The sequence below is a fragment of the Hemitrygon akajei genome, chromosome 31 (assembly GCF_048418815.1).
Source record: "Hemitrygon akajei chromosome 31, sHemAka1.3, whole genome shotgun sequence".
Classification (NCBI taxonomy): Eukaryota; Metazoa; Chordata; class Chondrichthyes; order Myliobatiformes; family Dasyatidae; genus Hemitrygon; species Hemitrygon akajei.
In genome coordinates, this window is record NC_133154.1 from 13,002,826 (window position 1) to 13,146,407 (window position 143,582).

General features: G+C 49.2%; 2 protein-coding genes across 8 annotated transcripts in view; one reads left to right on the forward strand and one right to left on the reverse strand.

Annotated features, from left to right (window-relative positions):
* The first annotated feature begins 6,785 nt into the window (after positions 1 to 6,785).
* On the forward strand, positions 6,786 to 76,640 carry LOC140719343 (leukocyte antigen CD37-like). 3 transcript variants are annotated; one of them, XM_073033916.1, is made up of 9 exons: positions 6,786 to 6,824; positions 42,478 to 42,559; positions 44,201 to 44,273; positions 48,080 to 48,204; positions 53,956 to 54,030; positions 56,178 to 56,285; positions 64,122 to 64,334; positions 67,831 to 67,914; positions 75,358 to 76,640. In XM_073033916.1, the coding sequence occupies exons 1-9, from the start codon at positions 6,793 to 6,795 to the stop codon at positions 75,433 to 75,435; spliced, it is 870 nt and encodes a 289-aa protein (XP_072890017.1). In that variant the 5' UTR covers positions 6,786 to 6,792; the 3' UTR covers positions 75,436 to 76,640. The 3 variants fall into 3 exon arrangements, with proteins under 3 accessions (XP_072890017.1, XP_072890019.1, XP_072890018.1); XM_073033918.1 differs by lacking the exon at positions 6,786 to 6,824 and adding an exon at positions 6,835 to 6,856; XM_073033917.1 differs by lacking the exon at positions 6,786 to 6,824 and adding an exon at positions 35,299 to 35,581.
* A 38,651-nt stretch (positions 76,641 to 115,291) lies between these two features.
* LOC140719312 (transcriptional enhancer factor TEF-1-like) overlaps positions 115,292 to 143,582 on the reverse strand; it is an 81,783-nt gene continuing 53,492 nt past the window's right edge. For 4 of the 5 annotated variants that reach the window (XM_073033861.1, XM_073033860.1, XM_073033859.1 and 1 more), the window contains exons 5-12: positions 142,261 to 142,380; positions 135,105 to 135,169; positions 129,644 to 129,708; positions 126,849 to 126,982; positions 124,274 to 124,447; positions 120,217 to 120,357; positions 118,054 to 118,206; positions 115,292 to 115,710 (exon numbers count right to left, since the gene is read on the reverse strand). In XM_073033861.1, coding sequence (XP_072889962.1) covers positions 115,597 to 115,710; positions 118,054 to 118,206; positions 120,217 to 120,357; positions 124,274 to 124,447; positions 126,849 to 126,982; positions 129,644 to 129,708; positions 135,105 to 135,169; positions 142,261 to 142,380 — 966 coding nt within the window. In that variant the 3' untranslated portion in view covers positions 115,292 to 115,596. The remainder of the gene's footprint in view (positions 115,711 to 118,053; positions 118,207 to 120,216; positions 120,358 to 124,273; positions 124,448 to 126,848; positions 126,983 to 129,643; positions 129,709 to 135,104; positions 135,170 to 142,260; positions 142,381 to 143,582) is intronic. The other variant, XM_073033862.1, reaches the window with a different exon arrangement.

Sequence of the window (143,582 nt, forward strand, 5' to 3'; positions counted from 1 at the left end):
TGTTGCCTCTTCACTACCCCTGCCAGTGTTGCCTCTTCACTACCCCTGCCAGTGTTGGCTCTTCACTACCCCTGCCAGTGTTGCCTCTTCACTACCCCTGCCAGTGTCGGCTCTTCACTAATACCCTTGCCAGTGTTGGCTCTTCACCACCCCTGCCAGCTGTGTTGCCTCTTTCATGTAACTATGCATTTACACCACAAAGTCTCACTGCTCTACAATACTCCCAAAAGTTCAAAATCCAAAGTAAGTGTATTATCAAAGTACATATATGTCACCACATACAACCCTGAGATTCATTTTCTTGCGGGCAAGCACAGTAAGTACAAGAAACACGATAGAATCAATGAAAGGCTGCACCCCACAGGATGGACAATGTGTAAAAGACAACAAACTATGCAAATACAGAAAGAAAGAAAGAAAGAAAGAAATAGTAATAATGAATAAGTAAGCAATAAATGTCGATGAGTCCCAGGGGCCCTGTCATTCACTGTGTGTGCCACAGGCTGGTTTGATTTCCCAGAAGGTGTCTCTTCACACTTGTTAAATGGTTAAATTCAGTCAGCAATTCCCTGCCCACTTTCCCCAGTTGATCTAGTTCTTGCTGTAACCTTAGACAACCTTCACTCTTCTCGATACCATCAATGTTGATGTATCTGCAGTCATCCGAGTCACATGCAGCTGGGATTCCAAGAAAAAAACTCTTTTAGTGTCGATGTAGGGCCTTTTGCATCTTCCCATAAAGTCCTCCTTTGAGATTTTTTATTAGGTGATGGGGTGGAGATACATGGCTACCAAAGGAGGTGTAAGGCGCTCCTTCTATAGGCCACCCTTGGGCAAGGTGCAGCACCTGCTTAGTCCCTCCCCACGCCCCTCGATCAGGGTCACATGAAGTCACGGGAGCAGGTGGTGGAGAACACAAGTCCTGCTTACGCGACCACTGAGGCCAGGCAGAGAATCTCTGAGGAATATTGTTTAACGACTGGGGGGGGGGTCACCCATCTTGTAAAGACACTGCCCAGAAGAAGGCAACGGCAAGCCACTTCTGTAGAAAGATTTGCCAAGACCATGATTGCCCACGTCATATGACATGGCGCATAATGATGATTATCCCAGGAAGCTTTGGACTTTCATTGATCCCTCGAAGTTGCAGTGCAAGTTGACAGGGTTGTGCAGAAGGTATATAATATTCTGGCCTTCATTAGACAGGGCATTGAGTTCAAGAGCCATATTACTGATTTATAAAACTCTGGTAAGACTTATTCTATTAGAATATTCTGTTCATTTCTGATGGTCTCATTATAAGAAGGATGTGGAAGCTTTGGGGAGGGTGCAGAGGAGATTTACCAGGATGCTCTTTGGATTGGAGAGCATGTCTGAGGAGGTTCTTGAGGATGATTCCGGGAATGACGGGGTTAACGTATGAGGCCTGTTCGGCAGCTTTGGGCCTGTACTCACTGGAATTTAGAAGAATGTGGGAGGGATCTCATTGAAACCTACCGAATGTTGAGACGCCTAGATAGAGTGGATGTGGAGAGAATATTTCATATGGTGGTGGTGTCCGGAGCTAGAGGGCACAGCCTCAAATTTGAGGGGCACCCTTTTAGAACGCAGGTAAGAAAGCCAAGTCCGTGGGTATATTTAGGGTGGAAGTTGATCGTTTCCTTATCGGTCAGGGCACCAAAGGATATGGTGCCCACACCTGGAGTATTGTGTTCAGTTTTGGTCTCCAAATTTGATGAAGGACATTCTTGAATTGAGGGAGTGCAGTGTAGGTTCACGAGGTTGATTCCCGGGATGGCGGGACTGTCATATGTTGAAAGATTGGAGCGACTGGGCTTGTATACACTGGAATTTAGAAGGATGAGAGGGGATCTGATTGAAACATATAAGATTATTGAGGGATTGGGCACGCTAGAGGCAGGAAACATGTTCCCGATGTTGGGGGAGTCCAGAACCAGTGGCCACAGTTTAAGAATAAGGGGTAGGCCATTTAGAACGGAGTTGAGGAAAAGCTTTTTCACCCAGAGAGTTGTGGATCTGTGGAATGCTCTGCCTCAGAAGGCAGTGGAGGCCAATTCTCTGGATGCTTTCAAAAAAAAGTTCGATAGAGTTCTTAAAGATAGCGAAGTCAAGGGTTATGGGGAGAAGGCAGGAACGGGGTACTGATTGTGGATGATCAGCCATGATCACATTGAATGGCAGTGCTGGCTCGAAGGGCCGAATGGCCTACTCCTGCACCTATTGTCTATTGAGAAGGGAGGTGTATGGGATTGAGTGGGATCCGGGATCAGCCATGATGGAATGGCAGAGCAGACTCGATGGGCTGAATGGCCTAATTCTGCTCCTATGTCTTATGGTCTTGTGAGGATAGTTGAGCAAGCTGGGGTCTTTGGAGCAAAGGAGGATGAGAGGTGGCTTGATAGGAACGTACAAGGTAAGAGACTAAGGTGAATGGATAGCCAGAGACTTTTTCATGGGATGGAAATAGCAACTATGAGGGAGCATAATTTTAAGACAACTGGAGGAATGTACAGGGGGAATGCCAGAGGCAAGATTTTTTACACAGAGACTGGTGGGTGCGTGGAACACCCTACCGGGGTTGGTGGTAGAGGCAGATACTGTGGGGACATTTAAGACACTCTTAGGTAGGCACAGGGATGATAGAGAAGTGAAAGGCTATGAAGGGGAGAGAAGGTTTAGAATGACCTTAGTGTAGGTTCAAAGCTCAGCACAACATTGTGCTGTACATTGCTGTAGTAATCCATGTTCTTTCTGTACAAGGATTTCAGTGCAAGAGCAGGGATGTCTTATTGGATCTTAAAGGGCCTTAGTGAGACTTCTCCTAGAATATTAGCTAAAAGTCTGATCTCCCTGCCCAAGCACGGACTTGTGACAAAGAGAATACAGCACAAAGATTCAGCTGGCGGTTCGCAGACACAGGAAACCGCGGGTACTGGAATCTGGAGCTGAGAGCAAACTGGCGGAGAAACTCAGCAGGGTCCCAATTCAGGATTCTGATGAAGGGTCCCAATTCAGGATTCTGATGAAGGGTCCCAATGCAGGATTCTGATGAAGGGTCCCAATTCAGGATTCTGATGAAGGGCCCCAATGCAGGATTCTGATGAAGGGTCCCAATGCAGGATTCTGATGAAGGGTCCCAATTCAGGATTCTGATGAAGGGTCCCAATGCAGGATTCTGATGAAGGGTCCTAATGCAGGATTCTGATGAAGGGTCCCAAAGCAGGATTCTGATGAAGGGTCCCAATTCAGGATTCTGATGAAGGGTCCCAATTCAGGATTCTGATGAAGGGTTCCAATTCAGGATTCTGATGAAGGGTCCCAATGCAGGATTCTGATGAAGGGTCCCAATGCAGGATTCTGATGAAGGGTCCCAATTCAGGATTCTGATGAAGGGTCCCAATTCAGGATTCTGATGGAGGGTCCCAATGCAGGATTCTGATGAAGGGTCCCAATTCAGGATTCTGATGAAGGGTCCCAATTCAAGATTCTGATGGAGGGTCCCAATGCAGGATTCTGATGAAGGGTCCCAATTCAGGATTCTGATGAAGGGTCCCAATTCAGGATTCTGATGAAGGATCCCAATTCAGGATTCTGATGGAGGGTCCCAATTCAGGATTCTGATGAAGGGTCCCAATGCAGGATTCTGATGAAGGGTCCCAATTCAGGATTCTGATGGAGGGTCCCAATTCAGGATTCTGATGAAGGGTCCCAATGCAGGATTCTGATGAAGGGACCCAATGCAGGATTCTGATGAAGGGTCCCAATGCAGGTTTCTGATGAAGGGTCCCAATTCAGGATTCTGATGAAGGGTCCGAATGCAGGATTCTGATGAAGGGTCCCAAAGCAGGCTCTCGCCGTAGAGCCTTCACCCAAAATACCGGCAATCCCTTTGCCTCCGCAGATGCTGCCTGACCCGCCGAGTTCTTCCTGCAAGTGATTCCTGGGAAAGGATTCCCTGAAGAGGCTTCCTTCCAATGCCACAACTAATCCAGTTGGTTCCACTCTTTCCAGACGGCCCTGCCAATTCTTTCCTGTCCCCTCCCTTTAGCCCACTAACAGCCTGCCTCCACACTGCATTCCAGATCCAAACTGGCATTGCTTTGTTGTTCCTTTCCTCAGCTTTCCCTCCGGGAATGGAGGACGTGTCTTGTCTAACCTGCTGGGCACACCTTTCTGCTCTGCACTCCACAGCCCCCGCTCGCTTTTGTTTTTTCCGTTGGTCTGTGATCTCATGTTCCACCTGCTCCCCGATTTACAGCTGATCCCCCTTACTCACTCTGGTTTTACCCCACACCCTTTCCCCACCCTCCCTGCTCCTTATCGAGCTTTCATTTCCTTTTTTTTTTAAAAACAGAAGTTTATTCAAACTTCAAACACTGTACAATCATCTGGACTTCATAAACTACATACAGCTTCAAATTAAAATATGATCATTACTATCTAAACCACATTTGAAGCCCTGAGGGGCCCACAGTTCCCAGAAATCACTCATTGTACCCATAGACACTGTGTGCTCCTTCCCCAAGGACATCTGGGCAGGCTGTTGGCTCAGACCCTAACCCCACCCTAGAAAGCCCCCTGTCTATTTCAATTCTTACCTTGCATGTAAAAATTTACAGCAATTCCTGGAACTCCTCTCCCACTATAAATAAGTTAGATGTTATTAATCATCCTCATCATTATGTGCTGTGTCGTGTGATGGGGGCGATCATAGTCTTTGACCATGATTGTTCTTGGCAAATTTCTCTACAGAAGTGGTTTGCCATTGCCTTTCTCTGGGCAGTGTCTTTACAGGACGGGTGACCCCAGCCATTATCAATACTCTTCAGAGATTGTCTGCCTGGCGTTAGTGGTCACATAACCAGGACTTGTGATCTGCACCGGCTGCTCGTACGACCATCCACCACCTGCTCCCGTGGCTTCACATGACCATGACTGGGGGGGGGGGGGGGGGGGCTAAGCAGGTGCTACACCTTGCCCAAGGGTGAGCTGCAGGCTAGTGGAGGGAAGAAGCACCTTACACCTCCTTTGGTAGAGACGTATCTCTACCCCACCACCCAAATCAGTCATAGATCCCAAGAGTAGAAGGCAAGTGGCGTTGGACCGGGTTAATGAAAGCATGGGCCAGATCAAAGTGACAGAGTCCAGTGACACTGAATCTCCAGTAATGCGATCAATTAGCACAGTAGGGATTGTTTTCCCATGGCCTGCATACTAACGATCTAATCCTAATGAGGGTGTATGGGCTTTTCCACTCTGAAAGCTCTCCCGTCTCGTGTCATTGTTGGATACGACTGACAACCAACGACCCCGACGCAGAGCCCTTGACTATTTGCCTCCTGGACCCATGAGTGGCCGGCTTGGCCGGGCCCAGGAGCAAGTGGACCAGGAGATCCCCTGAGAGACCCTCTTCCTTCTGTACCGGGCGATGTCACGTTGCAGTTGTACAAACTGTTGGTTAGGGTGTACCAGCCATTCCAGACCTGGATGCGTTGTGGCCTGCTAAATCATTTACTTATGCATATTGAACGATTCACCGGGCCACCGCTGTGGAGAGTTAACTTCCTATGCCACTAACGTTTCTGATATTGGGTATTTTTAATGTCCGGACGCAGTACGATCCCAGCTTCAGCCGACATAATATTTTTAGCTCTTCTCAGGAGAGGGTGTAGCTGGTAGATGTAAAATTTAATATCCATTCCATTTTCCCTGGATAAGTTGGTTGTCTTCTTGAACCCCTGCTGACCATCTGGGGAAGGTGCTCTCACTGTGCAAGCGAAAGAGGACCGGGATGGGTTTGAAGAAGGAAGGATCACGCACAACAATGCCGGAGGAACTCGTCAGTTCAGGCAGCATCTATGGAGAGGAATAGAGTTGGCATTTTGGGCCAAGACCCTTCATCAGGACTGGAGAGGAAGGGGAGGAACCCAGACGAAGGAGGTGCGGGGTGGGGGGAGGAGTGGGGCGAAGGAGTACGATCTGGCATGTGCTCGCTAAAGCTGGGAGAGGGGGAAGCTTGGTGGGTGGAAGGGAGGGGATGAAGTAAGAAGCTGGGAGGTGATAGGTGGAAAAGGTAATGAGCTGAGGAAGAAGGAATCTGATAGGAGGGGAGAGTGGACTATGGGAGGAAGGTGGGGGGGGGTACCAGAGGGAGACAATAGGCAGGTGAGGAGATGAGAAGGGGTGCGGGGGGGGGGGACCAGAATAGGGAATGGAAAAATAGAGGGGAGGGGGGAGAAATTATTGGAAGTTCGAGAGATGGATGTTTCATTTCGTCAGGTTGGAGGCTACTGAGACGGAATATGAGGTGTTGCTCCTGCAGCAGTAGCAAAGTGGCCTCATCACGTCAGTAGAGGAAGCCATGGATCTGCATGGGAATGGGGAGTGGAGTTAAAATGTTTGGCTACCCGGAAATTTTGCTCTTTGCAGGCAGGGCAAAGGTGCTAGGCCTTTCCAAATCAGGAATGCTCAGCAGATCACTATCAGTCTGCCTCTGTGGAAAGAGAAACTACATTAAACTTTCAGGTGATCATATTTCCAATGAGTTTCAGAATATTCAGGAGTTACTGGTTTTATTGGTTGGAGGGGATCTCGTTGTCCAAGACTGCCAACAACCCGAAGGCTGGATCCCGCCTCCTGGCTGCGCTCTCGATATTATGGTTGGTTGCGGGTCCCGCTCTTCCGCCCCCGTTCAGCTGATTGGTTGCGCGGGCTGTCGATCAAACGCTGAGCCTCTCCCCCCCCCCCTCCCCGATTGTGCGGAGTGGACCAATGGGGAGTGGCAGTGACCGGCGACGTCGGCGGTGAGTTTGCGGAGAAACTTTTCTTTCGGAAGGTGAGGGGCAGAGGTGGTAAAGCCAGGGGTCAGATCGGCGTAGTGAGAGAGAGAGAGAGAAATGAAGAAAAATCGGGAGAGGCGTGGGAAAGAATCTGGGGCGGGAAAGAGAGAGAGAGACCAAATAAAGAGGGCGGAATAGGAGGAGAGAATCAGGTAGAGAAAGAAAAGGAGAAATTATACAGGAGAGGAGAGAGAGAAAGGATCAAGAAGGAGGGAAGAAAGAGAGAAAGATACGGGGATTAGCGAGGAAGAATGGGGAGGAGAGGGAATCGGTGGGTGGGAACCGAATACTCTCTAGGATATTTGATATTTTGGACAGGGAAGGAAAGAGGGTGGTGTCGTATCGTTGATAAAGGGGGATATTAATGCTAAAATGGTGTCAGAGTACATGCTGCCGAATTTAAAAACAATTTGGGGCAACTGCCATATGGTAGATGCAGAGCCGCGTGTAGCATTTGACGGGGGAAACGAGAGCTACCTGCGACAGGCAGTGCCTCAGCCACACAGAATTGACACATTTAAGCGGAAGATGAATTCTTCGAATGCACACGAGGTGCTTTTCTACTTCACTATGTTAAGAAACCAATCAGAGGAAACAGTATTTTAGATTGTGGGTTCTCAACCTGGTGCCCACGGATCCCTTGCTTGACGGTATTGGTCCATGGTATGTCAAAGGTCGGGGACCCCTGTGCCCTGTGCACTAAGAAATGGTTCATTGATAATCTTGTCATAAAAAAGGCCTTTGGGGAAGAGCGATTATAATGCGATAGAATTTTACGTTTAAGTTTGAAAGTTATGCGCCAATGCGAAACTTGTATCTTAAATCAGATAAGGGGAATTATGAAGGTGTGATTGGAGATTTGGCTGTGTGTGATTGAAAAGGTATGATTAGCATGCAAATAATGTATAAGTAACGAAAAGCAGCCATCTTTACCAGCTCCCGCTCTTTCCCTCTCTCCAGCCTTCAGAAGCAGGTTCAGAATGAAGTTTAATCACTGGCATATGTCACAAAATTTGCTGTTTTGCAGCAGCAATAAAGTGCAATACATAGGACTATATATTAGAATAACACATAACATATATATATAAAATATATAATATGTTGTGTAATAAGTGCTATATAGCACTATTTACCTATAATATGTAGAGTCAGAAGAGAGCCCCAATAGTGAGGTGCTGTAGTGTTCATCAGTTGATTCATTGTCTGTTCAGAAATCTAATGGCGGAGGGAAAGAAGCTGTTCCTAAAACAGTGACTGTGGGACTTAAGGCTCCTGCACCTCTTCCTTGAGGTAGCAGTGAGAAGAGGCCCCGTGCTGGGTGATGGGGGCCCTTGATGATGGATGCTGCTTTCTTGAGGCATCGCCCTTCGAAGGTGTCCTCGATGCTGGGGTGGCGAGTGCCCACGATGGAATTGCCTGGGTCCGTAACCCCCTGCACAGGATTCTCCGATCCTGTGCGGTGGCCCCTCCATGCCAGAGAGTGATACAACCAGTTAGAATGCTCTCCGCGGTGCATCTGTAGGAATGCGCTGGAGTCTTTGGTGACATTCCAAATCTCCTCAAACTCCTAATGAAGTCTAGCCATTGCCACACACCTTCTTTGTAAATATGTTGGGCCAGGATAGCACTTCAGAAATTTTGACACCCAGGAACTTATAACTGCTCACTGCTGATCCCTCAAAGAGGGCGGGTGTGTGTTTCCTTGGCATCCCCTTCCTAAAGTCCACAATCCTTTCTTTGGGCTTACTGACATTGAGCGCAAGGTTGTTTGCTGAGACGCCACACAACCAGCTGATCTATCTCACTCGTGTACGCCTCCTCGTTCCCATCTGAGATTCTGCGTCATAGGTGTAGGGAGAGTAGAGCAGTGGGATAAGCGCACACCCCTGAGGTGTATCGGTGTTGGTTGTCGGCGAGGAGATGTTACCTGGCAGTGGTCTCCCAGTGAGGAGGTCAAGGACCCAGTTGCTGAGGGAGGTACGGGGGCCCAGATTTTGGAGCTTGTTGATCGGAACTGAGGGTATGATTGTATTGAACACTTAGCTGTAATCATTAATAGCAGCCGTGTGTGTGTATTGCTATTGTCCTGGTGGAGAGACTGTGAGACTGCAACCTCTGAAGACCATCCGTGGCGACAGGCAGATTGCACAGGGTCTAGGTCCTTGTTTAGGGAGTTGATCCTGGCCATGACCACCTTCTCAAAGTTCTCCATCACAGTGAGTGTGAGTGTCATTGTTATTGAGGCAGCTTGCCCTGCTTCTCTAAGGCTCTGTGTGATTGTCACCCTTTTGAAGCTGGTGGGAACAGGTGTATTAAGCGCTTGAGTGTTACTCCAGCTCGTGTTTCTCTAAGAGGGGACAGACAGACTGTCTGAATGGGTGAGAACATGGCAAATGGGCTGTACACTCAGTGGCCACTTTATTAGGTACACCCGTACACCTGCTTGTTAATGCAAGTATCTAGTCAGCCAATCACGTGGGAGCAACTCAGTGCGTAAAAGCATGCAGACTCGGTCACGAGGTTCAGTTGCTGTTCAGACCAAACATCAGAGTTGGGGGGGAAATGGGGAACTAAGTGGCTTGGACAATGAAACGACTGTTGACACCACACGGGGCGGATTGAGTTTCTCAGGAACTGCTGATCTGGAGTTTTCACACACAACGTTCTCTAGAGTTCACAGAAAATGTTGCGAAGATCCAAAAAGATTTAGATAGATAGATAGATACTTTATTCATCCCCATGGGGAAATTCAACCTTTTTTCCAATGTCCCATACACTTGTTGTAGCAAAACTAATTACATACAATACTTAACTCAGTAAAAATATGATATGCATCTAAATCACTCTCTCAAAAAGCATTAATAATAGCTTTTAAAAAGTTCTTAAGTCCTGGCGGTTGAATTGTAAAGCCTAATGGCATTGGGGAGTATTGATTTGTGGGCAAAAGCGCCTTGCTGATGAGAGAGATCGGAGGGGAATGGCCGGGCGGTTTCAGGCGAACAGGAAGGTGACATGTGCTTACAACAGTGGTGTGCAGAGGAGCATCTCTGAACGTGCAACACTTCGATCCTTTGAGCAGCAGAAGACCATGAATACGCACTCTGTGGCCACTTTATTAGGTACAGGAGGTCCCAAATAAAGTGGCTGCTGAGCATAACGTGGAGAATCTGAGGCCATCCACTTGAGTGCACACTAGATTTTTGTCAATTACACTGAAATTGTTTGCTTCCGTGAAGCTCCCAGAGTAAACAGTTTATGCGATAACAATAAATATCACAAAATAAACAAGTTCAACAAACTCTGCAGATGCTGGAAATCTCAAGCCACACACACTGCTACGTGAACTCAGCAGGTCGGGCGGCGTCTATTGAGGGGAATGAGCAGTCGATGTTTTGGGCCGAGACCCTCCGTCAGAACTGGAAAGGAAGGGGGCAGAAACCAGAAGCCACCTTCCGTCCCCATTTGCCTTCTTGTGCAGCCACAACGGCTGCTCACCTGTCTTGAGGCCACAAAGACCGAACTCAGGTTGGGAGACCACCTCGTAGAGCCGGCTTACTTACTACTGCCGAGAAGGAGACCATTCGGCCTATTGGTTCCCTGCTGAGCAAACTGATCAAACCCATTTCCCTTTCCCTTGTAGACCTGTAACTTACGTGCCCATCAAATCCCCAGTTAATTCTCTCGTCACTAGCCCAGGCTAATGGGTAACTTACAGCAGCTGGTTATCATATAGGATGGGGTTGAGAGAGATAATAAATCGGCCATGATGGAATGGCAGAACAGACTGGATGGGCCAAATGGCCTGATTCTGCTTGTGTGCCTACATGGTTAAGCAGAGAAGATCTTGGGCCACAGTGGAAATAAGGCCTCCGGAGTTGTGAATCAGAGATTTTTAAAAAAAAAATGTTAGCTTTCTTTGTACGTTGAAGCATACAGAGAAATGCCTCGTCTTGTGGCAAATTAAATCAGCAAGAACTGTGCTCAGCAGCCTGCAAATGTCAGCACGCTGACAGCGCCAACATACCATGCCCGCAGCTCACTAACTCTCACTGTGTGTCTTTTTGGAATGTGGGTGGAAACGTGAACGTTCACTGGTGGAACGCATTAACCCCTGCCAGACAGCGGAGGGAACCGAACCTCGAGTTTTACCGCCAGCACTGTGAAGCCATTGCACTAACCCCACCCACCCCAGTACAGTGCCACCCAGAGGTAGCACCGACCGCTGTCTCGTCCAAAGAACATCTACATTCAGTCTGTTAAGGTGACCCTAAGCTTTTACTGCCTGTCCGTCTGAGTGTCCATCCCCACACCCAGTCTCAACCCAACACATCGACTCTCTCTGAGTTCCTCCAGCTGCTTGGTTTCTCATAAGATCCCGTTGTCTATTGTTTCCCATTTCCAATCTGACCTCTGTCCTGGACCGTCTCCAGTGTTCCAAAGTAGCTGAGTGTGCTCAAGAAATGGTATTTTGCTTTGTTTCCAGATGCGTTACACACTAATTTCAGATAACCAGCCACGTATCCCATATTTTCAGCCTTATCTTTCTTTCTCTGGCTATTTCATGTTTGTCTTCCCCATTATTACGTTGCTGCAGCCCACACCAACTCCACATGAAACTAACAGCTCTTTATCCTCCCGTAAACCTTCCCCTTTAATCTCTCCGCCCTCCCACCTCCTCGCAGCAATTTGAAACTTGTTTCTTTTTTTTAACCTTTTCCCAGTTCTGATATCAGGAACTGGAAATGTTGCCAGCTTTCCCCTCCACACCTGCTGCCTGACCCGCCGAGTATTCATAGCAGCCTCTCGTTCGACGTCAGCGAGACCATACAGGTGATTATTGACCGCAGCAGAAGAAGCCGAGGGTCCGCGAGCTAGTCCACATTACGGGATTGGAGGTAGAGAGGGCCAGTAACTGTAATTTCCTTGGTGTTACCATATCAGAGCATCCGACCTGGGACCAGCACGCAGGTGCCAACACGAAGAAGGCGAAGGTGGGATACGTGGCTGGTTATCTGAAACGTAATGTGTAACACGTCTGGAAACAAAAGGAGGAGCTGTTTCGCGAGCTCACACTCAGCTACTTTACTAGCAGTTTGCGTAGATTTAGCATGTCACCTAAAACTTTGACAAACTTCTATAGGTGCACAGTGGAGTGAACCCGGACTGGTATGGAAACACCAAGAACGGGAAAGCCTGCAAAACGTGGTGGATACAGCCCAGTCCATCGCAGGCAAAGCCCTCCCCAGTATCCGGCGTATTTTTACAAGGAGCACTGCCACTAGAAAGCAGCATCCATCATCAAGGGTTCCCACCATCCAGGCCAGGCTCTCTTCTCGGGCAGAACGCACGGGAGCCTCAGGTCCCACACCACCGGGTTTACCCTACAACCGTCAGGCTCCTGAATCAGCATGGATAACTTCACTCACCTCAACCCTGAACTTAATCCATAACTATTGATTTTCAATGACTCTACAACCCATGTTTGTGTACAGTATTTGATTGCACAATTTGTCTTTTACACATTGGTTGTCAGTTTTAAAGTACATATAGTTTATTTTCCCATAAATTCAGTTGTATTCTTGCTTTAAGGTAAGGGGAGGGAAGTTCAAGGGGGATATTAGAGAAAGGTTTTTCACTCAGAGAGTGGTTGGTGCGTGGAATGTACTGCCTGAGTCAGTGGTGGAGGCAGATACACTAGTGAAGTTTAAGAGAATACTAGACAGGGATATGGAGGAATTTAAGGTGGGGGGTTATATGGGAAGCAGGGTTTGAGTGTCAGCACAACATTGTGGGCTGAAGGGCCTGTAATGTGCTGTACTATTCTATGTTCTATTCCTTTATTTTCTTGTAAATGCAGGCAAGAAAATGAATCTCAAGGTGGTTCATGGTTTCATGTACACACTTTGATAATAAACAGACTTTGAAACTTTGAAACATTTTCCTTTAAGGTAAGGAAGATAAGGAGGTGTGTCTGGGAAACATATGTAGATAGGGAAGGTGAGGGCGTGTCCTGGGCATTCAGCCAGAGGCCTGAAAAAGAGATTCTAGATCTATTTTACGTCAAGTATATGGACAATTGTTGGCCAGTGAGTGTCTTGCACCCTTTCCACCAACCCTAGAAACTTTTCACCCTTATTGAAGACCCTATTCATCCATTATACTCCATCTCCCAGAAAACTGTCTGCTGCCTATATTCCTTAACTGTTAACTGTTCAGAGAGGAACAGCTCTCTTTCCAGGAAGTACAGGAGCCTTAGGTCCCACAGCACCAGGTTCAGGAACAGTTATCAGGCTCCTGAACCATTGTGGTTAACTTCTTTCACCTCAACTCTGAACTGATTCCACAACCCACAGACTAAATTTCAAGGTCTCTACAATTCATGTTCCTGGTATTATTTATTTAGTTTCATTTGCATAGTTTGTCTTACGCACATCAGTTGTTTATCAGTTTTTGTTTATGTATAAATTTTTGTAAATTATATTGTATTTCTTTATTTTCCTGTAAATTCCTGTAAGAAAATAATCTCAAGGTAGTATATGGTGGCATATTGTACTTTGATAATTTACTTTGACCTTGTAACTTCCTTGTGTCCTTTTCAAAAAGTGTTTATCATTAACAAAATTTAGCAAACAAAAATTTTTCAGTTCCTTCATTTATACAGTACTGTGCAAAAGCCTTTGGCAAATGTGTATAGCTATGGTGCCTAAGACTTTTGTACTGTACTGTATCTGTCAATGTGGAGGGAGACAGAGATTGAAAACCTGGCAGGAGCAAAGGTTGTTGGGAATTTTGAGAGTGGAGTGCGGCAGAGTGGAGCGGGGCAGAGTGGAGTGGGGCAGAGTGGTGTGGGGCAGAGTGGAGTGGGGCAGAGTGGAGCGAGGCAGAGTGGTGTGGGGCAGAGTGGAGTGAGGCAGAGTGGTGTGGGGCAGAGTGGAGCAGGGCAGAGTGGTGTGGGGCAGAGTGGAGTGGGGCAGAGTGGAGTGGGGCAGAGTGGTGTGGGGCAGAGTGGTGTGGGGCAGAGTGGAGCGGGGCAGAGTGGTGTGGGGCAGAGTGGTGTGGGGCAGAGTGGAGCGGGGCAGAGTGGAGCGGGACAGAGTGGAGTGGGGCAGAGTGGAGTGAGGCAGAGTGGTGTGGGGCAGAGTGGAGCGAGGCAGAGTGGTGTGGGGCAGAGTGGAGTGGGGCAGAGTGGAGTGGGGCAGAGTGGAGCGGGACAGAGTGGTGTGGGGCAGAGTGGAGTGGGGCAGAGTGGAGTGGGGCAGAGTGGTGTGGGGCAGAGTGGTGTGGGGCAGAGTGGAGCGGGGCAGAGTGGTGTGGGGCAGAGTGGTGTGGGGCAGAGTGGAGTGGGGCAGAGTGGAGCGAGGCAGAGTGGTGTGGGGCAGAGTGGAGTGAGGCAGAGTGGTGTGGGGCAGAGTGGTGTGGGGCAGAGTGGAGTGAGGCAGAGTGGTGTGGGGCAGAGTGGAGCGGGGCAGAGTGGTGTGGGGCAGAGTGGAGCGGGACAGAGTGGTGTGGGGCAGAGTGGAGTGGGGCAGAGTGGAGTGGGGCAGAGTGGTGTGGGGCAGAGTGGAGCGGGGCAGAGTGGAGCGGGGCAGAGTGGTGTGTGGCAGAGTGGAGTGAGGCAGAGTGGTGTGGGGCAGAGTGGTGTGGGGCAGAGTGGAGCGGGGCAGAGTGGTGTGGGGCAGAGTGGAGTGAGGCAGAGTGGTGTGGGGCAGAGTGGTGTGGGGCAGAGTGGAGCGGGGCAGAGTGGTGTGGGGCAGAGTGGTGTGGGGCAGAGTGGAGCGCGGCAGAGTGGAGCGGGACAGAGTGGAGCGGGGCAGAGTGGTGTGGGGCAGAGTGGAGTGGGGCAGAGTGGAGCGGGACAGAGTGGAGTGGGGCAGAGTGGTGTGGGGCAGAGTGGAGTGGGGCAGAGTGGAGCATGGCAGATGCAGACAAGAAGTAGTGGGGCAGTTGGGGTGCATGAGGAGTGGGTACAGACACACCCAGCCCTGAGACACCAGGCAAGGTCATTTGATTCGAAACAATTGTTTTTTTGATCATTATAGAATGTCTCTCTGGTGCTTTCTGCTCCCTCCCCTCTCCCTTCCCCTCTTCCCAACCAGGACTTCCTTCTCCCTGCCCCTTTCCCACTCTCAGTCCACAATAGAGACCCCATATCAAAATCAGGTTTATCAGCAGTCTCACATGTCATGAAATTTATTTTTTATTTGCGACAGCTGTACAGTGCGATACATAAAATTACTACAGTGCTGTGCAGAAGCCGTAGGGGGGTGATTGATAAGTTTGTGGCCTAAGGTAGAAGGAGTTGAGTTATTGACTTCAAACTTTCTGCACAATCACTCGAAGAGTTGTCCTGCATGTGGATGTAACGAGAACTGTATAACTCATCTCCTTCTACCTTAGGCCACGAACTTATCAATCAGCCCTGCTGTGGACACTTTCTGGAGGTCTAATATCTGTATGCTCCACGGCCGCTGGACTAAGTGTGTAAATGTAGGAGGGACTATGTTGAAAAATAATTGTGCTAGGTTTTCTAAAATTGACTCCTTCTACATTAGGCCACAAACTTATCAATCACCCCTGACATACATGCCTAAAACTTTTGCCCACTGCTGTATAAACTGTAAAAATCCGAGGCTGGAGCACTGCGGCACAACACTGTACATCTTGCCCGGACAAATAGTAAATTGAAACGTGTCGCTGTGTCGTCTGTCATCTGACCAATCTCCTACCCAGTATAAATTCCTACGTTGTGAAATTTAATCTTCTGCAATGGTATTCAGTACAGCGCCTTATCAAATATTTTTTGGAAATCCAAATTTATGATATCAACCACTTTCCCTTTATCCACAGTGCACGTTACTTACATATGAAACATAGAACAGTACAAACAGGAACAGAGTCTTCTGCCCAAAATGGTGCTAGCCTGAACTAATCGCAACTGCCCACACATGTTCCGTATCTCTCCATTCCCTGCCTGTCCATTGTCTGTCTAAACATCGCTTAAACGTTCCAGCACTTGTCCTATCTTTGTCTTCCAGGCTCCCACCAATCTCAATGTGCAGAAGGTTTCTTCATCTCCTTTTAAATTTCCTCCTCTGACCTTAAACCTAAGCCCTCTTGTATTTGAAAATTATGGCTTGAATGGCTACTCCATCCACGGATTTCATAATTTCATCAATGTCTATCCAATTGTTCCTCTAACACTTTGGAGAAAACAGTCCAAGTTTGGCCAACCTCTCCTTAAGGCTGATGCTCTCTAATCCAGGCAAATCCTGGTGAATCTCTTCTGCACCCTCTCCAAAGCTTCCACATCCTTCCTGTACCGTGGTGACCAACACGGGAGATGTTGCTTTAAATGTGGCCTAACCAATGTGGTATACAACTGCAAAGTGTCTTCCCAGCTTTTACACTGGGTCATCGTTGTCGTCATGCGCCACTTCATATGGCATGGGTGACCATTACCTTTCCGCCACCGTGATTATTCTTGGCAGATTTTTTCTACCGAAGTGGTTTGCCATTGCCGCCTTCTGGGCGGTGTCTATACAAGATGGGTGACCCCAGCCATTGTCAATACTCTTCAGAGATTGTCAGTGGTCGCATAACCAGGACTTGTGATATGGACCAACTGCTCATACGACCATCTACTACCTGTTCCCATGGCTTCACGTGAGTCTGATTGGGGTGGGGGCTGTAAGCAGGAGCTACTCCTTGCCCAAGGGTGACCTGCAGGCCAGTGGAGGGAAGGAGCACCTTCCACCTCCTTTGGTAGAGACGTATCTTCACCCCACCACTCAATATTCCAACTAATTAATTCGAGTATGCTGTATGACCTCTTTACCTCACTACTTGTGTTGCCTCTTTCAGGGAGCAGTGGGCTTGCACCCTAAGATCTCTCTGGACATCAACACTCCCAATACTACCACTTCAACGGTCTCCAATACGTTGAGTTAATCTGTATCACAAAACCCTGATGACTCCTTATCTTCTATCTTTCTTACTCTGACTCCTCATCTTTTTTCCAGTCCAGATGAAGGGTCTCAGCCTGAAACGTCGACCGTTTACTCTTTTTCATAGATGCCTCTTGGCCTGCCGAATTCCTCCAAGGAGTGAGTGTGTGTGTGTGTGTGTGTGTGTGTGTGTGTGTGTGTGTGTGTGTGTGTGTGTGTGTGTGTGTGTGTGTGTGTGTGTGTGTGTGTGTGTGTGTGTGTGTGTGTGTGTGTGTGTGTGTGTGTCTGTGTCTGTGTGTGTGTGTGTGTGTGTGTGATAACCCTGATGACTTAGTAGTTTTCCAAGTGCTTTGCTGTGCTGATTTCAATAGTAGATACTAACGGTTTCCCTGTGACAAATGTTAAGTGTTACAAGCTTGCAGTTTCCTGCTTTCAGCTTCCTTCCCCTATTGAATAAAGGTGTTATGTTTGCTATTTTCCAAATTAATGGAACATTCCCTGAATTGAGAGGATTTTGGAAAGTTAAGACCAATCCATCATTAAGACCAATCATACAAACTCTTCTCCCTCCTGCCGTCTGGGAAAAGGCACCGAAGCATTCGGGCCCTCACGACCAGACTATGCAACAGTTTCTTCCCCCAAGCTATCAGACTCCTCAATACCCAGAACCTGGACTGACACCCTACTGCCCTATTGTCCTGTTCATTATTTATTGTAATGCCTGCACTGTTTTGTGCACTCTATGCAGTCCTGGATAGGTCTGTAATCTAGTGTAGTTTTTTTTCTGTGTTGTTTTTTAATGTGGTCAGTCTAGTTTTTGTACTGTGTCATAGTCCTGAAAAACGTTGAGTCATTTTACTATGTATTGTACCAGCAGTTATGGTCGCAATGGCAAAAAAAGTGACTTGACTTGACTTGATCATCGATCCGACTAGAAACTTTTAAAACTCTCAGAGCCCTGGGATCTGTCTTCCCTTAGTTTGCTCAGTACTGCTTCCATTCTAACTGTGATTTTCCTGAGGTTCTCCCTCCCTTCCCGTCTCCAGTTTGCAGATATTCCTATGATGTTACTGGTGTCTGTTGTGTATGTAATATTTTGGTAATATTTGAGTACTATGGTAAATATGTTGATTAAGCATTCTTTATTGGTTTAAATCATTACAGGTTATATGTAAAAATGTGTATATGTCATGATACTACCATATGATACGTGTGCTCTTCGCTTAAAGATGAAGTTAGAATCACATTTTGTACTCCCATCTATTCCTTTTAATTGGTTTAATGTTTTGGAGTGACAATATAAAACAGTGGCAGTGAGGTATTTTAAAAGCTAACCTGAGATGGTTACTGACCTGTTAAAGCTCAGCGAAAAGTGGTAGAGTATTTTAAGAAAAAACACAGCATGTGCAGAGACAGTGGAGTTTTAAAAAAAGGCAGAAAATGGAAGAACTCACACGGTCATAAACAGTGAGTACTGGGAGATAATGCTAATAAAAAAAGCAAAAAAAGGTGGATGCATTTGATGACATAACAGATGACTGGATTTTATATACTGAATGGATGGAGCAATATTTTAAAGCAAATGGAATAGCCAAAGAGAAACAAATACCAATTTTGCTGAGTGCATTGGATGGGAAAACGTACGGTCTACTTAGGAGTTTGACTGCTCCAACCAAACCAGCAGAAACGAGCTTTGCTGATAATGTGAAAGTCATGCAGGAACACTTAGAACCAAAGCCGTTGATTGTAGTGCACTTTAGGTTTCCTGAGTGGAATCAGAAGGAAGGGGAGTTCATTTCAGTGTATGTGACTGAATTGCAGTGATTGTCTGAGCATTGTCAGCTCCAAGATGGGCTTAATGATTAGCTGAGGTTGTTTCATTTGTGGAATCTGAAAGCAAGCATTGAAAAACAGATCCTACCCGAAGCACAATTCACATTTAAAAGAACAGTTGAAATTGCCGTATCAATGGAAACCGCAGACAGAGATGCAATTGAGTTGCAGTCAGGAATGAAAGTGAGCTTGAACAAAATTGCAATGTCTAAACGGAAACCTGCCTGGCCAAACAAATAGTGTTACTGTTATGTCAGGCGCTCACATACATCAAACAACTGCAGATTGGCAACTTGATTGGAGATCCATCCACCACTGGCAAGCCACATCCCCTGCAATAGAGTCAACTGAAAGTGAATTAAGAAAGGCACTGGATGATGCCACAAAGGTCTCCATTCCAAACACCGTGAACTATTTCCCAGCAGTGGACAAACAGCTTTTAGTGCTAATCTCTGAGTCGCTGGTTGGACCAAAGAAGGACCATGCTGCTCAGAGGGATTGTGAAACTGACAAAGGCAGCGGTAGGCAATGGTTTTTGTAGGCAACGTATCTGAGAAAGCTTCTGATGTGCTAATCAGGCAGTTACTTGCGAAATTGGTACTTGTGAAATGCGGTTTGGTTTTAAGCTGGAAGAGAGTTCAAGGAGCTTCTGGAAAGTTGAAAACATTTGGCTTTTGAGTTTCAAAAACCAGAATCTACTCTGTGTGTGTGTTAAGGAACTTCAAGCAGGAGACAAAAAGCTGCTTGTAAAAGTAGATGCAAAGCCTAAAGCCCAGCTGGATGAACGGAAGGCCAAAACGAGAGAAGTCAATGGAGATTCGAAAACAGAGGATTCGTCAGATGATGCTGTGGATGTGTAAACTAAGAGGAGAGATCAGATCATAAAGGGAGCAGTAGAAGCATTAATACGCCAGTGAATTAAATGCACCTTCCCAAGATGAAGATGCATAAACTTGAAGAAGAAAAAGGAAGAAGAAAAGTGCCCAGAGCTGTCAGAACCACTTCCTGCCATCTCAGAGTCAACGCCTTCAACCACCATGAGTCTAACCTGCCAAGCAGAGTGAACTTCCTTTGTCAGGAAAGAAGTTATCTCACAAGAGTAAGAAGTCTTCCACAGCAATTAGATCTTTAGGCCTGAATGGAACAATTTTAAAAAATTACTATGATGTGGTTGCCTGTATAGTAATTGTATTATATAGACTGTGTCTATAGATGAGGTGCATTCTATATAGAGTTGGAGTTTATAGCTAAGCAGGGAGGAGTGTTTGTATTTAATATTTAGGTGATATTTGAGTGATTGTGTGTGTGTGTGTGTGTGTGTGTGTGTGTGTGTGTGTGTGTGTGTGTGTGTGTGTGTGTGTGTGTGTGTGTGTGTGTGTGTGTGTGTGTGTGTGTGTGTGTGTGTGTGTGTGTGTGTGTGGATTAAGCCATTCTTTATTTGTTTAAAAAAATTCATTACGGATTATATGTAAAAATATGTGAATTGCATACATCATGATATGTGCACGCCTTACTTAAAGTAACAAATGAAGTTAGAATCACATTTTGGACCCATCTTTTCCTTTTAATTAGCTTAATACTTTGGACTTGCAAAACAGAAGTGTCCTCTATTGTAAAGACTGATGCAAAATAAACCTTTTAATTCACTTTCCATCTGTTACCTAATTATTAATTCCTCAATCCAGTTTTGTAAACGACCAACACTTTATTAGCCCTTTCCCCCCCTAAAAATCTGTCAGAATTCTTATTTCCACCTTTTAGATTTTTGAGAATAACTTTGGAATATGGTGGTGGAGTGACCCAGCTTCAAGTCTGACCTCCTGTCCTATCTGCATCCAGCATGTGCATGCTTCCTGCAACCACATGAGATCCTTCTGAATGCTCTGGTTTCCTCTCGTGTTGTATGGGATTCCCTTAAGGTTAATTTGCACGTTTAGACGATAATAAAAATGCAACATTAGCATTTATAGTCAAGGGGACCGGAACATAAAGGCAAAGGTGTGTTGGTGAGGCGTTGGTCAGGCTGCATTTGGAATATGGTGAGCAATTTTAAGCCCAGTGTTTAAGGAAAGATATGCTGGCCTTGGAGGACGTTCACAAGGATGCTCCCCAGGAACGAGAGGCTTAATGTATGAGGAGCGCTTGATGTCTCTGGGTCTGCACTGGATAGAGTTCAGAAGAATGGGGATGGTGATATGGAAACCTACTGGATATTGAAAGACCTGGGTAGAGTGGATGCGGAGAGGATGTTTCCACTAGTAGGAGAGTCTAGGATCCAATGGCATAGCCTCACAATAAAGGGACGTCCCTTTAGAGCTGAGATAAGCAGGAACTTCTTCTTTTTCTGAAAATGTGGCATTTGTTACTACAGTGGGCAGTGGAGGCCGTGGATTTGAGGCAACAGTTGACAGGTTCTTGAATGGCAAATGGGTTAAAGGACACAAGGAGAGGGCAGGAGAATGGGGCATGAAAAAGCGATCAGCCTAGATCGAATGGCGGAGCAGAACTGGCCTAATTCTGCTCCTATACTTTATGGTTTTATAGAGACGTGTCGGTTGGTAGATCAATTAGCCACCTCGATTTTCCCCTCTTGTAAGTAAGTAGTGGCTTCTGGAAGGAATTGATGGGAATGTGGGTAGAAAAAAATGTGTTTAAAAATAAATAAATTTGAGGTTAATATATTGATGGTTGGCACAGAATCGATGGGCTGAATGGCCTAATTTCCTGGTGTATCTGGTTGGATTGTATCTATGCTGCATGTCCTCAATGATCCTCTTATGTCTCTGTCTCCATTGCCTGAGGATCAGAGGATCAAGGATCAGAGTGGGAATATGCACTAGCACTTTGCTCTTCCAGATCTCCCCAGTGGCTTCCTGAAATTGCTGATGCATCGTCAAACTAATGAGAAAAATGGAAGGAGATAGAAAGCAGGAAATATTAAGCGATCACATTTCTGTTATAGAGGAAGTGATAGTAGATTACTTAAAAGAGTGTTTCGGCAGAGAGTGTGGTTTTATGTAAGGAAAATTTGGTGGACTGCTTCAAGGTTAGAGCTAGTGGAGTGAGGTTGTGTAAATGTGCATTCTCATTTCCGAGAAAGCATTTCGTAAGGTGCCACAGACAGCACAGTCAGTTATATTCTCATTCTTTTTCTTATGACACCGATATACAACATAGCTCACAGCACAGTACAGGCCCATTGGCCCACAATGTTCACTGTAAACCTACTGCACGATCCAATTAACCCTTCCCCTTCCAATTAGCCCTTGGTGGAACCATTTCCACTGACAGGAGAAGGAGCAAAGGTGGGTTACCGGCACCTTAAAACCACTCGCTTCTGGCAGATGGGGCATATGCCAGCTCATCTAGGAGAAGGAAACTCCGCTGCCTTGCGGCTATACCCTGTCATGGGGAAGGGTCGGGAGCTGGAGTCCCTACATTGAGTTTAACACTGACTGGCAAATCCTGCGACACTGTTGGAGCCAAACTGTGTCAGTCTCTGCCGCTCCGTTGGATTCATCAGACGTGTGGAGAGGGGGAGCTTGCCACACTTGCTCTCCATATATCCAGACAGCGAGGACGCAACATCCATGATCGGCCCTGGACAGAGGCCTCTCTCAACACAGCACATAACCCTCCATCTTTTTTTACATCCGTGTGCTAGCTCAGAGTCTTCTAAACATCTCTGTGACGTCAGCCTCTACCACAACCCCCAGCTGGAGCACAAAATCATACCGAGTCTAGGACAAGTTCACTCCCCTACTTTTTTTCCCCTGTAGCCCCCCTGTGGCTCATGAGCTCATCAATTCCAACCCCCACCCACTCACTCCACCGCCCCCCCCACCCAAACTACGGAAAATTTACAGTGGCTGATAAACCTGCTTTTTTTTTTAGAACGCATCAGCATCTGGGGGGAAACCCGTGTAGTCATGGGGAGAAAGTTAAAACACGGTGCACAGTCAGCACCGGGGCGGCGGGGGGCTGGGATCGAAACTGCGTCACTGCGGCTGTAGCACAGCAGACCTTACTGTAGAGATGCCATCACCACCCAGGAGCTGACAGTAATGTACCAATGTGGTTTTGGCTCACAGAAAGCAGTTGTCAGGGTGTATGAGTCATTCGCAAGCCGGCAAGCTGTAACTAGCTGACTGCTTTTGGGTTCAGTCCTGGAGCCTCCATCGATCACGTTGGTGACTCATTTAACAGGAGCGCATTGCAGCCAAGTTCTGCTGCCGACACACTTAGATCTTTGGAGCGCTGTAGGAGGCCAAAGGGACAAAGGTTAGGTTGAGAAAGCAAATTGTAGGGAGGACGCAGAGTGCCTACAAGTGAGTCCTATGAAGCGAGTGGGTAACAGTTTGCTCAAATGGGGATCCAAAATTAGCCCCTGAAAATGCTAGGAATGTTCAGAATTGGGTTTAATATCACCGGCATATGTTGTGAAATTAGTTAACTTTACAGCAGCAGTACAATGTGATACATGATATATATAGAAAATGAAACTTGAATTACAGTAAGCGTGTGTGTATATGTATTATATACGTATATGCATTATATTGTATACATTATAATGTATATTAATGTAATGTATGTAAAAATCTATTGCAGTTTAGTATCATACATAAAATAGTTAAATTAAATAAGTAGTGCAAAAACAGAAATAAAGAAAGTACAGTAGTGTGATGGTGTTCATGGGTTCAATGTCCGTTGAGAAATCGGATGGTAGAGGGGAAGAAGCTGTTTCTGAATCATTGAGTGTGTGTGCCTTCAGGCTTCTGTACCTCTTTCCTGATGGTAGCAATGAGAAGAGGGCATGTCCCGGGTGGTGGGGGTCCTTAATGATGGACACTGCCTTTTGGAGGCACTGCTCCTTGAAGAAGTCTTGGAGACTGGTGCCGGTGATGGATCTGACTAATTTTGCAACTCCATGCAATGTACTCCGATCCTGTTCAGCCACACCCACCCCAAAACCAAACAGAGATGCAGCCAGTTGGGTTTATTTATTAGTCATTTGGAGTTTGCGGGCTTCAGAGGTTTGAGCTGGCATTTAATTGCCCCCTTCCCTGTTTGCTCTCGAGTTGCCTTCTGGCACAGAAGGACGCTGCACGTCCTCGAGGAGTGGGCAGACCCACAGAGCTCCGGCAGAGAGTTCCGGAACTTTGAGCCAGTCGCCACTTGTGGAAGGGGCTTCCTCACCCAACCCGCGTCTCCCTGCCCAGTGGCGGTAGAGCCCTAAATTGTGGTCTTTGTGGTGGCCCCACTCAGCTTCCCCTTCCTCAGATTTCCCAGCAATGTACAATCTGCGGCCACTTTTACTAGGTGCCTCCCGGGGGTTCATGATCTTCTGCTGCTGTAGCCCGTCCGCTTCAAGGTTCAACGTGTGTTGTGCGTTCAGAGATGCTCTTCTGCACACCACTGTTGTAACGCGAAGTTATTCACACCAATCTGACCTCTCTCATTAACGGGGGTGTTTTCACCCACAGAACTGCCGCTCACTGGATGTTTTTAGCTTTTTGCACCGTTCTCTGTAAACTCTCGAGACCGTTGAGTGTGAAAATCTCAAGAGATCAGCACTTTCGGAGCCACTCAAAGCACCCCATTGAAACATATAAGATTATTAAGGGATTGGACACGCTGGAGGCAGGAAGCGTGTTCCTGCTGATGGGTGAGTCCAGAACTAGAGGCCACAGTTTAAGAATAAGGGGTAGGCCATTTAGAACAGAGATGCGGAAAGACTTTTTCACCCAGAGAGTGGTGGATATGTGGAATGCTCTGCCCCAGAAGGCAGTGAAGGCCAAGTCTCTGGATGCATTCAAGAGAGAGTTAGATAGAGCTCTTATAGATAGTGGGGTCAAGGGATATGGGGAGAGGGCAGGAACGGGGTACTGATTGTGTACGATCAGCCATGATCACAGTGAATGGCGGTGCTGGCTAGAAGGGCCGAATGGCCTACTTCTGCACCTACTGTCCATTGTCTATTGGCACCAACAATCATTCCACGATCAAAGTCACTTAGATCACATTTCTTCCCCATTCTGGTGTTTAGTCTGAACAACAACTGAACCTCTTGACCATGTCCGCATGCTTTTATGCATTGAGTTGTTACCACGTGATTGGCTAATTATTCATTTGTATTAACATACAACATAATAAATTGACTCTGAGTGTATGTTTTATCTCAGAGTTCCAACATCTGCAGGTCTTTGATGCCCTATTTTACTGTGAGGAAGAGAGTATTGCGAAGGCAGAACATTGCCTGAAAGAGAGACTCCAGAACATAGATGTAGAATGTCGTCTGAGAATTTATAACAGAATGATATTGTAAGCAGTTCGGAAAGCAAATGAAATGTTGGCCATTGTTGCAAGGTGTACCGAACGTAAAAATAGAGCAGTTCTTGCTGCAATTATACAGGATGTTGGTGGGACAGGATGTGGGATAGAAGGTAGATCAAAGAAGAGGACTACAACCTTGTTGTAGTTTGGAGGCTTGCGAACCTCAATAATCCGGGGAGTTATGTTGACTGGAGTCAGGGCTTTATGCTTTGACTCTTGGTAGGGTCACCCATGCCAAACAGGTCAAAGGGTAGAGGTCAGACTAAGAGTGGTCCACCTGTCCTCCAGGTTCAGGGGGTTCAGCTCAGGGCCAACGACCCTGACTGGTCAAACAAAATTGAAATGGAAACAGCCATGAAGAATCCTTCTACATCTGAGTGCAACGGTATTCCTGAGTCTCCACCCGGGACTTGTGTGACTGACGGTAGTGAAAACTGAGAGGAAGCTACTGACACGACGGAGGAAGCCCTGAACACCGCCAGAGATGGAGGACCTTCATTGCTGCCCTAAACGCCGCTGGGTCCTCCCTCTCTGTCTTTTCATAGGGTCACCTCTACCAAGAGCCAAAGCGCAAGGCCCTGACTCTGTGTCATTGAGGCACACAAGCCTCCAAACCCTATGACAAGGTTGTGGTCCTCTTGGAGGTTTATGTGGTCCTTTTGGAGGGGAGGGGGGCCTTCATTGCTGCCCTAAATACCAGTGGCATACTGGGCAGTAAGTAAGATCAAAGAGGGTCATTTGTTTTTGAAATGAAGCAGTTGCCTTTTGAGGAAAAAATGATCAGGTTGGACATTGGAAATTAGAGGAAAATATTGAAGCCTCACTGCTCTAGGAATGAGTGTTCAATGCTGACATCCCCTGCTGTCCCTGTGGAGTTTGCATGTTCTTCTTGTAACCACCTGGGTTTTGTTGTCCATTGTTATCCAACATTATAAAGGCGTGCTGTCTGAGGTTAGTTGGCCACGGTACGGTAGTGTAGTGGCTAACGCCACTCTTTGCAGTAAAGAGTCTGTAAAGAGTTCTTTTGCTCTCCCTATGACCGCGTGGACTTTCTCCGGGTGCTCCGGTTTCCTCCCACATTCCAAAGACACATGGATTAGGGTTACTGAGTCGGGATGCAGCATTAGCGACAGCTGCCCAACACAATCCTCGCTGACTCGATTTGATGCAAAACGGTGCTTTTCACTGCGTGTTTCCCTGTACACGCGACTAATAAAGCTGCTCTCGTGGCAAGTAGAGCAAAGGTCTGAGGTGGTGCTGGTGAATCTCAGTGACTTCTGGCTGGTGGCTAAATTAAACAAGGAAAACAGTAAATACTTTGTTAATCACTCTTTATCTGGCAAACGATCACCGTAAACAATCGTCTGTAACTTCCCTTCGGACCTGGAGGCAGTTCGATGCGGGAGAACCGTGGCGAGGCAAGGCAGCGGGCTCATCGCTGACAGCGAGGAAGACCCAAGGTTTGATCAACTTAGGGGTGGGCCCGGATTGGAAAGATTGGGTTAGGATGAAGCGAAGCAGCGGAGTCCAGGCCCCAGAGCATACCGAAGCAATTGAACGCAATGTGTTTGGACGATGATTTAGGTGCTGGGTCATATTGAAACGGGCAGAGTCAAGGCCCAAAGCAAGGGACAGGATAGTTCAGCTCATTGCTCTGCTCTGCACCGAACTAAAGGTTTATGATGGACCCTCTTTGTGGACTTCAGTTTGGAACACTGTGAAGAAGCCAACAGAATTGGAAAAACAAGAGATTCAAGAAGATTAGAGAAATCAAAGGAACATTTCATGCAAAAATGAGTATAGTAAAAGACAAAGAAGGCAAGGACCTTACAGAAGCAGAAGACATCAAAAGAATTGTACGAGGAAAGATCGCAACAGCGAAGACAGCTGCAAAGTCTCCCTCGTCGATCTAGAGCCAGCCGTTCTGGAAAGTGAAGTGGAGTGGGCGATAGAAAACATAATAAGGCTGGAGGACGAGACAGGATTCCAGCTGAATTGTTAAAAAATTTAAAAGCTGATGCTGTGAAAGTGTTGCGTGCAATTTGCCAGCAGATCTGGAAAATCCAACAATGGCCTTTAGACTGGAAAAGATCAGTTGATATCCCAATTCCCAAGAAGGGAAATGTAAAGGAATGTTCAAATTACCAAACAGTTTCACTGATTTCACATACTAGCAAGGCAGTGCTAAAGATCATTGAAGCAAAACTCCAGCAGTATATGGAACGAGAACTGCCAGATGTACAAGCTGTTTTTAGAAGAGGCAGAGGCACCAGAGACCAAATTGCTAACCGATGCTGGATAATGGGGAAATCGAGGGAATTCCAGAAAAGTGTTTACCTATGTTTTATTGACTACTCTAAAGCATTCGACAGTGTGGACCATAATAAACTATGGCAAGTCCTTAAAGAAACGGGGATACCTCGACATCTGATCTGCCTAATGAGAAACTTGTACGAAGATCGAGAAGCAACAGTTAGAACTGAACACAGAACAACAAACTGGTTCAAGATTGGGAAAGGAGCATGACAAGGCCGTATAATGTCACCCTACTTATTTAATTTATATGCTAAACACATCATGAGGCATGCTGGTCTGGAGGACTCAAATGTGGGAATCAAAATTGCTAGACGAAATATTAACAATCTTGCTTGTGGCTTGGTGTGAAATTAAATCTGTATTTTCCTTTGTTTCTTCATCAAACTGTGGCCCCCTGCACTTCCTTAACGGCCTTGTCCCTGTCATGTACCTTCTAACCCCAAACATACTCTACGTCCCACCCCACCTAGGACCTGGGCATCTCCCTTGTCTCTGTGTTGCCTACCCACAACCCAGGCAATGTCAAAGTAAAATGTTATTATTGAAGCACCTATGCTGTACATTGTGATATACAACCTTGAGATTCATTTACAGCAGGGGTGTCAAACTCATTTTAGGTCACGGGCCGGATTGAGCAAAGTGCAGCTTCATGCGGGCCGGATCAGTCGGACACGTGCGAACGCAGCTTTCGTTGCCTCCATTTTTTCAGCCTGCTCTCATGTGTCTCAGTCTCTGCTATAACTACAAAGTGTTTCACTTTATAAATTCCGTTTCTTATGAAGAAGACTGCCGAGCAAGACTGCCGAATAAACACTAAAAACCCTGAAAACCTGGTACCTGAATAAACTCAGCATTAGCCATATCATACGCCATAGGCGCTTCGATTACTGGGGCCAGCTTTAATAGTAATTAGATATTATCTCGCGGGCCAAAGATAATTCCACTGCGGGCCGGATTTGGCCCGCGGGCCTTGAGTTTGACATATATGATTTACAGGAAAATAAGGAAATATAATAGGATTTGTGAAAACTGTACGTAAAGGCTGACAAACAACCGATTTCCAAAAGAAGACAAAGTGCGCGAATAAAACAGAAGTAATCATGAGAGCATGAGTTGTAAACAGCCATTGAAAGTGAGTCTGCAGGTTGTAGGATCAGCTCAGAGTTGTGGTGAGTGAAGTTATCCAATCACTCTCCATCTAGGTGTGGGGGGGGGGGGGTCCACATGATGGTTGCTTGGATATCCCACACTCTCCTACAGTGGCCTGGGTCCCGGACACTGAAGGTGATGGCTCAGGCCTGGGCCGAGGAGTCCAGTGCCTGAGTTCTGGGCTGAGACACGGGCAACGCTCAGCTCCTGGGTGGGGCTGCAGATCTCATTATCTGGGTTGTGAGTTGCAGTGCCCAGAGACGAGGGAGACATCTCGATCCTAGTGGATGGTGTGTATTGCCTGGGTCTATTTGAGGAGGCAGGGAACAATACCAGGCTCCTGGGTGAGGATGCTATTTAATAATTCCCCTCCCCCCCCCGTACGATAAATCAGCCTCTTTACCTCACCGTGATCTCGTGCCTTATTGTTAATCTGCAGTGCACTTTCTCTGCAGCTGTTACATCTTATTCTGCATTCTGTTATCGTTTTACCTTATTCTACCTCGACTCACTGCTTAACGGTTCGATCTGTAGGAACGGGGTGCAAGGCAAGCTTTCAGCTGTAGCTCGACATACGCGACAATAATTAACCGATTCTGATTCCAAGAGCAGCAGAGGAGAGGGAGCGTTGCTTGAGACCTGTCCAGAAAGATGGCTGATCCCCAGGCCCTTGGCCAGTGTCAGGAAAGGTGTCCCTCTCCAGGAATGCCGTTGTCCATGCAGCTCGCCATTTTCTTAATTCTCACTTACCCTTGCTGGCAGTCGCTCCTTTCAATCCCTTTCTAACAGAGTCATAGAACACCACAGCACAGCAACAGGCCGTTCGTCCCGTCTAGTCCAGGCTAACCTGAGTCCCATCAACCTGCACTTAGACCATAGCCCATCCGTATACCTATACAAATTTTACCAACTGTGATCGCTGAAGTTTACAGCCTGTAATTTCCCTTTTAAGGATGTTCCTTTGAACTGATTTGGTGCTTTTCTGATCTCCTGGGGATTCGGTGAACTAGCTCTCGAGAGTGCGGGTGGCCATCGCTGGGGGGGAGGGGGTGAACGCTGCGTTGAGGCCTGATGGCAGAAGACCAACCCGTGCTCGGCTCTGTGATTCCACGCCGATTAAAGCATCGAGCAAGGTTAGCATCGCTGAGAGCAGGAAACAGGCAGGTGTTGAGCAGCGTCTGCCTGTGACCGACCTCTCTCCCTCTCTTCTTGCTACCACTGGCGGGCAGGGGGTGCAGGAGTCTTGGGTCCCACATTGCCAGGTTCAGCAGTTGTGGCCCGGCAGCCATCAGGCTCCCGGATGGACTTCACTTGCCTCAGCGCTGAACGGGCTCCATGGCTGTGCATTCACTTTCGGGGACTCTGTAGTTCAGGTTCCATGTGTTTTTGTTTATTTTACTATCTGCGTGATTTGATCAAGTCGTCAGGGCCGAGAGAGGACAGACTTGTGTACAGCTCACTACTTCAGAAGGTTTACTCACTTCAGACCTGAACTGGCTCCGTGGCTGAGGCCTGCAACCTTCGACACTCTGCTCAGCGCTGAACTGGCTCCGTGGCTGAGGCCTGCAACCTTCGACACTCTGCTCAGCGCTGAACTGGCTCTGTGGCTGAGGCCTGCAACCTTCGACACTCTGCTCAGCGCTGAACTGGCTCCGTGGCTGAGCCCTGCAACCTTCGACACTCTGCTCAGCGCTGAACTGGCTCCGTGGCTGAGGCCTGCAACCTTCGACACTCTGCTCAGCGCTGAACTGGCTCCGTGGCTGAGGCCTGCAACCTTCGACACTCTGCTCAGCGCTGAACTGGCTCCGTGGCTGAGCCCTGCAACCTTCGACACTCTGCTCAGCGCTGAACTGGCTCCGTGGCTGAGGCCTGCAACCTTCGACACTCTGCTCAGCGCTGAACTGGCTCCGTGGCTGAGCCCTGCAACCTTCGACACTCTGCTCAGCGCTGAACTGGCTCCGTGGCTGAGGCCTGCAACCTTCGACACTCTGCTCAGCGCTGAACTGGCTCCGTGGCTGAGCCCTGCAACCTTCGACACTCTGCTCAGCGCTGAACTGGCTCCATGGCTGAGGCCTGCAGTTATCGGGCTCCTGGATCAGCTTCACTTGCCTCAGCAATGAACCGTGGCTGAGGCCTGTAGCCATCAGGCTCTTGGACCAGTTTCACTCACCTCAGTGCTGAACTGACTCCGTGGCTGTGGACTTAGTTTCAGGGACTTTATTCTATTTGTTATTTATGTACTTTTTTATTGTTTGCACAATTTCTTTGGCATATTGGGTGTTTGACAGATTTGTTTGTGTGGATTTTTTAAAAACTGGATTCTTTTGAGTCTCTTTCTTTTGTGGCTGCCTGCAAGAAGACGGATTTCAAGGATGTGTACCATATACATGCTTTGATATACTTCGACTCTTTGATTTCTCTTAAATGTTGAAATCGACTGTTTTTATTTCTGTTCGTATGGGGAACCGGGGTGCAACGTTTACTATTCATATCAGTTGATGTTGTAGGGTATTGGAATCAACCAAAGTTATCCGTGGAGCTGGCTAACTGGACCCGTGCAGTTCACCTCCCATTTTATAAGTCTGCGCTTCAATAAGTATTCCTGCTAATGGATCTGCCAATCTTTAATGGTCTGGGTGTAATTACAGCCTCCAGCCAGTGTGGGCGCTAATGTGGGGGTGAACCCTGTGTGAGAAAGAACAACACCCAAATGCTGGAAGAACCCATGGAAGACGTTGAGTGAGCAAGGTTTGAGAACTGAAACGCTGCCCGTAACTGGGCAGGAGTTGGCTTGTCCATTTGGTTAGTGAGCTGTGTTCCAGATGTTTTGAGTGTTGCAGCTTGAAGTGAGGGTGCCAGACACCCAGGTTCTGATACTGCCTGTGTATTCAGGCTGCACGTTCTCCCTGTGACCACATGTAACTGGTAATGAGAGTGATAACGAGACCATAAGACATCACAGGATCATTTGGCTCATCGAGTCTGCTCCGCCATTCCATCATGGCTGATTTGTTATTCCCCCCCCAACCCTATTCTTCTGCTTTATTTCTGTAAACTTTGACACCTTTACTAATCAAGAATGCATCAACCTTTACTTTAAATATACCCAATGATGTGGCCTCCACAGCCATCTGTGGCAATGAATTCCACAGATTCACCACGCTCTAGCTAAAGAATTTCCTCTTCATATCTATTCTTAAAGGGACTCATTTGATCTCTGAGACTGTGTCCTCTGGTCTTAGACTCCACCACCATAGGCAACATTCTCTCCATGTCTGCTCTATCAAGGCCTTCCAATATTCCATAGGTTTCGGTGAGGTTCAAACCCCCCGCCGCCCATTCTTCTAAACTCCAATGAATACAGGCCCAGAAATATCAAATGCTTATTGTATGTTAACCCTTTTATCCCCAGGATCATTCTCATAAATAAACATCCTCTGGACCCTCTCTAGGGTATTCTGAGAGCTAGTGCAGTGAAGGTGCCTGGGAGCCAGGCCCTGACACTGCCCTCGTGTACAGACCGTACATTCTCCCCGTGACCGTGTGGTAAACTGGTAGTGACCAGGTTCAATCCCGATCTCTGACACTACCCTCGTGTACAGACTGTACATTCTCCCCGTGACCGTGTGGTAAACTGGTAGTGACCAGGTTCGATCCCGATCTCTGACACTGCCCTCGTATACAGACCATACATTCTCCCCGTGACCGTGTGGTAAACTGGTAGTGACCAGGTTCGATCCCGATCTCTGACACTGCCCTCGTGTACAGACTGTACATTCTCCCCGTGACCGTGTGGTATACTGGTAGTGACCAGGTTTGATCCCGATCTCTGACACTGCCCTCGTGTACAGACTGTACATTCTCCCCGTGACCGTGTGGTAAACTGGTAGTGACCAGGTTCGATCCCGATCTCTGACACTACCCTCGTGTACAGACTGTACATTCTCCCCGTGACCGTGTGGTAAACTGGTAGTGACCAGGTTCGATCCCGATCTCTGACACTACCCTCGTGTACAGACCGTACATTCTCCCCGTGACCGTGTGGTATACTGGTAGTGACCAGGTTCGATCCCGATCTCTGACACTGCCCTCGTGTACAGACCGTACATTTTCCCCGTGACCGTGTGGTATACTGGTAGTGACCAGGTTCGATCCCGATCTCTGACACTGCCCTCGTGTACAGACTGTACATTCTCCCCGTGACCGTGTGGTAAACTGGTAGTGACCAGGTTTGATCCGAATCTCTGACACTGCCCTCGTGTACAGACTGTACATTCTCCGCGTGACCGTGTGGTAAACTGGTAGTGACCAAGTTCGATCCCGATCTCTGACACTACCCTCGTGTACAGACTGTACATTCTCCCCGTGACCGTGTGGTAAACTGGTAGTGACCAGGTTTGATCCGAATCTCTGATACTGTCTGTGTGTACAGACTGTACATTCTCCCCGTGACCGTGTGGTAAACTGGTAGTGACCAGGTTTGATCCGAATCTCTGACACTGCCCTCGTGTACAGACTGTACATTCTCCCCGTGACCGTGTGGTAAACTGGTAGTGACCAGGTTCGATCCCGATCTCTGACACTGCCCTCGTGTACAGACTGTACATTCTCCCCGTGACTGTGTGAGTTTTACTTCGAGTTCTTTGCATTCCTGACATTGGTTGAGTCAAAACAGCCATTGTCAATTACTCCTGTGATGCCTACCAATCATTCCTTATTTCCACAGCTCTGCGTTTCATGGCTTCTACATTACTTTGTTTGGTTCACTCTCTCTTGCAAACTTCCCTCAACTTCATATCTTTTCTGTTTTGTTGATGGCATTCTCTTCCCCTGGTCATGAACCTATTAACCGAATGATTGCATCACCAGGGCTCCACTGGTCTCACCCTACCAGCAAAATATCCTCTTTGTTCAAACCACCACATCCAACTCTCCGTGCCACCCAAAGCTATGTTGTTTCCTCTGACAAAAGGTCTGTGACATGAAAAATGGTCTCAGTCATTTGCCCGATTTGCTGAATGTTTCCAGCAGTTTCTCTCGTTTTTTGCCCGCTGTTGATGGGGGTAAGAGGATTGGAGGGGCCTTGATAGGCACACAGGGGAGAATAGGTTCTGAGTAGACTTCTGAACACTCTGCTACCTTCAGGCACTCTGTTGGTCAGGGTCGACCACGAATGTTGCGTCCTTACCGTCTAGATACGCAAGCCAGGGCGGTACGATGCGGAGAGCGAACTGTTGCCCGTGTAGCAAGCTCCCCCTCCCCACGCATCTGATGAATCTAAAGGAATGGCAAATCTAAAGTTTGGTACCAGTAGCATCGCAGGAGTTGCCAGTCAGCGTTGAACTCAACGTAGGACTGCCTTAGGGGCTCCAGCTCTGGATTTTTCCCTCGGGGTTTTACTCCCGGAGCCTTCCCCGTCGGTGGGTATAGCCACAGGGCAGCGGAGGTTTGACCTCAGAGGTTCCCTTCTCCTGGACGAGCTGCCAGCCACGGCTGACGAGTCCCATTTGCCTGAAGCGACTGGTTTTCAGGCGCCAGAAACCCGCCTTTGCCCCTTCTCCTGTCAGTAGAAACGGTTCCGCCAGGTTTAGTAGCTGAACCACACGTGAAGGCCAGGAGCTGGACTTGGTTGTCAAAGGGTATTGAGACGCACACCATTGGAAGCATTCAATAGGTAGTGGGAGCTCATCCCCATTCCCACCTCAGACTGTACCAACCTACTGTTGTCTATTTAACTATGTCATGTATCTACTTTTGGCAACTTGTGCACCCACAGAATACGTTTTTTTATCTGTTAATGGTAATGGATTGACATTATTATGTGTTGTGTGTGATTTATGTACAGTGCTTTGCACCTTGGCCCTGAGGAACATTGTTTCATTTAGCTGTATACATAAACTTGAACTAGAACTTGAGGCTGTGAACGGCTGGAAATGTGCTGCGAGACAGCAGAGACACAGTGGGCAGAATGGTCAGGAGAGCTGGCACAAGGACGTATGCACAGGAGCAGTGAAAAACTTGCAGCAGCGTCACAAGTAAGCTTCCGACCCCGCACTGTAAGCACTTATGGATATGACAGTAAACTCGACTTTCACTTGGACGCTCGGGGCGAAGGGAACGGATGAAGCAGTAACGGAAGATGGTCTTCGAATGATTGGAGATGCCGAGATTCTTCTTGTGCCTAGACCTCAGCTGAACTTCAGTCGTCTTGCTTTGCTGCTGCTTACGCGTGGGAGGTGGCTTTGGGGTTCTAACGTTTAACTGTCGTTCATTCTTTGGGGCAGTCCTCTGTTTTTGTGGATGTTTGCGAAGAAAAAAAGTTTCAGGACGTATATTGTATACACTTCTCTGACGTGAAACGAACCTGTTGAAACTTGGCGGCGGTGTGTCGGAGAGGGATACAGTGGGGGCAACAGGCCCCTCAGCCCGCTTTGTGCTGCTGGTCGACCACCCATTTTTGCCTAATCCTACGGTGTTCCATTTCGTGCTCCCTGCACTCCCACCAGCTCCTAGATTCTATCCCCCACCCGCACGCTCGGGGCGATCTGCAGTGCCCGTTTAATATACTGATCTGCGGGAGGAAACCAGGGTGAACCCCCACCCCCGGTCGCGGGGAGGAGTGGAGGGACAATGCCCAAGGTCGGGATCGATTCTGAGTCCCTACAACTCTCTGCTGTGGGGAGAGGGGTCCTCTGAGTTACAATGGAGAGTTAGCCCGTGGAAGACTAGGCCATTTTCACGAGTATAGCTGGGGCAGAGAGAGGGGCGGCCCCTCTGGTTAATGCTGTGTTAACAGGGTTTTTGTTGATTTATCTTGGTTTTACAAGGTCAGTCTCCACGTTCTGTTAGTTTGTTTGGTTCGCTGAAACTCATTCGCAAGCTTCCCCAGAACTGGCACCCAGCCACCTGGCTTAAAAAAAGACGTGTTCCAATCAACCAGTTAAAGATGAGAAAGTTCCGTTTTCCTGTTTTTGTGAGTTTCGTGCAGCTTCCTGTGATACCACATTGTGCCTCCCCGAGGAAGCCATCTCTATGCGCTCTGTGAGTGTGTGCGAGCCAGATCCGTTTGAACAGATCCTTCCCATTGTCCTGCCTGGACAGGAGCCCGTCAGTCCGTTATTCGACAGAAAACAGGCAGCGCCGCAGGTCTGTGTGATTTAACATTTGGCTGGGTGGGGTGGGAGGGGGGAGTGCGGTGCCGTGTTCGGGTGTGTGTACAGCAACGGCAGCGTCGGTTAAATCTGTTCCTGGGTGATTATTAATGTGGCCTGAAACGCAGTCTTTATCTGAAGTTTGAATTGGTGGCATTTACTGCGGAGATCTGGCTGGATCCCAGTTCAGCCGTGTCAAAGAGCAGAAACGGCGGGGGGGCGAAGATGGGAGGGAAGAGAAAGGGAGCGAGAGAGGGTGGGCAGGAGAGACTGAGGGGAGGGCAAGAGAACACTGTGGGGAATTAAAGAAGAAAAAATGGGTTGAGGGAGAGGAGAAGGGGAAGGAGGATACAGGAGGGACAGCAGAGTGAAGAGGGCAAAAGAGGAGGGAGAGGAAGGGAGGGAGACATTGGAAAAGGAGAGAGGTGGGGAGAAGGAGGTAGGAGGAACAGGGAAAATGAGAGAGGTGGGGAGAAGGAGGTAGGAGGAACAGGGAAAAGGAGAGAGGTGGGGAGAAGGAGGTAGGAGGAACAGGGAAAAGGAGAGAGGTGGGGAGAAGGAGGTAGGAGGAACAGGGAAAAGGAGAGAGGTGGGGAGAAGGAGGTAGGAGGAACAGGGAAAAGGATGGCAAGAAAACGACGTGGAAGAGGAAGGCAGAAAAAATAGAAGAGAGAGAACGGGGCAGGGAAAGTGAAATAGAGACTGGGGAAGGTGGAAAAGGGATCAGGAGGGAGTTGGTGAGGGGTATTAACAGAAGGTTGAAACAAGAGTGTATAAAGTGGTGGGAAGATGGGGGGGCTGAGGGCAGAGTGGGGAGAGAGAAGAGGGAGGTTGTGGGACATAGAAAGGATGAGAAGGTGGTGTGTGTGATAGAGAGGGGGAAGAAGGGGGAGCGCCAGAGATAGAGCAGGCAGGTGAGGAGGAGGAGGCGGCAGGGAACGAGAGGGTGAGGGGCAAGGAAAAGAAGGGTGGATGAAGAGGAAAGGAAAGAGAGGAGGGGGAGGAGGGCAATGACTGGGGGGAGAGTTAAGAGCGAGAGGCAGGGGGGAGGACAAGAGGGAGGAAATAAGAGGTGGAAGAGAGGGCAAAGTGTAAGCTCAGAATGGGGTAGAAGGGGAGAGGATAGAGGAGGGAGATGTGCAGGTGGAGTGAGAGATGGTGGGGTAGGAGGTGATTTACACCAAATCTTGATGGGAGGGGCAGAAAGGGGTTCAGTAGTACCAGCCGTAGCACATCCCTGCTCTACCATCAATCAAACCCTGTTACCTCTATGCCACTCTCATGTTGCAACCCCAGCTCCTTCACTTCGAAAGACCCACTGAAAATCTGAATCTTGAACCAGGCTCTTCCTCAGCCTCTTGGGTTGCGAGTCCGAAAGCTTCACCAGCCTGTGTGTGAATACGTCCCTCGTCACCCTGACCCTGAACGGTAGAGCCTTTGGTTGTCCTGACTGTGAAGCCTGGGGAGCCAGTGTTCCTCTGTGGAGCCTGGTAAGAAGTTTGTACCTTTCGTTGAGATCATTTCTCGCTCGATCTCGATGAGATCATTTCTAACTTCCATTCTGAGGAATGTCTTCTCAAGGGACAAACCTGTCAAAGCTCGTGGACCTTCACTCTCTTTATGACCAGATTTATACACGTTGTTCCAAACACGAGCTTATTAGGCCTGTGTATAATTGAAACAAGATGTTTCTACTTTCGTACTCAAACCCTCATGTGATACAGGCCAGTGTATCGTGCCTGTTCCCGTTACTTGTTGCAGTAGTTGTAACTTCCAGTAGTTTGAGTACAAATATCTTTCTGGACACCAACACCTTTTGAAGTCAGCGATAGAAAACATGCTCTATATATTTTGGTGAGGGAGGGAGAGGGAGATGGTGGGAGTGAGAGTGATGGAGAGAGGGGGAGAGTTAGTGGAAGAGGGCAGAGAAAGAGAGAGATAAGGGGAGAGGAGACAGGTTTGGATGGGAGAGGAAGTGTCACGGTGGAGTAAACTGACGGGAAGAAATTAGAAGTAAGCAGCTCGAAGCAGAAAGCGCGGGACTGGGAGGTGGGAGACGGCTGCAGAAGCTGGGGGGAGGGGAACGCTGCTGTTTGCCAAGAGTCCTTCCCTTGTACGTGTGCCTGTTCCAGGAATTTTATTCCTAACAACAGGATCTATGGAGACAGGAACTGGGCTCTGCGTTGCTAGGTTTGCAGATGTCAGGATATTTGTGTTGGAGGTTAGGGAACGTTCTCACCGCTATCCGTTTGTTCGCAGGTGAAGGTTATGTCTCCTGTGGAATCTCCCAGATGTCCACAGCTCCCTCACCCTTTCGCCCGACAACTGCCACTGTCCTTTTATCATGGGTTGGCTGTTGGGTGGGGGGTGGTTTCTGTCCCTTACCCCTTTCGAACCTGCACTCTGTCACTCGTTGTCACACTCTCCTATTTACCCCCATGGGGTCTCTCCCTCTCCCCTCCCCCTCGCTCCCTCTCAACCCTTGCACGCCTGTTTTCACCTCTCCCTAGCTCTCTTACTCCCCTTCCCCTCCCCTTCTGCTCCCTGTCTCCTCCCCCTCCATTGCTTTTGCTCCTTTCCCATACACCACGTCCCCTCGCTCCCACTCCTTTCACACTTCCCCTCCCTCCCTCTCTCAAGCCCCCCCTCAAACCGCTTCCCTCTACCCCATCACTCTCTCTCCGTCCCCCTTTCTCACTCTATCACTCCCCCTCCCCTTCCCCTCCCTCTCTGCTTTCTCCTCTATACTTTCTCTACCCACCCTTTTCTCTATCCTTCCCCCCTCTGCTCCTTGTCTCCCCCCATTGCCCCTCATTTTGTATCTCCTATGCTGCCCCTTGTCTCTCCCCCACCTCCCCTGTCTCCTCTTGTCCCTGCTCAGATCTGCTGTGAAGACCTTTGACCGGCTGGCCCCCGTCCAGCCATTCTCTCGATGCTATTTGTCTATTGGCTAGGCTACAGGCAGGCTCCCCGGCTCCAGGGGCAGTGAATTCAAAGCCCGGGGCTCCTTCTTGATTATGTTGGCCGCTTTCCCGAGGCAGCGGGGAAGCGCAGACGGAGTCAGTGGAAGGGAGCCGGATCGCATGGTGGACTTGGGCTGCCTCTGGGACGGGCGGTTCCGTTGTCGGGCTCTGCCTCGCAGCGGGTGGCCAAGTCGCTGTTCCAGAAGGACAAGCGGGGTGGGAGCCAGTTAAAGCACGTTGGGTACCAGACGGCAGAGTCACCAGGTCAGGGAAGCACAACCTATAACCCCGGCCTGCATGCTGGAACCTGCCTCTCCTGGAGCGCTGGTGTCTGTCAGGAGTTGGCTCTGTGCCCCAGGCCACACTGGCACCCTGGCGTGGCTTTGGTCTGGGCCTGGTCAGTCCCAGTTGTGGTCTCCTTAAGTTTCCCTTACAGCCCGGCCACCCGTATCCCGAGGAGGGCGGGACCGCTTGTTCCCTCCCCTCTCGTCCTTCTGAAATAGTCGCCTGACCACTCGATGCGAGGGAGAGCTGGGCAGCAGATGCGGATGGAATCACCAGTTCCAGACACAGCGCAGTCCATCACACAAACCAGTCCCCGCCTTCATTTCCCACGGCCTTGGGATCGCGGCCTCTACATAAATCAGGGATCCCACCCACCCTGATCAGTCTCTCTCCTCTCGGACAGGAGGTACAAAAATTTGAAAGCACAAACCACCAGACTCAAAGACAGCTTCTACCCCACTGTTGCATAATCTCGTACAGCCCCCTTATAATCTAAAGATAAACTCTGGACTCTCAATCGACCTCAGCAAGACGTTTGTGTTTTGTGTGTCTGTTCACTCAGTGGCTGAAACACTGATGAGACCCGTAGGCGCTTTCCACTTAGATTCAGAGAGATAAATACGAGAGGACATGGCTTTAGGGTGAAAGGGACAAGGTTTAGGGGGAACATTAGGTGGGAGTGTGGAATGAGCTGCCATCTGACGTGGTAAATGCGGGCTCACTCTTAAGTTTTAAGAATAAATTGGATATATACATGGATGGGAGAGGTCTGGAGGGTTACGGATTGGGTGCAGGTCAATGGGACTAGCGGAATCAAGTTTCAGCACAGACTAGAAGGGCCGAATGGCCTGTTTACTGTGCTGTAGTATTCTATGGTTCTATGGTTAAATAGGAACCATAGGTTCGTGGCCTCTGCTTATGCCAAGATGAGGCTACCCTGAGAGCGGAGGAACAACACCTTTATTCCATTTGGGTAGCCTCCAACCTGATGGCATGAACATCGATTTCTCCTTCCAATTTTAAAACAAACAACCTCTCCCTCCCCTCTTACTTTTCTTCCCACTCTGACCTTCCACCTCTCCGCACCTGCCTATCACCTCCCCCTGGGTCCCCTCCTCCCCTTTCTCCTATGCTCCACTCTCCTCTCCTATCAGGTCGCTTTGCCTCCAGCCCTTAACCTTTCCCACCCGCCTGGCTTCATCTATCACCTTCCAGCTATCCTCCTTCCTCTCCCCCACTACCTCTTCATTCTGACGTCTTCCCCCTTTCCTTTCCGGTCCCGAAGCCCAAAATGTCGACTGTTTATTGATCTCCATAGCTGCCGCCTGACCTGCTGAGTTCCTCCAGCATTTTGTGAGTGTTGCTCTGGATTTCCAGCACCCACAGACATTCTCGTGTTTACTCTGTTCTGTACTCTTTCACAAACAAGAGAAAATTCTGCAGATGCTGGAAATCCGAGCAACGCACGCAAAACGCTGGAGGAACTCAGCAGGCCAGGCGGCATCTCTGGAAAAGAGTGAACAGTCGACGTTTCGGGCCGAGGCCCTTCCTCAGGACTGCTGAGTTCCTCCAGCATTTTGTGTGTGTTGCTCTGCGTCCTCTCTCTCTGCTTTGACGTCCATGTATACAGAATGATCTGTCTGGATGTCATACAGACGAAAGCCATGCGTGGTATCTCGATAGGCGTGGCAGTAATAAACCAGCACCATGTACACGATTCATCTATTGAACGTACACAGTCTTTATCCCGCAGAGGTTTAACGTGGGGGGGGGGGGGGGAGATTTAAAACAGACCTGAGGGGCAACTCCTTTTCACAAAGGAAGGTGCGTGTACAGAACGAGCTGCTGGAGCAGGTGGTTGAGTCGGATGCCGTAATGTCATTTACAGAACAGTGCGTACCAAATGCTGGAGGGAACTAAACCGTCGACGTTCTGGGCCGAGACCCTCGTTGACTGCTCATTTCCCTCCATAGTGGCTGAGTTCCTCCCGCATCTTTGTGCGTCTTTCCCGAGATATCCAGCACTTACAGAATCTCTCGTGTCACCAGTGGTTAGAAGATACTTGGACGGGTACATGGCTGGGAAATATTTAGAGGGACGTGGGCTAAATGAGGGCAAGTAGGACAACCTCAGATGGGTATCTTGGTCAGCATGGGTGGGTTGGGTTGAAGGGCCTGTCTTATTCCACTAATCTAACACCAGTCCACCCCTTTTGTGTGGGTAGATAGCAGGGAGACAGGCTCCCTCCCCAGAGAGTGGGAGGTGATGTTGGAACTACTTCTGGTAACACATGCAGTGCCAGAAATTTGAATTATTTTGCAGTTTTCCACAGTGCTCTGTGTTGGCAAATCAGTTTTTTTCCAGTTCGGAACATGACCATTTCCAGATGCAATCGCTCCTTCCACGGAATTTGACCAGTGACTTCCGGCTGATTTCAATCCATGCATTCTGTACACGATCCCTACATTGGCTACGCACATCATGACACTTTCTCCTTTAGGAGCGTTGTGTAGGGAAGACGGGGTGGAGATGCGTCTCTAACAAAGGAGGTGTAAGGCGCTCCTTCCCTCTGCTAGCCTGCAGGTCACCCTTGGGCAAGGAGTAGCACCTGCTTAGACCCCCACTCACCCCTGATCAGGGTCACGTGAAACCACGGGAGCAGGTGGTGGATGGTCATATGAGCAGTTGGTGTATATCGCCAGTCCTGGTTATGTGATCACTGATGCCAGGCAGGCAATGAAGAGTATTTATGATGGCTGGGGTCTCCCCTCTTGTAAAGACACCGCACAGAAGAAGGTAATAGCAAACCACTTCAGTCGAAAAATTTGCCAAGAACAGTCATGGTCATGGGACTATGGTCACCCACGATATGCAACATGGCGCATAATGATGATGTCATTCATCACGGCAGATGATGATGATGATGACCGGGGGGAGGGGCAAGTCAGGTTGGGCTGGAGTGGAAGCCCACCCAAGTTAACCTTGGACTTGGCCTTGGAGTGTTTTGGTCTGCCCCTCCCACCCACCAGATCTCCCCAAGCCCAATCCCTGCACTGATCTCACTCCTGAATTCCCCGATCACCCAAGCTCGACCCCTCCACGTTCCCATCCCCAGCAACAGGCTTTGCTTTGGGCGGCACATTTCCTCCAGTGCCAATCTCGTGTTGCTCAGCTACTTGGGTTTCTGGACCCACTGGGATCTACAGGGTGGACCGGTATCTGAGGCGGCCTGCGGTGCACAGCTGCCCCGAGCGTTGAGCCTGAGCTCTGGGCACTGCAGGAATTTCTAAGCTGTGGATGTGAAATAACTGTGCCTTGGGAGTTGCTAACCCCTCAGCATTCCCAGGGCTCTCACAGTGAGTCACATCCAATCAACCCCGTTTCCCTTCAGGAAGCATATGCAGCTGGATCCCAAAAACAAGACAGATGTGACCGTACGATCTGTATAAATGAGCTGTTATGATCATGGAATCCAGAAACTGGCCCTTCAGCCCATCTTGTCCATTCACACCAAGATACCCATCTCACGGTCTTTGGATCTGCTTCCCCTCTCTCCCCGAGCTGTGTCCTTTCTCCAGTTCCCACACTTTTTTCCCTCTCCAGAATGTTACTGATGATCTGATTTTTGTTTTTTGTCTTGCAGGAGGACATTATCAGAGATGGCTTCAAAAAACTGTATCGTGATCACAAAGTACTTCTTGTTTATCTTCAACCTCTTTTTCTTTGTGAGTATCATTCAGGCTTAAGGGGTGGTCTAGGGGGAGCTTTATTCTGTCTAACCTGTACGCTCTCTGCCTTGGGAGTATGTGGGCAATGTTCAAATCGTTCAATTTAATATCAGAGAATGTGTACAGTATACGACCTGAAATTCTTACTCTTCACAGACATCCACGAAACAAACTCCACAACGAATGAATGATGGTAATATGAGAACCCAAAAGCCCCCGCCCCACGCATAAGCAGCCACAGAATAATCGACACGCCCCTTCTCCCCCACTTACACACCAGCAGAAACACTTACCCCCCACTCCCACCTCCCACCACGCAAACAATAGCAAAAGCCCCCCAAAAGAGATCCTGAACTCGAGTCTATCAAAAGCTACAGTCCTTTGGCATCTCCAGCGAGGGAGAGGGCGGTCACTCGTGCAACAACGAGAGTGGAGACCAGCGCCTCGCTGTTCTGATGTCACGATCTCCCTGAGCCGCAAGTGTGTGTCAGGATTGCGTTAAAACAGCTCTGCTCCATGTTCAACCCTTTTCTTCCATTTCTTTCCCCCAACCCATACTCCTGGCCCTGTGAGTTTGTGCTGGCACTGTATCGAGCAGGGGTTCCCTGGGGTCCACGGGCCCCTTGCTTAATGGCATTGGTCCACGCCATTAAAAAAAAAGAATGGGAACCCCTGGTATGGCGAGAGCTTCACTCTGAATCCAACTAGGCCTGCCCCTGTCCTGTGGGCATTTGTGTAGAGGGAGCTACACTCTCACCTCCACTCACGCTGACTATGTCCAGGGACAGTACAGTCCAAATGCAGGCTCTTGACCTGAAACCGCCGATTAGCCCTCTGCCTCCCCAGATGCTGCCTGACCCCCTGAGTTCCTCCAGCAGTTTTATTTTTGCTTTCACTCCCGACTCCGGCACCCGCGGGCTTCCGTGTCTCGGCAGTACGGAGACATTGACGGAATCACAGCAATTTGTTCAGGAGGTGGGGAGGCGGCTGGATGGTTTGGTGTAGATCTGACGGCTCACCAAAGCTGTTTGAGGCCTGTGACCAGGGACTGGTGTTTGGGAATCGTTCTCCTGCCGTGCTCTGTGGTGTGGCTTTGAACTTGGCCTTACCAGCTCACAGGGACCGGTCCCCGAACACCTTTGCTGAACCGGAAAAGCCAGAAAAAACTTACTCTGCTTTAGACCACGAGACCATAATTAAGCCATTCGACCCTTTGAGTCTGCTCCGCCATTCCATCGTGATTAATTTATTTTCCCTCTCAACCCTATTCTCCCGCCTTCTCCCTGTAACCTTTGATGCCCTGACTAACCAATTTAAAGTACCCAAATCACTTGGCCTCCACAGCCATCGGTGGCCACGAATTTCAGAGAGTCACCACCCTCTGGCTAAAGAAATTCCTCTTCATCTCTAAAGGGATGCTCTTGTTTTCAGAGGCTGTGCCCTCCGGTCTTAGACTCCCCCACATCTTCTCCACATCCACTCTATCTAGGCCTTTCAATACTCGGTAGGTTTCCCTCCTCATGCTTCTAAGCTCCGGCGAGTGCAGGCCCCAGAGCCGTCAAACTTCGGTGTTGAGCGCCGGCACTGAACGTGAAGCAGTTGCGAGCTGATCCCTCCTTTTTTTTTAACCCTTTGCAGTTCCTGGGCGGAGTGATGCTGGGGTTTGGCCTTTGGATTCTTATTGACAAAACGAGCTTCATTGCCATGCTGGGTAAGTAGAGCGAGCGGCCCATGGCCCTGTCGGCCTGAATCCTTCTCCCTCTTTCTGTTGGCGTGTCTGGGTTGTTGACGTTGTCCTAGATTGGGCTGGGGGGGTGGGGAAGGGAGTTTCGAGGGGACCTCGGGGAGAACGTCTTTGCACGTAGAGGACGGTAGGAAGGTGGACTTGCCCTCTCTGAGGGGGAGCAGAGGAGACAGTTTCTCTCACAGCCCTGAAGGACTTCAATCACCAAGGCATACAACTTGACAGACCAAGTGCTGGCAAGCAAGATTAGCAAAGGTACAATACAAGTCTTGGGCAGATGTATATAACTAGGGTGCCTAAGACTTCTGCAGAGTACTGTAGTAATTTTATGTATTGTACTGTACAACTGCCTAAAAAAAAGACAGATTTCATGACCCAGTACTGCGCAAAAGTCTTAGGCACCCTAGCTACACATATATATATATATATACAGACTTTTGCACAGTACTGTAAGAACTTAATTGTTGGTGCAGACAGGGACTGAAGGCCTGTTCCAGTGCTGTATGAGCCTTGACACCCTCACCCATGGCAGGGCTAAGATAAATGGAGAGGGGGTTGAGGTAAGTTGGTTGGCACATGTGGAATGAGAGAGACTAACCCCGGTCAAGTAGGTTTAGACGGTTAGGGAAGGGATGCCAGATACCATCTGGGATCTGTACTGGGTCCAATGTTGTCTGTCATATACATTAATGATCTGGATGAGGGGATGGTAGATTGGATTAGTAAGTATGCAGATGATACTAAGATAGGTGGCGTTGTAGATAATGAAGTAGGTTTTCAAAGCTTGCAGAGAGATTTAGGCCAGTTGGAAGAGTGGGCTGAACGATGGCAGATGGAGTTTAATCCTGATAAGTGTGAGGTGCTACATTTTGGTAGGACTAATCAAAATAGGACATACATGGTAAATCGTAGAGCATTGAGGAATGTAGTAGAGTAGAGTGATCTAGGAATAATGGTGCATAGTTCCCTGAAGGTGGAATCTCATGTGGATAGGGTGGTGAAGAAAGCTGTTGGTATGCTGGCCTTTATAAATCAGAGCATTGAATATAGGAGTTGGGATGTAATGTTAAAATTGTACAAGGCATTGGTGAGGCCAAATTTGGAGTATTGTGTACAGTTCTGGTCACCAAATTATAGGAAAGATGTCAACAAAATAGAGAGAGTACAGAGGAGACTTGCTAGAATGTTACCTGGGTTTTAGCACCTAAGTTACAGAGAAGGTTGAACAAGTTAGGAGAGAATATGTTAAGCTTGCAATTGTTAGACCACAGCTAGTAAATTCCAGCTCCCCTGCCACAGGAAGGATGTGACACTACTAGAGAAGATGCAGAGGTTTTTATCAAGATGCTGAGATTAGAAAAGAGAGTAGGCACAGTTAGCAGTTGACACAGCAAAGTCACTGCAAGTGAAGCTCAGCCAGTCTGAGCCACATCCAGTCCCCAAGATCCTCTCCATTTCCAAGAATGTGAGAGCAGTGTGCAAGACCGAGGTTTTGAGGCTCCGGCGGAAGTGTGGAGTGAATAATAGGTCTCCGATTCCTCCCCAGTCTCCACCGCCACAGGAGCCGGTCCCCTGCCAGTTCGATCCACTGAGAGGGAGGCTGAGAGTGCTGGGTACCGCGGACCCTGTGGCACCAGGCCGCACCCTGACTGCAGAAACGGACTGAAGACCAGAGTGAGCTGTGCCTAGAGCCAAGTTACTCGAGTGCAGTCGCAACACTGTGGAAAACGCCCGTTTACAAAACGCAAGACAAAAATCAGAGAGGGTGCAGAGGAGATTTGACATTTCCATGTCTTATGAGGAAAGACTGAGCAAGCTAGGAGTTTTTTCTCTTTGGAGCAAAGCAGGATGAGAGGTGACTTGACAGAGATGTTTAATAGGAAAAGAGGCATTGATAAAGTGGATAGTCAGTGCCTCTTTCCCAGGGCAGCAATGGCTAATGTGAGGGGACATACTTTTAAGGTGTTTGGAGACAAGTATAGGGGGTGTATTAGAGGTAGGTCTATTTACCCAGAGAGCATGGGACACACTAATGAGGGTGCTGGTAGAGGCAGATACATTAAAGGCATTGAAGAAACTCTTAGGTAGACACAAGGGTGAAAGAAAAATGAAGGGTTATGTGCGAGAGAAGGGTTAGATTGCTCTTGGATTAGGTTAAAAGGTTAGCACAACCCAATGGGCTGAAGGGCCTGTACTATGCTGTTCCATGGTCTATGCTTTGTAACTCTAATCTGACTAATTGCTACCCAGTACATCTCCTCTTGACCTTTAGTATAGTGAAAGGTCATTGTAAATAACTGGGAAAATGTGTAGCTCAGGCGGTTGATGGTTTAAGTTGAGTTGTTCTCCGATCTTGGCAATCCATCTGCAAACGCTTTGTCACCATATGAGGAGACATCATCGGATGGAAGTCATTGTTGAACTCAACTGGCATTTACTCCCCAAAGCCCACCTCACTGATGCTCAATCTGGGTTTTACCAGGATCTTGTAAAACTGGTCAATAGTCATCAAAGGAGTTGTCCTTTACATAAGAGAAGAAGATGGCTGTGCTTGTCAGAGGCCAATAATTCCAGCCCTGGGACATCACCGTAGGAGATCCTTGGGGCCGGTTCCTCGTCCCAAGCACCTTCAGCTGTTTCATCAATGATCTTCCTTCCATCATATGACCAGAAGTAGGCATGATTGCACAGTATTCAGTAGCATTTACATTTCCTCATCAAAGGAGGCAGCTCAAGCCTACATACAGCAAGGTTTGAGAACATCCAGGCTTGGGCTTGTAAGTCATAGGTCGCACTTGTGCCGGGGAAGTATCAGGCAATCACCATTTCTGAGAAGGGAGGACCTAACCACCAACCTTGGCCAGATCCCCCACCATCAACGTCCTGAGGGGGTGAGGAATGGGGTCATCATAAGTCATCGGAGCAGAATTGGGCTATTCAGCCCATTGAGTCTGCTCTACCATCCTGTCACGGCTGATTTATTAACCCTCCCAACTCCATTCTCCTGCTTTCTCTCCTTAACCTTTGATGCCCTGACTAATCAAGAACCTATCGACCTCTGCTTTAAGTGTACCCAATTATTTGGCCTCCACAGCTGCGTGTGGCAACGAATTCCACAGATTCACCACTCTCCTGTGTGTGACAGGCAGGCAAGGGTTGGGAGTTTGGTCTGTGGGTCTAGGGATTGATTGACCTTTGGATATATAGCCATAAGACCATAAAGACATAGAACCAAAATTAGGCCATTTGACTTACCGAGTCTGCTCCACCATTCCAACATGGCCGATTTATTATTCCTCTCAACCCTACTCTCCTGCCTTCTCCCTGTAACCTTTGATGCCCTGACTAATCAAGAACCTATCAGCCTCCCCTTTGAATATACCCAATGACTTGGCCTCCACTGCCACTTGTGGCGATGAATTCCCCAGACTCACCACCCTCTGGCTCCAGAAATTCCTCCTCATCTCTGCTCTAAAGGGATGCCCTTGTATGCTGAGGCTGTGTCCTCTAGGCCTAGACGACAGGAAACGCCCTCTCCAGATTTTCTCTTGTTTAGGATCAGGTTAGTTAATAGTTTGGCACAACGTAGTGTTTGAAAGGCCTGTTTCTGTGCTGTACTGTGTTCTCTGCTCTTTGAGATGTGTGCATGTCTGCGTTTGTGTGCGTGAGTGTGTGCGTGTTTGTCTCTGCGTGTATTTGAGCGTACCCGTGTATCTGTGTGCAGCCGCGTGACGTTGGCCCATTTTGGTGATCTGCCTGCTGTTCCCCACCAGAAACCGCCTCAGTCCCTCTCCAGCTCTGGTCGTACTTGTTCTCCGGGCTCGGCATCTTCACCATGATGATGGGGTTCCTCGGGTGCATCGGCGCGCTGAAGGAAATCAAGTGCATGCTGGGAATCGTAAGTAGGCGCGGCGCTGGTGACCGCCGAGACCGAAGCCCGCCAGGCCTGTAGCCCGCGCTCCGGCGCCGACGCTGACCTAAGCGCGGCTGGACAGCCCTTCACGCGGGTGTTGTTTCAGGCTGCTGGCCGGGGAGTGAGGCAGGGGTGACAACCAGTCCCAGCCCCTCCCCATTCATTCTGGGGATGAATAAAGAGGAGGGACAAAAGGCAGAGTGTGTCTTATCATAAAACCACTGATCATAAGGCATACAGTCAAGGGCCACTTTATTAGGCAGCTCCTGTACCTAATAAAATGGCCACTGAGTGTGCGTTCACTGTCTTCTGCCGCTGTAGCCCGTCCTCTTCAGGGTCCGACATGTTGTGTGTTCCGAGATGCTCCCCTGCACGCCCCTGTAGTAACGCGAGGTTACTTGAGTTGCTACTGCCTTCTCGTCAGCTTGAGCCAGTCTGGCCGTTCTCCTCTGACCTCTCTCGTTAACAAAGTGTTTTCACCCACAGAACTGCTGCTCACTGGATTTTTTTTTTTGTTTTTCACGCTGTTCTCTGTAAACTCCAGAGACCTCTGTGGGTGAAACTCCCCGGAGATCAGCAGCTTCTGAGATTCAAACCACCTCGTCTGGCACCAATGATCACCTGACAGTCATAGTCACTGAGATCACATTTCCTCCCCATTCTGATGATTGATCTGAACAACAACTGAACCTCCTGGCCACGTCTGCATGCTTTTATGCCTTGAGTTGCTGCCACCGGATTGGCTGATTAGATATTTGCACTAACGAGGTGTGCAGGTGTGCCTAATAAAGTGGGCACTGAGTGTCGGGGCAAAATTTGGCCAGATGCCCCGTTGAGTCTGTTCCACCATTCGATCATGGGCCCAAAACCAGCTCACGATACTCCAAGTGTGGTCTGACCAACGCCTTATGAAGCCTCAGCGTTACATCCTTGCTTTTATATCCTAGTCCTCTGGAAATTCTCTGCTAACAATGCATTTGCCTTCCTTACTACTGAAGTTAACCTTTAGGGAATCGTGTAGTAGGACCGCCAAATTCCTCCGCACCTCCGATTTCTGAATTCACTCACAGTTTTGTAAATAATCTTTACCTTTATTCCTTTCACCAAAGTCCATGACCGTACCCTTCCCTACACTGCCCCGTTCTCTTCATCTGTCCAAGTCTTCCTGAAGACTCCCTGCCTCCTCGAAGCCACTTGCCCCCTCGCCTGACTTTTATCATCTGCTGCCACTCCACTTGTCAGGACTGCACGAGGCATCCGGCCCACGTGGGCTCAGCTGCAAACACTCCGGTGATTCCGGTCCTGCCCGTGGGATTTGGAGAGGTGGGGGGGTCACGAGAGGGGTGCGACCCGAACTGGCTCCGTGCGGGCCCTTGTCGCGTCCCTCTGAGTGGGATCTTGCTGTGTACAGGACGGGGGGGGGGGGGCGGGCGCCGTGTCGGACGTTAGGGGAGGGTGGAGGGGATCAAGACGCACGGAGGAGGGTCTCTGTGTCACGTGGGGGGGGGGGCTGGCATCGGTCAGAGATTTTGATGCTGCTGTACTCGGGACCGTGAGCTGCGGGAAGCAACGGGGTTGAACTGATCAGACGGGCAGTCGGTAGGGCCCAAACCCAAGCAAATCTGCAGATGCTGGAAATCCAGATCAGTACACACAAAACACTGGAGGAACTCAGCAGGCCGGGCAGCACCTGTAGAAAAGAGTAAACAGTTGGCGTTTTGGGCCAAGACCCTTCATCAGAACTGGAAAGTCCGAAGAAGAGGTTGGGTGGAAGAAGTACAAGGCGGTAGGTGATAGTGGAAGCAGGAGAGGGAAAAGGGTTGAAGTAAAGAGTCGGGAAGTGGATTGGTGAAAGAGATAAGGGGCTGGAGAAGGGGGAATCTAAAGGAGAGGGTAGAAGACCATAGAAGAAAGGGAGAGCACCGGAGGAAGGTGATGGTCAGGTAAGAAGATAAGGTAGGAGAGGGAAACAGGAATGGGGGAATGCCGAAAGAGAAGGGGGGGGGGAGGTAGTTACTGGAAGTTTGAGAGATTGATGTTTCTGCTGTCATTGCCCTAGACTTGCATAATCCAATTTAAACTTTGGTTTGTTGACTTACTGGTTAAGAAATGTTTGTGGGCTGAGGCTCTGCGTCCGGAGCTTCAAACTAGGGAATGTTGGAGGCTGCCCAGATGGAGGATAAGATGTTGCTCCCTTTTCTTGGCCGTAGCGGAGGCCACGGACTGACATGTCGGAATGGGATATAGAATTGAAGCAGGTGCCCACTTTTTTTGCGGCGGGTGGGGCGAAGTCGGTCGATGAGGCCGTAGAGCCACTGCCTCACAACCATAGAGGCCCGGGTTCAATCCCGACCTCGGCAAATTGGGCCGACGTTGGCGCGTGAAGCGAGGTACAGTGAAAGACTTTGTTTCGATTGCCATCCATACGGGATATTTCAGTGCAGGGAGGTAGAACCAGAAAAAGCAACAACTGAAAGCAGAGTAAAGTGATCCAGTTACAGGGACAAGGCGCAGGGCCACGATGAGGTAGACTGTGAGATCGAGACTCCATCTGTTAGCTCTCGGGGAGCTCTTAAGAGTCTGATAGCAGTGGGATAGAAGCTGGTGCTGGTATACTTTCTCGGGCTTTTGTATCTTCTGCCCAGTGGGAGGGGGTGCTTTCTGTGTGGAGTTTGCACGTTCTCCCTGGAACACCGGTTTCCTCCAGGTGCTCTGGTTCCACTTCCCAAAGATGTACGAGTCAGTAGGTTAACTGTTTGCTCTAAATTTCCCCTCGTGTGGAGGGGGTGCGGAAGTTAATGTGGAAGTGGTGGATGCAGGTTTCAACATTAAGATAAATTTGTAAAAGTACTCGGGGGGTGGGGGGGGGGTATGGTCCAGGTGCAAGTTAATGGGACGATGCAGATTAATAGTTCGGCACAGTCTAGATGGGCCGAAGGGCCCGTTTCTGAGCCGTAGCACTCTACGACTGTGGGGAGAATAAAAATGTCCTTAGCGTAGGGTTGGTGTGAATGGGAGGTTGATGGTCGGGGTGAGGTGGGTGCAAGGGTCTGACTCGATCATCACCTTACCCAAAGGCAGTTCTGGGAGGAGGGCTGAGTGGATGGGTTTGGAATCGGGTTAATGTAGATAATGAGATGCAAAATGGACAGTTGACATTTCGCGTCAAGACCCTCGAAGACCCCAAACGTCAGCAGCTCAGTTCCCTACGCAGCTGCCCCCTGACCGGTGAGTTCCTCCAGTAATTTTTGCGTTGCCCCAGACTCCAGCATTGGCAGTGTCTTTTGTCGACAGTGTCTTGACCTGAAAGGAAGGAGAGAGTATCGGCATTCTGGCTGTAATTGTGCGTAACAAGTTTTTAAGGTGGGGAAAACCAGCCGACTGCTAAATAAAGAAAGAAAGGACCTTTCAGTAAACATCTGTTCCTCACTCGAGTACCCCAAAGCTGTCAGCCACTCCTGGTTTAAATCTCAGAGCAAAACTCTTGCCAGATTTTTGCATAAAGTATTTCTCAGAAATGGGCAAAGTGTCAGGAATGGAGGGGGGGGGGGAGTTGGTTGAAGACTCCCTGCTCTCCCCCAACCCCCACCCAGCTGAGGCGTAGCGACTGTGTGGAGACAAGTGGCAATGGTAGTTCCCAGTGTGTGGGAGATGGCGGAACAAAGGGCAGATTCTTCGTAGCCTGGAGCCTGTCGGGAAGGGGCTGGGGGTGGGGGGGGGGGGGGTCACATGTCTGCACAGTTGGCTGCAGGCATGTTAAAGGGGAACACAGTATAATCAGGACCTCTTCTATTTTTGGGAGCTTTTTCCACTCTGTCCAACTCCTGCTGCCCCCCTCTCACTCAGAGAGAGGCAGCATGGAAGCAGGCCTATTGGCCCATTATGTTTATGCTGTCCATCCCCACCCCTGTAATAGTACATTAATCATTATTTTAAAATCCCAACATCACCTCCCCCTAAGCTCCACCATTCACCCCCTCACCACAGACGATTTACGGCACCCAATTAACCTACCATTGGGGTGAGGGACGAACCGAGAGCATCGAGGGGGAAACTCATGCTGTTGCACATAGATTGTGCCCGAGGTCAGGATTGAACCAGGACCTCTACAAGTGTGAAGCAGCCGCACCATTGCGCCACTGTTGTCCCGGGACGGTGTAGAGCAGGGGTCCCCAACCTGGGGTCCACCGTCGTCCCGGGACGGTGTAGAGCAGGGGTCCCCAACCTGTGGTCCACCGTCGTCCCGGGATGGTGTAGAGCAGGGGTCCCCAACCTGTGGTCCACCGTCGTCCCGGGACGGTGTAGAGCAGGGGTCCCCAACCTGGGGTCCACCGTCGTCCCGGGCCGGTGTGGAGCAGGGGTCCCCAACCTGGGGTCCACGGTCGTCCCGGGATGGTGTAGAGCAGGGGTCCCCAACCTGGGGTCCATGCTCCCTTTCCTTAACGGTAGGAGTCCGCAGCATAAAAACCATTGGGAACCCCCTGGTGCAGAGGGAGCACTGCTCCATATCTGACCATTTTGCTGTTGATGGCTTAGTTTCATGTTTGCAACACTTACAGGTTGACAGGGCAGTTAAAAAGGTGTACGGTATGTTGGCCTTCATTAGTTCAAGAGCCACAAGGTAATATTGCAGCTCTATAAGCCCTGGTTAGACCACACTTGGAGAATTGCGTTCAGTTCTGGTCACCTCGTTTTAGGATGCTTTCCTCTTGCTCATCGAGTGTTGGCCTTTTATTTTCATTTTTTTTCTTTAATTGGGTTCCTTCTCTGGCTGCAAATCTCAAGGTTGTATAATTTATAAGTTTTTTTTTTGCCAATAAAGGTACTTTGAATCTTGGTGCAGACTCTCAACCTGAGGGATCAACTTGATACCTTCAATGTCCATGGAGACAGCTTGGCTCGCTGAGATTTCCCAGCATTCTCCTTGAGGAGCTCGGGGTGGGGTGAGGGGAGGATTTTTTATCTGGGTACTTCACGTGTTGGGGTTGGTTGTCAACAGGAAGTGGTCTTCCCTCCTCCTCGTTCACACTTGTGCTTTACCTCTGGTTTTATTTTGAGCTTAAGGATCGAAACAGCTCAAATTGCTCATTTCCCCTTTTTCTCAAAAAAAATTCTTGCAGCTTCTTGAGAGGTGGCACTTTCTAATTTAATATTGTTTACGCTTGGTTCCTCTTTTCGACGACGGCTGGAAGATTGTAGGAGGAAGGTCCCGGCAGGTGTTAGATAATGGTTGCCTATGGGTCAGAGGTCAGAGTGCAGAGGTCAGGAATTGTTAAAGGCCGTAGGTATTAGAGCGGAATTAGGCCATGGAGCCCATTGTGCCTGTACTGCCATTCACTCATAGTTGACTTGTTCCTCTCAACCTCATTGTCCTGCCTTCGCCTCATAACCTTTGACTCCCTGACTGATCAAGAACCTCCTCTTTAAATATACCCAATGACCTGGCCTCCACTGGCACAGGAAGCATCCTCTCCTCGTTCATTCCATCTCGGCCTTCCAGTGTTTGATAGTCTTCATTGAGATCACCCCCAATCTTCTGAACTCCAGTGAGTCCAGGCCCTGCTATGAGGGATATGGGATGTGAGGAAATCTTCGAGATGTGGAGCTGGTGTAGGAAAGCTGAAGGGGGTGGTGGGGGAGGTACCAGAGCGGTTCCCTTTCTGTTCGGAGTTGTGGATCAGCAGATGGTGGTTGTAGTGGGGAACCTCACACCTAGTCTGCTTGTGTCGTTCACAGTACTTCACATTACTTGTGTTCCTGATGGCGTCCCAGATCACTGTCGGAGTTCTGGTTTACACACAGAGGAAGGTGGTGAGTAGGAGTTACGGACTTGGTTGGGGGGTGGGGGGTGTGGTTCGGTGGTGGAGGGCGGAGGAAGGAAGAGAGAGGTTGTGGGGAGGGGAGGTAGGAGGTGTGGGCTGAGTCGTGTGTGTGGGGGGGGCGCAGGGGAGAGCAGTTGGTTCGGACAAGAAGGGGTGAGTGGGACAGAGTGAGGGGAGAGGGAGTAATAGAGCAGGGAGATGGGTGGGATTTTGGAGACGGGAAGATGGTTGGGTGGGGATGTGCGATGAAGCGCCCTCCTTGCCCTAATACCCCAGGATAATGCCCTTCAGTGTTTCCACCCATCTTCCAAGGTCTCCTTTTTCCTCCAGTTTTGATCTGTTTGACCTCCCTTGTGATTGTTTGCCCCAGTTTGGGACCCTTCCCTGTGGCTGCACCACTTGCCCCTTCTCATCTCATCTGCCCTCTGGCAGAACCCCCTCTGTCTGGGCTCCTTCCCCCCCCCACCCTGCCATGGGCATCCACCCCACACCCCCCACAAGTCACGACTCCCACAAGCACTTCTCCCCAGGCTGGTCTCCCGCCTCCCTCTCCATCTTGCCACCCTTGCCCCCTTCAGCCACCCTCCTCCCTTCCCATTTACCTTCTCCCCCACGGCCACTCAGATATCCTGTCTCTCTTGGCCATTCCAATCACCTCACCCCATTCTTCCAACCCCCCACCCCCCCCACCCTCACTATCACAGAAGCTTTTTAAAACCCAGCTCTTTGACTGAGCTATTGGTCAAGTAGAACCGTGACCAGCCACAGGAACAGGCCTTTCAGCCCATTAAATCTGTGCTGGACACAATGGCAAATATCTTCTGTCTGCACGTAATCCATATCCCTCTGTTCCCTGCATATTATGGCATGGAACACCACAGACCCTTTGGCCACAAGATATTGGAGCAGAATCAGGCCATTTGGCCCATTGAGTCTGTGCTCCCATTTTCTCATGGCTGATCCAATTTTCCTCTCAGCCCCAATCTCCTGCCTTCTCCCTGTATCCCTTCATGCCCTGACTAATCAATCTCTGCCTTAAATACATGTAAAGACTTGGCCTCCACAGCCGCCTGTGGCAAAGAATTCCACAGATTCACCACCCTCTGGCTAAAGGAATTTCTCCTCATCTCCATTCTAAAAGAACACCCCTCTATTCTGAGGCTGCGTCCTCTGGTCTTAGACTCTCCCACCATAGGAAGCATCCTCTTCTCATCAATGAGGTCACCCCTCATTCTTCTGAATTCCAGTCAATACGGGCCCAGAGCCATCGAACACTCTTCATATGGCAAGCTGTTCAATCCTGGAATCATTTTCGTGAACTTCCTTTGAACCCTCTCCAGTGTCAGCACATCCTTTCTAAGATAAGGGGCCCAAAACAGCTCACAATACTCCGAGTGAGGCCTCGCTTCATGTTGTCCCAGCCTTTTAACCTGCTCCAAGAGGGGTTCCCATCCTGGGGTCTGTGGACCCCTTGCTTAATGGCATGGGTGCATGTCATAAAAAAGCTTTTGGGAACCCCTGATCTAGCCCTCCCCTCCGACAAAGCACATCATCCTCCGTCGTTCCTTCACCCCCTGGCCTGTCTAAGAGACTTTTAGATGTCCTGAATGTATCTGCCTCTGCTACTGCACCCAGAAAGGTGTTCCAAACATTTACTACTCTCCGAGCCAAAATCCTACTCGTCTTGAAAGGACGTCCTCTGGAATTGGCCATCGATACCCTGGGGGGGAAAGGTACTGGTTGTCCACGCTTCTAATACACTTCGATTAAGTCACCTTTCAAACTCCTCAGTCTCAGCCCATACCAAGGACTCCTTCCTTGATTCTTGACATTCTTAGTCTAACAGCCCTGGCAGCTCATTCTAAGCACTGTGTTGAAAAAGTAACTTTGGCCCTCACATCTTTAAAGCTTTCCCCCTCTCGCCGTAAAGCTGTTCCCCCCGGTACTCGACAATTCAACCCCGTTTCGGCCCTGATGCACCTCCCCTCGAGTCTCCCTCTGACAGCCATGGAACGTGGGAAATTTGTCCGGGGTGAAGGGGTGGATGAAATGGACATGGGTATGAGATTCTGGGGCCTCTGGGATTATTCTGGGGTCAGCTGAACCTGCTTTTCCATCTTCCTCCTCCTCGCTCAGATCGATAGGAAGCTGAGTTCCGCGGTGAAAGACATGATTACGAAGTACGACCCGAAAGACAAACAGTTACAGAACCTGGAGGACAGTTGGGATTATATCCAGCTCAAGGTGAGAGGAGAATTCAAACACTGTGGCTAATACAAGGGCTTTGGACATAAGTACAGAGGAATATCGGCGGCAGGTTTCTTACTCAGAGATTGGTACGTGCGTCAGGAGTGGTGGTCGACATCAAAATAAATCTATTATCAAAGTACGTGGGGCAGCTGGGTTGTAGTGTGGTGTAGGCCTCCGTTAGTCTCAATAGACCATGGATTTGCACCTTGGAGAGTTTCCAGGGTGCGAGCGTGGGCAAGATCTTTTTTTATGGAAGACTGGCAGTTGCCCAAGCTGCAAGTCTCCCCTCTCCACGCCACCGATGTTGTCCAAGGGAAGGGCATTAGGACCCATACAGCTTGGCACCAGTGTCGACGCAGAGCAATGTGCGGTTAAGTGCCTTGCTCAAGGACACAACACACAGCCTCAGCCAAGGCTCGAACTAGCGACCTTCAGATAACTAGACAAACACCTTAACCACTTGGCTACGCGCCAACAGTGGTTAGCACGATGCTTTACAGTTCCAGGGTCCTGGGTTCAATTCCCGCCGCTGCCTGTAAGGAGTTTGTACGTTCTCCCCGTGACCGCGAGGAATGGCAGGGTAATTGGGTATTGTAATTGTGCCATGACTAGACTAGTATTAAATTGGGGGAGTGTTGATGGGCGGCGTGGCTCCAAGGGTTGGAAGGGTCTACTCCGCACTGTATGTCAAAAAACAAACGCACAAAGACTGACAAACAACCAACGTGCAAAAGAAGTCAAACTGCGCAAGTACAAAAATAAATAACACTGACAACATGAGCTGTTGATCCCGCGAAAGTGAGTCTGTAGGTTGTGGAACCAGTTCAGAGTTGGGGTGCGTGAAGTTATCCACGCTGGTTCAGGAGCCTGATGGTTGTCGGGTCGTAATAGTTTCTGAACCTGACGGTGCGGGACCCCAGGCTCCCGTCCAGTGGTGGAAGCGAGAAGAGAGCGTGGCCTGGCAAGAGGCAGAACCATTAGGGGCTTTCAAGGGACATTTGGGTGAAAGAAAAATGGAGGGCTACGTGGGAGGGAAGGGTTAGATTGATCTTGGATCCTGCACAGATTGGGAGCCGGCTGTTTCTGATTAGCACTGCTCAGCTGAGCTCTGAAGTTGCACACACTTTAACCTTTGATTTGCGAATGGAAACTGAAACCTGACGAACAGAGGGAGCCGCAGACTGCCTGTACCACGGTCTCTTCGTATCTGATCTCACACCAATGTAATATTTATAAATGGCTGATCTCGTTCCCTCATTATAACGCTAATTGTTGCCAGGCAACGTAGTTAAAGGTTTCAGGTGGTTTATTACCATGGCAACAGTGAATCACCTTGGCCGGAAAAAGTTCACCCCAGCAATTCCGGCCAGAGTCAAACGTTAAGTATGGGACATGAACACCAAGGGCACAAGTATCAAAATCTCAAACTTTTGATAATTGCCTCTCCCCCTCTCACTGTTCCCCCATTCCCTTTTCCCTCTCTCACCTTAAATCCTTGCCCACCCATCACCTCCCTCTGGTGCTCCTCCCCCTTTTCTTCCATGGTCCTCCACCCTCTCCTATCAGATTCCCCCTCCTCCAGCCCTGTATCTCTCTCACTTACCGACTTCCCAGCCCTTTACCTCCCCCTCTCCCGGATCCACCTATCACCTGCCACCTTGTACTTCTTCCTCCCCTTCCCCCCCCCCCCCCCCACCTTCTCGTTCTGACTTTCCAGTCCCGATGAAGGGCCTCGGCCCGAAACGGTGACTGTCTACTGTTTTCCACAGATGCTGCCTGGCCCCCCCCACCCCCCCCCGAGTTCCTCCAGCACGTTGTGTGTGCCGATCAGGTGCGGGGTCAAAGTCGGGTTTATTGTCATCTGCACAAATACGTGTACAGGTGCAATGAAAATCTTAGTTACCGGTAGCATCACAGGCAGCAATGTATAATTTGCATTTGCAAGAAATAATCTCAACGTGGGCAATACACAACATTTTTTACAAGAACAAAAAACAAATCAGAATCGGGTTTATTATCACTGAATATGTCGTGAAGATTATTGTTTGTGACGGCAGTACAGGGCAGAAGATGAAAAATATCAGTCGCAGTAAGAAATATATTAAAAAATAAATAAGCAGTGCAAAAAAAGAGAAAAACGGTGAGGTAGTGTTCATGGATGTTCAGAAATGTGGTGGTGGAGGGGGAAAAGCTGTTACTAAAACATTGGGTGTGCGTCTTCAGGCTCCTGTACTTCCTTCCTGATGGTGGTAATGAGAAGGGGCATGAGTTGGATGGTGAGGGTCCTTCATGAAGAATGCCACCTCTTGAGGCACCAGCTTTTAAAGATGCCCTCAATGGTGGGGTGGGGGTTAAATATGGAGGTTATGACCAAAGAAAAGCTGGCTGGAGTCACTAAGCACTTTAGTGCAAGGGTGTTTATTAGGTGTATCGAAAACTTACAAAAATCAAGTCAGGTCAAGTCACTTTTATTGTAATTTCGACCATAACTGCTGGGACAGTACACAGTAAAAATGAGACAATGTTTTTCAGGACCATGGTGTTACATGACACAGTACAAAAACTAGACTGAACTACGTAAAAAACAACACAGAAAAAAACTACACTAGACTACAGACCTACCCAGGATTGCATAAAGTGCACAAAACAGTGCAGGCATTACAATAAATAATAAACAGGACAATAGGGCAATAAGGTGTCAGTCCAGGCTCTGGGTATTGAGGAGTCTGATGCTTGGTGGAAGAAACTGTTACATAGTCTGGTCGTGAGAGCCCGAATGCTTCGGAGCCTTTTCCCAGATGGCAGGAGGGAGAAGAGTTTGTATGAGGGGTGCATGGGGTCCTTCATAATGCTGTTTGCTTTGCGGATGCAGCGAGTGGTGTAAATGTCCGTGATGGCGGGAAGAGAGACCCCGATGATCTTCTCAGCTGACCTCACTATCCGCTGCAGGGTCTTGCGAAGTCAGGGTCAGAGAAAAGAAATATGCCAATATTTAAAAAGAATTCTACAAAAGAACACACTGAAAACTCCAAACTTTTTCATGTCCATTGTGAAATCCCGGCAGCCCCTATCTCTCCCCTAATGAAGGAGATCAGCCCCTTTGTTTTACACTAAGATTACCAACAGTCTTAAGACTACACATGAATCAGAATATGATGCAGCCCACAATGTAGTTACGATTATGTTACAAAATAAACAGAAGTATCTTCCTTAAATATAGTATACAAATAGCGTATCCATGTTTATAGATCCCCATTACTAAGGAGATTGAATATATTGCCGTGTTTGGCGGGGAAGGCACCAAAAAGCCAACCCGAGCGCATCGTACCGGTAAGACGTTACAGTGCGTACACCCAGCAGAGCTACAAGCCGATGTTTGTGAGTGAATGAGCGTGTGTTGGCAGTGCCTTTACCGAGTGCTCTCCGTCATGGGTAGGTAGTACCGTGATGAGGCTGGCGGAGTCTGCCACCCGCTACAGCTTTTTTAAAATGTGCTCATTGGAGACTCCACAGTGGCGTGGAGTGGCGTGACCGCTCAGAATGCGCTCCCTAGTACATCTGTAGAGTCTTTGGCGACGTACCAGATCTTCTCAAAACCCTGATGAAGTAGATCCACTGGATTCCCTCCTTCACGATAGATCCTCTGAGATGTTGACTCACAGGAACTTCGAACTTCTCAACTTGTGTGTGTGTGTGTGTGTGTGTGTGTGTGTGTGTGTGTGTGTGTGTGTGTGTGTGTGTGTGTGTGTGTGTGTGTGTGTGTGTGTGTGTGTGTGTGTGTGTGTGTGTGTGTGTGTAACACAGTCCATTTTAGTGGTTGGTTCAGGAAGCTAATGATTGAAGGAAAGGGCGCACAGCCGCGCAGAACCTTTACAGCGCCAGCGTTCGGGGTTCGATTCCCACTGCCGACTGTGAGGAGTTCGCACATCCCTCCCCTCCGCTCCCTCCGGGTGACTGTGTGGGATTCCTCCGGCATTCCGAAGACGTGCGGGTCAGGGCTAGTAAGTTATGGGCGTAGGAAACTTGGCGACACTTGCGGGCTGCCCCCAGCACGTCCTCGGACTGTGTTAGTCGTGGACACAAGCGACACGTTTCACTGTTGGTTTCGATGTAACCGTGACGGATAAAGGTCATCTTAATCTGTTCTTGAACCCGGTGGTGTGGGACTTCAGGCTTCTGTACCTCCCACTCAATGGTGGCTGCGAGAAGGTGACATCTCCTGGATTATTTTATTTATTGACAATCGCGAGCCTGAGATTCCTTTGTATGTCGAGAAAGGTGCGGTGGGTTGTGTTTTGAAGACCATCAGATCCAACGACCCTGTCCATCTGAGCACCAGCTGCAATACCACCATCCACCGCTGATGGCGCCACTGGGCCCACAGACGCGTAATGGCAGTGCCACCTGCTGGCCAATCTCTGCCCTACAGGCTGGATCAGAATCACTGACATTCAGATTAAGATCCAGATTTATTTAACACATCTGCATCGAAACATACAGTTGGTCGTTTGTGTTAACAGCCAATGTTACTAAGGACGTGCTGGAGGCAGACTGCAAGTGTCAGCTCAAAAATATGGTGCCCCCAATGCTCAGCAGGACAATGCAAGCAGCATCAACAACAGCAGAACAGCATATTGAATTGACTTTATTACTGACATCCTCCACATTCACGGGGAGTAAAAAAAAACTATGTTATGTCTTTGTCTAAATGTGCATTCTGCAATTTATAGTAATTGGTAATAAGTAGTATGTACAACAGGACAGTCAATATAACATAGAAATACAATTGTATCGGTGTGAATTAATCAGTCTGATGGCCTGGTGGAAGAAGCTGTCCCGGAGCCTGTTGGTCCTGGCTTTTATGCTGCGATACTGTTTCCGGATGGTAGCAGCTGGAATAGTCCGAGGTTGGGGTGACTCAGGACCCCAATGATCCTTCGGGCCCTTTTTACAAACCTGTCTTTGTAAATGTCCTGAATAGTGGGAAGTTCACATCTACAAATGTGCTGGGCCACTCTCTGCAGAATCCTGCGATTGAGGGAAGTACAGTTCCCATACCAGGCGGTGACGCAGACAGTCAGGATGCTCTCAATTGTGTCCCCTGTGGAAAGTCCTTAGGATCTGGGGACTCATGCCAAACTTCTTCAGCCGTCTGAGGTGAAAGAGGCACTGTTGTGCCTTCTTCACCGCACAGCCGGTGTGTAAGACTGTGTGAGATCCTCGGTGACGTGCTGCGAAGTTTGTTGTTTGTGGCAGCAGTACAGTGCGAGACACAGTAAGATTAAAATTAGTTACAGTAAAAAAAAGCGCAAAAGAGACAGAGCAAGGTGACTTTCAGGGGTTTGTGGACCGTTGAGAAATCTGACAAAGCTGTTCCTAAAACATTGAGTGTGGGTCTTCGGGCTCCTGTACCTCCTCCCTGATGGAGGTAAGGAGAAGAGGGCATGTCCTGGAGGATGAGGGTCTTTACTGATGGATATTGCCTCTTTGAGGCATTGCCTTTTGACAATGCTCTCGATGGAGCGGAGGTTTGTGCCTGCAAGGGAGCTGATTGAGTCTACAACTCTCTGCAGGTTCCATGCAACCAGTAGAGCGCTCTCTGCCTCTTTGTAGAAGTTTTGCTTGGAGTCTTTGGTGACATTACCAAATCTCCTCAAACTTCTAATGAAGTAGGGCTGTGGCATGCCTTCATCGTGATTGCATCAAAGCGTAGGGCCCAGAGTAGATCCTGCAGGCTGAATCCCCGACCTTTAACTGAACAGACACTCTGCTCAGTCACGTACGGTGGGAATGAGTGATGTAGAGGGAAAGATTTCAAGCATGTTCCTTCCAAATGAGGGGTTTTTAAAAAATATATTTGCGAAATCTGGTCTTCCTTGGCAAGGCCGGCAGTCGACTGAGATGTAGACTGTCTTCAGCGCAGGTCTGCACAGTGGTACAGCGCCCGGCCCCTCTCCCGCCGCGCCAGGGACCTCAGCTCAAACCTGACTTCCGGTGCTGTTCGTGTGGAGTTTGCATCCTCTGGGTCCCTCCCACATCCCGAAAGCGCGTTGATCGGTGGATTATGAACACAGCGAGATTCGGGGAATGCTGGGGTATCATGAGCAACGCGCGCACAAAATGCTGCAAGTACTCAGTCAGTCGGGCAGCGTCTACGGAGGGGAATAAACAGTAAACAGTAAACATTTCAGGCTGAGGCCCTTCGTCGGGACTGGAAAGGAAGGTGGCAGAAGCCAGAATAAGGTGGGGGCGAGGAGGGGAGGAATAGAAGCCGGCAGGTGAGGGGGAAGGTCGGTAGATTAGTTGGTTGCTGTATGTAGCCATGTGGTTGAGTGGTAAACTCGGAGGGGCGCTGGCGAGAAATGCGGAAGGGCATCGCGGTAGCATAGTGGTCAGTGTAGCACTGTACAACGTCGGCGATCGGGGTTCAATTCCCGCTGCTGCCTGTACGCCGCCCCGTGACCGGCTGGGATTTCCTCCGGCTTCCCCCCGCATCCCGAAGCTGTATGGGTTCGCGTCGGTGAGCTGTGTGCACGCTATGTTGGCGCAGGAAGCCTAGTGACACTTGCACGCTGCCCCCCCGGTGCGCCCTCGGACCGCGCCAGTCGACGTGCACGCAGCGAGTAAAGCCAATCTTTAAAATAAAATGAAATTAATGCCGGGCTACTGCCAACGGCCTGCCCCACTCATCGCGTCTCTCCAGCAGTTTACGATCAACAAGCAGCGGTTAATGCAACAATCCCACTGACCAACACCCCCCCCCCCCACCCCCGGCATCCTCTCTTCCCCCCCCCCCCCCCCCACCAGACAGAAAAGCCTCAAGTCACGTACCACCCGTCTCAGGGACAGCTTCTGTCCCGCTGCTATGAAACGGTTAAACAGACTGCTTGTACGATAATTTGCGCTGTCACCCTCAGGATCTACCTCGTCATGCCTTGCACCTTTTACTGAGTGACTGCCCCACTCTATTCTGCGCTCTGTGATCGCTCTTCCCTTGTACTAACTGGCAGTGCTGATGTTAGACAGCGTGCAAATCCAAGTTCTGTCACTGTACCTTGGTAGACGTGACAGTACGAAATTGCCAATTTGACTATAGACAATAGGTGCCTTTCGGCCCTTCGAGCCAGCACCGCCATTCACTGTGATCATGGCTGATCATCCACAGTCAGTACCCCGTTCCTGCCCTCTCCCCATATCCCTTCACTCAGCTATCTTTAAGAGCTCCACCTAACTCTTTCTTGAAAGCATCCAGAGAATTGGCCTCCACTGCCTTCTGAGGCAGAGCATTCCACAGATCCACAACTCTCTGGGTGAAAAAGTTTTTCCTCAACTCCGTTCTAAATGGCCTACCCCTTCTTCTTAAACTGTGGCCTCTGGTTCTGGACTCCCCCAACATCGGGAACCTGTTTCCTGCCTCTAGCGTGCCCAATCCCTCAATAATCTTATATGTTTCAATCAGATCCCCTCTCATCCTTCTAAATCCCAGTGTATACAAGCCCAGTTGCTCCAATCTTTCAACATATGACAGTCCCGCCATCCCGGGAATTAACCTCGTGAACCTACGCTGCACTCCCTCAATAGCAAGAATTTGGTGGGGGGGGGAGGGTGATTCCACTCTCCCCTCTCCACTCTTCAAATCTCTGCAGGGCAGGGGCTAATTTTTACTCTGGAGGTTTGGGGGGGGGCATTTTTTTTTTTACTGAACTCAGTTCATGAGTGAGGTTAGACCTTTATAGTTGGGCTGCTGTAAAGTCACAGACTGACATCATGTTCTAGTCACGGAGAACAGTGTTTAACAAACTACCTATAAATCTTTCCCCCCTTTTGTAGTTCGCTTGTTGTGGTTGGAACAACTCTCAGGAGTGGCTGAAGAACCCCAACTTTGCAAGAAATTCTTCAGGAAGTTCGCTGAGCGAAAGCCAAAGCTACCCCTTCCCGTGTTCCTGCCAGAGCTCTTTGTTCAAAAATTCCACCTACCTCAATAACACAGGGGAGTTTGGGATCTGCTGGGCTGCCAGCAACCCACTGACAGAGAAGATCCAGGTAAGGCCCCCCCGGACTCGGACTGTGCCGGCCCCACCTCCGAGCGCACGGGCTGCAGACCGAAAGGGACCTCCGCCGCTGGGAAATCTGAAATAACTGGGGATGCCGGAACACTCAGCAGGCCAGGCGGCGTCTGCGGGGAGGGGAGCGGGGAGTTGCGGGGGCAGGGGGGGCGTTGCTGATCAGTCAGCTAAAACAGAAGGTGCTGGAGGAGCTCAGCGGGGCGAGTGTGTGTGTGTGTGTGTGTGTGTGAGAGAGAGAGGGGGGGAGAGTCGTTGATGTTTTGGATGGAGGCCGTGCATTGGGACTAACAGCAGAGGGGAAAGAAGGTAAGGAAGCCGGTGTAAAGAGGAGAGGGCAAAAGAGGCGGCTTCCTTCCCGCTCCAGTATGAATCCAAGCATCAACGATTCCTGCAACCCCCCCGCCCCCCCCCCACAGTTGCTGCCTGACCCGCTGAGTTCCTCTAGCAGATTGTGTGTTGCAATTAAAAATGCATCCTGGTTTTACCCCACCAGTAATGTCTCCCCTCACCCACCTTCCTTACAAATGAACAAACTTCTGTCTCCTTCCAATTCTGATGAAAGGTCTTTGACCTGAAACGTTATCTGTTCCCACCGATGCAGACTGACTCACTGAGTATTTCCAGCAGCTTCTGTTTTGATTCTGAATGGGTTGGACTGATATGGTCCAGGACAGTCTCTGATTAACTTGACCCTGTCCCCCTGTCCTGTGAGCCTGGTTGCAGGGTCTACCCTTTGGTCAGAGCACAGAGCAGTAGAGCGCAGGGGCACGCCCTTTGGCCAGGCTGATTAAATGTCCCCATTCTGACGTTCCACTTTCTCACCTCCCCCTGGGTCCCCTCCTCCTTCCCTTTCTCCCATGGTCCACTCTCCTCTCTTATCAGATTCCTTCTTCTCCCGCTCACCTGACTTCTCCTATCGTCTGCCCCCCCCCCCCCCGGGAGAGGGGGTTGATGTTTTTGCTGGAGCAATTGAGGGTGGGCAAGGGTTGACACACCGCTGCTGTGGGGGGGGTGTGGTCTTCAGGATTCTAATCTTGTCCGTCATTCCTTCTTTGGGTTTTCTCCTGTTTTGTGGCTCTTTGTGAAGGGTAAGAATTTCAGGCTGTAAACCGTACACATTCTCTGTTACTAAGTTGAGCCAGAGAACTGCTGGAAGTCCCACAAACTTCTGTCAGGACTCCCCTCAGCCCCTCTGATCCTCCAGCGAAAACGACCTCAGTTTGTGAGGATCTCTACGTGTAGCACGTGCCCTCTAACCCAGACAGCGTCCTAGTAGACCTCCTGCAGCCTCTCCAAAGTCTCCACACCCTTCCTGTAATGGGGACAATCAGAATGGCACCGATGTTAAGTGTCCATCCGACGGATAATTATTCAGCAATTAATGATGTACCGATCCCTGGAACCAGCGTGGTGGGTAGGTGCTGAGAGTCCAGTCAACTTAATATCAGAGACTGTCGCCCCAGAGTAGTCTGGGTTCTGGCTGAATACTGTACTGTGTAAAAGTCTTAGACACACAAGCAGATTAGGCCTTTTGGCCCATTGAGTCTGCCCTGCCATTCCACCATGGCTGATCTAATTTTCCCTCTCAGCCCCAACCTCCCGCCTTCTCCCCAAATCCCTTCACGCCCTGACTAATCAATAATCTATCAGTCTCTGCCTTCAATATACCCAATGACTTGGCTTCCACATGAGCTGTGGCAACGGATTCCACGCTCCGGCTGGAGAAATTCTTCCTCATCTCCGTTCAAAAAGGACACTCCTCTAATTCAGAGGCTGCGTCCTCTGGTCTTAGACTGTCCCACCATAGGAAATTTTCTCTCCACATCCAATCTATCGAGTCCGATAGGTTTCACTGAGATCCGCCCCTGACTCTTCTGAATCCCAGTGAATAGAGGCCCAGAACCACCAAATACAGTTATGGTAAAAACACAAAATGCTGGCAGAACTCAGCAGGCCAGGCAGCATCTATGGGAGGAACAACAACACACACAGAATGCTGGTGGAATGCAGCAGGCCAGACAGCATCTATGGGAGGAACAACAACGCACACAAAATGCTGGCGGAACTCAGCAGGCCAGACAGCATCTATGGGAGGAACAACAACACACACAGAATGCTGGTGGAATGCAGCAGGCCAGACAGCATCTATGGGAGGAACAACAACGCACACAAAATGCTGGCGGAACTCAGCAGGCCAGGCAGCATCCGTAGGGAGAAGCACTGTCGACGTTTTGGGCTGAGATTTCCTCGTGTTTGATCTATGGGAGGAAGTAGTGATGACGTTTCGGGAAGGGTTTCGACCCGAAACGTCGTCACTACCTCCTCCCATGGATGCTGTCTGGCCTGCTGAGTTCTGCCAGCATTTTGTGTTTTTATCTATTTCCCGCCTCTGCAGATTCACTCGTGTTGCATATAGTTAGGGTGCCAGAGACTTTTGCCCAGGACTGTATTTGTCAACGTGGAGCAGAGAGCGAGTTTGTAAATCTGGTGGGAACAAAGGATGTTGTGAATGGTGAGGGTGGAGTGCTGCGGGACAGGCAGGAGTGCCAGGGGTGGGGTGGGGGGGGGGAGGTGTCATGGGTTCAGGCTCACCCGGCCCTGAGACACCAGGCAAGGTCATTTGATTCCAGGCAATTGGTTTATTGATCGTTACAGAATGTCTCTCTGCGTCCCACTCCCTTCCCTTTTTCCCAGCCACGATTCCCCTCTCCCTGCCCCCTTCCCGCTCTCAGCCCACAATAGAGACCTAAATCAGAATCAGGTTTATCATCACTCGCATGTGTCATGAATTTTGGTTTTTTTTTTGCAGCAGTACCGTACGATACATAAAATCACTACAGTACTGTGTAAAGTCTTAAGCAGCCTCGCTATATATATGTGCCTAAAAGACTTTTGCACAGTACTGTATGAGTCAGAATCAGGTTTATCATCGCTGACATATGCCGTGTGATTTGCTGTTCTGTGGCAGAAGGACAGTGCAATACGTGATAAAAATTTAAAAGATACAATAAAAAACAGTAAAAAAAAAAGTAGTTCCGAAAGCGAGCAAAAATACTGCCTCACCGGATGGTATGATCCATAATCAGGAGCTCCTGGCTATTTCCTTTCGGAAGGGGGCCAACTGACCACTCATCTGCACCATCCCTACTCCAGGCAGCCTGGTAAATCTCTCCAAAGCCTCCGCTTTCTTCCCGTACTGTGGAGACCAGAATTGAGTGAAATACTCTGTAGGTGCACCCTAACCGGAGTTTTATAAAGCTGCAACTTGGTTTTCTGACCCTAGAACTCAGTGCCCGGATTAATAAAAGCAAGCGTGCCCTACGCTGTCTTCATCTCCCTGAGCCGCCACTGTCTGGGAGCAATGGGCCCCAACAATCAGTACAGTTGAGGGTCCCACCGTTCACCGCGGTAATGCTGGGTGTAGGCATGGAAACGCTGCCGAGCTGACCGGGCTTCTTGTCTTTCTTTCCCAGGGCTGCAGGAGGAGGGTGTTTGAGTGGGTGCAAGAAAATGTCATCAGCATAACAATCATCTGCATCAGTATCACCGTGGTAGAGGTGAGTCGCTATGGAGAGCCAGAGCCTGTCAAGTACGGGGGGGGGGGGGGGGGGGGGCGGCGGCCAGGGTGGGGGGAGAGAGAGAGAGCACAGTGAGATCGGGGGGAGAGTCAGATTCACGGTGTGTATGTGAAAAATTGAGGGGAGAAAACCCCGCTGCAGATGCTGAAAACCTGAAAGAAAAATAGAAAATGCTGGGAACACTCAGCAGGTCGGTCAGCATCTGCGGGAAGAGAAGCTAGAGTTACTGTTTCAAGTGGCAGACTCTGCGGAGTGTTCAGTGGAACCATCGGAGGGGAGGTGGTGGGGTTATTTCACATGGAACCAGGCCCTTCAGCCCAAGATGTCTACCTACGCTGTAACATTTGCTGGCACAGGCCAAGTCATTGACGGGTCTTCATTGGTCAGGGCACGAATGGATGAGGAGAGAAGGCAAGAGATTGGGAAAATGGATCAGACATGGCCTAATACTCCTACATCTTACGGTCGAAGCTAGTCTCATCTGTCCACATTTGGCCCGTGCCTCTCTACGCCTTTCCCGCGCAGGGCTAGGTTCAGGGTGAGGGTTGGGATGGAACCAGGGCCTGCCACTAAGCCATGTTGTGTTCAGTTTCTGCAGCTTCTCTGCTGTAGCCTGGAATGCTGCTTGGGCTGGAAACGGACTGAGCGTGCGGGATCCTGGGCCGACCTCCCAATGCTCCCCACCAGGTGCCCGGGCTTTGCTGTCTCGACTGTGGTGAAGTTTGCAGAGTTTGAAATGGTCGGTGGGGGGGGGGAGGTGAGTCCAGGGAGGGGATGTCAGCGAGAAAGAGCCTCACGAGCGAGGGTCAGTATTCAGCAGGGCCGGAGGAAGTCCTCCCCCGTCTCCCGTACCCACTCCGCCTCTTCCAACACCCTCCACTCCTCAACCCCTAAACCTGGGCTCCAGGAGATTGCAAACTCCGTACTGTGGTGCTGGAAGAGATGGCGGAGGGTGCACGAACGGAGACGCTCACCCGGGAGGTGAGCAAGTGGGATGGGTGGCACGCTTGTGGGGAATGGAAACCTCGGAGCAGTTTCTGAAGAGAGTTAGTGGAAGGAGTTGGTCAGCGGGAGCGGGTGTACTGGGACTGAGGGAATCGGGAGACAAGGACCTCAGGTTGGGTCTGCTGGGGAATTTAGGGCACCACCTCTCTGTGGTGAGGGGTGGAACAGGTAATGGGTAGTGGAGACCGTAGGTGGGAGAGGTTGGACTGGGTGATTGAGGTAACTTTCGGACAGAGTAACCCTGTAGTGGTGGGGGGAGAGGAGGGCACACCACGGACTGGAGGGGCTTGAATCTGCGGCAATGGGCAAGTTGCTGGAGGACCCCAGCACCTGTGGTGCGAAATGAGCAGTCGATGTTTTGGGCTGAGAACGTTCATCTGGGCAGTTTAGCGAGTCTGCACGAGAGTGTGGTTGGAGAGCGGGGGCGCCAGGGGAACCCGCAGAGGGGGAGGGTCTTGGAGAACTCCGGTCAGGGAGCGCAGGAAATTTCTGCAGAGTGGGTACGCCTTGGAGAGCCTTCTCGGTGGGCGAGGAAAACAGACACGAGCGACGGCAGATGAATTGGCAAACCAAAATGAAAGGTGGGGGGTTTGGTGGCTCGGATGGGCTGCTCGTTTGTAGGGTTGTTGGCCGAGCCTGGAGGTTGGGCCGCAAACGTTTCATCACCAAATCGGCGCGCGACTGAGTTGTCTCTGCCGAGTGCTCGGGTTTATAATCGTCCGACTTATCGTTCTGATTGTTCGGCTGTCGTGCTGGCCGCTGGTCTCCACTGGGTCCTGGCCAACTGGAAGGCTGAGTGATCTCCGTCGGCCTGTATCGCTGGTTGTCAGTTCCTCGGATGTCCAGCGCTCACCCCTTGGTCCCGATCACGCAGAACAGCGAGTCAAACCAATATAAACACAAGCACTCTGCAGAAATAATACTTAATTGTGCACCGACAATGTCACCTTGACTAGCGACGAAACGTTTGCGTCCTCGCCTCCAGGTTCGGCCAACAACCCTACAAAGCAAAATTGGTTTCTCTTTGTCAAGTGTACCGAGGTTCAGCGAATCTGGAGCAACAAACACGGACAGCCTCGACCCGAATCGCTGACTGTTCATTCCCCACCACAGCTGGTGCCCGACCTGAGTTCCTCCAGCGTTTTTGACTTGTTAGCTCCTTTGGGGGAGGTGGGCTCAGGCAATGAGTTGACCAATGGTGAGTTAGGGGAGTTGGATGGCAGGAAGGACCAGAGTCGATTTTACCGATGGCGGGGTGGGTGGTGTTGGGGAGCAGAAAGCATGCTTTTTACAGCTGCCTGGGTTTGCAAGTGTGTGAAGTGTTGTGTTGTCAGTCGCCAGCTGTACTAACCCAAATCTCCTTCGTTTGCTTGCATTTTGCACCCAGAGCTTCCTACTTAGAATATTGGCAAGGTAACTTTCACTTGAACAGCTGAAAGCTAACATCTGCTTGTCGTGTGAGTGCTTCTGAGTGTGTTTATTTATTTCCACGCCAATTATGGGGTGACGAGACATTGTATGAACTAAACTCTTCTCAGGCTTCCAGCCGGGTACAGGTGTTGATTATAACCGACGTTTCGATGACAAACTCTGCCATCTTCGTCAGGGATGACACCTGGGCATGTCTAGTCCAGTGGTATTTATACCCCCATCGTCCGTCCTTCCTGATTGGTTCGTGCTCATCCAATCAGGTTTCTGCTCCCCCACCTTGTTTACAACCGAATTCCAGTTCTTACTTACAGTGAGATCTTCGTCTTTGTTAAAAAATTTTTCCTCTAGTTTAATTGGCTTCCTTGACCAGGCGGTCCCAAAAGCCATTAGTTTTGTGCCAGCGAATTGCTATAGGGTCGACTTTGATGGTACAAAACTACTGTGCTGTGCCAGTGGCTTCTGGGACTGCATGGTAAAGGAACCAATATCTCAGTTAGAATCAGTGTAGGACCTGTTCCCCCCAGTGAGGGTCAGTGTGTGTGTGGGACCTGTTCCCCCAGTGAGGGTCAGTGTGTGTGTGGGACCTATTTCCCCAGTGAGGGTCAGTGTGTGTGGGACCTGTTCCCCCAGTGAGGGTCAGTGTGTGTGTGGGACCTGTTCCCCCAGTGAGGGTCAGTGTGTGTGGGACCTGTTCCCCCAGTGAGGGTCAGTGTGTGTGTGGGACCTGTTCCCCCCAGTGAGGGTCAGTGTGTGTGGGACCTGTTCCCCCAGTGAGGGTCAGTGTGTGTGTGGGACCTGTTCCCCCAGTGAGGGTCAGTGTGTGTGTGGGACCCGTCCCCCCAGTGAGGGTCAGTGTGTGTGGGACTTGTCCCCCCAGTGAGGGTCAGTGTGTGTGGGACCCATCCCCCTGTGAGGGTCAGTGTGTGTGGGACCTGTTCCCCCAGTGAGGGTCAGTGTGTGTGGGATCTGTTCCCCCAGTGAGGGTCAGTGTGTGTGTGGGACCTGTTCCCCCAGTGAGGGTCAGTGTATGTGGGACCTGTCCCCCCAGTGAGGGTCAGTGTGTGTGTGGGACCTGTCCCCTAGTGAGGGTCAGTGTGTGTGGGACCCATCCCCCTGTGAGGGTCAGTGTGTGTGGGACCTGTTCCCCCAGTGAGGGTCAGTGTGTGTGGGATCTGTTCCCCCAGTGAGGGTCAGTGTGTGTGTGGGACCTGTTCCCCCAGTGAGGGTCAGTGTATGTGGGACCTGTCCCCCCAGTGAGGGTCAGTGTGTGTGTGGGACCTGTCCCCTAGTGAGGGTCAGTGTGTGAGGGACCTGTTCCCCCAGCGAGGGTCAGTGTGTGTGTGGGACCCATCCCCCAGTGAGGGTCAGTGTGTGTGGGATCTGTTCCCCCAGTGAGGGTCAGTGTGTGTGGGATCTGTTCCCCCAGTGAGGGTCAGTGTGTGTGTGGGACCTGTTCCCCCAGTGAGGGTCAGTGTATGTGGGACCTGTCCCCCCAGTGAGGGTCAGTGTGTGTGTGGGACCTGTCCCCTAGTGAGGGTCAGTGTGTGTGGGACCCATCCCCCTGTGAGGGTCAGTGTGTGTGGGACCTGTTCCCCCAGTGAGGGTCAGTGTGTGTGGGATCTGTTCCCCCAGTGAGGGTCAGTGTGTGTGTGGGACCTGTTCCCCCAGTGAGGGTCAGTGTATGTGGGACCTGTCCCCCCAGTGAGGGTCAGTGTGTGTGTGGGACCTGTCCCCTAGTGAGGGTCAGTGTGTGAGGGACCTGTTCCCCCAGCGAGGGTCAGTGTGTGTGTGGGACCCATCCCCCAGTGAGGGTCAGTGTGTGTGGGATCTGTTCCCCCAGTGAGGGTCAGTGTGTGTGTGGGACCTGTTCCCCCAGTGAGGGTCAGTGTGTGTGTGGGACCTGTTCCCCCAGTGAGGGTCAGTGTATGTGGGACCTGTCCCCCCAGTGAGGGTCAGTGTGTGTGTGGGACCTGTCCCCTAGTGAGGGTCAGTGTGTGTGGGACCTGTTCCCCCAGCGAGGGTCAGTGTGTGTGTGGGACCTGTTCCCCCAGTGAGGATCAGTGTGTGTGGGTCCTGTTCCCCCAGTGAGGGTCAGTGTGTGTGGGATCTGTTCCCCCAGTGAGGGTCAGTGTGTATGTGGGACCTGTCCCCCCAGTGAGGGTCAGTGTGTGTGTGGGACCTGTCCCCTAGTGAGGGTCAGTGTGTGTGGGACCTGTTCCCCCAGTGAGGGTCAGTGTGTGTGTGGGACCTGTTCCCCAGTGAGGGTCAGTGGTGTGGGACCTGTTCCCCCAGTGAGGATCAGTGTGTGTGGGTCCTGTTCCCCCAGTGAGGGTCAGTGTGTGTTTGGGTCCTGTTCCCCCAGTGAGGGGTCAGTGTGCGTGTGGGACCTGTTCCCCCAGTGAGGGTCAGTGTGTGTGGGTCCTGTTCCCCCAGTGAGGGTCAGTGTGTGTGGGTCCTGTTCCCCCAGTGAGGGTCAGTGTGTGTGGGATCTGTTCCCCCAGTGAGGGTCAGTGTGTGTGTGGGTCCTGTTCCCCCAGTGTGTGTGTGTGTGTGTGTGTGTGTGTTTCTCTAGTGAGAGTCTGTGTGTGTGTGTGTTTCTCTAGTGAGAGTCAGTGTGGTCAAGCTCAGGGAAATTCTCATCAGTCAGAGAGAGAAATTAGGAATCAAGAGCTCTTTTTCCCTTTTCCCATTCCCCCTCAAAATATGGGATTGAATAGAAAAGAGTGTTATCAGAATCCGTTGTTGCTGTCAGTGTATTAAAATCTGTGTAATCAATACCAGGCAGAGGGAGCAGTAATATGGATCAGATGATCTTACGTGGTAGAATTGGATTGAGGAACTGACTGAACATTGGGCAGGGTTCCAAGCTAAACGGTTCTGGCAGCAGCTCAGGTGGAGATTGGTGGCACTGGCATGCAAACCCTCTCTCAAGACCCTACTGCCATACACTCAGTGGCCACTCCAGTACCTAATCAATCCATCTACATAAGCTATCTTATGTATTTATATTGTGGGTTTTTAAAAAATCATCATTATTGTATTATTTATCTTTTGTGGGTTTTTTGTGCTGCATCAGATCGGGAGTAACAATTATTTCATTCTCCTTTACATTTGTGTACTGGAAATGACGTTAAACAATCTTGAATCTAACAAAGAGGCCGCTGAGTGTCTGTTCGTGGTCTCCTGCTGCTGTAGCCCGTCCCCTTCAAGGATCACTGTGTCGTGCGTTCAGAGATGCTCCTCTGCACACCACTGTTGTGACACGTGGTTCTTTGAGTTACTGTCACTTTCCTGTCAGCTTGAACCAGTCTGGCCATTCTCCTCCGACCTCTCTCGTTAACAAAGTGTTTACCCCCACAGAACTGCCACTCACTAGATTTTTTTGTTTTTTTTGCCCCATTCTCTGTGAACTCCAGAGATTGCTGTGCCTGAAAATCCCAGGAGATGAGCAGTATCTGAGATCCTCAAACCACCCCATCTGGCACCAACAATTGTTCCACAGTCGAAGTCATTTAGCTCACATTTCTTCCCCACCCTGATGTTTGGTCTGACCAACAAATGAACCTCCTGACCATGTCTGCATGCTTTTATGCCTTCAGTTGCTGCCTCATGATTGGCAGATTAGATATTTGCATTAACGAGCAATGCAAATATGCTCGTTTTCACCCAGGCCTATAAAGTGGCCACTGGGTGTATGTGTTGGCGCAAGTTCCAAAGGTGGGGCAGTACAAGTGAAAGCCGATATGTCAGGTGAATGCCAATTTTCAGTCTCTTTTCCTGCCTTCTCCTTCCAGCTGATGCTGCTTGCCCTGTCATTGGTGCTGCTGGCGAACGATCACATGCTCTGCACCGCATTCAGACTACTCCAGCCTAGGGGAGTGACCGCTGGGCCCTCCAGCCCTTCTGGAGCTGACCTGGAGCAGACAGAGCTGTCAGCTAAGCCATCTTTTACAGCAAGGCAGGGGGAGTCACACGGAAGTGGGCGACGGACAGCAGCTGAGCAGTCCGTACAGGAGAGAGAAGAGTTAGATCTGTTAGCCCAGCCAACAGAGCAGTTCGTACAGAAGAGAGAAGAGTTAGAGCTGTTAGCCCAGCCATCTACCGCAACAGAGCAGTCCGTACAGGAGAGAGAAGAGTTAGAGCTGTCAGATAACTCATCCACTGCCGCAGAGTAAACTGTACAGCATTTTGGAGGGCCTAGTGAAATGGGCTGGACTCGTGCACTGCCAACATTGTGGGGTGCCAGTCAACACTGATTACACCACGCAGAGATTAGGACCAGTGAGTCGCAGCAAAGCTGAGATCCCTCCCTTGGGAGCCGCCTGTCATTATCTGCCTAATTAAAAGCCCTTTGCATGTTTGCGGTGTCGGAAGTGTTCGGGATCGAACCACAAAGTGATGGCTGGTGGAAGAATGGGGGGGTGGGTGGGGGTTGGAGGTGTGGAAAGATAATTTCACCCTGAGGGCACGGGGGTCTGAGGTTCCCTTTTGGCTGCGTGAAGGAGCCAGCATCCCTCATCATGTGAAGAGGCGAGCGAAGGGAGTGGGAGGAACAGGACCAGTTAACTCTGGGATGTGGTGGGGTGGGGGGGCACGATGGGCTGATTTGCCTGTGACCTCACTGATGCCCGAGCTGTGTGTGGCCAGGCCGGCTTCTGTGAGGTGGTCAAAGTCGGCCGGGGGGGCAGACTTTCCACCCCGCCGGCGAGGGGCACTGATCTCTTCTTTGGGGAGGAGGCCCCAGCTGTGAGCTGCACCTCCCTACTGATGGATCGTGTTGCGAGTTCTTGCGCGTAAACCCACGGGCTGGGTGCATGCGGCGGGGTGGGAGGGGTGGTCGGGGATTTCTGTCCTGCGGGCGTGAGTGTGTAATGGCGGCTTGAGCGCTGGAATCTTCTCTCCAGGTGAAACAGTGCACACCGGGTCGCCGCCCTGCGCTCCAGGTCCGAGTCGTTCTACTCACACTCTCCCTTCCCTCTCCCACAGCTCCTTGGGATGTCGCTATCGATGTTGTTGTGTAGAAACATCGACCCCGACTACGACAAACTCATTCGCTTTCAGTAAACTGGAAACATTGCGGGCAAGTGTGGAAGGAATTGAAAGCCAGCAAAGTGTATTTTTCCTCTTTTAAATCTTCCTGCCATAATTTTACTTCTAATTCAGTGTTTAATCCCTGGAAGGATTTGACCGGGATCTACAATTCTGATACTGAACCCTCTGGGAATAAATGGACTCCACAAGCACACCCACTACTAACCTTAATCTAGAATCTAAATGAATTCGACGCAATCCAGGAGATGGTGGCATTTTATCGGGGAGTAAAATCGACCCGATGGAGGTGAATCGGGACCACGGTGAAACATTCCATGCCGGAAAAGATTACATTTTGTCCGAGCAACCCTTCCACCTGCGCTGGACTTCAGTTTGTTCCTGACCGGCCAACGGACTGAGGTTGGATGATGTAGACAGCAACATGAGTGCATTTTGCTTTTTGCTTGGGTCGTCAAAAAATCAACTATTTTTTTTTCCAGGTTGAATGAGCAGAAGTCAAAAGGGAATTGGTGTTTTAGTGGAATAATTGTTGATTTGTCAGTTGGACTGAAAAGTGGCAGTTGCTGCCCATTTAGGTTCCCCAGAACCATTTTCAGTACAGTTCGACATCTTGCGGGTCCAGAACTAGCGTTGGCGCAGAGCTGCTTATCCAAGCGGGCATGGTAGCGATCTTCATTACAGTGCCCTAAAGTTAGAGAGAAGAACATACAATTGGAAGCAAGCATGCAAGCCTTAGATTGTTAATTTAAAGGGAGTTTTTTTTTTAAAGCCCTCGTGATTTTGTTTGAAGTGAATAGTTAACGAATTATTTCAAAATAATTCCTCTCCATTTTGATTACAATGCCTAAGCCCGTTGTCTTTTCATTCCTGACCCCACTGGTGAAATAATGTACCTTCGGGCGCATTGGGCGGCAACTTTGCCATGTTCTTTTTAAGCGTTCGTCTGTTTCGCGAGGCCGAGTCGCCAGCTCGACCGTCAACGCAGCACGGATAGAAAGCGAACTAGGAGCCGGCCGGATTTGAACCTGAGACCTCTCGCTACGAAGCCTGGGGGGTGGGGGGGAGGGCAGATACCACTGGCCCAGAGAAACCCCACTGGAGGTCTTCGATGTTTTCTGTAAGATGCCTTGTGCGACGATCAGCAGTGGGACAGGAAGGGGTCTTTCCGATGAAAGTACAGAGAGTAGCTCCTGGTTTGTGTCACACTGAGCAGTAAGTTTCCATGATCACCCTCAACTCAAGGGATTTTGGAGATCCTTCCCTGGGTTTAGCCTTGTGCGCAGTGGCATCTTTCATCGTAGGTGGTTTGCGAAATGATGAATCAGGCATTCAGAAGGTCATCAGTAAGCCACGTTGTCGCTCACAATGGAAAACTCCGGCAGAATCCTGTCACAATTTTACATTTCATAGACATGCTCTTCAACAACTTTATCACAGGCTGCATGCTGTGGGCATCAGGATCTGGATATTCGTTCCCGCTCATTGTACAAGTCAGGTCCTCCTCGCTGTATCAGCTGGACTGTTGCAATTTTGATCTTCTCTCTTGGGGGAGCTGACATCTTTTTAATGTGACCGAGCACTTCCAGCCTTGGCTTCAGAACCACACCTTACACGAGCCCAAAGTTCAGGCTGAGGCACCGGAGTTATACTGAGGGAGTGCCGTACCATCAGAGGGACGGTACTGAGGGAGTGCCGTACCATCAGAGGGACAGTACTGAGGGAGTGTCTCACCGTCAGAGGGACAGGACTGAGGGAGTGTCTCACCGTCAGAGGGACAGTACTGAGGGGGTGTCTCACCGTCAGAGGGACAGTACTGAGGGGGTGTCTCACCGTCAGAGGGACAGTACTGAGGGAGTGTCTCACCGTCAGAGGGACAGTACTGAGGGAGTGTCGCACCGTCAGAGGAACAGTACTGAGGGAGTGTCTCACTGTCAGAGAGTCAGTACTGAGGGAGTGTCTCACTGTCAGAGGGACAGTACTGAGGGAGTGTCACACTATCAGAGGGACAGTACTGAGGGAGTGTCACACTATCAGAGGGACAGTACTGAGGGAGAGTCTCACTGTCAGAGGGACAGTACTGAGGGAGTGTCTCACCGTCAGAGGGACAGTACTGAGGGAGTGTCACACTGTCAGAGGGACAGTACTGAGGGAGTGTGACTAATAACTGGCTAAACAAGTCAATTATGTACACAAATAATTCCTTCCTGTACAGTAAGTGTGAGATCAGTGTCACTGAGGGATGGGATGCATGGTTGTACCCGTGCTAAGTGTCTATTTCCGCTGGTAAACGCTGCCAGACACTCTAAGCTACAGCTACACGTTGGGCACACTTGGGCACTCCTCCGAGTTGGAGTGACAGTCAATGCAGTGAAAACCTCACTCACCAATCACAGTGTCTTCTAATTCCGAGTTGTATTAAATACAATCAGCATTGCATTTGTGATCGCTACCGATCACTTTACTATATCTAAGGGTACTTCAAAGTTCTATCAGTATTAAGGTATAAAAGTTCCAGGACTCTGTTTGTATCTGAATTATATCTTTAATAAATGCTCGACTGTGGAATCAAGACTCTTGTCTTTTTGAAGGGATATGTTGGGTTTTAAATGACGAGCAACCTTCGTACTCGGATCAGAGGCTCCCAGCCTTTTTGTATGCTGCAGACCCCGGCCCCATTGACCGAGGGCTCCATGGATCCCAGCTTGGCTTAGGTGCTTTTAGCTAAAATACAACCGGCTTAGGAAGGAGCGGGGGGGTTGGGGAGGGGGTGAATTTGCCTTCAGTTTGCGAGAGACCAACACCCACCGCTGGGCATAAAGTGTGAGGAAGTGTAGCGGTCAGCGTAACGCTGTTACAGCGCCGGCGACCGGGGTTCATTGCCACTCGTCTGTACGAGTTATGTTCTGTAACTTCAAAGCATTGAAGTAGTTCAGAGGAGGACACGGGGGTCCGGGGAAAGCGCTTTGCTTTTAGCGAGCCATTACGTGGTAACGTCATGTCGTATGCCATTCACGTATTTATGCGTGTAACTAGTAATTGATTATTTAAATGAACAGGAATGCTTAATCAACCGACGTATACACAAGGTCACTTAAATATTAAAACACACAACAGTTTGTTCTCCCCGTGACCTTCTGGGTTCCCTCGCACTCCCCTGTTTGTGGGGTAATTGTTGACGTGAGAGTAATTGGGTGATGCGGGGGCTCATTGGGACGGAAGGGGCCTATCACTGTGCTGCATCTCTAAATCGAAATCGGCTAAAGAGGTGGCGCAGTAGTTACTGCTTTGTACTCCAGTGACACGGGTTCGATCCTGACCTCCGCCGCTGCCTGTGCGAAGATTGTACGTTCTCGCTGCGACCATTGAAGCTTCCCCTGCTGCTGTCATCTCCTCCGCTGTAAGTGAGAAGTAGGAGTATTAGCATTAAAAAAACACAATAAACTTTATTCAAAATAAAAAATATGTACAAGAATAAACCCTTTCGTTCTTTACGTTCGTAGTCAATGGTTTCAGCAACGGGTGGCACGGTAGCATAGTGGTTAGCACAACAGTTTACAGTACAGGTGACCCGGGTTCAATTTCCCATTGCTGCCTCTAAGGACTTTGTACATCCTCCCCGTATCTGTATCGGTTTACTCTGAGTGCTCCGGTTTCCAAAGACATACCAACTGTCCCGACTAAGGAGTGCCTTTCACTGAGATGATAATCGGCTGTCAGCGCTTGATGTTTGTCTCCCTGGGCGTCGCTGGAGACAGCCTGCAGATCAGAGAGTCGTCTGACATGCTGATCAGCAAGTGAAGGAGATCGGTTGCTGTAAAACGGGCATGCTGTGAGTTGGGAATTCTTGAGAGGTTGACCAGCCTCTCCTGGAGTGGATGTGGAGAGGGTGTTTCCTATGGTGGGGAACTCTAAGACCAGAAGGCACAGCCTCAGAATAGAGGGACGTCCATTTAGAACGGAGATGAGGGAGAATTTCTTTAGCCAGAGGGTGGTGAATCCGTGTAGTTTGTTCCCACAGGTGGCTGTGGAGGCCAGGTCATTGGGTATATTTAAGGCGGAGGTTGATAGACCCTTAATCTTAAATGCATGCCCTCTAGTATGACATTTCAACCCTGTGGAAAAGATAGCGGCTGTCCATGCCCCTCTTAATCTAATAAATATCATTCAGGCCTTCCCTCAGCCTCTGCCCCTCCAGAGAAAACAACCCAAATGTGTTCAGCCTCTCCTCATAGCACATCCTTCTAATCCAGGCAGTTTCCTAGTGAGCCTCTTCAGCACCCTCTCCACATCCTTCCTACAATGGGGTGTACAGAAATGAATACTCCTAACAAAGTTCCATGAAGCAGTAACGTAACTGCCTGTCTCTCGAGCTTGATGCCTTTGCCGATAAAGGCGAACATGCCCAGGGCCGCCTTCACCACACACTCAATGCGTGGCCATTTTCAGGAAGTGATGGACTTGGACCCCAAGTTCCCTCATAGTTTAACGTCTGTCAGAACCTGTTTTCATGACTGATTTTCCCCCGGCTTAGAATCTAAGGACCCAATACCGTAGTTCATATTGTTGGCCTCTTCCCCCTTACTTACAGCAGTCCCCAAAACCATTTAGGGTCATAAACCTCACCACTTTATGCTCGTTCTATTCTCTCCACCAACCCGCCATACATTGGTTCTCCCAATCCTTGAGGTTACAAATATTTGTGTTTTTACAAGTGTTTGCACTAAATCTAACACCATCCTCAATGTTTTCAATTAGCAATGCATGGATTCCCAATGAGTCTTGATTTCTCAATGAAACGTGAAATTTCAGTCTGATTCTTATTTTTGATTCATATTTTCCAGCGATATGTCAAGACCGTAAGACGTAGGTGCAGAGTTAGGCCATTTGGCCCATCAAGTCTGCTCCGCCATTTTATCACAGCTGATCCCTCTCAATCCCATTCTCCTGCCTTCTGCCCATAATCTTTCATGCCCTGACAAATCACAAACCTCCACCCGATGACTTAGCCTCCGCAGCCTGCGGTACCAAATTCCCCAAATTCTCTTTCCTCTGGCTCAAGAAATTCCTCCTCGTCTCTGTTCTAAAAGGATGTCCCTCTATTCCGAGACTGTGCCCTGTGGTTTTAGACTTCCCCACCTTAGGAAACATCCTCTCCACATCCACTCTTTTGAGACCTTTCAACATTCGATAGGATTCAATGAGATCCCCCCTCATTCTTCTAAATTCCAGTGGGTAAAGGACCAGAGCTCACGATCACTGCTCATATCAGACGCCTTTCATTCCTGGAATCATTCTCGCGAAGCACCTCTGAACCCCTCACCAATGTCAGTACATCCCTTCTTAAATAAGGTGCCCAAATCTGCTCACAATATTCCAAGTGACACATCACTAGTGTCGTATAAAGCCTCAACATTATATCCTTGCTTTTATATTCAAATCCTCTCGAAATGAATGCTAACATTAAACTTCCTTTCCTCACCACCAACTCAACCTGCAAATCAAACTTTCAAGAATCCTGCACAAGGACTCCCTCCTCTTTGCCCCTTGGATTTTTGAATTTTCTCCCCATTCAGAAAATAGTCTATGCTTTTATTCCTTCTACCAAAATGCATGACCGTACATTTTCTGACATATTATTCCATTTGCAACTTCTTTGCCCATTCTCCTCATCTAAGTCCTTCTGTAGCCTCCCTTCTTCCTCAACACCACCTGCCTCTCTACCTATCTTCGTATCATCTGCAAACTTGCCCACGAAGCCATCAAATCGGTCATCCAAGTTATTGACATACAATGTAAAAAGAAGTGGTCTCAACACCAGCCCCTGCGGAACACTAGTCAGCCGCAGCCAAGCAGAAATATCTCCCTTTATTCCCACTCTGCCTCCTGCCAGCCAGCCAATGCTTTATCAACGCTAGTATCTTTCCTGTAATACCATGGCCTCTTGTTAAGCAGCCTCACATGCGGCACCTTGTCAACAGTCTATGTACACAAAAATCCACCGATTCTCCTTTGTCTATCCTGCTTGTTATTTCCTCAAAGAATTCTAACAGATTTGTCCAGCAAGATTTTCCCTTAAGGAAATCATGCTAACTTTGGCCTATTTTATCCTGCGCCTCCCAGTACCCTGAAACCACAACCTGAACAATTAACTCTGACATCTTCCCAACCACTAAAGTCAGGCTAACTGGCCTGTAAGTTCCTTTCTTCTGCCTCCTTCCCTTCTTGAGAAATGGAGTGACATTTACAATTTTCCAGGTCTCCGGAACCATTCCAGAATCTAGTGATACTTGAAAGATCATTACTAATGCCTGCACAATCTCTTCAGCTACCTCTTTCAGAACCCTGTGGTGTAGTTCATCTGGTCCAGATGGCTTATCTACCTTTCAGCTTCCCGGGCTATCCCTAGTAATAGCAACTGCACTCACTTTTGCCTCCTGACACGCCCGAACTTCCACACAACACCCAATCCAGAACAGCTGATTCCCTGGTGGGCTCACCCACAAGCTGCTCCAAAATGCCATCTTGTTGGCATTCTACAAATTCTCTCTCTTGGGATCCAGCACCAATCTGATTTCCCCAATCTATCTGCATACTGAAATCCCCCATGCCCACCATAACTTTTCCCTTTTGACATGCCTTTTCTATCTCCAGTTGTAATTTGTAGCCCACATCCTGACTACTGTTCATAGTCCTTTATATAATTCCCATCAGGGATTTTGTCCTCTTGCAGTCCCTTAACTCTACTCTCAGGTTTTCTACATCTTCCTATCCTATGTTACCCCTTTCTAAGGATTTGATTTCATTTTTTACCAACAGAGCTATGCCACCCCCTCTACCTACTTGCCTTTTGATACAATGTGTATCTTTGGACATAGAGCTCCTAACTATAATCTTTCAGCCATGCCCACAACATTGTACCTGCCAATCTCTAGCCGGGCTGCAAGATCATCTACTTTATTCCATATACTGCGTGCATTCAAATATAACACCCTCAGACCTCTATCCATCATAGTTTTCAATTTTGTCCCCTTTTACCCTGCATCTCATCCCTCTGACTGCAATTTTGCCCTATCATCAGCCTGTCCTTCCTGATAGTCTTACTACATACTGCTTCTGCTTGTAAACCAACAGCCCTATCACTCCGGTTCCCATAATCTTCCAAAATTAGTTTTAACCCTCCTGAACAGCTCCAGCAAACCTGCCCGCAAGGATATTAGTCCCCCTCAGGTTCCGGAGTGACTGGACCCTTTTGTATAGGTCATACCCTCCCTAGAAGAGATTCCAAAGATCCAGAAATCCTGCCTCCTGCACCAGTTTCTCAGCCAAACATTCATCTGCCAAATTATCCAATTCTCACCCTCACTGGTACATGGCACAGGCAGCAGTCCAGAGATTATTACCCTGGAAGTCCAGCTTTTCAGCTTTCTACCTATCTCCCTAAACTCTCTCGTCCGGACCTCCTCGATTTTCCTACCTATGGCATTGGTGCCAAAGGTACCAAGACTTCTGACTACACCTCGCTCTTTAGAATGTTGGGGACCCGATCCAAGACATCCCTGACTCTGGCACCTGGGAGGCAACACACCATCAGGGTGTCTCCATCATGTCCTCAGAACACCTCTAATTATAAAATCACCAGTCATTACTGCAGTCCTCTTCTTCCCCCTTCCCTTCTGAACCACAGCTCCAGACTCAGTTCCAGAGACTCATTTGCTATGGCTCCCCCCCCCCCACCCCTCAGTAGGCCGTCCCCCTCAAAATGGTATGGTTATTATTGAGGGGAATGGCCACAGGGGCACTCTGTACTGGCTTCCTATTCCCCTTCCCTCTCCCGATAGTTGCTCGTTTTCCTGCCTCCTGCGTCTTAGGGGTGACTACCTTCCTGTAGCTCCCATCTATCATCTGCTCAGTTTCCCATATGAGATGAAGATCATCACGTTGCTTCTCCAGTTCTTTAACACCTGCTGTGAGGAGCTTCAGCAGAGCGGATGTGGTTGTCCCAGAGGCTGGAGGATTCCCAGAATTTCCACATCTCACACTGCCCCTGAGCCATTCTCACTGCTCCAACGATGCACTAACAAAGAATGACGAATAGGAAACTTAACAGATACTTACCTTGCCCAAGTCCGATGAGACAAAGATACCACACTCTAGCACTGGCCCACTCACACAATAGCCGCTCACGTATCCCTGTCTTATTTTTATTTATGGGGCCTCCTGCACTGACTTGACTGTGACTGTGCTGCCCAGGAAAAGCCGTAAGGGTCCGTGAGTTGAGGCTATGCAATGATGGTGCTGGAAGCATGGCAATACTTGCACCCTCTGCTCCTAGACTCCCCCGCTATAGGAAACATCCATTCTGTTTAGGCTTTTCAGTAGGTTTCAATGAGATTCCTCCCCCACTCATTTTTCTAAACTCCAGCAAGTACAGGTACGGAACCATCAAACACTCCATTCCGGGGACCATTCTCATTAACCTCTTCTGGACTGTCTCCAATACCAGCACATCCTCATTTAGATATGGGGCTCACAACCCTCCAAATGCAGTCTGACCAACACCTTATAACACATCAGCATTACATCCGTGTTCTTAAAAGGCAGCGACTTGGGGCAGTTTGGAGCTTTGAGCAGCCGTGAATCAGCGTTCGGGATCGATTGACCACAGCAAATTAAAGTAAGGCAGGGCCAAGTGGAGGGGGCATTTCTGGAACTGCCTTTGTTGGAGTGGTCAGAGTTAGAGTGGAGATTTCGAGGCTTCAGCAAGGAGAGGCAAAAAAAAAAGGTGTAAGTAGAGTTTTTTTTTTCTTCCCCACAGTTTATTGTTTTTTCTTCTTTATAGTTACAGACAGGAACAGTAGAGGTGCCAGACAGGATAGAGGAATACTCCTCTTGGATATGGGAAGGCAGGGAGACTGCCAGCGTCCTTGACAACTACACCCGCGAGCAGTGCATTCAGCTGCAGCTTTTAACAATCCGCGTGAAGGAGTTGGAGCTGGAACTGGATGGTCTCCGGATCATTCGGGAGGCTGAGTGGGTGACAGGACATACAGAGAGATACAGTAGTTACACCTAAGGTGCAGGATACAGGAAACTGGGTGACAGGAAAGGGAAAGAGGTTAAGGAGCCAGTGTAGAGTATCCCTGTGGCCATCCCCCTCAACAAGAGGTTACCTCTTTGGATACTGTTGTGGGAAATGACCTAGCAGAGGAAAGTCGCAGAGGTCAGGTCTCTGGCACTGAGGCTGGCTCTATGACTCAGAAGGGAAAAGGGGAGAAGTAGCAAGCTGAGGTGACAGGGGATTTGTTAGTTTGGGGAAACAGAAAGGAGATTCTGTGGATGAAAATGAGATTGTCATTCTCCTGGGTGCCAGGGTCCAGGATATCTCAGATCGAGTCCTCAGCATTCTTAAATGGGAGGGTGAACAGCCAGAGGTCATGGTCCTTGTAGGTACCAGTGACAGTGGTAGGAAGAGTGAAGAGGTTCTGCAAAGTGAGTTCAGGGAGTTAGGTGCTAAGTTAAAGGGCTGGATCTCCAGGATTGCTATCTGACTAGAGAGGCTAGAAATGGGAAAATTATCTAGTTTAACACATGGCTTAGGAGTTGGGATAGGAAGAAGAGCATAAGATTTTAGGATCATTGGGTACTTTTCCAGGGAAGGTGGGACCTGTATTGAAGAGACGGTTTGTACCTGAACTGGTAGGGATACCAGCAGGAAGGTTTGTTAAGGCTGCATGGTGGGATTTAAGCTAGAGTTGCAGGGGGATGGGAACCAGAGTGCCAGAGCAGTTTGTGGAGAGGTTGTGGAGACAGATGTTGTTAAGACCTCAGACAAAGTCAGGAATTAAAAGGTTGAGCATGGTACAACTTGTCCTAAGCTGCCTATATTTCAATGCAAGAAGTATCATAGGAAAGGCAGGTGAACTCATGGATCAACACCTGGAATTATGATATTGTAGCCATTACTGAGTCTTGGTTGCGGGAGGGGCAGGACTGGCGGCTCAGCATTCCAGGGTTCCATTTTTTAGATGTGACAGAGCAGGAGGGATTAAAGGAGGAGGGGTGGCATTACTAGTCAAGGAAAATGTCACAGCAGTGCTCCATCAGAACTGACTAGCGAGGCACCAGGGGTGGAACTGAGAAATAAGAAAGGTATGAGCATGTTAATGGGGCTACATCACAGACCACCCCACAGTCCGAGAGACTTAGAGGGACAAATTTGTAGAGAGATTGCAGAGATTGTAAGAAAGATAAGGTAGTTATAGTAGGTGATTTGAACTTTCTACATATCGACTGGGAATCCCACACTGTAAAAGGACTGGATGGGACAGAGTCTGTCAAACGTGTTCGGGAAAGTTTCCTTCATCAGTGTGTAGAAGCCCCAGTGAGAGAGTGTGTGATACTGGATCTGCTGTTAGGGAACGAGACAAGGCAGGTGACAGAAGTTTGTGTAGGAGAACACTTTGCATCCACTGATCACAATGACATTAGTTTCAAAGTAAATATGGAAAAAGGGAGGATCTCACAGAAACATTCCGAATGTTAAAAGGCCTGTACAGATTAGATATGGCAAAGTTATTTCCCACGGGTAGGGGATTCAAGACCAAGACGGCACAGGATTGAAGGGTGTCCATTTAGAACTGAGATGCGGAGAAATTTCTTTAGTCGAGGGTGGTAAATCTGTGGAATGTGTTGCCACTAGCAGCTGTGGAGGCCAAGTCATTGGGGTGTATTTAAGGCAGAGATAGATACAGTAGGTTCTTGATTAGGCAGGGCATCAAAGGGTATGGGGTGAAAGCAGGGGAGTGGGGATGACTGGAAGAATTGGATCAGCCGGTGACTGAATGGCGGAGCAGACTCGATGGGCCGAATGGCCTACGTCAGCTCCTATATCTTATGGTCTCATGCTCTTAAACCGGACCATGCAGTTACAGGGAGAACGTGCAGACTCCACACAGACAGCATCGGAGGTCAGGGTCGAACATCTGGTCTCTGGCGCTGAGTCAGTGACTCTACCAGCCACTTCCAAACTGAGCGACACACACACAGAGAGCTAGAGGAAATCAGTAGCCCAGAGGAATAAACAGTGGGTATTTCAGTCTGAGAACCTTCATCAGGGCAAACCTGTTCCGCTCAAACATTCTTCCGAGGATTGCAGGATTCTTTCAGGAACGGTACCCAGGGAGAAATGAGGCACCTTCACCTCTCCTGGGATGGGAGTTGGAGGGTAGGTGTGGGAGGGGAAGACGACCCTTTTGCATATTGTCCTCAAGACTGGTGGGTGGAGGACGCTGAAGGAAGTGGGGAGTGGGTGTCTTGCTGAAGGGTCTCGGCCTGAAATGTCGACTGTACTTTTTTCCATAGATGCTGCCTGGCCTGCCGAGTTCCTCCAGCATTTAGTGTGTGATGAGGGGGAGGGTCGATACCTTGCTGCTGTTTGTGCGTGGGGAGGGGGGAGTAGAGGGGGTTTTGGGGTTCTAACGTTTTTTTACTGTCACTCACTCTTCTGTTTTCGTGGATGTCTGTGAAGAACAGGAACTTCAGGTTGTAGATTGTGTTCATTCTCTGCTATTAAATGGAACTGTTGAACTACTGAAGATTTCAAAAGCGCAGTACAATCCATCGTTTAGATAAATGGTTACTTGAGTTGATTAGGGGATGATTTTCCTTTACTTCTTGAGTATGAAAATTAGTCAGCAGTGAATGGGCTCCGTTTAATGCAACAGGGATATCTGCGGCCGCTGAAGCTTGGAGAAGCTGTTGCACTAACGTGAAGAGGCAGCGTCTCTTTGTTCTGCACGGTTCCGGGTGCCGATGACTCGCCTCCTGTTTACTGAGACGTAGGACAGTAAGTGAGATGACAGAGTCCAGCTGAAGTGCCGGAGAGAGCATCGCAGCTTTGAAATGTATTAGGAGGCATTGAGAGCCACCAGGGCCCAGGTGGGTCCATGCAACATAAGAGGCCCCCTGAAATCCCGGCAGATTATTCCGTTCAGTCGGCGCACCTGCGGCCCCACTTGTGGCTCTCAGATGCCTATTCACGCGTTCCAAATCTCCTAAACAAGGGCTGGCTTTGAAGCCGCATTGAGATGCAGAAGGAAGTGTTAACCATTTATGTGCACAGTACCCACCTCGGTGGTTAACGTGTTCCTTTCTCTTTGCAGATCAGTCACACTTCTGCTTCACAGATAGCAATGGGATTAAATGTATAAATTACAGGAGGAATAGAGAGTGGAGAAGATACTGCGGGGGAAGTCTAGGAACAGGGGGCGCAGCCTCGAAATACAATGCAGAATACGCCCTTCGAGCCGCACTGACCAACAACCCCCAAGTTAACCCCAGCCTGGTCACAGGACTAGGACCAATTAGCCTACCAACCGGTACATCTTCGGACTGCGGGCAGAGGCTGGAGCTCCCGCAGGAAACCCACGCATTCCACAGAGAGGACGTACAAACACCTTAACGAGAGTAGTGGGAATTGAACCCGGATCGCTGGTACTGTAGAGCGTCGCGCTAACCAGTACGCCACCCTACGGTGCATGTGACAACAATAAACCAATTAAAATCTCTCTCTCTCAGCAAGTGTCCTTTGAAGTTTAACTTCTTCCCTGGTGGTCATGCTCGTATTCCCACATATCTGCCTTCAGATTCCCTTTAAAGCTTTTCTAAACCTCCCTGACCTCTCCCTCTCCTCCCTATGGTAGGAGCGTTGTTGCTTGACTCTGTACGTGGCTGTGCTTGAGATATCTTCAGCTGATGTTGGCAACATCATAAGACTCATCTAGAGAACAGGTAAAGGGTTTGCAGATTTCCGTGCAATGGGAGAATTCAACACACGTTCTCTGGGAGTAAACATGTCCATACCAGTGAATAGGGGTCTACACCCATGGCCCTCCACTGTAGGAACATCAGCTGTACCAGTTCTCCCCTTGTTATTGCTGTTACTCAATTATTTTCAAGATAGCGTACCAAGATATTGGTCGTACAGATCAAATCATTACAGGAAGCTACTGTACAACGAGGTAAATCACTAACAAAGCAGAGTAAAATGGTGCCCATGGTATGGACACAGAACCGCGGCGGGCAAGAAAACTCTACAACGGGGAGTCAAAACTGACCAACACATCACCGGCACCAGCCTACCCATCGTAAAAGACATAAATACAAAAAGGCGCTGGAAGAGAGCCAACAACACAGTGACAGATCAAACCCACCCCGCTCATGGGCTGTTTGTCCCGCTCCCATCACACCAGGACCACCAGACTCAAAAAGCAGTTACTTTCCGTGAGTAGTAAGGCTGATCAACACCTCCACCCACTAGATAGGTTCTTGATTAGCCAGGGTATGGGGGTGAAGGCAGGGGAATGATGATAACTGGAAGAATTGGATCAGTCCATGATTGAATGGCGGAGCAGACTCAATGGGCCGAATGGCCTACTTCTGCTCCTATATCTTATGGTCTTAATCCACCCCTCCACACCCTCCACCACCACAACTTCATCATTTCCTGACGGTTACCTTATGTAGAGACACCCCTGTGCCTGTAGTCTCTATGGGCATGGAGTCAACCTACGCATGTAGCGGTCACTGCACTTCCTCAGTAGTGTAATACGTTATTCAAGGTCCAAGATTGCTTCATGTCATTTCCAGTACACACGTATAAAGGCGAATGAAAGAATGGTTACACACACAAAATGCTGGTGGAACGCAGCGGGCCAGGCAGCATCTATAGGGAGAAGAACAGTCGCTGTTTCAGGCCGAGACCCTTCATCAGGACTAACTGAACGAAGAGACAGTAAGAGATTTGAAAGTGGGAGGGGGAGGGGGAGATCCGAAATGTTAGGAGAAGACCTGAGGGGGTGGGGTGAAGCTAACAGCTGGAAAGGTGATTGGCAAAAGGGATACAGAGCTGGAGAAGGGAAAGGATCATGGGATGGGAGGCCTAGGGAGAAAGAAAGTGGGAGGGGAGCACCAAAGGGAGATGGAGAGCAGGCAAGGAGTGATTGTGAGAAGGACAGAGAGAGAAAAAAGAGAGAGAAAAGAAGAAAAAAAGGGGGAAATAAATAAATAAACAAGGGATGGGGTAAGAAGGGGAGGGGGGCATTAACGGAAGTTAGAGAAATCAATGTTCATGCCATCAGGTTGGAGGCTACCTAGATGGAATATAAGGTGCTGTTCCTCCAAACTGAGTGTGGCTTCATCTTTTGTGTGTGTGTTGCTTGAATTTCCAGCGTCTGCAGATTCCCTCGTGTTTGCGTGAAAAAGCGGTTACTCTGGATCCAAAGCAGCACGAAAGGAGAACAATACACGGAATCCCCAAGCCTATCGAAACAAACTCAAACAGAAATGACCGGGAGACCGCAGCTCAAAGAGCGAGTCACTCAAGAAAAAGCACAAGGAACTCCAAACAACTAACGCTTCTCATAAAACAACAATTAACCAATTCAGGCGCTCTGAAGACCTCAGAGCCCAACACTCTCCGGCTCCTCACACAAGCCCAAAGTGCTCATTGTAATGACACAGGTCCCATCCTGACCTCAAGTGCTGTCTGTGTGGAGTTTGCCCGCTCTCCCCGTGACCAGGTAGGTTTCCTCCAGGTGCTCTGGTTCCCTCCCGAGTAGCTAAGACGCGTGGATTGGTAGGTTAATTTACACCTAGTCTGTACGTGAGTGGAAGAATCTGTAGCGGGAGGGAGAGCTGAGGAATAATGGGAACGAGTGGAAAATAATAAGTAATGGACAATTAGTGTAGATGGGTGGTTGAGTTGGGTGCAAACTCCGAGGGACAACAGGGTCATTTTGCTGAGTGACTCTGTGTACCATGTGCTGTCTGAATCTTCATGCCTGTGATTTTGTTGCAAGTTAAGGTCTGTGCTAAAGCCGCGGGCACTTATATATATGGGGTGCCTAAGACTTTTTGCACAGTGCTGTATTTGTCAAAGTGGAGCGGAGAGAAAGTTCGTACATCTGGTGGGAGGAAAGGATGTTGGGAATGGTGAGGGTGGAGTGCTGCAGGAGGGTGTGGGATAGGTGGCAGAGAAGGAGTGCCAGGGGAGGGGAGGGGGCAGACACACCCAGCCCCTAGACACCAGGCAAGGTCATTTGATTCCAAACAATTGGTTTATTGATCATTATAGATTACCTCTCTAGGGGTGCTTCCTGCTTCCTCTTCTCTCCCTTCCCCTTTTCCCTACCAGGATTCCCCTCCCCCTGTCTTATTCCCATTCTCGGTCCACAATAGAGACCCATATCAGAATCAGGTTTATCATCACTCACATATGTCATGAAATTGTTTTTTTTGTGTGTGACAGCAGTACAGTGCAATACATGAAACTACTACAGTACTGTGCAGAATCCTTAGGCACCCTAGATATATATATGTACCTATGATTGATCCATAACACAAAATTCTGCTGCTTTTGCCTGATGACCTTGAACTTTACATGTTCCTGCCATTATCTCTTTAAAAAAGTGTCTAAACTTTACCATGTGACACACATCAAGTCAAGTCACTTTTTATTGTCATTTTGACCATAACTGCTGGTACAGTACACAGTAAAAATGAGACGTTTTTCAGGACCATGGTGCTACATGAAACAATACAAAAACTGCACTGAACTACATAAGAACAACGCATAAAAAACTACACTAGACTACAGACCTACCCAGGACTGCATAAAGTGCACAAAACAGTGCAAGCATTACAATAAATAATAAACAGGACAATAGGGCAGTAAGTTGGTGTCAGTCTGCGCTCTGGGTATCGAGGAGTCTGATGGCTTGGGGGAAGAAACTGTTACATAGTCTGGCCCTGAGAGCCTGAATGCTTCAGAGCCTTTTCACAGACGGCAGGAGGGAGAAGAGATTGTATGAGGGGTGCGTGGGGTCCTTCATAATGCTGTTTGCTTTGCGGATGCAGCGTGTAGTGTAAATGTCCGTAATGGCAGGAAGAGAGACCCCGATGATCTTCTCAGCTGACCTCACTATCCGCTGCAGGGTCTTGCGATCCGAGACGGTGCAATTTCATGGTAGTAGTGTTCTGTTTTACTCTCTCTCCCTCTTAGAATTAAGTGACCATGTTTGCTATTTTCCAATCTAATTGAGCTTTTGCTGGTTCATGAACCCATGAACACTACCCCTCTATTCCTCTTTGACATATTTATCTTTTATTGTAACTTATAATAATTTTTTGTCTTACACTGTACGATGAATTTCATGACACATGTTGGTGATAATAAACCTGATTCTGACTCTGAGTCAGAGCACAGAATTCTGCTCCTGTGTCTTATCAGCGGGTTGCTCGTTGGTGGAGAAACTGAAGGAGCTGGACTCGTTAAGAGCCCTCATGCTGCCGGTGTCAGAGAGGCGTCGGTGCGCGGATGAGGCGCGCAGTCTGACAGCGGAGTGATCGTCTTTGTCGCTTCTCTCGTGGTCGCAAGATCCTGCTGGACATCGGTGGTGTGGAATGTTGCCAGTCCAATTCACTGGTTTATTGGCGAATGGGGGGGGGGGGTGGGGGTGGGAGCTGGGTGGCCTCAGTCCAAGTAGCCGCTTAGGGGGAGGAGTTGGAGACTGCATTTGGAGTGCCGGAAGTGGTGTGGCACTGTGTCCATGCTGTAAGTGGTGCTGCCCCCTAGTGTTCGCTCGGCAGAAGACAAGCTGTATTGTGTTCGACTGCAGACTGCTTCAACATTCATGGGACTCAGGGACTTGGACTTTTTTGCTTTGCGTCACTGCATTTTGCTGATATTTTATATGTGCTCGTTATCTTGTATGTGTTATAGGTGCCTTGTGCTGTGTGTGTGAGACTGTTGGTAATGTGTTTTGCAGCTTGGCTCCAGAGGAACACAGTTTCATTTGGCTGTGTTCACGAGTATTCCATTAAATGGTAATTAAACTTGAACTTGAGTTGTTAATATCAGAATCAGATTTATTATTACTGACCTGTGCCATGAAATTTGTAGCGTTGCGGCATCCGTACAAAGTTTAAAAGTTCAAATTTCAAAGTAGGTTTATTATCAGAGTACACATACAGCCCTGAGATTCATTTTCTTGCGGCCAAACTCAATAAATCTGCAGAAGAATAACTATATACAAAAACCATAAGAGACCGCCCAACTTGGGCGTTCAACCAGCGTGCAGAAGCCAACATACTGTGCAAATACAAAAAGAAAGGAATAATAATAAATAAATAAGCTATAGATATTGAGAACGTGGGATGAAGAGTCCTTGAAAGTGAGTCCATTGGTTGTTTCAATGATGGGGCAGGTGAAGATGAGTGTAGTCGTCCCCTTTGTTTCAGGACCCTGATGGCTGATGTTCCTGGGCCTGATAGTGTGGGTCCTAAGGTCCCTGTGCCTTCTCCCTGATGGCGGCAGTGAGAAGAGAGGGTGTCCAGGGTTGTGGGGGTCCCTGATGATGGCTGCTGCTTTCCTGCGACAGTGTTTCGTGTAGATGTGCTCAGTGGTGGGGAGGGTTTTACCCGTGATCGACTGGGCCGTGTCCACTACTTTGCACTGCAGTGCAATATGCTAAAAAATTACTGTAAGCTACAGCGAAAAACGCAAAAGAGGAACAGTAGTATAGATGGAGGGGAAGAAACTGTTCTTAAAATATTGAGTGTGGGCCTTCAGGCCCTATACCTCCTCCCTGATGGTGAACAGGACATGTCTTGATGGTGAAGATTCTTAACGATGGATACTGTCTTCTTGAGGCTGTGCTTTTTGAAGATGGCGTTGGCGGTGGGGAGGCTATTGCACAGGAAGGAGATGACTGATCGACACCCTTCTTTACGAATTGTAACACTTTACTCTGCGTTGTTAATGATTCTCCTTGTACAGGGGTGAAGGGTGCAAAAGGGGGATAGTGAGGTGCAGCTCATGAGTTCATGACTGTTCAGATGTCTGATGGCAGAGGGGAACAAGCTGATCCGAGAACACTGAGTGTGGATCTTCAGGCTCCTGTATCTCCTCCCTAAGGGCAGTGACAAGAGGCTATGGCTGCATTGGTGAGAGTCCTTAATGACGGATGCTGCCTTCTTGAGGCAAACTGCTTTTTGAAAATATTCTCGATAATGGGGTCAAAACACTGCATCAGGACATACGACTCTAATAGCTCTACTTTTAAAAAAATATAAGAATACAGTATGTTCCATTGATTATACACTCAGTGGCCACTTTATTAGGTACACCTGCACGTGTGTCAGCAACTCAATGCATAAAAGCATGCAGGCATGGTCAAGAGGTCCAGACCAGACATCAGATTGGGGAAGAAATGTGATCCAAGTGACCTTGACCGTGGAATGATTGCTGGTGCCAGATGGGGTGGTTTGAGTATCTCAGAAACTGCTGATCTCCTGGGATTTTCACGCAGAAGTGTCTCTCGAGTTTATGGGGAACGGTGTAAAAAACAAAAGTGCCTCCAGTGGGCGGGTGAAAACGCCTTGTTAATGAGAGAGGTTGGAGGAGAATGTTCAGACAGGTTCAAGCTGACAGGAAGGTGATGGTAACTCAAATAACCACGCGTTGCGACAGTGGTGTGCAGAAGTGCATCTCTGAACCACAACACATCGAACCTTGAACTGGATGGGCTACGGCAGCAGAAGACCGTATTTATTAGATACAGGAGGTACCTAATGAAGGTGTATATACCGTACAGTTAATGTAATCAATACACATCTTTACCGACATTCCATTAACTCAACATAGTGTTATCTTGCGATGCGTTGGTACGGGTGAAGTGTCTAAGAGACTGTTACACAGAGCCCAGCCCGTCAGCGTCCTGTGACAGCAGGAGGGTAAACTGTGCTCCTTCCCCAGAGAACTTCTGTGGTGGCTGCCCCAAGCTTCACTATGCCCCTCAGCATGTACTCCTGCAGCCTGGGATGTGCCAGTCAGTGGCATTCCCTTACAGATTTCTTAGGCAGCTTGGTAGAATCTCAGGTGGTGACAAGAGGGCGTACAGGAGTGAGATATGCCAGCTAGTGGAGTGGTGCTGCAGCAACAACCTGGCACTCAACGTCAGTAAGATGAAAGAGCTGATTGTGGACTTCAGGAAGGGTAAGACGAAGGAACACATACCAATCCTCACAGAGGGATGAGATGTGGAGAGAGTGAGCAGCTTCAAGTTCCTGGGTGTCAAGATCTCTGAGGACCTAACCTGCTCCCAACATATCGATGCAGCTATAAAGAAGGCAAGACAGTGACTATACTTCATTCGAGTTTGAAGAGATTTGGTATGTCAACAAAAACACTCAAAAACTTCAATAGATGTGTCGTGGAGAGCATTCTGACAGGCTGTATCACTGTCTGGTATGGGGGTGGGGGGAGCTACTGCACAGGACCGAAAGAAGCCACGGAGTAAGTTTAGTCAGCTCCATCTTGGGCACTAGCCTTCAAAATACCCAGGGCACCGTCAAAGAGCGGTGTCTCAGAAAGGCGGCGTCCATTATTAAGGACCCCCAGCACCCAGGGCATGCCCTTTTCTCACTGTTACCATCAGGGAGGGGGTACAGAAGCCTGAAGGCACACACTCAGCGATTCAGGAACAGCTTCTTCCCCTCTGCCATCAGGGAGGAGGTACAGGAGCCTGAAGACACACACTCAGCGATTCAGGAACAGCTTCTTCCCCTCTGCCATCAGGGAGGAGGTACAGGAGCCTGAAGACACACACTCAGTGATTCAGGATCAGCTTCTTCCCCTCTGCCATCCGATTCCTAAATGGACATTGAACCCTTGGACACTACCTCACATTTTAAATATATACAATTTCTGTTTTGGCACGATTTTAATCTATTCAATATACGTAGACTGTAGCCGATTTGCTTATTTATTTTTTACTTTTTTCCCTATATTATGTATTGCGTTGAACTGCGGCTGCTAAGTTAACAAATGTCACGACACGGGCCAGTGATAATAAACCTGATTCTGACTCTGCGCTGGTAGTTTCGGGTGTTTCCACCAGGAGGGTGATCTTCCAGGATCTTCCAGCAGCGGTCAATGGCTGACCCGGTGTGTGACCCTGGGAACACTCTGTTGTATGACTGGTTGCTGGTGTAAGGTTCCTACCTTCAGAATTTCGACACGATCTCTGCCCCTCCGCTTGATGGGTGTCACTCACCCAGTCCCAGAGAGTAGGGGGGGGCACCCGGAAAATGCTGGAGGAACTCGGCAAGCCGGGCACCGTCTAGGGGAAGGAATCAAGAGTCAACATTGCGGGTCCAGGCCCTTTATTAGGACTGGAGAGGAAGGGGAGAAGAAGGCAGAATCATCACGGGGAGGAGCTCTGGGGGATTTGCGGTGTGGAAGGAACGCAGAGCTGAGACCACGGGCGGGGGACATCGTGGTCCCGCCTCTAACCGAGGTTTCCCCGCCCCGAGTGGTCACAGCCTTTCTAAATAAATAGTGGCGCCACAGTCCGAAACAAGCCACAGCCCGAATCCCAGGAGGGGGGAGCCGACCATCCAGATCCTCTTCAATACAACGAAGGTAACACTTGTTCTACTCTCCCCGAAGCTGCGTCTTCCATCCGCGCTCCCACCGCGTGTGGACGTAGGCTGCCGTCTTGGGGTGACGGAGCTCCCTCAGCTCACAGCGCCAGAGTCCCGGGTTCGGTCCTGTTTGCACCGCCTCCCGGTGGCAATGTGGATTCCACCCCCCACCCGCGCCTGCTGCTGCGGTTTCCTCTGACTGCACAGAGACATGCAACCTGGGAGGGCATTTGGCCGCTGTAGTTTGCTCCTGGTGTGTAAGTGGGTGCTCAAATCTTGGAGGAGGGGAGTGGGATTGTTCGGCATAGATGGACTGAATGGCCTCCAGATGGAAGTACTGTATGAGATATTGGTGATCATTGACAAGGCGGCCGAGAAGTTAGACTGCTAATCCGCTGGGTTCGAATCCCATCGTTGTCAGCTCCAGGCACAAAATGCTGGAGGGACACAGCAGGTCAGGCAGCATCTATGGGGAAGAGTGGACAGTCGACGTTTCGGGCCGAGACCCTTCATCAGGACTTGGTGGGGTGGGGGGGGGGGCGGAGATGAGAAGTTAGAGCAAGAGGGTGCGGGGAAGGGAGGAGGAAGTACAAGGCGGTAGGTGATGGGTGAAACCGGGAGAGGGGGAGGAATGAAGAGATGGGAAGAGGTTGGTTTGGGGCGGTCATCTGTTAAAGGGGCGCCGTGGTCATGCGGCAGTTACCGTGACTCTATTACAGATTGGGACGTTGAGTTCAGTTTTGACGCCGTCTGAAGGGAGTTAATACCATATAAAACTATATAACAATTACAGCACGGAAACATTCCTGTCCAATACGTTCGCCCCGTTTCCTCCGGGTGCTCTGGTTTCCTCCCACGGCCCCAAGGCGTACCTGTTAGGTCGTTGTAAATTGTCCTGCCAGGGTTAAGCAGGTAGGTGGCTGGGCGGCGCGGCTCGAAGAGTCAGATTCCGAGCTGAATCTGTAAATTGGTAAATCACTTCATTGATGATCTGGCGATCAATAGACAACAAGCAGCTAGATTTCCTTCATCTGCAGAATCTCTTGTTGAGACTCCCACTCTGCAGTCGGGCAGCAAGAAATACGAAGGGTGCTACATAAATGCACATTCTTCCCTTCCTCTTCCAAAGCGGTATAAAACATTTTTCAAAGTACTGAGCGCAACGTGTATAATTATATTGTTGGCCGTGTGTTCTTGGTGGGTTCTAACTAGCAGTCAAGGGAGGTGGAAGAGAGAGCGAGGGTGGAGATTTGAACAACGGGGATGGTGCCACTTCAGGGAGCCGATCCACAGCAGAACAATTTAAAAGCACAGTCAAAAGAAAGGAAATATTAAAGGGCCCCATTATCGGATCAGACTCTATATGGCTTTTTTTTTTAAACAAATTCAGAAAGTTACTGAATGCAAGTCAGGACGAATAATAATCCAAACGAAGCGCGAATTTAAAACAGACATTAGAGTCACTGTGGGTTCAGGGACTCGCGTCGTTAGCAGGAAGGACTGTGATTTGGGGAGCTGAGCTTTCAGAGAAAGGGGCCACAATTAAGGAGTCGGAGTGTGACGTGAGGGGCTTCAGTGATATAACCATATAACAATTACAGCACGGAAACAGGTAATCTCGGCTCTTCGAGTCCGTGCCGAACCTATTCCCACCTAGTCCCACTGACCCGCACTCAGCCCATAACCCTCCATTCCTGTCCTGTCCATATACCCATCCAATTTTACTTTAAATGACAATACCGAACCTGCCTCTACCACTTCTACTGGAAGCTCGTTCCACACAGCTACCACTCTCTGAGTAAAGAAATTCCCCCTCGTGCTACCCCTAAACTTTTCCCCCCTAACTCCCAACTCATGTCCTCTTGTTTGAATCTCCCCTACTCTCAATGGAAAAAGCCTATCCACATCAACTCTATCTATCCCCCTCATAATTTTAAATACCTCTATCATGTCCCCCCCCCTCAACCTTCTACGCTCCAAAGAATAAAGACCTAACTTGTTCAACCTTTCCCTGTAACTTAGGTGCTGAAACCCAGGTAACATCCTAGTAAATCTCCTCTGTACTGTCTCTATTTTGTTGACATCTTTCCTATAATTCGGTGATCAGAACTGTACACAATACTCCAAATTTGGCCTCACCGATGCCTTGTACAATTTTAACATTACATCCCAACTCCTACACTCAATGCTCTGATTTATAAAGGCCAGCGTTCCAAAAGCTTTCCAAAATGATGGTGGTGGAGGTTTTATGGGAGAGTCAGGGTTTGGGGAGGGGGTGGTTTGATGGGACGAGTGCCCCCTTTCTGGGCATGGAGATTCTTGTAAGCACCCCCATTCCTCCTGGATGAGATCCCAGTGAACAAGGACAACAGGCTCCAACTCTAAACTCTAAGAATAGTTATGACACACACACATATATATATATACTAAGACTTTTGCACAATACTGTAGTAATTTTATGTATTGCACTGTACTGTTGCGGCCAAAAATTTTTTTGACAACATCTGCAAATTTTCTCTTGGTCTTTGAAGATTCATGACATATGTGAGTGATGATAAACCTGATTCTGATAATGGGTCTTTGTTATGGACTGAGAGTGGGAAGGGGGCAGGGAGAGGGGAATCATGGTTGGGAAAAGGAGAAGGGAGAGGGAAGGGAGCGGGAAGCAAAAGAGAGACATTCTGTAATGGTCGATGAACCAATTATTTGGAATCAAATGACCTTCCTTGCCTGGTGACTCAGTGCTGAGCGTGTCCACAACCACGCCAGCCCCCCGCCCTTAGCACTCCTTCTCTGCCACCTGCTCCACCCTCGCCATACTGACCCGTGGACAGCAAGAGTGCCAGATCATTCAGTCGGCCAAAAAACATCATCAAAGTTTAAGTCGCGGGCTCCAATCGCACACAGTTTGGTAGTAAAAGGGCATTTAAAAGGAAAAGTGAGTTTGTGAACTATCTGCACGATGTTGCTGTTGGTAGCATTGGTTACTGGCACCATACTGAGCAACGTAGAATGAAGCCATTTGGCCCATCGAGTCTATACTAGCTGTCCCAATCTCTCACGTGTCACTGATGCATATACTTACTCACATATCCATTGACCCCCTTATTCTCCTATCAGCCACCTACAATGGGGGGGGGGAGGGTGTAATTTGCAGTGACTGGTTAACCCGTCAACCAGCTTTGTCTCTTGGATGTGAAAAGCCAAGAGAAACCCACACGGTCACAGTGAGAACATGCAAACTCCACACAGACAGCACTATTTGTCAGAATTGAACCCGTCTCTCTGAAACTGAGCATCATCAGCTCTACTACCTGTGTCATTGTGTACAATCTTTAACTGAACTTCCTCATGTAATATGCTTGAACTTGCGGTCTAGGGAGAGATATGCTACTAAAGTGGAGAGACCCTGCACAATATCAGGTGGATCTAGGGTAGTGGGAAAGAAAGTGGAATGAGCTTTCAATCTACATTCAATGGCTGTATAGTTACTTTGAACACCCGACAATTAATATGTGTTCCCTCTCCCATTCAAATGCTATGAGGCTAGATTGGGAAATCCTGGGAAATGGGCTGTAAAAACTGGGAGAGTCAGGAGGCTGGAATTGGAGGAATGTTCCCTCTAATTCTTTTTACAGCTGTGTGGACCAACCATTGCTCTGAGCAGGAAATATTTGCAGGGCCTGAAAACTGTACCGCAGTTTAAATGTGTTCTTCTTTTTGAAAAATGCATTGCCGTTCAGTGGGCCAGAAACTTATTGACAATGACACGTTGACTTCCATTCTGTGTTTTTGCTACAATTTGCAACCATTGCTCTGAGCAGGAAACTTCTGCATGGCCTGAAAACTGTACGACACTTTAAATGTGTTTGTGTTTTTGTAAAATGCGTCGGCATTCAATGGGCCAGCGATTTATTAACAATGAGATGTTGACTTCCATTCTGTGTTTATTGTTACAATTTGTAACAGGGTTGTAACTTGAAACACTGACGATGTAAGTATGTTGAAGGTCTAACATGTTTCAAAATAGAGGTTGTAGTATGTGTAATATTTAGGAAATTTATGCATTACATATTCATTACAACTCTTGATGCCTACGGCATGCTCCTAACATTATTAAAGACACGTCCCATCTCGTACACTGTCTGTCCAATCTCTTGCCATCGGGTATGAGATACGGAAACACCAAGACAGTAAGACTGAAAAACACCTTCTTCCCGAGGACTGTTGTGTAGCTACACCCCAGCTTGCTAATGGCCTTTGAGAGTTTTGGACTATCAAAGTAACAAAGTAACTATCAAGTCATTGGATACATTTAAATGTAGGTTGATAGGTTCTTGGTTATTTATTTATTATTGTCTATTGAGATACAGTGTGCAATAGGCCCTTTGGCCCTTCGAGCTGTGCTGCCCAGCAAACCCCCAATTCAATCCTAGCCTAATCCCTGGACAATTTACAATGACCAATTAACCTACTAAGCAGTACATCTTTGGACTGTGGGAGGAAACTGGAGAACCTGGAGGAAACCCACATGGTCATGGGGAGAACGTACAAACTCCTTACAGTCAGTGGCCAGAATTGAGCCCGGGTTGCTGGTACTGTAAAGCAATGTGCTAACCACTGAGCTTCCATGATGATTAGTAAAGGCATCAAAGGTTATGGGGAGAAGGCAGGAGAACGGAGGGAAAATACATCAGCCATGATGCAATGGCCAAGCAGATTCAATGGGCCGAATGGCCTAATTCAGCTCCTGTCTTATGGTTTTGTGGTCCAACACCAAATGTCCTTTCAGTTTAAGCAGCACACACAAAATGCTGGAGGAACTCAGCAGGTCAGGCAGCGTCTATGGAAAAGAGTAAACAGTCGACATTTTAGGCCGAGGCCCTTCTGCAGGACTGGAGGAAAAAAAAGCTGAGGAGTCAGAGTTAGAAGGTGGGGGAGGGGAAAGATAAACAAAAAGTGAAACCGGGAGGGGAAGGGATGAAGTAAGGAGCTGGGAAGTTGATTGGTGAAAGAGATACAGGGCTGGAGAAGGGGGAATCTGATAGGAGAGGACAGAAGGCTGTGGAAGAAAGAAAAGGGAGGAGGAGCATCAGAGAGGTGATGGGCAGGTAGGGAGATAAAGTGAGAGAGGGACAAGGGGATGGGGAATGCCGGGGGGGGGGGGGTTGGGTGGCATTACCAGAAGTTCGAGAAATCAATGTTCACGCCATCAGGTTGGAGGCTATTCAGACAGAGTATAAGGTGTTGTTCCTCCAACCTGAGTGTGGCCTCATCATGGCAGTGGAGGAGGCCATGGATGGACATATGGGAATGGGAAATGGAATTGAAATGCGTGGCCACTGGGAGATCCCGCTTCTTCTGGCGCTCGGCGAAACGGTCTCCCAATCTACGTCGGGTCACACCGGGAGCACCGGATACAGTAAATTACCCCAACAGACTCGCAGGTGAAGTGTCGCCTCACCTGGGAAGGACTGCCTAGGGTTCAATAGAAAATGTATTATCACACATTTTTAGGGATTCAGTGTGTTAAGAAAAAGTGGAAATAAGAGTGTTGAGGTATTGGTAGAAATAACATGCAACAGTCTGGAATAGATAGTAATTGACACAGCACATAATGACGATGGTGAGTCCAGAACATCTACTGGTTCAGCACAGTGAAGTCTCCAGCCTGCCAGATTGCACCAGGAGGGTGATGGTTGGGATTGGACAAGTTGTCTCTACCAACTCCAGCATCCCTTGTTAAGGAAGTCTGATGAGCTCCAGAAAGTTTCTGGCAGACCTTGTTTAGACCCTGTGTCCCGTTGTTTAACAGGCAGGGAATTACACCCTCGATATCGCCACACTGGCCCCCACAATGTCACACCAATGTCGAATGTTGGCAATTTCCTGGCTGACTGGTTACTTTGTGTTTGCATTTCCAGGTGTAACCATCATGAATTTCTACCCGCTGTGGGTGATCGGAATCTTGATAGGAATGCTCAGAGTTTCCACAGGTGAGAGCCTTCCTGTGGGCTGTAGGGGAGTTTAAATGGGAAGGTCTTTAACTGCGGAACAAGAACCTCTGAACACACCAACCTGGGTACGCTTCACCAGTCTTACCTCCCAGCTGCCTGGCCATGAATGTCTCTGAGCCACAGAGGAAGGGTGGTAACACACCAAGCCCCAGATGCAGCCTACTGAATTTCATTGCCCACTGACGTCATCTGGATAGGGACTCTGTCACTGGGGCAGTGAACCAGTGGAACTGCTGAGCACTGGGCCAGTGAAAGGCAGTGATTCAGTGTAGGGGCTGTGAGCCAGTATAAAGGCAGTGACGCAGGATAGAGTCAGTAATCCGGTGACAGTGACCCAGTTTCCGTTTACTGCCCATTACACCACTGGCATTTATAGCAGCAATGAAGGTCCTCCATCTCTCTCTCTCTGTCCATACAGTCACACTCAGATGTAGGAGGATTCTTTGGGCTGTTTCCATAACAATTTTTTTTTTGCCCTGAGCTCAACCCCCAAACCTGGAGGACTGCTGGACTGCTCTTAGTCTGGCCCCTCCCCTTTGACCCGTTTGGCATGAGTAACCCTATCAAATGCTAAAGCACAAAGCCCTGACTCCAGCTCTCTGGGTCACTGAGGCATTCAAGCCTCCAAACCCTACGACAAGGTAGTGGTCCTCTTGGAGGAGTGAGCCAGTGTAGTGGTAGTTATCCAGTGTAGTGGCAGTGAAGCGGGATTGAGACAGTTTAGGAGCAGTGACCCAGTGTAGGGGCGACGAGCCAGTTAGAGACAGTAATCCAGTGCAGATGCACGGCCCCCGTGCCAATGCAGTGATCCAGTGCAGAGACAGTGTGGGAAGGGTGAAGAACGGGATCACGAGATCTGGCAGTCAGTGATGTGGCTGTTCACACTTTCCACATCACCTCCCTGTCTCACACACTTTGGGTAACTGGGCTCTCCCCGGACATTGGGTCCATATCTGAACATCCCACGGCAGGGAAGATGTAAGTGCTCTGGAGGATGCAAAGAGGTTAGATCTGGGGATGAGCCCTACCGAGATAGCTGAGACTCTCTGAGATTGTTCACCTTTAGAGCAGAGAAAGTCGACATTTTAAAAAAACGTGGTATCATGGAAGAGTTTGCTTCATGAATCAAGACAGTGCTGACTCTCTCCAGGAAATTGTCCCACTCCCCTGTCTTGCACAGTCTTCCCTTTCAGATGTTTCTCCAGCTCCCTTTTGAACACCACTGTTGAATCTCCCTCTCCTACCTGCCATGGTGGTGTAACCAGACTTGAAACTCTCCCCAGGATATCAAAATGTTTCCTCATATGACTTGGGGGTCGTATGCCAATCAAAATCATTCTATGCCCCCCTCCCCCGGTCCTGGTCAACGTGGCAAGGGAAACCGAACGCGTTGTCTTAGGCACCTACTAAACCCGATACCACTCCACACGTCCAGATGCCCTTAAAGAAACAAAGCGCCCCCCAAAAGACTGAACCTTTAGAACTGTGAAGTTAGTTATGGACTGTTATTGTGAAAGCGTGTTTATTTGGAATATTGGCTTCTGAAAGGGAAATTGGATGTTTTGGTACGTAATCGGGTTTATGTTACATTAATGCAAAGGGGGAGGAAGTGTAATGTATGGATCTATTTCTTTTAGAGTATTGACACGCCCCCCACCACATATTGATCTGTCTGCGCATGCGCTGTGTGAATACCCCAGTTAAAGCCGTCTCCCGCGTGCGTGCTTTTATTTAATTGATATGTAGATGTGAATAGACACAACAATAATGGCTTTTATATAGACATGGGGATATGCAGGGAATGGAGCGATAGAGATCATCTGCAGGGAGAAGAGATTTAGATTAATTTGGCATCCTGCTCAGCACAGGCACCGAGGGCCCGTTCCTATTCCTGTGTTGTGGATCCGGATAAGTACCGAGACCGGACTGATGAGTCAGGGGTGAGGACGTGGCCGAAGAGCAGAAACCACAGAGGAGGAGCGGTGAGGGAGTCTCACAGAACTCCTTTTGGCGAGCAGCAAAGAGAGGCCGCACCTGCGGTGCCTTGCGTTTGGTTCAGCACCATGGTCAGCACAGGACGTACTGCGATCGTGGGTGGTGTAGTGGTTAACGCATCGCTTTACAGCACCGGCGACTGGGGTTCGATCCTCGCCACTGTCTGTAAGGAATTTGTAGGCTCTCCCCGTGACCGCGTGGGTTTCCTCCGGGTGCTCCGGTAACCTTCTACGTCCCAAAGACGTACTGGTAATAGCTCAAAGTAAATTTTATTATCAAAAAAAATATATATACGTCACCATATACGACCCTGGGATTCATTTTCTTGCGGGCATACTCAGAACATCTATAGAATAGTAACTATAACAGAATCAGTGAAAGATCACCAGACTGGGGTGTTCAGCCAGAGTACAGAAGACAACAAACTGTGCAAGTACCAAAAGAAGAAACAATGGAATAAGCAAAGGAATTATATATAGGGAATAAACAATAAATATCGAGAACATGAGATGATGAGTCATTGGAACCAAGTCCATTGGTGGGTGGGAACAGTTCAATGAAAGGGCACGTGACTTTGCCTAACAAATATCATTTTTATTGATAACTATTAGTTCAAATAACTCAAAGGTTCTTTAGTTTCATAGAACATAGAATAGTATACCCACCCACACTGCTCATGGGCTGTTTGTCCCACTCCCCTCAGGGAGGAGGCTGCACAATGTTCACACCAGACTCAAAAACAATTACTTTCCCCAAGCAGTAAGGCTGATCTACATCTCCGCCCATTAACTCACCCTCCACACACCCCACCACCATTATTTACCACTTCCTGTCGGTCATTTTATGTCCAGACACTCCCGTGCCCTGTGCCATTTATGGACATACAATCTATCCATGAATATAAGCTATCTTGAGCTTTTATTATTCTTTATCTTACAGTGGTTTTTTTTTTGTGCTACATTGGATCCGGAGTAATAATTATTTTGTTCTCCTTTACACTTGTGTACTGGAAATGGCATTAAACAATCTTGTCTGTGGTGGTTTGCCAAGCACGATGGGCATGCTATGTTGACACCAGAATGTGTGGTGGGCTGCCCCCAGCACATCCCTGAGTTGTGTCGGTTGTTAATGCAAAGAACACATTTCACTGTATGTTTCGATGTACAGTATATGTGATAAGTAAATCTGAAACGGAACAGGCAGACTGGTGATTGGAGCTGGTGAAACTTAATGCCAGGACGACTGAAGTAATGCATTGAGTGCTGGCAGCAGATCGTCGATGGCCTCGTCTCTGCCTGTGCGATTCAAACACTCCCTCGCCTTGACGTACGTCTTGTTTGTTCTTATCCAGAACTCCAGCTGCCTTCAGTGATGACACAAGATTACAGCGAGGGTCTGCAAAATTCGCATGTGAGTATACGTTTATCAGTTTCACTCTCTGCGGAAGAATGTAATTAGAAGGTAAATGTATAACCACTGGCCACTTTATTACCTCCTGTACCTAATAAAGTGGCCGCTGAGTGCACGCTCATAGTCTTACGCTCCTGTCGCCAATCCCCTTCAAGGTTTGACGTGTTGTGCATTCAGAAAAGTTCTTCTGCACGCCACTGTTGTAACGCAACACTCACAAAGTGCTGGAGGAGATCAGTAGGTCAGGCGGCGTGTATGGAAGTGGGTAGCTGTTTCAGGCCGAGACCCTTCTTCAGGACTGTTGTAACACGAGGTTACTTGAGTTACTGACGCCTTCCTGTCAGCCTGAACCAATCTGTCCATTCTCCTCTGATCTCTATCATTAACAAGGCATTTTCACCCACAGAACTGCCACTCACTGGATGTTGTATCTTCTGATCCTGCGTCTTCATGCACAGGGAGATCCTGATGGCTCTCTGTGTGTTCCACCCACAGTTCTGTGGCAAATAGCCTTTCAGCTCTTAGTCAGCTCCTCTCCCTGACCCTGGTTCACCACTGCCTTGCCCACAATCTTTGCACCTTGTCCCTCTCAGTTCGAACCACACCTGTAGACCAGGGCCCTCTTCGAAATGCCAAACGTCCCAGGTAGATTGACTCTTCGTTTCGGTACGTCATGTCTACAGGAGATTTCCTGAATGCTGATTGGTCAAGATTCAAGATTTAACTATATTTGCCACGTGTATAGCGAAGTGTGTTGTCTTGTGTTAAAGACCAACACAGCTGTGGGTGTGCTGAAGTGTTGTCAAACATTCCAGTACGGTAGTGTAGTGGTTAGCACAGCGGTTTACAGTACAGGTGACCTGGGTTCAATTCCCGTTGCTGCCTGTAAGGAGTTTGTGTGTTTTCCCCGTGATCGCTTCGGTTTCCTCCGGGTGCTCCTCAGTCCGAAGACCTACTAGTTGGTCATTGTTACTGTTCTGTGATTAGGCTAGGATTATTGGGTTGTTGGGCGATTAGCCTTGAAGGGCCTGTATCGCAATAAATTTATAACATAACATAACAAACCCACACAACACACATGAAATGCTGGAAGAACTCGGCATCTATGGAAAAGAGTACAGTCGACGTTTCAGAATCTTCATCAGGACTGGAGGAAAACGATGAGGAGTCAGAGTTAGAAGGTGGGGGAGGGGAGGAAGACTAGGTGATGCACTATCAATAACTCACGCTGAGACGTAGGAAACGAGGTATCGGCTTTTATTGACTGGAAGAATGAACAACACTACATCCTGGGGAATGAGGCTGGGCAACAGGCCTCAGTCGCCTTTATACAGGGGTCTGTGGGAGGAGCCACAGGAGCTGTCAGCAGGGGGTCAGTGGGAGGGGCCACAGGAGCAGTCAGCAGGGGGTCTGTGGGAGGAGCCACAGGAGCAGTCAGCAGGGGGTCTGTGGGAGGAGCCACAGGAGCAGTCAGCAGGGGGTCTGTGGGAGGAGCCACAGGAGCAGTCAGCAGGGGGTCTGTGGGAGGAGCCACAGGAGCAGTCAGCGGGGGGGGGTCTGTGGGAGGAGCCACAGGAGCAGTCAGCAGGGGGTCTGTGGGAGGAGTCAGCAGGGTCTGTGGGAGGAGCCACAGGAGCAGTCAGCAGCGGGTCAGTGGGAGGAGCCACAGGAGCAGTCAGCAGGGGGTCAGTGGGAGGAGCCACAGGAGCAGTCAGTGGGGGTCAGTGGGAGGAGCCACAGGAGCAGTCAGCAGGGGGTCAGTGGGAGGAGCCACAGGAGCAGTCAGCGGGGGGTCAGTGGGAGGAGCCACAGGAGCAGTCAGCAGGGGGTCAGTGGGAGGAGCCACAGGAGCAGTCAGCAGGGGTCAGTGGGAGGAGCCACAGGAGCAGTCAGCAGGGGGTCAGTGGGAGGAGCCACAGGATCAGTCAGCAGGGGGTCTGTGGGAGGAGCCACAGGAGCAGTCAGCAGGGGTCTGTGGGAGGAGCCACAGGAGCTGTCAGCGGGGGTCTGTGGGAGGAGCCACAGGAGCAGTCAGCGGGGGTCTGTGGGAGGAGCCACAGGAGCAGTCAGCAGGGTCTGTGGGAGGAACCACAGGAGCAGTCAGCAGGGGGTCTGTGGGAGGAGCCACAGGAGCAGTCAGCAGGGGGTCTGTGGGAGGAGCCACAGGAGCAGTCAGCAGGGGTCAGTGGGAGGAGTCAGCAGGGTCTGTGGGAGGAGTCAGCAGGGGTCTGTGGGAGGAGCCACAGGAGCAGTCAGCAGGGGTCTGTGGGAGGAGCCACAGGAGCAGTCAGCAGGGGGTCAGTGGGAGGAGCCACAGGAGCAGTCAGTAGGGGTCAGTGGGAGGAGCCACAGGAGCAGTCAGCAGGGGGTCAGTGGGAGGAGCCACAGGAGCAGTCAGTAGGGGTCAGTGGGAGGAGCCACAGGAGCAGTCAGCGGGGGGGGTCTGTGGGAGGAGCCACAGGAGCAGTCAGCAGGGGGTCAGTGGGAGGAGCCACAGGAGCAGTCAGTAGGGGTCAGTGGGAGGAGCCACAGGAGCAGTCAGCGGGGGGGGTCTGTGGGAGGAGCCACAGGAGCAGTCAGCAGGGGGTCAGTGGGAGGAGCCACAGGAGCAGTCAGTAGGGGTCAGTGGGAGGAGCCACAGGAGCAGTCAGCGGGGGGGGTCTGTGGGAGGAGCCACAGGAGCAGTCAGCAGGGGTCTGTGGGAGGAGCCACAGGAGCAGTCAGCAGGGGTCAGTGGGAGGAGCCACAGGAGCAGTCAGCGGGGGGTCTGTGGGAGGAGCCACAGGAGCAGTCAGCGGGGGGTCTGTGGGAGGAGCCACAGGAGCAGTCAGCAGGGGTCAGTGGGAGGAGCCACAGGAGCAGTCAGCAGGGGTCAGTGGGAGGGGCCACAGGAGCAGTCAGCAGGGGGTCAGTGGGAGGAGCCACAGGAGCAGTCAGCAGGGGGTCAGTGGGAGGAGCCACAGGAGCAGTCCAGACAGGTATATGTAGTTCACCACACTAGGTGAAACTGGGAAGGGGGAGGGTTGGATTGAAGAGCTGGGAAGTTGATCGGTGAAAGAGATACAGGGCTGGAGAAGAGGAGAGGTCAGAGGACCACGGAAGAAAGGGAAGGGGGAGGAGCACCAGAGCGAGGTGATATGCAGGTAATGTGGGATAAGGTGAGAGAAGCAACATATAACAAATGCAGTCCCCATCCTCCTTCCCAGCCACGGACATACCCCAGCAGTCTCTGCTCCCTAACTCTGCCCCCTTCTCATCGCAGGCCCTGCCGTGCGAAACGTGGAAGGAAAACGGGAGGCGCATGTCGAAGAAATCCAGCCATCAAAGGTCACCGTACATCCTGAAACGGCAGCTTAACTCCAACAACAAGTGGCCGTACATCCTGTGGCGCTTCCTCGGAATTCCGCTGCCTCTCCGCTGATCCCCGGCGGTGCCTTGCTGCTCCCCGGCTCACAGTGTGAAACCATTCGCAAAGCAAGTCGCTCAATAAAGTCACTTTGTGGGTGTCAGTGAGCCGTGTGCTGGGTTGTCTGTGGAGTCGATTATTGCACTGATGAGGAACTGGGTCAGGGTTGAAAGTCTGGGCCTTTACATCTGATCATCTGCCGGTGAAATTCCTGTCCCGAGGAAACTAAAAACCTGCAGATGCTGCAGGTCTGAAACACAGACAGGAAATGCCGGAAACATTTTGGAAGTGGTAACTTTTTCAAGGATGAACAGCTAATATTTTGGGGGGGGGGGACACTTGTGCTGCCTGTCCTGCCGAGTTCTTCCGGCATTTTCAGTGTCGTGTTCGTGCCCTACTCTGTGGGCTGGACCAGCCGGTACAAAGAACTCCCAGCCCACACGTTGGGCGGTGTTCAGCTCATCCAACCAGCCGGTTCTGGTGTTGGTTTGACTCGGTGATGCTGGAAACAGTCAAAATCCCTGGAGGTGGTTACGACTCGAGTTCTCCTTCCTGTTCCTGGCCCCATCCCTATTCCTGTCCCAATCCCAGTTCCTCTCCCCATCCCCTGCTCCTGAACTTCACCTCCATTCCAGTCGTGGGGTCACAGAGCCATACAGCATGCAAGTAGACCCTTCAGCCTGACTCATCCATGCTAACCAACTTGTTTACTTAAGCCATTTCCCTGCATTTGGCCCATATCCCCCAAACATTTCTTATCGATGTACCTGTCCACGCGACGGTTTAAGTGTGTTTAATGCACCTCCCTCAGCCAGCTCCTTCCGTATACCAACCCCACACTCAGGCTCCTCTCAAACCTCTCCCCTCTTGCCCATCCCTGTGCACGTCCACCATCCCTTTTCCTGCCCCCAACACTATTCCTGCTCCCAATCCTATTCCTGGCCCTATCCCTGTTCCTCTTCCTATCAGCTATTCAACGATTCCAACCTTTCCACGTTCTATATCTTAGAGCAGTTTGTGAGGTTGGGACAACATTGTGCGCGGAAGGTTATGTGGTCTTGTGATCCATGCTCTTTGCATGGTCCATGGGCACCTTCTGATACCAATCAAGAACCTATCGACCTCGACTTTAAATGCACCCATTGACGATCTTCATACCATCTGTGGCAAAGAATTCCACAGATCCACCGCACTCTGGCTAAAGAAATTCCTCCTTATTTCTGTTCTAAAGCGAAGTCCTTCTATTCTGAGGCTGCGTCCAAGAAACCCGCAATAGGAAACATCTTCTCCACATCCACTCTCTGTCTAGGCCTTTCAATATTCCATTGGTTTCAATACAATTCTGCCCCCCCCCCCCCCCCCCATTCTTCTAAGCTCCAGTGAGTACACGTCCTGAGCTATCAAACACTCGCCAGATATTAACCCATTCATTCCCAGGGTCATTCTCTGGAGCCTCTCCCGTGCGAGCACATCCCTTCTCAGTTAAAGGGCCCAAAATTGCTCACAATATGGGCACTGCAAGAAGACGGGAGTTAAGTCAAGGAGGTCCAAGGAACAGCAGGCAAGGCCAGGTTAAAGAACATGGTGGGACAGACAGCCTGAATTGTATATATTTCAATGTAAGGAGTGCTACAGCTAAGGCAGACAGACTTACAACCTGGATTACTGCATGGTACATGTTGTACGTAGTGCTGAATACATGTAGCCGTTACAGAAATTTGGTCAAGGAAGGAGCAGGACTGGCAGCTCGGTGTGCCTGGGGGCCAATGCTTTAGATGTGACAGGTAAACGCGAGAGACCCTGCGGATGCTGGAAATCCAGGGCAACAGGAGGAACTCAGGCAGCATCTATGGAGAGGAATGAAGAGTTGATGCTTCGGACTGAGATCCTTTGTCAGGACCTGAAAGGAAGGGGGAGGGAAGCCACGATAAGGAGGTGAGGGGAGGGGGAAGGCGGCAGGCGACAGGTGGAACCAGGTGAGGGGGAAGGTAAGTGGGTCGGGAGGGCAGGATGAAGGGAGAATCCGGGAGCTGATGGGTGGAAACGGTAAAGGGCTTAAGAAGGCCAAATCTGTTAGGAGAAGACTTTGGAAGAAAGAGAAGGAGCAGGGCCACTAGGGGGAGGTTATAGGCAGGTGAGGAGAAGAGAAGGGGTAAGAGGGGCCAGAAAGGTGGAAAAGAAGAGAAGAGGAAGAGGGGAGGCATTACTGGAAGTTAGGGAAATCAATATTTATCCTGTCAGGTTTGAGGTCACCCAAGCAGAATATGAGGATATCAATGAGGTGGAGGGAGTGATAGGAAGAATGTCACGGATGCACTTAGACAGGACATCCCAGAGGGAACGTTCTGTGAGGCAATGTGGGCAGACTCAGGAATAAGCAAGATGCAGTCACTAGGAATAGTAAACTGCAGTCCTCCCAATAGCCAGTGGGAGCTGGCGGGGCAAATTGGAAATATATGTAAAAGCAATAAGGTTGTTCTAGTGGGTGGTTTTAACTCCCCCAATATTGACTGGGACTCCCTTAGTGCCAGGGACTTCAATGGGGCAGAATTTCTTAGATGCATCCTATCTCATTGGATCTTCACTCAACCCTGGAACGTTTGGACAGCAAACGTGTCTACATCAGGATGCTCTTTATCGACTCCAGCTCTACCTTCAATGCCATCATCCCCTCAAAGCTAATCAATAAGCTCCAAGACCTCGGCCTCAATACCTCCTTGTGCCACTGGATCCTGAATTTCCCGATATTCAGACCCCAGTCAGTTCAGATTGGCAACAACATCTCCTCCACAACCTCCATCAGCACAGGTGCACCACAAGGCTGTGTGCTTTGCCCCCTGCTCTACTCTCTTGACACTTACGACTCTGTGGCCAAGCACAGCTCCAATGCCATATTCAAGTTTGCTGATGACACCACTGTCATAGGTCAAATCAAATGTGATGAACCAGCACACAGGTGGGAGATTGAAAATCTGGCTGAATGGTGCCACAAAAACCTCTCGCTCAATGTTAGCAAAAGCAGGGAGCCGATTATTGACCTCAGGAGGAGGAATCCAGAGGTCCATGAGCCAGTCCTCATCGGGGGATCGGAGGGGGGAGAGGGTCAGTAACTTTAAATTCCTCATTTCAGAGGAGCTACTCTGTGGCTAGCACGCATGTGCAAATTACAAAGAAAGCACAGCAGAATCTCTGCTCTTTAAGCATTTCTGAAAATTTGGCATGACAGCTGAAACTTTGACAAACTTTCATAGATATGTAGTGAATCAGAATCAGGTTTATTATCACCAGCATGTGTCATGAAATTTGTTAACTTATTGTTAACAAATTGTTAGCGTATCTTGACCGGCTGCATCACAGCCTGGTATGGAAACACCAATGCCCTTGAACAGAAAATCCAAGAAAATGTAGTGGGTTTGACCCAGTTCAGCACGGGTAAAACCTTCCTCACCATTGAACTTATCTACCTGGAGCGATGTTGCAGGGAAGCCCCATCCATCATCGGGGACCCCCACCACCCAGGACGCGCTCTCTTCTCACTGCTGCCATCAGGAAGAAGGTACAAGAACCTCAGGACTCACATCACCAGGTTCAAGTCCAGTTGCTACCCCCCCAACCATCAGGCTCTTGAACCAAAGGGAATAACTTCACTCAACTTCACTTGACACATCACTGAAATGTTCCCACAACCTATGGACTCATTTTCAAGGACTCTTCACCTCACGTTCTCAATATTTATTGATTATTTATTATTATTTATTTCTTTTTGTATTTGCCTTTTGCACGCCCAGCAGGTGCAGCCTTTCATTGATTCTACTATAGTAATTGGATTTATTGAGTATGCAGGCAAGAAAATGAATCTCAGGACTGTATATGGTGACAGATATGTGATTTGGTAATAAATCTACTTTGGACTTTGGAGGGCTTCTTGAAATGGTGTAGATAGTCCATCTAAGTATGGGACAGTCCCTGATTTTATATTGGGGAATGCGCCTAGTCAGATGAACAAAGTTTCCATAATGAAATATTTTGGAATTAGTGACCACAATTCCATAAGTTTTAGGAATTCTGGATAAAATTAAGAGTGGTCTTTGGATATGAGTGCTAAACTGGTGGGAGGCTAGTTATGTCAGTATTAGGCTGGAAATGGAGCAGCTGTTGGAGGGTAAATCCACATCTGACGTGTTGGAGACTTTTGAGAGTACGCTGATTAAGGTTCAGGTCCAGCACCTTCCAGTGAGGAGGAAAGACAAGGGTGGCAAGGTTTGGGAGCCTTGGATGGCACCGGATGTTGTAAGTTTAGTCAAAAAGGGAAGCATACAGCCCAGTGACCGAATGTTTGCTCATGGTTTTCTGTTGGTGTAGCCCATCCACTTCAACGTTCCATGTGTTGCTGTTCAGAGATGCTCTTCTATGCACCACCATTGTAATACGTGGTTATTGGGGTTACTGTGGCCTTCCTGCCAGCTTGAATCAGCCTGGCCGTTCTCCTCCAACCTCTCTCGTTAACAATGTGTTTTTTGCCCGCAGAAGTGCTGCTCAGTGGTTTGTTTGGTTTTCTTATACCATTTTCTGCAAACTCTAGAGACTGTTGTCTGTGAAAAATCCCAGCTCGTCAGCAGTTTCTGAGATACTCAAACCACCCCATCTGGCACCAACAGTCATTCCACGGTCAAAGTCACTTAGATCACATTTCCTCCCCATTCTGATGTTTGGTCTGAACAACAACTGAACCTCCTGGCCACGTCTGCATGCTTTTATGCGTTGAGTTGCTGCCGCAAGATTGGCTGATTAGATATTTGTACCTAACAAAGTACCCGCTTTGTAAGGTTTAGGAAGCTGAAATCTGAGGAAGTAGGAAAGGAAAACAAGGAATCATGAAGGCTAAAAGGGGCCAAGAGATGTCCTTGGCAAGTCGGATTTAAGGAGAATCCCAAGGCATTTTACATTTATTTGAGGAGCACAAGGTATCCAAGGAAATGGTAGCTTCCACCCAAGAATGAAGGAGAGAATTTGTAGGTGGAGCTGGCAAGGTTTTTAATTACTTCTTTGCATGAGTACTCGCCAAGGAGCTGGGCAAGGAAGGTGGTGTGATTAGGGAGGTGTTGGTGATCAAAGGAATGTTGATATTGAAGAGGAAGTGTTGGGTGTCTTAATAAACATTCAGGTGGATAAGCCCTGGAGGTCTGGTGGGATCTATCCCAGTATTCTGGGGGAAGCCTTGAAGGATGAGGGCAATGCAGAGGATGTGTCTACATGGGTTTGGGTGAAGTATTTTAAAAGGTCTCTCTTTGTATGTTGGTCTAGAACGGGGGTTCTCAACCTGGGATGCACGGACCCCTTGCTTAATGGTATTGGTCCATGGCATAAAAAAGGTTGGGAACTCCTGGTCCGGAAGATGGAGACATGTAGAATCCATGGTGAGTTGCTAAATTGTATCCAGATCTACTTGGTGAGAGATGTCAGAGGGCGGTGGTGGTGGTGGAGGGGTATTTTTCTGTTATTGCATGGACCAATACTTCCCCAGTTACCATCTTGCTCTTTATGTACGCGCAGAGGAAATGCCTTCACGTTCTACCCAATCCTACTCGCCAAGGACAGTTCACGGCCTCTTTAGCCCAGATGAGTCGTTCCTGTTTCCCCTACTTAGATGGTGCTTTGAGCTATGTAAATATGTTTGAACCAAGCATCTTCTGATCCCTACCTTGAAGGTGTAAAGGATAGGTTTGTGTGTGAGTGGACAGGAATGAGATCAGCTCTCATAACATAAATCATCAGTGCAGTGACTGAAACCATCCGTCAAACTGCAGGGAAATGTATATCGCTGGTGAGAAATATAGAAATGTGCTTACACACACACACACTTATATATACACATACACACATATATATGCATACACACACTCACACATTCATACACACACACAAACACATACATATAACAGACACATAGACAAATGGACAGGCACACACATACATAGAGATACATACATACACAAATGCACACACATACTATACACATGCACAGACAGAGACACAAACACACACAGACTTATTACATTGATGTAGACATACACACAGATACATGTAACACACACAAACAGATGAACACAGAGATACACACACACACATAGACAATAAGGCACATACATATAACACAAACACATAGAGGTACGCACACATATAAAGGCAATTACGTAGGCACACGTACGGTCCTTCCCGCACACACACAAAGCTTCAGAGGAAAACTCATGACAAATTTAATACGCTGCTCATTGTACTCAACGGTTGAAGCTCTCTCTCTCTCTCTCTCTCTCTCTCTCTCTCTCTCTCTCTCTCTCTCTCTCTCTCTCTCTCTCTCTCCCTCCCTCCCCTCCCTCCCTCTCTCTCTCTCTCTCTCTCCTCTCTCATCTCTCTCTCTCTCTCTCTCTCTCTCTCTCTCTCTCTCCCCACCCTTTCCAGAGGGGTGAACGTAGGCTCAATCCTTCATCCTAATGGGATCAGCCAATTTCTTTTTTTACTGGATTTTATCTTCAAGTACTTCGCACCACTTCCTGCAGGTAAAGAACAAGATTTATCCGCATCAAATGATCAGGTTGACCTTATTACAAACACACAACCCCCGGGCTTCCATGGCAACCCATTGTCATGGTTGTGACCTGTCCAAGTCCGACGTGCTGTCGCTTTCGCAAAGACACTGGAAAGTCTTCGAGAACAATTGCTGTCCAGCCACGAGAGCTTTCAGTGTTGTAGAGAAATCCGGCCTCGTTAAGGAGACCTGACTGCGTTTCCATTCCAAAGGCCACACTTAATAAACCTCCCAGACTGGAGGTTTGTTCGAGCATGTTAGAGCAGAGGCTTCATCTAGTCTTTCACAAGTCTGTAGACGTGATGTTGGGCTCCGTGTTCACTAGTTGAGACCTCAAAGACGTAAGCAATGCACAAGAGTAGTTCCTGCGTATCTCTGTTGGTCACTACCTGGAAGAGATGGGAGAAAGTTATTCAAAGGGAGAAAGGGCTCAGTTAGAGGATACTGAGCTGTGGAACGTGGGGAGCTGGGGAGCTCGGGTGTGTTGGTTGTTCCGTTGTATTCAGGACGGTGGTGAATGTCGGTAGCTCAGGTTGAGGTGTTCGATGTCGCGAGCTCGCAGACCTTTCACCGCCAGTCGAGGCGACGCGCTCAGCTCACGAGCACTCCCAGAGAGAAAACCTGCAGGCTCATTACACCACACCACAACAACAGACTTCAATGTGTGTTTGACGTACACACGGTAAATACACTTGAATTTGAATGGGGTCCAGGCAGTGAGCAGCTAAAGAGATTTGTGATGGGGTGGCCACGCAGGTCCACGCTGCTAGACACAGGCAGAGGAAGTAATAAGCTTGACTCTGAAGTCTATGTGTTGTAGGGTTCCTTAAAGTTGTTATACCCGGGGTGGTAATGGGAATAAGCTCCCACTACCTATTAAATGCTCCAAATGGTATGTATCTCAAATGGCTTCTGATAACAAAGTCCAATTCATGGCTTAGCTCCTAATCCTGGCAGAACCCTTTCCACTGACAGGAGAAGGGGCAACGGCGGGTCGCAGGCGCCTCAACACCAGCCGCTTCGGGCAGACGGGGCTCAGCAGCCGCGGTGGGCAGCTCATCTAGGAGGAGGAAAACTCTGATCCCAAGCCTCCGCCGCCTTGCAGCCACCCCCGCTTTGGAGTAAACCCTGAGGGAAAATATTCAGTGCTGGAGTCCCTACGCTGAGTTCAACACTGACCGTTAACTCCCGTGGCGCTGCTGGTGCCAAAACTACATCGGTCTCCGCCATTCCTTTAGGCTCATCAGATGCGTGGAGAGGGGGAGCCCGCTACATAGGTTAACAGCTTGCCCTCCATATTGTACTGTCCAGGGCTGTGTAGACAGCTAGGACACACAACCATGGTCAACTTTGACCAATGGAGGCCTCGATATTGTAGGGCATAACTACTGAAATAATGGGGTGACCGTAAATACGTATTGATGAGAGTACTATGTACAGTTTAAATTGTGGATCCCAAATATTAAATGACATAAAATGGTGAGAATATTAGAGCAAGTAAAGGAATGGAAGAACTAAGGGCTCATATTATTGGGGTAGAATTTGGTGAACGCTGCCAAATAGTGTTAAATGGTTGATATGCAGAAGCTACTGTAAATCTCTTACTGCCCACCTTAAGCTCATGACCTCTATTTATGGCGTAACATCAACGTGTTCGGAGGGAGGTATAGGGGTGATATCAGAGGTAAGTTTTTACACAGAGTGGCAGGTGTGTGAGAGAGAGAGGGCCGGTCCGAGACATCAAAGTGTTGGGATGGGCAGTAGTTTTTGACGGACTCTGGATGTTCGTCTCTAGGGGGCGCTGCTGTTTCTTGCATGGTGGGTGGTGGGGAGAGGGGTGATGCCGTTCCTGGGGCAAGTGGGGGGAAGGGGTGGGTTGGTGCTTTTGCTGCTGCTTGTGCGTCGAAGGGGGAAGTTGGGGGGGGGCTTGGGATTCTAATATTTTCTGCCATTCATTCTTTGTAAATTTTTTTCCTGCTTCGTGGATGTCTGCAAAGAGTAAGAATTGCAGGTTGCACTCTGGATACATCCTTTGATTTTAAATTGAACCATGGAACACATTTCCGGGGGGGCGGCAGAGGCAGATAGATTACGGATTCTGAGAGAGGCACATGGATGATGGGGAAATGGAGGACTAAATTAATCTCAGTGTGGGTTAAAACATCGGCTCAGCGTCATGGGCCGACAGGCCTGTACAGTGCTGTACTGTCCAACGTTCAACAACAAACACGCGGTGAGGTCCCAGACACAGGAAATTTAGCAGCACAAGCCCCAAAGGTGGGATTTTCAAAGAAAATCCATCAGGCTTCAGGCCTGGGATTAGGGCCCCAGGGGAGAGAAACACGGGAATAATGGAGGTGAGGGGAACTCTCTTCAGCTGGGACAGCTTCTGGTTTTCACTGTAAGAGTGACCTGCAGCATGCCTGGGAGTATAAATGTACATATTCGTAAATCTAATGCATGCAGCATTCTGGTTGCACGTTTTAGATCATGCATTAAATTGCCTGCATTCAATAAAGTAATATTTTTCATCAGACTTGCAAATGTGAGAAAATTCAATTACTAGCCAGTTACTTTGAACAGTCAATGAATTTTTAGCAAGTGATAATTTAAGATCAGCAATAAAAGCATTTAAAGATCCCACACGTGACGCTAATCACAGCAACCGCTGTGTAGAGGCACGTTGCTGACAATCGGATCGTTCCGGTTTATTTATTTGCGGGCAATCGTACCTGCAGAATGGTGAAATTCTCCAGGACGCTGTTCATCATGTACTTCTCAGGCAGCTGCTTGAGCTTGTGGATAAAGTTGACGAGATACTCGCACATCGGAGAGCGATGGATCCGGTACAGAAAGCGGCCGTTTTCAAACCGGGCGTACTCTGTCTGGAGGAGATAAACAGGGACGTCCTTCAATGAGAACCCAGGGCACTGAGATGGAAAAAGTAATAACAAGCTACCCGGACGGTAAGGTTTTCCACCGGGGAGAAAATAGAAAAATAACAAGATTGGGACCAAAGGTGGTAAAGACGATTAAACTGTCTACACAAATTCTTCCTCCACAAGTCAGTCATTGAAAAACACTCCTATAATCTTGCAACTGATTGTTCTGAAAATTTGGCATCCAGTTCTCTCATTCACCTGGAAAGTGAGCTGAGTGTCCGGAGCTTTGTGGGTGGGTGAGGGAATAGGTGAGCAGACCTGGAGGTCTGAGACGTGGCGGGTTTGGGGTCCAAGCCCTGAGCTGGGTTGGGGTCCAGGTCCAGGGATCAAGAACGTCAGTGGGTTTGCAGCAGGAGCTAGTGTGCAGAGTGCCCAGCTTCCCTTTAAACTCATCTGGAATTCTCCCTCAGTATAACAGGTGAAATAAAGTTGTGTTTTGGGTTGTTTGGATACTGGAGTAATATCTGCTGATGCATGAATGAAATCACCGGAGAAAATTACTGGTAGACACAAAGCAGCCTCTTTAATCGACAAAACAAGGTACAACAGGCATCATACGGAGACGCTTTCGGTCGAAAGGTCTGCTGGCCCAACGTGGGCTCCATATTTTATGTGGCAAACATCAAAGGACAACTCCATATTCACAGTGTACGGACAATGCTCTCTTTGAAACTGCACGCACCCTTCACACCTCCTGATCCACATCCACACCACAGACATCCAAATGAGTTTGAATCAGCATTGTCTGCACTGGGATTCACAGTTCTGAGGAACCCATTGTTCAGATTAAATCCAAATTAAATCAAATTAAATCCACAATACATATTCAGAGCCAAAGTCAATTGCTAGATGTATATGCCCTAAACCCAAAAATCACTCGAACAATAGTCTGCAAAATTGGCTCATCTTGTTCCACTATAGAATCAGAATCAGACTTTAATCGCCAAGTACCTATGCACATACAAGGAATTTACTTAATAGTTAGCCGACAGTTAACCGGCAGTTAACTGTTCAGCAAAGTGACCGCAGTAGGGAAAAAACTTCTCCAGTGCCTATTAGTCTTAGTCTGGAGGGATCTGAAGCGCCTACCAGACGGAAGCAGATCAAACAGTCCGTGCGCAGGATGGGAGGAGTCCTTTATGATGTTCCCCGCCCTCTTCTTCAACCTGGAAGAGTACAGGTCCACAATAGAGGGCAGGGAGGCTCCAATGACCTGGCGCTCTAAGCACATTGTCAGTGCTGGAAGGAACAGATTTTGTGTGTTTTTGGATGTTGCCCTGGCATGATTTCATTGATAGCATGATCCACAGCAATACAATAAGTTCTCCAGAGAGCCTGTTGTGTTTAACTGGGAAACCGTGAAACAATTCAGAACCGTTTGGATTTTATACGGCAAGTAACTACCTACTGGAGAAACTCAGGGGCCAGGCAGCACCTGTGCAACTGCAAATGCCAGTTACAACGCCGGCACGAGGGCATCAGTAACGCCCCTTCTTCATCGCTGTTGCCTCAACAATTTTTTTTAAATAACCAGTCAGGGTTGTTGGCCCTGAGCTGAACCCCCAAACCTGGAGTACTGATGGACCACTCTTAGTCTGACCTCTACCCTTTGACCTGTTTGGCATGGATGACCCTACCAAGAATCAGGTAGAAGGCCCTAACCCCAGCCAACATAGCCCTCCAGGTCATTGAGGCAGGTAAGCCTCCAGACCCTACGACAAGGCCCTGGACCTCTTGGGGGCAGCGTCTGTGAGGGGAGAGGAACTGTTGACGTTTCTCGACGAAAGCCCGCACAAGCCTATTCCTTTCCTCTCCACACCCTCTGATTGCTTGTTTCTCCAGATTCCGACATTGTGCGCCTCCATCGGGATCTCGGCAACGGGACACTGGCTTCCTACAGTTTTGCTGTAAATCGTGGTGAGGTAGAGCCAAACGAAGGAAATGGGAACTTACCTCAACCTTTTCTACAACTTGTTTGCCGAAGGAGCAGATCTTGGAGGAGCAAGTGATTGTCATATTTTCAATGCTTTCGTACTGACTGGTAACCCCGTAAAACAGGCCCGTTTCGTCCTGGATATTGATACTAAGGTCGGCCTGAAAGAGGAGAGAATAAATATTAGGTTTAATCAAAGATTCACATCATTCCCTCACTACTAATCAACCTCCCTTTGCTTTAGGGTCTTGACTTCCTCTTCGAAGACCGCCGTCAGGGTGGAGAAGTGATTAAATCAGCGAGCTGAAACCAACACGGGTTGATTCAATCAGCTCTACTCCCTCTACACTTGTGTCTGCGTGGCTAGGAACAGACCAAATGTCATCGGTGTACCGATGACGCCACTATTGTTGGCAGAATCTCAAATGGTGCTGAGGATTTTACAGGAGTGAAATAGATCGATAGATCGGCTGCTTTGAGTGATTTCTTTTAACAAAATACACTTTATTCAAAATAAAATTATCTACAATAAACCATTCAATGACTCTCAGTCCTTTACAGACATTAACATTACACTTTCAGCCACTCACATGGCACTCTGTTGTTTCATCTTTACACACCATTGTGGAGGGGTATACTCCCCCGCCACCCAACCCCTCCCACTCCCGTGGGAGAAGGACCCTAGACTGTGGTCCTTCCCCACCGGGCCCTTGCGGTGGCTGCACCGAGTTTGAGTGCGTCCCTCAGCACGTACTCCTGCAGCCGAGAATGTGCCAGTCGGCAGCTTTTCCCCCACGGACATCTCCGCGTGCTGGTAGACCATCAGGTTTCGGGCCGACCAAAGAGCGTTGATGATCTTCCAGCAGCACCGAGTGATGGCACGTCAACAGTCTCGTACTCAGCAAGACCTGGGAACTGATTTGGACTTCAGGAAGGGGGGAAGTTGAGGGAGCGCACACCGGTCCTCTTCGAGGGGCCAGAGACGGAAAGGGGTGAGCAGCTTCGGGTTTCTGGGCACCTGGTGGCAACACACTTACCATGGTTGGCATAGCAACCAATCAGAGGAAATTAATTATTTCAAATAAATCAAGCAGCTAAATTTAAATCAGTTGGAACTAAACAATCTGGGTTCTTTGAAGCAAATTACTTGGTTTTGTTTTCCATCTCAGATTCAATAGGTGTGCTGACCACAGATGTCAGATAAGTGAGTATTGATGCAACCATGAAGAAGGCACGTCAACAGCTTTATTTCACTAGGAGTTTGAGAAGATTTTGACTCTAGCAAAGCTCTGTAGATACACAGAACCTTGGAGAGCAAGCGCTCTGACTGCATGCAGAGCCAGCTGGTAAGAAGGCTCCAGTGCACAGGATCAAAAGAGGCTGCAGACTCAGCCACAGCGATCCCCACTACTGCGGGCATCCCTCAAGAAGGCAGCATCCATCATTAGGGACCCTCACCACCCAGGGCGTGTCCTGGTCTCATTGCTACCATCAGGGAGGAGGTGCAGGAGCCTGAAGACCCACACTCATCATTTGAGGAGCTGCTTGCTCCCCTCCGTCATCAGATTTCCCAACGGTCCACGAACCCACGGACGTTACCTCGTTATTTGTCTTTTGCACTAGTTATTTTGTGATTTATAGCAAACTTTACGTCTTGCAGCCATGGAGCAATACATTTCACCACAGATGTCAGTGGGACGGAACCTGATGGTGATTCTGCAATCCTCTTCTCTTCCTATCAGAGCGATTGCTTTTGTCTGATCACTCCCCCCCCCCCCACCCCCGTGTCTGTGTAGTATCTCAATTTCCACCGGTGGGGTCAGCAACCCAACACAGTGAGCATTGAATTCTCCGTTTCCAGGTAACCCACCCCCTTTCCGATCTCTTCCTGATCTACCCGAATCCCCTCGCGCACATTCCCCCCCCCAATCTAAACCCCAGCTTCCTGTTACCCAGTTTCTGTCCCCTCCCTACAATGCTCTTTTTTTATACCTACAATGCACATGATTCCATCTACCCACCCCCACTCACTCTCCTGAGTCCCCTGTCCCTTCCCTCTCCTGTTCCTATCAGGCCACCAGCTCTCCCTTACCTGCTTCCATTATATATCTATCATTATTATTGTTATTTGTTTTTACAGTTTATCTTCTTTTTTAGTTATTTGTCGGTCTTTGTGTGCAGTTTTGCTTTGATTCTATTGTGTTTCTTTGTTCTACTGTGAATGCCTGCAAGAAAATGAGTCTCGGGGTAGCACATGGTGGCATACACACACAAGTCACTTTACACCTGTACTCCTGTTCATTAATGCAAGTATCTAATCAGCCAATCATATGGCAGCAAGTCAATGCATAAAAGCATGTAGACATGGTCACGAGGTTCAGTTGTTGTTCAGACCCAACATCAGATTGGGAAAGAAACGTGATCTAACTGACTTTGACTGTGGAGTGATTGTTGGTGCCAGATGGGGTGGTTTGAGTATTTCAGAACCTGCTGATCTCCTGGGATTTTCATGCACAACAGTCTCTGGAGTTTAAAAATCCGGTGAGCGGCAGTTCTGTGGGAGAAAGTGCCTTGTTAATGAGAGAGGTCAGAGGAGAATGGCCAGACTAGTTCAAGCTGACAGGAAGGCGACAGTAACTCAAATCGCCATGTGTTACGACAGTGGCGTGCAGAAGAGCATCTCCGAATGCACAACACGTTGAACCTTGAAGTGGACGGGCTACAACAGCAGAAGACCATGAACATACACTCAGTGGCCACTTTATTAGGTACAGGAAGCACCTAAAAAGTATGTATACACCTTGGGTGCATACATATTTTTGTAACAAATTTGGTGTCAGATTGGTTGTTGTGATGCATCTAGGGTGGGAGTGTAGTGGGTAGTCATCTCACTTTCAACTTCCACTGCCGGCTAGCAGTCTTGTTAAAAGGAGAGCTGAATGTGCGATTCCCTCCCTGCCAGCACACAGCCAACAGCAAGCTTCATCGCTGGCGACACACGGAAACTGAACTCCTTTCGGACTCGGGCTGAACTACGGAGGACGGGGAGGAGGTCTGTCCCCTGCACACGTAGCACGCAGGCCCACCGGTGTGTGGACACGCCCCGGTGCTCATGAACCAGATCCCCAGCTAGGGGTAAATAGCTTTGTGGGTAGCCTCGGGAGAGACGAAGGCTACGGGAGTAAACCCAGACAGAAAATCCGGAGTGGAGTCCCTAAGGCGGCTGGACGTCATTGAACATCCTTCCGGCAGCTCCTGCAGCCAAGCTGGTGTCAAATGTATTGCTCCATAAGCTTTCCTTTGGATTGAACTAGTGAGGCCAAGAGGGGATCTTGATGACTGGGCATCCCAGGATCTCCAGACCTTCTCTGCCCAGGCTTGTGATGATGATCGTCATCACCCATTGGCCTTCGAGGCAGACGGAAGCCAACACAACAACAATAACAAATTTACTTTGAACCTTTGAACTCTTGAGTCAGACAACCAGAGAGGGAAGGACCCAACTCAGAAACAGGCCACTTGGCCTCGAGTCCGTGGTAACCATCAACAACTCACTAATCCTACTCTAACCCATTTTATTCTCCCCAGATCTCCATCAACCCTCTCCACATTCTACCACAGAATTTGCAAGATTTGCAGATTTTCCAGCAGTTTATCTTTTTATTTCAGATTTCCAACATTGTCTGTGCTGCTAACAGAAAATAAACAAGATTCATTTTTCTCTGATTCATCATGAAAATTAGTCACATCCATCTTATAGAGTCATAGAGATATACAGCACAAAAACAGGCCCTTTGGCCCATCTAATCAATGCCAAACCGTTTAATTTGCCTGCTCCCATTGTCCTGCTCTGGTACTATAGCCCTCCAGAGAATTTTCTGATCACCCAGCGAGGATTGCCATGGTGATTTTTCAAACTTACAGAATGAATGAATGAGGGGAATGCAGATTCAAATATCTCGGCAGAATCGAACTCTCCTGAGGTGTGGCCATTTCAACATATCATTCTGGTTCTGTTAGAGAGAGCCACGACGTTACAAACGGGAAACACAAAATGTCCGGACTGTTCGTACTGACCCAGAATTTGACAAGGAAAAACGTGTTTGGCGTCCCTTTCTCAAACAGCTCCTTCAAGCCCCCCTTCTTCTCCGGAAACTTATCGTAGATTTGGCGGATGTCAATGGATTCAAGCAGACCCTCGCTGTAACATCGACTCGTCTGGCCAATGTGGACAAACAGGTGCTTGTTGAACTGTCGAGGAAGGATAGAGCAACATCAGCATTGGAACATGGGTGAAAAATAGAAACTAGGACACAAACCACATCGAGGAAAGCAACGAGACGTGAGAGCCCATAGATGCTGGAACCTTGGCACAAAATACAAGCTGATCAATCTAGACAAGGTTAGGATTTAAGAGAGCGAGGGAGAAATTGGAGTCCCTCAAAAAATGATTCTGGGATTGAAAGGCTTATAATATGAGGAGCGTTTGTGGGCCTGCGAACGCTGGAATTCAGAATGCAGGGGAATCTCATTGAAACTTATCGAAAGTTGAAAGGCCTCAATAGAGTGGAAATGCAAAGGATGTTTCCTGTGGTGGGGGGGGGGGGGGAGTCTAAGATCAGAGGACACAGCCTCAGAATAGAGGGGTGTCCTTTTAGAATGGAGATGAGGAGGAATTTCTTTAGCCAGAGAGTGGTGAATCTGTGGAATTCGTTGACACAGATAGCTATGGAGGCCAGGTCTTTGGGTATATTTAAGGCAGAGCTATTAGATTCTTGACTACTCCGAGCATGATGGGGTACGGGGAGAAGGCAGGGGATTGGAGCTGAGAGGGAAATGGATCAGCCATGATGAAATGGTAGAGCAGACTCGATGGGTGAAACGGCCTGATTCTGCTCCTATAACTTATGGTCTACGTTCAAGAGCAACGCTGGCAGGTTCTAAAACTGGGAGGGTTTTGTTGCTCAGCTGGGAAGGGCAACATGAAGATGAGATAAAAGAACTCGAGTTGAACAGCATTGCAGGCTCACCCTGTTAGAGAGATTGCCATTGCCCCACTTGCGGGCTGCCCCCAGCACATCCTCGGGTGCGCTGGCTGCTATCGCAAATGGCACCAGGTCACTGTATGTGATAAGTAAATCCGGATCTGAATCCTGCCCTAACCCGGAGGCCGGAGGCCAAAGAAAACCTGTCCTGGGGTTGGAGGACTGTCAGTGCGTGTGTGTGTGTGTGTGTGTGGGTGGGGGAACGAACGGGGCTTGTTCAGCTGTCGTTGTTCAGTCACTTGCTGTGTCCTGCTTTGCTGGATTCTGCGTGGTTCTTTGCGGGCGCGCTATGCGGGCGCCGGAGCGAGTGGCGACACTTGCGGGCTGCCCCCATGCCCACCCCCTGGGCGTGTTGGTTGTTAATGCAGTCCCTGAGTTTCACTGTACGTCTCAATACACGTGTGATAATGGTAGAGCAGCAGTTGGCACGACGCCATTGGAGTCAGAGTTCGGAGTTCGATTTCAACGCCCATCTGTAAGGAGTCGGCACGTCCTTCTTGTCGATTTCCTCTGGGTTCTCTGGTCTCCCCCCACAGTCCAAAGGAGCCACCCATTTCAATTCCACTTCCCACTCCCATTCCGCTATGTCCATCCATGGCCTCCTCTACTGTCCCAATGAGGTCAACATTCTGGTAGGACGAGCAACACCTTTTATCCCATCTGGGTAGCCTCCAACCTGATGGCATGAAAGCGATTTCTCGAACTTCCGATATTGCCTCCCCCCCTTCACCATTCCCCATCTCCATTCCCCTCTCTCACCTTATCTCCTTGGCCACCCATCGCCTCCCTCTGGAGCTCCCCCCACGGCCTTCTGTCCTCTCCTATCGGACTCCCCCTTCTCCAGCCCTGTATATCTCTTCCACCGATCAATTTCCCAACTCTTCACTTCATCCCTCCCCCTCCTGGTTTCACCTTTCATCTTGGCGGTTCTTCCTCCCCTCCCCCCACCTTCTCACTCTGACCCCTCATCTTTTTTCCTCGTCCTGACGAAGGGCCTTGGTCTGAAATGTCAGCTGTGTACTCTTTTCCACGGATGCTGCCTGGCTTGCTGAGTTCCTTCAGCATTTTGTATGTGTTGCTCTGGCCAAAGACATATCGGTTGGTAGGTTAAGTAGTCATTGTAAATTGCCCTGTGATAGGCTAGGGTTAAGTCGGGGGTGGGGGGGGGGGGGTTGCTGGGTGGTGTGGCTCAAAGGGCCAGAAGGGCCTATTCAGCATTGTATATCTAAACAAGCAAGCAAATAAATAAAGAAATAAAATCTAAATCTGAATTTGAAAATGCCCCACTTTCAGGCGAGGATCACACACACATGCCGGATATGATACGTCATGTATACGACAGCAGTGAGAGTGGGGTTGCTGGGGTAACAGTCCCAGTAGTAGCCACCCCCTTCCCCGTCTCCGCTGCCCCCCCCCAACCTGTGAGCACCAGCTAGTCCAAACATAACAAAACAGAGCCAATGGCACAACACTGGAGTGGAGAGAAAGGGTCAGTAACGAGAAGAGCAAGTAATGCAAATGTTGTGTCACCGGGTCATAAACACATTCCCAAAAGCCTCCGTTTTGGATTGGTCTGTCAGGCTGGAGTTACCCCACGAGGCACTCACAGTTTCTGGGTCCCGCTGCTGTTCCGTGAATGCCGAGAATTCCACAAGCTGGATCTTCGGAGTCCCGATACAGCGAGCTTGCCAGGCTGGATGTGAACGGGCGGGTGAAAGGCCGAGGGAGGCCCCTTCGTAACCTGGATGGCGGAATCACAGCGTTCACTCACGTCAGTAATGATCACCTCGTTCAGCGGCGTTCCCTAAAACTGGAACACTTTCCAGTGGCTTCCCAGCCCATGCCGGATGGGAATTTCATCCCACTTCACAGTGAGGTGCTCAACCAATCGAAATGTGCTGCCCTAATCAGCCAAATAGCTAGAAAATATAATGCCTTCAACGCCAGTACCAACTCAACACCTTCTGTCAGATCACCAAGAGCCCACCGTTTTACAAGTACGTAAGTTACTGGCAAGGTTGGAGCATTGGCTGATTGGTAGGAGACAGCAAGTGGGAATAAAAGGATCCTTTTCTGTTTGGCTGCTGGTGATTAGTGGTGTTCTGCAGGGGGTTAGTGTTGGGACTGCTTCCTTTTATGCTGTACATCGATGACTTAGATGATGGAATAGATGGCTTTGTTGCCAAGTTTGAAGATGATATGAAGATTGGTGGAGGGGCAGGTAGTTTTGAGGAAACAGGAAGGCTGCAGAAGGACTTAGACTAGGAGAATGGGCAAGAAAATGGCAAATGAATTACAATGGTGGAAAATTCATGGTCGTGCACTTTGGTACAAGAAATAAACGTGCAGACTATTTTCTGAACAGGGAGAAAATCCAAAAATCTGAGATGCAAAGGGATGGGAGTCCTTACGCGGAACACCCTAAAGGTTAACTTACAGGCTGAGTCAGTGGTGAGGAAGGCAAATGCAATGTTAGCATTCATTTCAAGAGGTCTAGAATACAAGAGCAGGGATGTAAGGCTGAGACGTTGGTGAGGCCTCACCTTGAGTACTGTGAACAGTTTTGGGCTCCTCATCTAAGAAAAGATGTGCTGGCATTGGAGAGGGTTCAGAGGAGGTTCACAAGGATGATTCCAGGAATAAAATGTTTGTCATGCGAGGAATGTTTGATGGCTCTGGGTCTGTACTTGTTGGAATTTAGAAGGATGAGGGGGGGGATCTCATTGAAACCTTTTGAATGTTGAAAGGCCTAGACAGAGTAGATGTAGAAAGGATGCTTCCCATGGCGGCCAAGAGGGCACAGCCTCAGGATAGAGGGGCGTCCATTTAAAACAGAGATGCAGAGAAATTTCTTTAGCCAGAGGGTGGTGAATTTGTGCAACTTGTTACCACAGGCAGCTGTGGAGGCCATCAAAGGTTACAGTGAAAAGGCTGGGGAGTGGTCTGAGGAGAGGAAAAAAGGATCAGCTATGATTGAATGGCGGAGCAGACTCGATGGGCTAATTCTCCTCCTACGTCTTATGGTCTTTTCACCACAATGCCAGCACCAACCAAACTGTTCAATAGAATCACACATAATGTTCATTCATTATGTGCCGTGTTCTATGACGTGGGCGATCATGATCTTTGACTATGATTGTTTTTGGCAAATATTTCAACAGAAGTGGTTTGCCATCGCCTTCTTCTGGGCAGTGTCTTTACAAGACGGGTGACCCCAGCCATTATCAATATCCTTCAGAGACTGTCTGCCTGGTGTCAGTGGTTGCATAGCCAGGGCTTGTGATCTGCACCCCCTGCTCCCATGGCTTCACCTGACCCTGATCAGGGGGCTAACACAGGTGTTACACTTTGCCCAAGGGTGACCTGGAGGCTTGCGGAGGGAAGGAGCGCCTTACACCTCCTTTGGTAGAGACATACCTGCACCCTGACACTCTGGAATTAATAACCCATTCATTTAGGAAATAGCAGCACTTTAAAATGGCAAATTAGTAAATTGGATTATTATTGTCACAAGAATGAAGGTGCTCTGATGATTTTGTCTTGCACATCATTTCATTACACGGTGCACTGAGGTAGTACGACCATCCACCACCTACACCCTTGGCTTCACGTGACCCCTGATTGGCGGTGTGGGGGAGGGTGGAGGCTAATCCTCACCCAAGGGTGGCCTGCAGTCTAGTGGAGGGTAGGAGCTCCTTACACCTCCTTTGGCAGGGACACATCTCTACCCCACCACCCACATACAGTGCCAGTGCTATTGAAGACTACACACAGGAATACCAGCCCATTCCAGTGCCAACCTACTCCTGTCAGCCAGCACCACTGTAAGATGCCAGTGCCAACCTAACTGCAGGGCGGAGCCATCAGTGACGCCAGTGCCAAGCTCGTTCTGCATAAGATGGTCAAACATTGATCTATTGACGGTCAGCACAATATACAGAGCAGTACAGCACAGAAACAGGCCATTTAGCCCACAGTGTCCGACTGCACGAGGAGCATAGAACATAGAATAGTACAGCACATCACAGGCTCTTCGGCCCACAATGTTGTGCCGACCCTCAAACCCTGCCTCCCATATAACCCCCCACCTTAAATTCCTCCATATACCTGTCTTGTAGTCTCTTAAACTTCACTAGTGTATCTGCCTCCACCACTGACTCAGGCAGTGCATTCCACGCACCAATCACTCTCTGAGTGAAAAACCTTCCTCTAATATCCCCCTTGAACTTCCCTCCCCTTACCTTAAAGCCATGTCCTCTTGTACTGAGCAGTGGTGCCCTGGGGAAGAGGCGCTGGCTGTCCACTCTGTCTATTCCTCTTTCACTATACATTGTACTATATAAAGGATCACCATATAATTCCAGAGCCAAAATAATTCCCAAATATAAAGTATCTTTCTCACCTGAAAGAGGAGAATGGCTTACATTTGACTGAACAGCGAACGATTGTTGGATGAAAGGTTTCATGCTGCAAGGAAAATATATTTATTTATATATATATTTAAAAACATTAATGCTCTTCATCTACCACTGGCTCTTGTGAGGTCTGACAACGAATCATTCCCATCAGCAGTCTGGATGTAGGGCGTAAGTTGAATGAAGAGTTAAAATTGGTGTGTCGCAAAGGTAATGATACAGTTGTCATGGGGGATTTCAACATGCAGGTAGACTGGGAGAATTAGAATGGTACTGGACCCCAAGAAAGGGAGTTTGTGGAGTGCCTCTGAGATGGATTCTTGGAACAGCTTGTACTGGAGCCTACCAGGGAGAAGGCAATTCTAGATTTAGTGTTGTGCAATGAACCGGATTTGATCAGGGACCTCGAGGTAAAGGAACCATTAGGAGGTAGTGACCATAATATGATATGTTTTAACCTACAATTTGAGAAAGAGAAGGGAAAATCGGATGTGGCAGTATTACAGTTGAACAAAGGGAACTATGGAGCTATGAGGGAGGAGCTGGCCAAAGTTCAATGGAACAATACCCTAGCAGGGAAGACAGTGGAACAACAATGGCAGGTATTTCTGGGAATAATGCAGAAGGTGCAGGATCGGTTCATTCCAAAGAGGAAGAAAGATCCTAAGGGGAGTAAGGGGTGGCTGTGGCTGACGAGGGAAGTAAAGGGCAGTATAAAAATAAAAGAGAAGAAGTATAACATAGCAAAGATGAGCGGGAAACCGGAGGACTGGGAAGCTTTTAAAGAGCAACAGAAGATAACAAAAAAGGCAATACGCCAAGAAAAAATGAGGTACCAAGGTAAACTAGCCAAGAATATAAAGGAGGATAGTAAAAGCTTCTTTAGGTATGTGAATAGCAAAAAAATAGTTAAGATCAAAATTGGGTCATTGAAGACAGAAACGGGTGAATTTATTATGGGGAACAAGGAAATGGCAGATGAGTTGAACAGGTACTTTGGATCTGTCTTCACGAGGGAAGACACAAACAATCTCCCAGATGTAATAGTGGCCAAAGGAACTAGGGTAAAGGATGAACTGAAGGAAATTTATATTAGGCAAGAAACGGTGTTGGATGGGCTGTTGAGTCTGAAGGCTGATAAGTCCCCGGGACCTGATGGTCTGCATCCCAGGGTACTTAAAGAGGTGGCTCTGGAAATCGTGGATGCATTGGTAATCATTTTCCAATGTTCTATAGATTCAGGAACAGTTCCTGCTGATTGGAGGGTGGCTAATGTTGTCCCACTTTTCAAAAAAGGAGGGAGAGAGAAAACAGGGAATTATAGCCTGACGTCAGTGGTAGGAAAGATGCTGGAGTCAATTATAAAAGAGGAAATTACGACACATTTGGATAGCAATAGAAGGATCAGTCCGAGTCAGCATGGATTTATGAAGGGAAGATCACGCTTGGCTAATCTTCTGGAGTCTTTTGAGGATGTAACTATGAAAATGGACAAGGGAGAGCCAGTGGATGTAGTGTACCTGGACTTTCAGAAAGCTTTTGATAAAGTCCCACATAGGAGATTAGTGGGCAAAATTAGGGCACATGGTTTTGGGGGCAGAGTACTGACATGGATTGAAAATTGGCTGGCTGACGGGAAACAAAGAGTAGCGATTAACGGGTCCCTTTCGAAATGGCAGGCTGTGATCAGTGGGGTACCGCAAGGTTCGGTGCTGGGACTGCAGCTGTTTACAATATACATTAATGATTTAGATGAAGGGATTAAAAGTAACATTAGCAAATTTGCTGATGACACAAAGCTGGGTGGCAGTGTGAAATGTCAGGAGGATGTTATGAGAATGCAGGGTGACTTGGACAGGTTGGGTGAGTGGGCAAATGTATGGCAGATGCAGTTTAATGTGGATAAATGTGAGGTTATCCACTTTGGTGGCAAGAACAGGAAGGCAGATTACTATCTAAATGGAGTCAGGTTAGGAAAAGGGGAAGTACAACGAGATCTAGGTGTTCTTGTACATCAGTCAATGAAAGCAAGCATGCAGGTACAGCAGGCAGTGAAGAAAGCTAATGGCATGCTGGCCTTTATAACAAGAGGAATTGAGTATAGGAGTAAAGAGGTCCTTCTACAGCTGTACAGGGCCCTGGTGAGACCCCACCTGGAGTATTGTGTGCAGTTTTGGTCTCCAAATTTGAGGAAGGACATTCTTGCTATTGAGGGAGTGCAGCATAGGTTCACGAGGTTAATTCCCGGAATGTTGAAAGATTGGAGCGACTGGGCTTGTATACACTGGAATTTAGAAGGATGAGAGGGGATCTGATTGAAACATGTAAGATTATTAAGGGATTGGACACACTGGAGGCAGGAAGCATGTTCCCGCTGATGGGTGAGTCCAGAACTAGAGGCCACAGTTTAAGAATAAGGGGTAGGCCATTTAGAACAGAGATGCGGAAAAACTTTTTCACCCAGAGAGTGGTGGATCTGTGGAATGCTCTGCCCCAGAAGGCAGTGGAGGCCAAGTCTCTGGATGCATTCAAGAGAGAGTTAGATAGAGCTCTTACAGATAGCGGGGTCAAAGGATATGGGGAGAAGGCAGGAACGGGGTACTGATTGTGTATGATCAGCCATGATCACGGTGAATGGCGGTGCTGGCTAGAAGGGCCGAATGGCCTACTCCTGCACCTACTGTCTATTATCACACAAGCTGCTCATTTCCTGCACAACAGGTAATCATCGATACACACTGAACATAATTTAGGTGGGACCTTGCACTCAATGTCAGCAATAGGTTTGGCCAGGTTTTGTCAGGGACAGAAAGGTGAGGGAACAAATACCAGTTTTCCTCGAAGGGGTCAGCTGCGGAGGGGGTGGGCAGTTTCAAGTTCTCGGGAGTCAGCATCTCAGAGGATCTACTCTGGGCCCAACATACCGATGCAGCTATGAAGAAGGCACATCAGCTACTTCACTTCTTCAGGAGTTTGAGGAAATTCACCAAAGGCTCTAGCAAATTTCTACAGATGTACCGTAGAAATTTTCAGCCCCCTGCAGCATTCCGACTGGTTGCATCTCCGTCCGGTGCGGAGGGGTCAATGCACAGGATCGGAGAAAGCCGCAGAGGGCTGAAAACTCAGCCAGCTCCAGCACGGGCAGTAGCCCCCCCAGAATCCAGGACACCTTCAAAAAGCGATGTCTCAAAAAGGCAGCAGCCAGTATTAGGGAGCCCCACCACCCAGGACTCCTCTCATCACTACCATCAGCCTGAAAATCCACACTCAGCAGTTTATGAACAGCTTCTTCCCTGATTCCTTCCAGATTCCTGAACGGACCGTGAACCCACGAACACTGTTTTTACTCTCTGTGTGCACCACTGGTTTAATTATAGATACAGTGGATTCCAGATAATTGGGACACATTGGTACCAATATATTTTGGCCCAATTATGCGGCTAGCCCAGTGAGATGAAGTTTCCTGGAAATAGTTAAAATGACATAAAGAAGACAAACTACTCTTTAACCGATTAACAAATTTTGCCATTTAATGAAACACAGAGCAAGTTACCAATACCACTACAGTACTATAATACTGTGTGTTGGTTCCTCATAGTTATCTATGGGGGAATTCATCCAGTGTATGTGGCCATGTTCTTTTGATCAACTGTAAATGAACAAAATTAATGCAGATATCTTGTACAGGGAATGAACTGCCTTCATACAATGCATCCTCCAAATCTTCATTTTCATTGTAACATTCAAGATGATGGTTGATACCTTCAAATTTTCCATAGTTCCTAACTTGTTGAAGTTGTGAGATCCTTTCATTTTCACTCCCGGCAGTTTCTGAACTGTTTTGCTCACTGCTTGAAAACGCAGTGAGCAAAACAGTTCTGAATCGTCTTATTGCTTATTTCTAAAGTTCAAGGTTCAAAGTTCATAGTACATTTATTATCAAAGTATGTATATAATATACAATCTGAGATTCGTCTCCATACAGACAACCACAAAAACAAGTTTGTCAGTCTTTGTTTGTGTGCAGTTTTCATTGACTCTATTGTGTTTCTTTGTTCTACTGTGAATGCCCGCAAGAAAATGAATCTCAGAGTAATATATGGGTGACATATACTCATTTTAAGAATAAATTTACCTTGAACATTTAACTTTGAAGGAGACATGATAGCACTCTCAAACCTACAAGTTAGTCAGAACGCAAACAAGTAAGATGCACTCACTTAATTAGGTACACCTGCTCATTAATGCAAATATCTAATCAGCCAATCACGTGACAGCAACTCGATGCATAGAAGCATACAGACAGGGACAAGAGGTTCAGTTGCTGTTCAGACCAAACATCAGGATGGGGAAGAAATATGATCTTAAGTGACTTTGACCGTGGAATGATTGTTGGTGCCAGATGGGGTGGTTTGAGTATCTCAGAAACTGCTGATCTCCTGGGATTTTGACGCACATCAGTATCTAGAGCTTAAACATAAAATACTCTGCAGATGTTGGGGTCAAAACAACAAGCACAACGAGCTGGAGGAACTCAGCAGGTCAGGCAGCATCCGTGGAAAGGAACGGTCAACGTTCCCTTCCTCAGGACTGTTTGTTTCCACAGATGCTGCCTGACCTGCTGAGTTCCTCCAGTGTGCTGTGTGTGTAGTATCTAGAGCGCACAGGGTACGGTTCAAGAAGCGAAAGGAAAGTTCTGTGAGTGAAAGTACCTTGTTAATGAGAGAGGTCAGAGGAGAATAGCCAGACTGGTTCAAGCCAACAGGAAGGTGACTAACTCAAATAACCACGTGTTACTACAGCTTTCTCAAGGGCAAGACAGCAGAGGTGGACAGGGCCACACAGACCCAGGGATTCTGTTAGAGTGCGCGTTCTCGTTACCAAGTTGGGTTCTCCAGGTCCTGTGATGCCTTCCCACATCCCAAAGGCACTGTAAAATGCTCCTGGTGTATGGGTGTGTGGTAGAATCTGGGAGAGTTGGATGGGAATGAGGGGAGAATAAAAAATGAGTTTGATGTAAGATTCGAGTAAATGGGTCAGCACTGGTTTGATGGACCAAAGGGCCTGTCTCCATGCCATCTCTCTCTATGACTCTCTAACGATAAGAACCACACCCAGCCCTGGCACCTGGATTGCCCTGCGCTAAAAGGGACCCGTTGCAAAATGTACCCCAGTCAGAGTTTTGGTGGACAAACTCAAGCAGTGTGTGTACAGTGCTGGAGATCATAGACCCAAGCGGTGCTGCTGGAAGCCTGCAGCAACACACACAACGTGCCGGAGGAGCTCAGCAGGTCGTCGATGGGACGTTTCGGGTCTCGTCGACTGCTTGTTCCCTTCCGCCGGTGCTGCCTGACCCGCTGGGCCCCTGGAGTTCTATAAAGCGGCGTTGCGTCCGGTACCACGTACAACCTCCCAGCCCGCCCCGCGTCCCCTGGGAACTGTACCTACTCTTGAGAGGAGCCTGCTTCCTCAGAAGTTACGGCACCAGGCCAAAACTGAAAGAACTCGTGCTTCTGCAGAAAGAAAACAGATCTGTGTAAGTAAAAGAAGAAATAGTCAGCAAGCATTTTCCCCCCAAAATCAGTTATGTCCCCATATCCAGAACCTGAATGGAGAATGAAAGAGACAGTCCTATGGTTGAACAGCCTGGATACCTTACAGGTAAGATACCATAAACCATAAGGAATAGGAGCAGAATTAGGCCATTCAGCCCATCGAGACGGCTCTGCCATTCCATCACAGCTTATTTATTGTCCCTCGCAACCCCATTCTCCTCATAACCTATCACGCCCTGAATAATCAAGAACCTATCAACCTCCACTTTAAATATACTCAAGGACTTGAATTCCACAACTTCCGTGGCAATGGATTCCACAGATTCACTGCCTTCAGAGATACCTCCTCACCTCTGATCTTAGACATCCCTCTGTTCTGAGGCTGTGCCCTCTGGTCCTAAGTTCCTCCACTGTAGGGAACATCCTCTCCACGTCCACTCTATCGAGGCCTTTCAATAATCGATGGGTTTCAAAGAGATCCCCCTCATTCTTCTAAACTCCAGCGAGTACAAGGCCCGGAGCCATCAAATGCTCCTCATATGTTAACCCTTTCATTCACGGGATCCTTCTCGTGAACCTCCCCTGGATCTTTACACCTTCCAGATCTCCCAGCCCTCCCTTACCAAACTGATCCACTCTCTTTCTCCTCAACAGAAAGACTGGCCAATTAAAATATCTGTTCGCCGCCTCTTCAAGAAATGGTAAGATTTCTCAACGCTGACACAGGAGAAACTTTCCGCCTAAACCCCCCCGCTCAACTTTGGTCACCAGATATAACGTGTACTGGTGCAACCAAAGGAGTTGAAGAATCCATTTCGGGGGCCCTGCCGTTTGATGTTTAATATTCTGTGCATTATTTGCTCCGTTTTTACGCGATTTGTTCTCATTTTGCGCGTTGGGTGGTTGATGTTTTTCTTTAAATGGTTTCCACGGTGTTGCTTTGTTCGGTGGCTGCCTACGGGAGGATAAATTGCAAGGTCTGTACTGTATCCGTACAGCCCTGTGCAAAAATCTTAGGCACAGATCTATATATATATATATATATATATAGATCGAACACGCCGCTCCATGGCCTCCTGTCTAACAAGATGAGGCCACCTTATATTCCGTCTGGGTAGCCTCCAACCTGACGGCATGAACATCGACTTCTCTCTATTACAAAATCCCTCTGCCTTCCCCTGTTCTTCTACTCCCCACTCTGGCCTTTTAACTCCTCTCACCTGCCTACCACTGCCCCCTGGGTCCCCTCTTCCTTCCCTTTTTCCCATGATCCACTCTCCTCACCTTACAGAGTAATTCCTCTCCAGCCCTTTCCCTTTCCCACCCACCTGGCTTCATCTATCACCTTCCCCTCCTCCCACCTTTTCATTCTGGCATCTTTCCCCTTCTTTTCAGGACCAGAAGGGTCTCGGCCTGAAGTCTAGAAGGTTTATTCATTTCCGTAGATGCTGACTGACCTGCTGAGTTCCTCCGGCATTTTGTGTGTGCTGCTTTATGTAGCCGGGGCACCTAGCATTTCTGCACAGTGCTGTAGTAATTCCACGTATTGCACTGTACCGCAAACTAAAACATACCTCATGACATATGATAAACCTGATTCTGATATGGGTCTCTATTGCGGGCTGAGAGTGGGAAGGGGGCAGGAAGAGGGGAAACATGGTTGGGGAAGAGGGGAATCACAGTTGGGGGAAAGGGGAATCACGGTTGGGGGAGAGGGGAATTATGGTTGGGGGAGAGGGGAATCACGGTTGGGGGAGAGGGGAATCACGGTTGGGGGAGGGGGAATCACGGTTGGGGGAGAGGGGAATCACGGTTCGGGGAAAGGGGAATCACGGTTGGGGGAGAGGGGTATCACGGTTGAGGGAGGGGGAATCACGGTTGGGGGAGAGGGGAATCACGGTTGGGGGAAAGGGGAATCACAGTTGGGGGAGAGGGGAATCACGGTTGGGGGAGGGGGAATCACGGTTCGGGGAGAGGGGAATCACGGTTGGGGGAGAGGGGAATCATGGTTCGGGGAGAGGGGAATCACGGTTCGGGGAAAGGGGAATCACGGTTGGGGGAGAGGGGAATCACGGTTGGGGGAAAGGGGAATCACGGTTGGGGAAAGGGGAATCACGGTTGGGGGAGAGGGAATCACGGTTGGGGGAGAGGGGAATCACGGTTCGGGGAAAGGGGAATCACGGTTGGGGGAGAGGGGTATCACGGTTGAGGGAGGGGGAATCACGGTTGGGGGAGAGGGGAATCACGGTTGGGGGAGAGGGGAATCACGGTTCGGGGAGAGGGGAATCACGGTTGGGGGAGAGGGGAATCACAGTTGGGGGAGAGGGGAATCACGGTTCGGGAAAAGGGGAATCACGGTTGGGGGAGAGGGGTATCACGGTTGAGGGAGGGGGAATCACGGTTGAGGGAGAGGGGAATCACGGTTCGGGGAGAGGGGAATCACGGTTCGGGGAAAGGGGAATCACGGTTGGGGGAGAGGGGAATCACGGTTCGGGGAAAGGGGAATCACGGTTGGGGGAGAGGGGTATCACGGTTGAGGGAGGGGGAATCACGGTTGGGAAGAGGGGAATCACGGTTGGGGAAAGGGGAATCACAGTTGGGGAGAGGGGAATCATGGTTGGGGGAGAGGGGAATCACGGTTGGGGGAAAGGGGAATCACGGTTGGGGAAAGGGGAATCACGGTTGGGGGAAAGGGGAATCACGGTTGGGGGAGAGGGGAATCACGGTTGAGAGAGAGGGGAATCACGGTTGAGAGAGAGGGGAATCACGGTTGGGGGAGAGGGGAATCACGGTTGAGGGAGAGGGGAATCACGGTTGGGGAAAGGGGAATCACGGTTGGGGGAAAGGGGAATCACGGTTGGGGGAGAGGGAATCACGGTTGGGGAAAGGGGAATCACGGTTGGGGGAGAGGGAATCACGGTTGGGGGAGAGGGGAATCACGGTTCGGGGAAAGGGGAATCACGGTTGGGGGAGAGGGGTATCACGGTTGAGGGCGGGGGAATCACGGTTGGGGGAGAGGGGAATCACGGTTGGGGGAAAGGGGAATCACGGTTGGGGAAAGGGGAATCACGGTTGGGGGAGAGGGAATCACGGTTCGGGGAAAGGGGAATCACGGTTGGGGGAGAGGGGTATCACGGTTGAGGGAGGGGGAATCACGGTTGAGGGAGAGGGGAATCACGGTTCGGGGAGAGGGGAATCACGGTTGGGGGAGAGGGGAATCACGGTTCGGGGAAAGGGGGAATCACGGTTGGGTGAGAGGGGTATCACGGTTGAGGGAGGGGGAATCACGGTTGGGGGAGAGGGGAATCACGGTTGGGGGAAAGGGGAATCACAGTTGGGGGAGAGGGGAATCACGGTTGGGGGAGAGGGGAATCACGGTTCGGGGAAAGGGGAATCACGGTTGGGGGAGAGGGGTATCACGGTTGAGGGAGGGGGAATCACGGTTGAGGGAGAGGGGAATCACGGTTCGGGGAGAGGGGAATCACGGTTCGGGGAAAGGGGAATCACGGTTGGGGGAGAGGGGAATCACGGTTCGGGGAAAGGGGAATCACGGTTGGGGAGAGGGGTATCACGGTTGAGGGAGGGGGAATCACGGTTGGGGGAAAGGGGAATCACGGTTGGGGGAGAGGGGTATCACGGTTGAGGGCGGGGGAATCACGGTTGGGGGAGAGGGGAATCACGGTTGGGGGAAAGGGGAATCACGGTTGGGGAAAGGGGAATCACATTTGGGGGAGAGGGAATCACGGTTCGGGGAAAGGGGAATCACGGTTGGGGGAGAGGGGTATCACGGTTGAGGGAGGGGGAATCACGGTTGAGGGAGAGGGGAATCACGGTTCGGGGAGAGGGGAATCACGGTTGGGGGAGAGGGGAATCACGGTTCGGGGAAAGGGGAATCACGGTTGGGTGAGAGGGGTATCACGGTTGAGGGAGGGGGAATCACGGTTGGGGGAGAGGGGAATCACGGTTGGGGGAAAGGGGAATCACAGTTGGGGGAGAGGGGAATCACGGTTGGGGGAGAGGGGAATCACGGTTCGGGGAAAGGGGAATCACGGTTGGGGGAGAGGGGTATCACGGTTGAGGGAGGGGGAATCACGGTTGAGGGAGAGGGGAATCACGGTTCGGGGAGAGGGGAATCACGGTTCGGGGAAAGGGGAATCACGGTTGGGGGAGAGGGGAATCACGGTTCGGGGAAAGGGGAATCACGGTTGGGGGAGAGGGGTATCACGGTTGAGGGAGGGGGAATCACGGTTGGGGGAAAGGGGAATCACAGTTGAGAGAGAGGGGAATCACGGTTGAGAGAGAGGGGAATCACGGTTGGGGAGAGGGGAATCACGATTGGGGGAGAGGGGAATCACGATTGGGGAAAGGGGAATCACGGTTGGGGGAGAGGGGAATCACGGTTGAGGGAGAGGGGAATCACGGTTCGGGGAAAGGGGAATCACGGTTGGGGAAAGGGGAATCACGGTTGGGGGAAAGGGGAATCACGGTTGGGGGAGAGGGGAATCACGGTTGGGGAGAGGGGAATCACGGTTGAGAGAGAGGGGAATCACGGTTGGGGGAAAGGGGAATCACGGTTGGGGGAGAGGGGAATCACGGTTGAGGGAGAGGGGAATCACGGTTGGGGGAGAGGAGAATCACGGTTGAGGGAGAGGGGAATCAAGGTTGAGGGAGAGGGGAATCACGGTTGGGGGAGAGGGGAATCACGGTTGAGAGAGAGGGGAATCACGGTTGAGGGAAAGGGGAATCACGGTTGGGGAGAGGGGAATCACGGTTGGGGGAAAGGGGAATCGGTTGGGGGAAAGGGGAATCACGGTTGAGGGAGAGGGGAATCACGGTTGAGAGAGAGGGGAATCACGGTTGGGGGAGAGGGGAATCACGGTTGGAGAGAGGGGAATCACGGTTGGGGGAAAGGGGAATCACAGTTGAGAGAGAGAGGAATCACAGTTGGGGGAGAGGGGAATCACGGTTGAGGGAGAGGGGAATCACGGTTGGGGAGAGGGAAGGAGGCTGAAAGCACCAGAGACGTTCTATAATGATCAATAAAGCAATTGTTTGGAATCAAATGATCTTGCCTGGTGTCTCAGGCCTGGGTGTGCCTGCACCCTCGCCACCCCTACCCCTGGCACTGCTTCTCTGCCACCCCTCCTGCAGTGCTCCAGCCTCACCATTCGCAACACCCTTTGCTTTCGTCAGGTGTACAAACTGGCTCTTCATACAGTACTGTGCAAAAGTCTTAGGCACCTTAGCTATATATATTTTCCTAAGACCTTAGCACATTACTGTACATACTTTTGGAGGCGTTCCTAAATAAAAAGGCAGAGGCGTTTTAAGTTTAACCGTAACAACTCACTTCATTGTCAACCAAATGCAGAACATAAAACCTGGTTAAAAAAGGGTTGCGTCATTACGTCAGACCAGTCTCTTAAAGTGACCATTTATCATTTCCTGTCAGTACAGGCACTCCTGTGCATAATATCACTTTATGGACATACAATCTATTTATATAGGTAAGCTATCTCATGTATTTATATTTATTGTGTTTTTTTATTATTGTGTTCTTTATGATGTTGGCACGTGGCCAAGTGGCTAAGGCGTTGGTCTGGTGATCTGAAGGTCGCTAGTTCGAGCCTCAGCTGAGGCAGTGTGTTGTGTCCTTGAGCAAGGCACTTAACAACACACTGCTCTGCGACGACACCGGTGCCAAGCTGTATGGGTCCTAATGCCCTTCCCTTGGACAACATCGGTGGCATGGAGAGGGGAGACTTGCTGCTTGGGCAACTGCCGGTCTCCCATACAACCCTGCCCAGACCTGCGCCCTGGAAACTTCCCAAGGCGCGAATCCATGGTCTCTTGAGACTAACGGATGCCTTTTTTTTCCTTTATCTTATTGTGTCTTTTTTTGTGCTGCAACAGATCCAGAGTAACAATTATTTCATTCTCCTTGACAATAGTGATCCGGAACAGTTACTACCGCGCGACTATCAGGCCCATGAACGAAAGGAGAGAACTCCACTGGCTTGCCCATCCACTGAGATGTTCCCACCACCAATGACCTCAGTTTAAGGATTCTTTATCTTGTTATTTCATGGTCTCATTATTTATTGATGTTTATTTATATTTGCACTTGCACAGTTTGTGTTCTGGTCGATCTTTCATTGATCCTGTCATAGAACATAAAGCATAGAAATCTACAGCACACTACAGGCCCTTCGGCCCACAATGTTGTACCGACCCTGTAACCTACTCTAGAAACGGCCTAGAATTTCCCCTACTGCATAGCCCCCTATTTTTCTAAGCTCCGTGTATCTATCTAAGAGGCTCTTGAAAGAGCTTCCACCACTGCCGCCGGCAGAGCGCGTTATTTCTAAGATTCAGTAATTTGTCGCCCTCCTCCTTCCCGTTCATCCAAGGTCTACTGTCCTCTCCTATCAAGTTCTTCCCTGGTCAACACCCTCGGCCACTGCACGGGACAGTTTCCAGAACCTTGGGATGGTTTCCTTCAATGAACATTTAGCCACTGTGATTGCATCATTCTCTTGTCAAGGAAATGCTTCAACACATCTTGAAAAAAAAACATCAATAATCAAGTCAAGTCGCTTTTGACCAATACCTATTTATGTTCTTCACATGGGCACCATCTGCAAATTCATGAACTGTCCATTAGAGGGTGGAGTATGAATTCTTCCCATCTTCACTAGTTTCCCTGGATTTTGTAAAGTGTTGTTCACAAACTTGATTTACACCTTGCGATAAAACCATAGTTACTATTCTAAAGGTTTGCCGATTATGTCCACGGGGGAAAATAAAGTTTCTCAGGGTTGTATATGTACGCTGATAATAAAATTGACTTAGAGCTTTGAACTAAATGCAGCCATCGCAAGTGATGTCTTGTAACACGCCTTGTTGCCCATGCATTGGAGCCACTTGCTTCCACTAATGCACGAGTTTATTGTTGGACAGCAACCCCCAAGCAGCTCAGCAACTGGCGTTGCACAACCGCATCTGTGTGCCTGTGTCATCCAGACCCCGAAAGTAAAATCATTACCTACCCCTGACAACACCGGGAAAGAGCGAGGCACGTCGGACATGCCCAGCTTGTGTTGGATGGTGGCTGACGATACGATCTGCGCGGACGACAGGGCCAGGGCTTTGTCTTTAGCTGACTGGTCCTAATGGATGAGAGAAGAGGCTGTGAGACACAACACCGCGCTGCCACGAAGCAGTCTTGCGTCAGGGCTCAATGATTAACCCGCTGCTAAGTGGACGGCTCGAATCTCTTCGCAGCCCTTCCCAGCTTCAGGACAACACGGAGCTCGGTACAGTCCGAGGAGCAGTCCCGGTTGCAATGGAGGTCTCAGGGAGACAATGGATGAATCTCGTACAGTGTGCCGACAATCGGCAATGCAATAGTGATGAAGGAGGCAGTTTCAGTCACACTGATTGAGGGATAAATGTTAGTCCTTCGATGCTGAGACAGGAGATAGTTAGCATCTAATATCGGACAATGTCTTCTGCTAAACATCACAGAACCCTCCAACAGTGGGTGCTCCCTCAGTACTGCCCCTCCTACAGTGGGTACTCCCTCACTACTGCCCCTCCTACAGTGGGTACTCCCTCACTACTGCCCCTCCAACAGTGGGTGCTCCCTCAGTACTGCCCCTCCTACAGTGGGTACTCCCTCACTACTGCCCCTCCAACAGTGGGTGCTCCCTCAGTACTGCCCCTCCTACAGTGGGTACTCCCTCACTACTGCCCCTCCTACAGTGGGTACTCCCTCACTACTGACCCCCTACAGTGGGTGCTCCCTCAGTACTACCCCTCCTACAGTGGGTGTTCCTTCACTACTGACCCCCTACAGTGGGTGCTCCCTCAGTACTACCCCTCCTACAGTGGGTACTCCCTCACTACTGACCCCCTACAGTGGGTGCTCCGTCAGTACTGCCCCTCCTACAGTGGGTACTCCCTCACTACTGACCCCCTACAGTGGGTGCTCCCTCAGTACTACCCCTCCTACAGTGGGTACTCCCTCACTACTGCCCCTCCTACAGTGGGTACTCCCTCACTACTGACCCCCTACAGTGGGTGCTCCCTCAGTACTACCCCTCCTACAGTGGGTGCTCCCTCAGTACTGCCCCTCCTACAGTGGGTGCTCCCTCAGTACTGCCCCTCCTACAATGGGTGCTCCCTCAGTACTGCCCCTCCTACAGTGGGTGTTCCCTCAGTACTGCCCCTCCTACAGTGGGTACTCCCTCACTACTGACCCCCTACAGTGGGTGCTCCCTCAGTACTGCCCCTCCTACAGTAGGTGCTCCCTCACTACTGACCCCCTACAGTGGGTGCTCCCTCAGTACTGCCCCTCCACCAGGCATCC

Bases quoted from the DNA above. Each gene is read 5' to 3' on its own strand.
- LOC140719343 (XM_073033916.1), top strand. From the start codon at position 6,793: ATGGGGAGTGGCAGTGACCGGCGACGTCGGCG. The intron at 6,825-42,477 runs GTGAGTTTGCGG...TTTGTCTTGCAG, and splicing joins AGTGACCGGCGACGTCGGCG to GAGGACATTATCAGAGATGG. The intron at 67,915-75,357 runs GTGAGTCGCTAT...CCTCTCCCACAG, and splicing joins TCAGTATCACCGTGGTAGAG to CTCCTTGGGATGTCGCTATC.